The 141,610-nt window shown below is 39.3% G+C and overlaps 2 protein-coding genes across 2 annotated transcripts; one reads left to right on the top strand and one right to left on the bottom strand.

Annotated features, from left to right (window-relative positions):
- Positions 1-4,813: 4,813 nt before the first annotated feature.
- On the top strand, positions 4,814-5,281 carry LOC126470839 (uncharacterized). Its single transcript, XM_050098854.1, has one exon. It carries the CDS (start codon positions 4,814-4,816, stop codon positions 5,279-5,281), a length of 468 nt encoding a protein of 155 aa, XP_049954811.1.
- A 58,848-nt stretch (positions 5,282-64,129) lies between these two features.
- LOC126470837 (uncharacterized) lies at positions 64,130-129,512 on the bottom strand. The gene is made up of 43 exons (XM_050098853.1): positions 129,455-129,512; positions 129,051-129,150; positions 127,989-128,307; positions 125,059-125,247; positions 119,274-119,490; positions 118,989-119,127; positions 109,636-109,747; positions 109,338-109,587; positions 108,956-109,059; positions 108,745-108,865; positions 108,467-108,541; positions 107,469-107,662; positions 105,850-105,915; positions 105,645-105,695; positions 105,484-105,527; positions 104,501-104,505; positions 104,328-104,382; positions 104,139-104,224; positions 103,731-103,841; positions 102,905-102,993; positions 98,812-98,907; positions 96,595-96,655; positions 96,430-96,498; positions 93,993-94,060; positions 93,754-93,923; positions 93,176-93,287; positions 93,035-93,067; positions 92,623-92,838; positions 92,236-92,306; positions 85,105-85,399; positions 84,561-84,607; positions 83,887-83,920; positions 83,494-83,725; positions 83,320-83,371; positions 83,133-83,172; positions 81,592-81,669; positions 81,359-81,485; positions 80,772-80,921; positions 80,453-80,665; positions 73,242-73,432; positions 72,866-73,000; positions 65,624-67,007; positions 64,130-65,362 (listed from the first exon to the last, which is right to left on the bottom strand). The coding sequence occupies exons 1-43, from the start codon at positions 129,510-129,512 to the stop codon at positions 64,287-64,289; spliced, it is 7,335 nt and encodes a 2,444-aa protein (XP_049954810.1). The 3' UTR covers positions 64,130-64,286.
- Between the last annotated feature and the right edge of the window lie 12,098 nt (positions 129,513-141,610).

Raw genomic sequence — 141,610 nt, 5'->3', positions numbered from 1 at the left:
AGTGAGTGAACGGAATTAACTTGGTGTTCATTTGCTGCTGTTACCACAAAATCCGAAGTAAGTTCCTAATTTTTAATTTCTTCGTTTTGAATAACTATGTCTCGAAGAAGAACATTAAAGAGTCGGACTGAAAGACAAAGAGCTGGAGAGAGACAGTCTTCGCATAGACAAAGAAACAGGAATAATGTGGATACTGATAACGATAAGTCTATTGTTAACACAAAATTTCGTAGGTGACTGTCTACAGACGTTAAATAATTTGGAAAAAGCATATTTATGCCATCCGTTGTACATTTCATGTTTATTCTCTACTGGTTTCGGTTGTTACAACCATCATCAATGAGAAGCATATCTACATCAATGGATCAGCCATCCGTTTCTGTCACTGTACTGCTGTGATTTTGCCATGGCACAGTGTGTTCATATGGGTTGTGTTAAGACAGACTATTATGAAAAATAGACATGTTCTACATTTGTATGGCTCATTATATACATATATGACGCAGATGTATGGTTGCTCCATTGGTGTACAGTGTTTTTATCCTTGAAGATGATTGTAACAATTAAAACCAGTTGAGAATAAACATTAAATTGTTCAGCTGATGGCACAAACGTGTTTTCCTAATTCTGTTGTTGTTTTGAAAGATACATTTAAATGTACACTGATCTTAGTTCCAAATAATTTTGTGAGTTATAACTGCAGATTTTTTCTGGAAATTGTCTCAATGGTTAGTTATATCATTTATGCTCTTATCATACTTTTTTTCCTCTTCAATTTCAGTATTCTTTTATAAAAACAGAAATTAAAATCAAATAATTTGAACGCTCGCTACAACGCTCCATTTGAGTCATGTTATCCCTGTGATTCCACTGGTTAGCTCGCTGCTCCTACTGTCATAATGCCAATTAACAGTGATGTCTTATTTTGGAAAATGGGTTACAAAATGTGTGTTGTACCGTACTGTACAAATACATCTAAAAAAACTCGTGGGAAATTGTTTTTTAATGTTCCGGAGTATGAGAAGATGCGTAATATGTGGTTGCCCTATACCAGCAAATTTCCAACACGTCGACGTTCAAGTTTACTAACTTAATTAAAAATTGTTGCATTTTGAAGTTTACATTAACTCATCTCCGAGGTATGTTCTCCCACTGTTACAACGAAGGATGTCGTTATGCAACGAAATTAAATTCCAACTGAAAACTGACGTTTTACCTAACTACACCTCAATTATTCGGTAGCTCATTTCTTAGAGGGGTAAACCGTCGAATTTTATAAGGCAATGTCCATAGATCACTGGTGCGAAACGTGAAAGACCATTTTAACTTGTTTAACGACTCGACAGTCCTCTCATACGAAAACCAAATCTCAATTACAAAACTTAACCATGCCGATCAGAAACAGGATAGTACTCTAGTCCTTGCTGTTCACATGCGCTTATATTTGCAATCACTGTTCACATGCGTCACGTTAAAAAAAGATATTTCTAGTTAATGTGACCACACATTTTTTACTGTATTGAAACTATGTTTTTTATCTTCGTACTGTCTAGTTTGCATCCTTATTGTTTAAAGTTTTGCAATTTCATCATCTTACATGAAGATGAATTACGGTAAGTCTGCTTGAGACGCTAATGTTAGTTTACGCTCACAAACATCACAGCCCTTACGTTTGTCACACCTGAGTGTTGTACACGCTTTTATATCTCTCCGTATAACCTCATCGTCCTACATTTCGTTGTACTGTAGATGTATGGTTATACCATCACTACTAACAATGCTTTCCAAAAACAGTAAATTGTTTGTTCACAAAGTAAATGAATTTTTTCTCTGTTGCTGGTTTCTCAGACCAAGATTAATGTGAAGCTGTGTATAACAGAGCCCACATTCGAAACAACTGCAACAATCAGTTCTTGATAATGCTATTTTCGTATTTCGTGTAAAGCTTTTAAAAATATATGATCCTCCCAGTATTCTTTTTTTTTACCTCATTTTGTTCGTTGTATTTGTCTGTGTCAGACGTCCCATGACATCCATTCACTTTCATCGCTGATCCTTTCATTCAGTTTTTTATTACAGAGGGCAGCTAGTCCTCTGATCTAACACGCTGAGCAACCATGCTGGCAAGGATTCGAACTTCTTAAGGCGGGTCCACACTGAGCGCGCCGTGCTGCGCCGCGCCGCTGCAGCCCGCGCACTGCTGTAGCACAGTAGAATGCGCCGTCCGCGCCGTTCCGAGGCGCGCACTGTGGTTCCAGTTGGAGCGCGCGCACGTCTGAAGATGGAGCGAGCCAAGATTGTGAGTGCCGCATTTATTGTGCTGTACCATCAGTTAAGGAAGAAGGGGAAGAATCGTCGTCATTGGGTAACCCCAGTGTTAAAGAGTAGTGCATTATACGGTGGACATGGTCTTTTCAGTGAACTACTTGCAGACGACAGTATACAGTTCAAAAACTTTTATCGAATGTCTTTCGAAGACTTCGAATATCTGTTGAAAGTGATCGAACCAGACGTAATGAAGAAAGACACAAATTGTAGATGTGCTATATCTACCAAAGAGAGACTGGCAATAACTTTGCGCTTTCTGGTAACTGGAGATTCCTTTACAAGTCTGATGTATCTGTTCCAAATATCTAAACAAAGTATATCAACGAATGTCATCGAAGTTTGCACCGCTCTCAATAATGCACTGAAACCCTTTGTGAAGATAAGAAGTTATTATTGTTCATTGTCGTTAAATGAAACCATCCTTTTCAAAGGATTTGTAGTTACGTTATTTGCATAAAGTTGATACCTGTCCGAAGTCAAATGTGTACAAGGTAAAAGAGGTTGAGGGCTGAAAGACTTACATCAAAGAAAGTTCCTTACAAACAATTATTTATTGACTGTAGTTTTGTTATTCGTTACAGCCTTATGTACATAAATATCCGCATACAAATAAAAATGTCTGAAACACGTTATTGTTAACAAAATGTGCTTAATCAAATGTATTTATGAAGCACTACAGAAAAGTATATGATGGAGGTTCTTGGAGCAGAGCTGAATCTGGTAGACGGAGCGAGATAGAGTCATGTTGTTCATTGCTGCTGCTTGGTTGAGTAGGGACAACCGTTTGATGAGCACAGGTGACTGGGAGTGACTCGAAGGAGAAGTTGCAGAATAGGACTGCATTCGGGAGAGGGGTGGGTGGGGAACAGGACTGCTTTGGGGAGAATGGACGGCAGAAGGAGACGAACTATCTGATGTCAGATGATGTGCATACAAATCAGTCTCGGCATCGAAAATCAAATTGTTTATTCTGTGCATTAGCCCTGATCGCCTGTGGGTGTCAAATTTGCGGAGCTTCATTGCAATATGTTCTCCGAATGTGGAACACTCGTCGGGATGTACATTTCCCACACTTTCCAAGATGCCATAGGCCTTCATGAGCATCGGATCTTCTTTCTTCTTACGTTTACTGGCCGGTTTCTTTTTTTTTGGGGGGGGGGGGGGGACTGGAAATCCTTTCCCCTGTACGCCATTCCTTCTTCTTTGTTAATACGAGGTGACTCTCCAGGACTCTCCGGAGTGGTGTCATGTAGATGTGATACTTCTTCGGTGACATTTACCTAGAATCCTGTTGGCTTTCTTCATCACCAGAACTCTGAAATGAAACATTAGGCTATAATGTATTAGGTTTGACAGTAAATGCCACAGCCAGAATTCTATTTCATTATGGTACAGTACGAAGTAATTTCTATTCTTTTAATTCAATATTTCTTGGCGAACTCGGAAATTCCACTATAGTGACAAGTACGGTTAAATTTGTGAACAGTGGTCGATGGATTGATATCGGATGTTTTCTGAAGGCACACATGATGGCACTGATTGTTAACAAACTCTTATGAGAATGTCACGACTGCAGTTTCGGCCGTAAGCCATCGTTAAGTTGAATTTCGAAATATGTTAAGTTATATCATTGTAACCGGCATGCACTTGTTCTGAGCATAAAATATTGCAGTACGAATTTCATATATGGAATGAAAATTCTATGTAAAATGCAGGACTATGGCTTAACGCCGAAACTGCAGTTGTGACGTGATACTAAAAATTTGTCAACAGTCAATCGCGCCATGATTTCCTTCAGAAAATATTATATCACTGTGACCCCCGCACAAGAGAAATTCTTGTTATCGGCAAGCTTTCATTCTAGAACTGCCCATTGTAGACGCTCATTTCAACCACACTTGACACGATTATTTAACAAAGACATGTTTCAATTCTTCAGTTTTTAAGACAAGATATGTTGTAACTTCTTTGAAACCCTTTCTTTTCAGTTGCCGAGTACTACAGAAGAATGGAAATGATGTTCGGAGGAATTTGATAAAGCATGGAATTTCCCCCATTGCCTGGCTGCTACAGATGGTAAACACGTAATGTTACAGGCACCAATAAATAACAGCAGCGAGTACTATAACTACAAGAACTTTTTTAGCATTGTGTTATTTGCTCCGGTGGATGCAAAGTTCAATTTCTTGTGTGCACATGTAGGTTCACAAGGTCGTATATCTGATGGCGGAATATTCAAAAGCACTAAATTGTGGAAGAAATTGCAAGACAACTTCCTTAATATACCTCGACCTGAACCACTTCCTGCACATGAACAAATGGTTCAAATGGCTCTGAGCACTATGGGACAACTTAGATCTACTTAAACCTAACTAACCTGAGGACATCACACACATCCATGCGCGAGGCAGGATTCGAACCTGCGACCGTAACGGTCACGCGGTTCCAGACTGAAGCGCCTAGAACCGCTAGTGCACGTGAACAGATGACACCATATGTTATATTGGCCTACGAAGCATTTGCTTTGCATGAGAATGTGATGAAACCATACGCAGGCGTCTATGCGAAAGGTACAAAAGAGAGAACATTCAACTATCGACTTTCAAGAGCCCTTCGGGTTATCGAAAATTGTTTTGGAATCCTGACATCCGTTTTTAGGGTCATGAGGAAACCAATGCTTCTGGACCCAGAAAAAGCCAGTGTTATTGCACTGACAACTATTTACTTGCATAATTATTTGAGACAGAGCAAGAAATCTTCCAGTTTGTATGCTCCAGACGGCACAGTGGACAGATGGTACTTTAGTGGAAGGAACATGGAGACGGGAAGCACAACCAATGTCATTATGCAATTTAAAGGCAGTGCCAAGAAAAAGTTCGTCAAATGCCCGAGCTATTCGCAAAGAGATAGCCGACTATTTTATCAAAAATGGACGTATACCTTGGCAAGATGAGGCAGCATGAAAGCATATACGTGTTTGTTATCACTACACCGTTGTGAAGACCACACTTTATGGCCTAATTATCTATTGTGTTAAAGTGCTAATAGAACCTGACTGTCTATTATAGATAATTGTTACATAACATGTACGTACATATTCTGTGTTTATGGTACCAGTGGGAGTGTCTCGTTCCTTCAGGAATTCAGATAATGAGAAAGCAAACCAGTTACTATTGTGTCTGTCAGCCCTGAAACAATAGTGCGATGTTATAATAAATGTAAATGGGAAACTGTGTTGTTACAAACATCGTTTATGAATAATTACCTTTTCCAGTGCCCCTCGACTTTTTCATTTTCATTTTCTCCCTTCTGTAGGAAGACAACAATGATGTCATTCTTTTTTTTTTTGCTTCATCGATTCCACAGCCGACGCCACTCGCAACCCACTGCCAAGCATCACTTTTTTTGGTTTTCATGTGGTAATTATTGTCTTTTGGGTCCCACAGTTCCCGCCTTTGTCTATACAGCTCTATGAGGTTCTCACTTTGCTTCCGGTCCCACTCCATAACGAGGACACCTACGCGAGAACACACGACCTGTCACCGCAAATTGACGCACGCAATAAACTACTACGCCCGCCAGCCGAAACCCCGTCTAAACTGAGTGCGCGCAAACGCGCCACTCCCTTTGATGTACCGACAACAGCCGGAAAACTGCGCGGCGCGGTTCGCCGTCCACACTGGACGCGCACAGCAGTTTTGCGCAGCGCGGCGCGGCACGGCGCGCTCAGTGTAGACCCGCCTTTATACTGCAGTCGAATGCGCTGTCACTTGCGCGACAGAACGGCTGACAGGTACAGAATCTCTGCTGAGTGCCTTCTGGGCAGGAAATCAGTTTTACCAGGAATAATTTGCGCTTGGGTCGTAGTTCATGACTGATAGTCGACAATCTATTTATAATATATGTATCCATGTGCCAAAGTTATACAATTCCTTAGTTTTGAGCGAGTTTAATGACGTTGCAGGGCGCAGGGAAAACAATGTACATCGTAGCAGATATCGCAGTTCTAAATGGGTGGAGCATAAACGCATCAACTTTCGCAAGGCTCCCATTATCAGCGTCCACAAAATTCCTTTCTGTTGTTACTTAAAAGTTGTAATTGCGTTTTCTGTCACTACATAGCTAAACTGTTTTCAGTAAAAATACGTAAAAACCTCGTAACTTCATTTAACGCTCCGATAACACAAGGATCTTTTTATTGCCTGTGACTTCATCAGAGCATCAGTCAATAACAGAACGTTTTCGATCACGCGACCAGATCTTGATACTTAATGACTTTTTGAGCTTTAATTACATAAAAGTAACAGGTATTTGGTAAGAATATTGACAGTAGATGCTATTGAAATATTATAATCTATCAGAATAACATAATTCGAACCATACTTATAACAGCGGAAAATGGCGCATTGCTGTTTGCTAAATTTATAGTGCAGACAGAGCAAAACATTCTGCCATTTTGCGTGTGAGGTTATTTTGCCTGATTCATTTTGTGTTGTCAAAAATGGTTCAAATGGCTCTGAGCACTATGGGACTCAACTGCTGTGGTCATAAGTCCCCTAGAACTTAGAACTACTTAAACCTAACTAGCCTGAGGACATCACACACATCCATGCCCGAGGCAGGATTCGAACCTGCTACCGTAGCGGTCGTGCGGTTCCAGACTTTAGCGCCTTTAACCGCTCGGCCACTCTGGCCGGCTTTGTGTTGTCGTAAGAGGAAAGTTAATTTGCCACTGTCAACACAAAATTTATTTTTCAATGCGCTGTATCAAGGACTCACTTCAAATGTTCGAACAATTAAAGAGGAATCAAAGAATTATTTCAGTAATATTCATAGCTACAATGCAGAATTTGCTATCGTCAGTTCTGAAACTAAAATTTCAGACTCTTTTATGTGGAGCATGTGACTTTAAGATGTATGACCTTTTTTTTTTTATCATAGATCAGTCACTTCTACATACGGTAATTCACCATGTTATGTGCACTTACAGTTTTATGGCATCGATACGAATGGTCAGATTTCGATCATAGGCGATACTAGTTACCCATTTACGTGTATATAACTGTTTGTTCTCAGATCAGCCGGCCGGGGTGGCCAAGTGGTTCTAGGTGCTACAGTCTGGAACCGCGCGACCGCTACGGTCGCAGGTTCGCATCCTGCCTCGGGCATGGATGTATGTGATGTCCTTAGGTTAGATAGGTTAAAGTAGTTCTAGGGGACTGATGACCTCAGAAGTTAAGTCCCATAGTGCTCAGAGCCATTTGAACCATTTTTTTGTTCTCAGAAAAAGATATATTAATTTCACAATACTGCCGGTTCTCATTAGCTGTAGTTTAATTAAGTGGATTATTTGACTGAATTTTGGCATGTCTCATGTACTCTAATTAGAATATTAATAAATTATATGATGAGATGAATAAATAACTATTTTCTCACAACATAAACAGAATGTATATGCCCTGGGACAACCGGGAAATCCGGGAAAACCCGAGAATTTTTGTCATCCGGAAATTATTCGGAATACCGGTGATTTTTCATGGTTTTATATTCAGGTAAATTTTTGTAATTTTGACTGGTAATAATTGATACTCTAACAGAGAATATTACTATATCCCGCTACTGCAAAATAATACTGCAGCAATAAAACATACACGAGAGAAAAATACCAAAGGAAATGTGCCTTTTACAACTACAAAACACCGTGCACACACAAGCATCTGCAAACAGCAAAATGTGTCGAAGGCCTTAAAACGAAGACTGCAATACTTCGTAACAACAAACTGCTTCCGATGAGTGTAACGTCACAACTAGTTACATAGGTTCGTTTGAGAGGTTGCCAGGGGGCGCATGTGCAGTTCTGTCTCACAAGAGCTGTCTTTCCTGGTTCTCCGGCTACTTGAAGACAGATGCTAACCGATAATCTTTTTCTGGTGCTCCCAAACTGCCGGATTCGCGCGGAGCAGTCCGAGTTGTAGTGGGGAGGTGGTTAGTCTCCACGTGGCCCGTTTTGCTGTGCCTGTCAAATGAAAACAAAACTGATTTCTGTGGCCGGGAGCTATCAAGTGAATTAAAATACATTCACATAGTTACAGAAGGCTGAAATATATTACTAGTTTCAATTTTCGGATTTTATTTCATTTCCTCATCTTTGACAGTCAAGCAATACTTGCTTTGCAGAACACTGAAGTTATTTTTGTCGGTTTGCTAGAGAAATTTGGCTTTTATTAAAGTTTTCCCCTGATGCAGTCAATTCCTTTGAAACAAAACTTTTCATTCCACAGTATAGTCCAGTGTGCTGAATTTCAAGTGCACGTTTTCGTCTTCTGGCAAGTATGGCATTTTGCCATAATAAAGAACCAAACATGAGATAGTACAGTACTGGTACTCTGAGAAAATAGACATCCCAAAAACCACACTAGAAAGGGTAATATGAGGTTGGGTCCTACTTCTTTGTGAATATGGACATACAAATGTGTACTTCAAGCCGAATTATACATTTTAATATGGTTTACGAACTTTTGATGCCCTGTTTCTTTTATGATGTAATGTAAGATATCTTAATGCATTATACGTACGAACATACGGGCTTCCTACGCTATCGTAGCTGCGCAAGCGTAGTAACGCCTGTTTTCTGGCACACCATGGCAACTGCATAAAAGAACCTACTGTATTTCTAACAGGTCTCGGGAAAATACTGCAGTTGGTGGTTTCAAAAGCGTTACTTTCAAAGTAAATTTCCTTTTACGAAAGATAAATTACGTTACGTGTGAGAATGTGCGATGAATTTTTTACATCATAGAGCGTTTGACTTGTTTACATAGTATAACACACGCAAAAGAAAGACCAATATTACATGTGAAATCTTAGATTCTCTTGTAGCTTACTAATCTTCGAGATCAATATAATATGCAAAAGCTTCGCTTTTCTTGTAGCTACACTATGTATATTAATCTAGACCATCAACTTTTCCTATTTGTGTGTTCGCGCCACGTAACAGTGATGTTTGTATTGGCTGACTACATCAAGTGTCCTATGCTGTAAATATCGGCTGGCGAGATCACGCGACATGAGCTATGACTGGCTTACAATAGGACTTCGCAATCTCGATTTCAGTGCTTTCTTTGGTGGAATTCGGATTTCATGATGATGATGAGGAGGAGGAGGTTCCATATTCCGAGGAGCGTAGGGAACGATGCGGGACGCCCAGAGGTCGTAGTGGAGGTGGTTTGCCATTGCCTTCCTCCGACCGTACTGGGGATGAATGATGAACAATACCCAGTGAACTCGAGGTAAGGAAAATCCCTGACACAGCCGGGAATCGAACCCGGGACCCCGTGCGCGGCAAGCGAGAACGCTACCGCAAGACCACGAGCTGCTGAAAAATTCCACTTTACACTTTCGTAATTACGAAAATATGTAGCGTACACGTTGTGCACATCATCCAAGATATCTTTTCTGATGGATTTCGTTTACAAAAGTGGCGGCGGGAAGTTCTACGCCGATGACGTACAAAACGTTAACCATTTAAAGGACTAATAAGTTCCATGGGAAAGTATACTGTCACTTAACATGGAAAAGTGTATTTTCACCTGGAAAAAAGCTTAATTTTTAACCGCGAAATCCGGGAAAAATCCGGATTTTTCCCCTTGTCCACGTATATACCCTGATAAAGGAGCTTCATGTCATTGCCTAGTAGTGCATGACTTTTTTTCTTCAACTTACAACTGGGTCCTTTGGCTGTGAAAAGTTTATCGAAATCGATCAACTCAGTTGAAAATGATGAGCAGTTTACTGCAGGTGTATTCCTACAGACGGAAAAAAAATCCTGCAGAGGCTAAAGAGACACTGCATTCATAAATATTATGAGTTTTGGAAGTAACAAATACAGATGAGTGTAAACTGAGAGATGTCCTCCTGTGAAGAACTTAAAAGAAATAAACATTCCACATCAAGGGAACCAGGGATTCCGACTCGACCATTTCCAAATCTAATGAAATTTCGTGCGAATATTGCATATGGTCTTGGATGGTTGCATACCAAATTTCAGTCCAGTATCTTCAGTGGTTGAATTTTTATGGGCTTTTAAAGAGAGGTTACTCATCTTCACACCACATACAAAGGTGCAAATGTGCCAAGTTTGCTAGGCTTTTTTTTAGAAGTTATAGAAAACATTTGGTCATTTGCTTTAATATACATAGACACCTTTTAATGTGAATCACACGATGGCAAAATTTAGCGATTTAGCCATACCTAAATAGGGATACAAGCTTCTAAAGTGGCTAAAAGATATGCCACACTTTTCTGCGGGCCAAGGATTGACCAACCACTGCTGCTTGTCATATGAACCAATCATACCAAAACTTCAGAGAGTTATTCTTACCTGTGATGTCTATGTATGTATTAGTTTTAACTAACATTTGGTGCCTAAATGAAAAGATATGCATCTGCAAAGTTGGCCAAAACTTTCTATGTGCAAATTTTAGGGTAATTTTTGGGGGGCATTAACTCAACTCTGTCTTGTTCAATCCCTTTTTCTTGTCTTTGGTGGAAAGAGCATGCTTTAGGCTTTCAAAGCTATATTGCTTAATTCCTGGATCTTGCATATTGGTGAGTAAGAATACGTTTCATAATTTATTATTTTAGCACTTTGAGAAGATAGAAATGTGAAATATTTTGCTCATTAAGCACCATAATTAATTTTTTATTCCAGATTATAAATCAGTTTCAAAAATTAATTTAACACATACCATAAAAACAAATATAATACACAACACAGCAGATTCACAAAAAATACTAATATAAAATACTAAAATAGTAAAAAATACTAAAGAGTCAGTTCTATTTATGGTTAAACAGTTCTACAGTTTTGTCAAGGACAGATTGTGAATAACTGTATTGTCTTCATGATGATGATGATGATGGTGCTTCTAAAGTCATGAAAATACGAGTATGTAGCTCAGGAAACCAGCAGATGTCTTTAGCAGCTGGCCAGTGGAGGGAACGAGCAGAACCACGTGAGTGCATAAAGCTGATGAGGACATCTTGTTGTTCATGTGAAACTTCACACAAGCTTCCAATCCACCAAAACATGTCATACATACATGCAATATATTGTTGGTTGTAAACTTGAAATTGAGATTGCTGGAATTTCTTCATCTGCTTCAATGGCTTGAACTCAACTGCTGTGGTGTCACCTGAAACTCTGCTTGCTCCAAACTGAATGCAATTAATTTGGTTAAATTGATGATTTTCTCTTGCTCCAGATATTGTATGTCCCATGGTAAACTTGTTTCTTGATCGGGCAGATTTTTTTTTTTTTTTTTCTTTTTCAATCTCTTCTTTTGGTACATAAAAAAAACTTTATCCATGGATTCAACAAATCGTATGGAGCCAATATTTTGTTACCTAAGATGGCAGTTATAAGAGCATGAAAGGGAAGCAGCGGTTGGGAAGGGAGTGAGACAGGGTTGTAGCCTGTCGCCGATGTTATTCAATCTGTATATTGAGCAAGCAGTAAAGGAAACAAAAGAAAAATTCGGAGTAGGTATTAAAATCCATGGTGAAGAAATAAAAACGTTGAGATTCACCAATGACATTGTAGTTCTGTCAGAGACAGCAAAGGACTTGGAAGAGCTGTTGAACGGAATGGGCAGTGTCTTGAAAGGAAGATATAATATGAACATAAACAAAAGCAAAACGAGGATAATGGAATGTAGTCGAATTAAGTTGGGTGATGCTGAGGGAATTAGATTAGGTAATGAGACACTTAAAGTAGTAAAGGAGTTTTGCTATTTGGGGAGCAAAATAACTGATGATGGTCAAAGTGGAGAGGATATAAAATGTAGACTGGCAATGGCAAGGAAAGCATTTCTGAAGAAGAGAAATTTGATAACATCGAGTATAGATTTAAATGTCAGAGAAGTCGTTTCTGAAAGTATTTGTATGGAGTGTAGCAATGTATGGAAGTGAAACATGGACGATAAATAGTTTGGATAAGAAGAGAATAGAAGCTTTTGAAATGTGGTGCTACAGAAGAATGCTGAAGATTAGATGGGTAGATCACATAACTAATAAGGAGGTGTTGAATAGAACTGGGGAGAAGAGGAGTTTGTGGCACAACTTGACAAGAAGAAGGGACCAGTTGGTAGGACATGTTCTGAGGCACCAAGGGATCACAAATTTAGCATTGGAGGGCAGTGTGGAGGGTAAAAATCGTAGAGGGAGACCAAGAGATGAATACACTAAGCAGATTCAGAAAGATGTAGGTTGCAGTAAGCACTGGGAGATGAAGAAGCTTGCACAGGATCGAGTAGCATGGAGAGCTGCATCAAACCAGTCTCACGACTGAAGACAACAACAACAAGGGGCTCTGCAGACTAGCACGGGCTGCTAGTCTTTTTACTGTTCCTTCAGTGCCATCACAAGGCGATTTACTGTGGCTTGTCCCAAAAAAATTCTGTTTGGCTGTGATACCGAAATTCTTTTCGTGCAAACATAAACTGATGAAATTTTTGAAATTCTTATGCTGAGCAGCTGAACCATCACTAAAATAATAAATGTTCTTAATATTTTCAAACTTTGTCTTTAAATATGCTATTAACTTTATCTGAAAGGCATGAACAGCAATAGTATCATCACAGAGACTGTTTCTGATCCACAAATGCTAATACTCTGATATTCTTTGCCACCAAATTAGACAGCAAATGGATGTAATGTGGCCTGACTATTGTCCCAATGGAATCTTTGTACAGCATCCTGAACAATAAATAAATAATTCTCAGCAAACTCCATCAATATAATTAATTCATTTTCTGCAAGAGTTCTTTTTAACTGCTTAAATTATTAACTTCGGCGTTTTGACACAAAGTGATGGTGTCTTAAACCGGTAATTTTCAAAATCGGTGCCTCCGTGAAATCTTCAACAGTTCTCTGATATGTCTCTAATGTGTGTCTGTCAGTATGGACCATTGCTTGCATTCCATTGTTTCTTCAGAGTCATCATCTTTAAAAGCATCTTCAAGAAAAGCCTCTAGTTTCCTAAACATTCCTCAGAACGTTGCAGCATACACTCTTTTGATTCCAAACTGCATACAGTTTTTTATTTTTCATAAAATTCTTGTAGTCATCTTGGATGGATGTTGCTGAAGCCAACATTAATTTGAAATTTTGATGAATTGCAGATACACATACTGAGTGTGATTCAGATCACCATCTGCAGTACACCATATCGGCCTGAGCTCAAAAAATTTAGAGGATCTCAATTGATTTCCATATTGCTTACAATAAGCAATGTACATTTCTTTCAGCTTACGAAGGAGCAGGCATTTCTACTTGTGACTCTTTTGCCTATTTATTCCTACTACAACACAATTCTTTTTCCATGGACATAAACATACAACTCATTTTTAGAAAGGTGAGAACATATTGTTTTACTTCAACACTGGGATTTTGGCAAAACTGAAAAGGGGAAAAGCCCGGTTTCCATCTTTAGTTTCCTAGCCTTCTTCACCATTTTAGTTGAACAGTAAATTCTTTAGCCTTTTTTCAATAGTCCATCTGTTTGGGGCCAGGTCAAAATTTGAACTTTACTGCAATTGCCTGAAGTCTGAAGCTTAATCTTCAGTTCTTGAATTAAGATGTCCATGTCTGTACATTTTTGGCACTCTTCCATTTGCATCTGAGCAACATCTACTTGGCTCACACCAGCAGCTGGGGCAATTACCTTAGTAATGCTGCCTTGGGCTTTCAGAACTTTGCACTTTATGTATCCCATTGAATCCTTTTTGCTGATCCGTTTAAGCTTTAATGGTGACTCTCCAATTGATGCTAATGAAGTATTAGCAGTAAAGCAAGCATCAACAACATCCATGTCTTCAGTGGATGGTGGTTCTTGCTTATCCTGGTGGGATGATTGTTTTTGGGCCACTTCATGTCTACATTTGGTACAAATTTTCTGACCAGGTTTAAAAACTTCATTAGTCAGTAACTTCAACCTGTCAGACATTGCAATGGTTGTTGGTGTTAAAGCCTTCTTCATTAGATGTTTTTCTTTACCAAATGGGTTGCAGCAAGTCTTCTGTAGGAACTGAAATTTTGTCATCAACAAGGCATTATGGTATGAACTAATTTGGGCACCTTCAGTGAAATCAAGCCCCGGTCTATGTCATAGAAGCTCATTGTCTATTGGTGACATTTCCATAACTGATTGTAGTTGACTTTTGTCATAACAGAATGGTGATGACTTATGACAATCAACTCCATCTGATCCACCAAAGCAGCAAGGTGCAAGGGTCTCTTGGTTCATTTTTATACAATAGTTTATTAACCTACAACAAACAATTTTGAAAGCCGATGAACATCCTGGTTTGAAGCACTGCAGATTCTGACTTGTTTGTACAGCTATATAAAACATACAAATTAGTGTATCAAAACATATTGGTTGAGTGCTTACCTTTAGCTACAACAATGATTACTGATTATTCAAACACTCAGTACTCAACACTAAGATTGTAAAATGTCAACACCAGAGATTACACTACACAGAAGACTGACATTATGAAAAGTGGCAATACTGAAAACTGCAATTGAAAGTGATGATTCAGCAATGTACCACCACTGTGAGGATAGAGCCTTAAAAAACTATTGCTGCTTTATAATGCCAAGTGAAACTGAGTGACAAGGCATATATGCATCACTATGCATTGAAGGGTTAAAACATTCTAAAGCAGTGTATCATTCCATTGTGATCATCTAGATTTTATAATCTTAAGAGCATTTTCTCAAGTTTTATTATACTTATATTCTCTACTGTAAAATAATGTAAAAACACTTCTTATTAGCATAGTTACACTCCCTAAACCAAAGGCAAATCTTATACCATTAAAAGACACTATAATTACACATTTTTTGACTTACAACTTCAAATTGTATTAATTTTTTGCATTGATCGATAATCCATTTTCCCTACTTTTGATAGGTATTCTGATTCATCAATATGCAAGATCCAGAAATTAAACAATATAGATTTGAAAGCTTAAAGCATGCTCTTTCCAGCTGTGGCAAAAAAAAAGGATTGAACACGACACAGTTGAGATATTGTCCCCCAAAAATACCATAAAATTTTCATGTAGAATATTTTGGTCACCTCTGGTGATGCATATCTTTTCAACTAGGCATCCAGTGCTAATTAAATTTGATCCACATATAGACATCATAAGTAGAAATGACCCTCTGAAGTTTTGGTTTGATTGGTTCAAATGAAAGGTAGCAGTGGTCAGTCAAACCTTGGCTCTCAGAATAGTGCGACGAATTTTTTAGACACTTTAGAAGCTTTTATCAATATTTAGATGTGGCTAATTCCATAATTTTTGCCATGGTGTGATTCAGCATAAGAAGTTCTCCATGTATATTAGAGCAAATAACCAAATGTTTTCTAGAACTTTTAAAAAGATGTCAAGCAGACTTGGCACATTTGCACCTTCATACGTGGTGTGAAGATGAGTAGCCTCCCTTTAAAGGTCCATAAAAATTAAACCACTGAAGATACTGGACTGAAATTTGGTAAATAACCGTCAAAGGCCATATGGAACCTTCAAACCAAATTTCATTAGACTTGGAGAGGGTCGAATGGAGACATGTTTTAATATTGTCACTTTGACATGGAATGACCCAAAACATAAATAAATAAAAATTTTCGTGCACATTATGCACACAAATGCTTTAACTGATAGTTTTCCTAGTTTGGTAAATAACCTTCTATAATTAATAGCTACTTAATATTCTTTTACATTAAAAAATGGTTTTTTTTTTTCCTTCAGCAGAATTCAGATTTATGGCTTTTGCAAAAACCTTCATTACTTTAAGTACAGATAAAATAGTAATTGGTTACAGTTTTATGATATGAGCATCCATCAGTACCCAGAACAATTACTCCTAATTATCGTGAATTTTTTTTTACCATCAAGAGAAGAGTGTATGGCTATGACCAAAACACTTTTATGTTCACTCACATTTTTAGGTGTTTTCAAAACACTTCTTCTTCCATGATTGAAATCATCAGCCAATGTGAATAATTTTTAATTATTCCTGAGGACAGTTCATGACCATAACACAAGAAGTGAACGTACAATTAATGTGCCATATGTAAGGCTTGCAAAGACTCATAACAGTTACAAATATTGTGGTTCTCTTTACTTCAACAAATTATCTGAAAATGCCTTCCCAGTGCCAGTAAATAAATTTAAAACTATTCTTTTGTGATGGACGAAAGGTAACATAATTTACTCTGCTCAAGATTTCCTTGAGTGTGTATCAAATGACCTACATTTCTTATAAGAATGAACTACAAACTTTACATATGGTACACTGTGTAACTGTTTTATTACTGTTTCATAAATCTGTTTGATTACTTAGGATATTTGTCATTCACTTAACTATGTAGATCATTTATCTTGTAATTACTCTGTAAGAACACTCCCTGTGGTTACTGGTATTTACTTAAATATGTATTGTATCTATCTTGGATCATTTTCTTATAACTGATGATATTTCTCCAAGTTTATATTATTATTATTATTATTATATTATTATTATTATTATTATTATTATTATGTTAACTTTGTTGACACTGATTGCATGTGAATATGCTCAAAGGTGAAATAAAACATATGTATATTTGTAAACAGACTAATTAGAATCTAGTCACTAGATGATCATTGTTCAGTATTACATTATTCTACATTTGTCACTTTCGGACCTTGTGTTCTGTCACTATGATACAAATTCCCCTCGCTTAAGTTCATTTATGTAGATTGTTATGATCTTTTATAATTCAGTAATTTGTAACAAGTCTTTTTGTTTTCTTTTACTGCATATTTAGTCATAACTACTAAACACGCAGTATAACTAGGCACTTCCACAGGATGCTGGGACTTTAAGCAAGTGATCATCATCTACCAGATGCCAAGTTTGTTTTGTTTCCAATAAATAGCAAATCAAGTGTAGTCTTAGAAAGATCGGCTAGAAAAATATTTGTGGACATTAATCACTGGTTCCTAGCCAATTCTTTGCCACTAAACTTTGAAAAAACACACTACATGCAGTTCAGAACTTGTAAGGGGTGTCCCACAAGTATGTGCCTGACATACGATGACAAGCAGATAGAAAAAGTGGACAGTGTTAAATTCTTGGGATTACACCTTGATAATAAATTCAACTGGGAGGAGCACACCACAGAACTGCTCAAGTGTCTTAACAAATCTCTATTAGCAGTGCGAATTCTGTCAGACATAGGGGATATAAAAATGAAAGAGCTGGCATACTATGCTTACTTTCAGTCCATAATGTCATATGGGATTATTTTTGGGGGTAATTCATCAAGCCAAGCAAAAGTTTTGTGGGCACAAAAATGTGCAATATGAGTTATATGTGGTGTGAACTCAAGAACATCCCGCACAGGCCTCTATAGGGAACTAGGGATACTAACTACTGCTTCCCAATATATTCATTCATTAATGAAATTTGTCATTAAAAATATATCGTTTTTTCAAACCAACAGCTCAATTCATGGAATCAATACTAGAAATAAGAATAATCTTCAAAAGGATTTAAAGTACTTAGTCTTGTACAAATAGGTGTGCATTATTCAGAAACACACATTTTCAATAACTTGCCAGCAGCCATAAAAAGCTTAACAACCAATGAAATACAGTTTAATAGAAGCATTAAGGATTTATTGGTGGCCAACTCCTTCTACTCCATTGATGAATTTTTCAGTAGAACCAACTGACTAACTTCTCCACCATTTCAGTGCAGTAATGTGTTAATTGTAAATAAGTATTGTAGTAGTTCTATTATATGTTTATTGCCTTATAAATAAAAAAACCTTTTTTTAATTTTAAATTCAGTGCATTAATGCCATCTTAGTTAATGAGTGTTGTAAAATGATCCTTTCATATAGTGTTAATTAAAGAAAATGGTCATTCCACTTGGGACCTGTGGAAGGCACATTAGCTTATTTGTTTTAGTTGTAAATATCTGTCATGTGTTATTGTTTTTCTGACATGTTCTACATCCTGGAGGACCTCCTCACTACGAATCACTTGGAATGAAAGTAAATCTAATTTAATCTAATCTAGGAGAGAAACAATCTAGAATAGAAGAGGTGTAGGAGGAGGAGGATATTAGTGTTTAACGTCCCGTTGACAACGAGGTCATTAGAGACGGAGCACAAGTTCGGGTGAGGGAAGGATGGGGAAGGAAATCGGCCGTGCCCTTTCAAAGGAACCATCCCGGCAATTGCCTGAAGCGATTTAGGGAAATCACGGAAAACCTAAATCAGGATGGCCAGAGACGGGATTGAACCGCCGTCCTCCCGAATGCGAGTCCAGTGTGCTAACCACTGCGCCATAGAAGAAGTGTGTAGGAAACATGCCCCAACTCATTCTTGCAAGGCAAGAACAACACTGAATTCAATACTACATATGCAGTGCTATATTTCTACAGCACAGTCTACTGTTCCTAGCTAAGTTTGCCAATGTGCCGAAACAATCTATACTGGCCCAAAATCATCCAACTTCCACTGCTTCCTCTGCTCGCAGATAAGTGTAAGTTATGTTTAGAGTATTTAATAGTATATCTCTCTCTTCTAAGCTTATTGGTGAAAAATGTTTTGACTGAAACCATTAACTCGCCCAACCCCATCCCCATTCAGTTCTCCCTTCTCTACTGATGGTGAAAGTTACAATGTTATTGATTTTGCTTCTTTTTGGGCTATCAATATTTTAATGGCAGTCAGAGTTGTTCCATTTATTTCCACTATTGGACTGTTAATGAAATATTGTGACTATCTGGGCAGTACTGCCTTTCTTTTGTAACTTACATGAAATTCATGTCATGCAAAATTAATTTTGACATCAGCTATTACTGAAGTAAGTATAGCATTCTCAAATTGGTTAAAAATCTTATGTAATTTTCTGTTTGCAACAATTATTATCTCATATTTATATTGAAAATTCCCATACATCTGTGTGGGGTGCCCAGTTCAGAAACAATTTAGCCTGCATTGTTAGTGTTTCTCTTTGTCCTATTGTTGCTTATGTTATGTGAATTCAATAGATTTCATATCCACCTTCAATTTTAATACTTTTAGTTCTTTCTCTGTCAATGTCTAGCATGCCTTTAACTGTTTCCTAATTTGACAATTTCCATTACTCAGAATTACATGAGTATTTCTGTCATTATGTTTCCCAGTCATATCCTCTGGATTGCTGCAAACTCTTAATCTTCCTACTTCAAATTCTTCTCAGTTCCATATTTAAACTTAATAACTAGACTACCATGAAGATAACATCCAACAAATGTCATATTAACTTCAGATATACTACATGCTTCGGTATGCAAATGATTAACATTTCAGTGCAGCTACATACAGCAGGTATGAAAAGAAAGGAAGGAAGGAAGGAGGATTAGGGTTTAATGTCCCTTCAACAACAAGATCATTAGAGACAAAGCGCAAGCTCAGATTGTTTTCATTAGGATGGGGAAGGAAATCATCCGTGCCCTTTCAAAGGGACCATCACGGCATGTGGCTCAAGTGGTTTAGGGAAATCACAGAAAACTTCATTCTAGGTAGATGGATAAGGATTTGAATCACCGTCCTCATGACTAAGTCCAATGTTTTAACCACTGTTACTCCTCACTCACTCAGTAGGTAGGAGTAATGCAATCTACATATATAAGGAAAGATTTCATTTCTTTTTCAGAAATTGCATTTTAATTTTGTTTGCCTGTGAGACAATTGTGTTATGCCTCGTACAAGGAGGAGAGTTGTCTGACAGCATACATCAGAATTCAGTAGTGGCAGAATCACAGTCTGTAGGGCTTCAGTTTATTCTTCTGTAGTAGTGCTGCTCATGTTGATTGGAATCCCACGACTGATATGAATATAGAATTGGTGGGTTCATGGGGGTCATTCTCAATTCCATGCAGGATCTCAATGGTACCATGTGACTAGCAACCAAGAAAAACAGACATATTATTCAGTCAGCCATGTAGGATCATACAGCAACATCAAATACCTGAAGTCAACAAACAAACTTCTTTGCAGAATGACATGCATCTACAGCACCACAGACGGTCAACACATTGACAATTGTTGCAGCTTCCCTTCACATAGCAGCAGAGAGAAGCACACCACTAGTAATATGCCAACCTACAACAATGGACACAGGAGTGGCAGCACATTATCTTTTCAAACAAGTTCCAGTTCTGCATACAGCATCGCGACAGATGTATCTATGTGGGTGTGACTCCAAGGAGAATGAACAGTACTTGATTGCATTTGTCATTATTATACAGGCCCAGCACCTGGTATGATGAGATGCCACTGTGTACACAACACTACCACCTATTTCTAGTCTGAATAGCTGGTCATCTGGACAGCTGGTATGATGACATCTTTCAATACGATACTGCAAGAATGTGTGTAGCCTGTCCTGCCTGATCTATCTCTAAACAGAGGATGTTTGACCGTTGCATTAAACAGCATGCTCCCAGATCTCTTATCAACGAACTCTGGCATAAAAATGAAGCAGCATTTACTCCAAGCTCTGTTTGACTCAATGGCCAGCTGAATTAGAGCTGTAGTTGCAGCCAGGAGTGACAGCTCTGTGTAATAAATTTTGCAGTCTCTGTATCCCAAAGTGAGCTACAGATTTAATCATATATTCTTCCTACTGTACTGTATACGCACAATAAGTAAAATTTCATTGTGTGTTATTCTTGTTGGTGTTGCAATTTTAATTTCCAGCAGTGCAAACTTTTTCTAAAAATCTTGTGCCATCACATCAAGCATAATAGCATCTTTGAGGACCAACAATGTACATTGTTAATCAGTCACCATCAAGCATGTTTCAGTTAAGTAAACCTGTTGAATCACTAACAATGCCACAATTTTCCAAACAAACAATTTCACAAATTAAAGCATTGGGCTAAATTTTTATGCAACATCACATTTAATTTTGTGCTGAAAGAGTCCAAAATAATGAGCATTTTAGGCCTAATGCATGAATTCGGTGATTCATATATCATAAATGTGGAGGAAAGAGCTACCAATGCTATTTTTCTTTGTCAGATGCTATTAAGAGCCCATGAGATGAGAACCAAATTAGTCCTGACTGGCTGCGAAATTGATTAAGCCTGTGGGGAAGAATCCCAATTCTAAACCACAAGCATCAAGTCCTTGACAAAATAATTGCCACAGGCAATTGCATTTATGTGTATACTAGTCAATCTGAAACCAAGAGAACAAGAAAGAAATAATGCAATACCTCCTAACCAAAAACCAAAACATTTTACATTCAGTTATCATCAAGCCTAAAAGCTAAACTTCACTTGGTGTGGAGCTAGGGTTATCATGAAATGGCACAAATGCAGCGGAGCAACAGCAGCCAATATTACATATGGAAATGCTGTAAAGAAAGTGAAAATTGAGTGTAATTCATACGTACTCTATTTGCTTGACCTTGACTCTACTTATTCTTCACATATTTTGACTGCTAAAAGAGAAGCTGCATGGAAAGCAATTCAAATATGTTGAAGGAATGAGAAACATGAAATATTTTCACAGTTTCAAACTCTGGAATATTTGCATTGAACTTCAGTTTTCCCCATCAGACCCTATGCATCCTTGTGAGTTTTGTAAACACGTAAGTCTGATGGAAATTTTTTAAAAATTAAAAATAATGTATGAAAACAAGAAGTTTGTGATAAAATACTCCCTGCCGCCATTGGATAAGCAGCAGCCAGTAGCAAGTCGCACTCTTAGCACACTTATTTGTTTTATAGTTTAATTCTTAATTTCTTTGCATGTTTTTGGGTACTTGCATAGTTTAATTTACAAATTTCAGGTGTATTATAGTATTTGAGAGTTGAAGCATCACGTTTTAGTACCCGTATAGCGTAAATTCACATAGTCGTCAGTCATCTGTTCCTTTTGAATGGCCTGTGAGATAAAAGAGAGGAAAAAAATTTGTTAGGGATTGACAGGGACTGCACCTGTTGTGTACAGATTCAGGGGGAATTTGCCACCACTGGTAAACAGCTGGAAGCTATGTTGGCCGTGGTCGACAGGCTCCAGGTTGTTGCCCTGGGCGGTGGTGACATTGGGACACCCAAGGCATGTGCTTTGGCGCCTCTGGAACCTGTAGCATCGCCTGACATCTCTGATGCCACTGCGCCCTCGGATTCAGACATCCCTGTTGGTCGACAGCTGCTGCTGGCAGCTATCTGAGTTGGTGAAGACTGCCAGTCTTGCTAGTGAGATGAAGGCAGAACTCACCATCTGCAGCTTCGTCGACAGGACCAATTGTGGACCTTTGGTACACAGCTGAGTGAAGGGTCTGAATCAGAGGCTCAGACTTCTGCGACCGTGTAGGCTGCAGATTCCTTGACTTGAGCCATAGGGTAGGGGGGTTTCACGTTCCACTAAATAGGTCAGGAGGCAGCTAAATGGGTAGCAGGGGCTATGTTGTGTTGCCTGACAGTGCTTGGCGAACCGTGACAGGATCGCGAATCCCTGGGTAGAAGGTGAAAGTTGGTGCTGGCTCCAAGGCTGTACCCTTATGCCTCCGTAACAGGTTTGAGGTACTGCCCACTGCCGAAAGTACTTCTGAGCCGGCAAGGGCATCCTCACCTGTTGCGGCAATGGCCGGTCATCCTGAGAGGTCTGGACAAGTGCAGAGGGTGGGACTGCTTGACATTGGGAGCTCCAATGTTAGGCGGGTGATGGAGCCCCTTAAGTATATGGCAGTTAAGGACGGGAAGAAAGCCAACGTGCACTCCATGTGCATACCGGGGGAGATCCAAGATGTGGAAAGCATCCTTCCAGATGCACTGAAGGGTACAGGGTGCAGCCAACTGCAGGTGGTGGCTCATGTCAGCACTAATGACGGTTGTCCTATGGATCGGAAGAGATTCTCTCTGGTTTCTGGCAGCTATCTGAGTTGGTGAAGACTGCCAGTCTTGCTAGTGAGATGAAGGCAGAACTCACCATCTGCAGCTTCGTCGACAGGACCAATTGTGGACCTTTGGTACACAGCTGAGTGAAGGGTCTGAATCAGAGGCTCAGACTTCTGCGACCGTGTAGGCTGCAGATTCCTTGACTTGAGCCATAGGGTAGGGGGGTTTCACGTTCCACTAAATAGGTCAGGAGGCAGCTAAATGGGTAGCAGGGGCTATGTTGTGTGGATTGATCAGTTTTTTACGTTAGGCAGTTTCGGGAAAGATCAAGAAGGGCTCCAGTCTCAAAGGATACAGGGCAAAGAAACGACGAGAATCGACCAAGCAACAGTCAGTATTGTAGTTGTAAATTGTTGTAGCTGTGTTGGAAAAGTACTAGAGCTTCAAGCACTGATAGAAAGCACTGAAACTGATATCATTATAGAAACAGAAAGCTGGCTAAAGCTGGAGATAAATTCTACCGAAATTTTTACAGAGACACAAACCATGTTCAGAAAGGATAGATTAAATAAAGTAGGTGGTGGTGTGTTTGTGTTTGTTGGTAGTAGTTTATCTTGTAGTGAAGTTGAAACAGATAGTTCCTGTGAATTACTATAGATAGAGGTTATACTCAACAGCCACACCAAAATAATAATTGGCCCCTTCTACCAAACCTCTGGCTCAGATGATATAATAGCTGAACGGTTCGAAGAAAACTTGAATCTCATTACAAATAAGTAGCCCACTCATACAGTTATAATTGGTGGAGACTTCAATCCACCCTCAATTTGTTGGTGAAAATACATGTTCAAAGCTGGAGAAAGACGGAAAACATCTTCCGAAATTGTACTAAATGCTTCCTCTGAGAATTACTTTGAACAATTACATCATGAGCCCACACAAATTGTAAATGGTTGCAAAAACACACTTGATCTCTTAGCCACAAATAATCCTCGTCTAATTGAGAGCGTCATGATGGATACAGGGATTAGTGAACACAAGGTCATTGTAGCAAGGCTCAAAACCATATCAACTGAAACCACTAACAATAAATGAAAAATATATCTATTTAAAACAGCAGTTAAAAATTCACTTCATACCTTCCTAAGAAAGTGTCTCTATTGCTTCCAAGCTAATTATGTAAATGTAGACCAGATATGGCTCAAATTCAAAGATACACTATCAACAGCAATAGATAGATTGATATCACATAAGTTAATAAGAGATGGGACTGATTCACCATGGTACACAAAACACCTCAAAACACTGTTGCGGAAGCAAAAAAAAAGCATGCCAAATCCAGAAGAATGCAAAATCCCCAAGACTGGCTAAGATTTACAGAATCTTGAAATTTAGTGTGGACGTCAATGTGAGATGCTTTTAATAGTTTTCACAATGAAACATTGTCTCAAAATATGGTAGAAAACCCAAAGAGATTCTGGTCATATATAAAGTACACCAGTGGCAAAAAACAGTCAATACCGTCACTGCACGATAGCGATGGAAATGTTACCGATGATGGTCCCACTGATGTGGAGCTACTAAATACAGTTTTCCATAATTCCTTCACAAAAGAGGGGGTAATAAATATTCCAGAATTCAAAACCAGAACAGCTGTTAGCATGAGTGACAGAAAAGTAGATATCTTAGGTGTTGTCCAAGGCTCATCTTCTGGTCCAGATGGTATACTAATCAGGTTCCTTTCAGAGTATGCAGACACAATAGCGCCTTTCTTAGTAATCATATAAAACTGCTCACTTGACGAAAGGTCTGTTCCTAAAGACCGGAAAGTAGCACAGGTCACACAAACATTCAAGAAAGGAATAGGAGTAATCCATTGAATTAGAGACCCATATCACTGACCTCAATTTGCAGTAGGATTTTGGAGCATATACTTTAGTCGACCATTATGAATCACCTTGAAGAAAATGACTTATTGATACACAACCAACACGGATTCAGAAAATATCATTCTCATGCAACACAGCTAGCTCTTTACTCCCAAAAAGTAATGAGTCCTGTCGACAAGGGATCCCAGAGCGATTCCCTATTCCTACATTTCCAGAGGGCTTTTGATACCGTTCCTCACAAGCGACTATTAAGCAAACTGCATGCATATGGATTATCGTCTCAGTTGTGTGACTGGATTTGTGATTTCCTCTCAGAGAGGTTGCAGTTCATAGTGATAGACGGTAAATCATCAAGTAGAATAGAAGTGATATCTGGTGTTTTGCAAGGTAGTGTCATAGGCCCTCTGCTGGTCCTGATTTACATAAATGATCTAGGTGATAATCTGAGCACCACCATTAGACTGTTTGCAGATCACGCTGTAATTTACTGTCTAGTAAAATCATCAGACGATCAATTCCAATTACAAAATGATCTAGAAAGAATTTCTGTATGGTGCAAAAAGTGGCAATTGGCACTAAACAAAGAAAAGTGTGAGGTCATCCACATGGGTACTAAAAGAAATCCAATAAATTTTGGGTATACGATAAATCGCACAAATCTAAGGGCTGTCAATGCCACTAAATACCTAGGAATTACAATTACAAGCAACTTCAATTGGAAAGATCACATAAATAATACTGTGGGGAAGGCGAAACCAAGACTGTGCTTTGTTGGCAGAACACTTAGAAGATGCGACAGACCCACTGAAGAGACAGCCTACATTACACTTGTCCGTCCTCTGGTGGAATATTGCTGTGCGGTATGGGATCCTTACCAGGTAGGATTGATGGAGGACATTGAAAGAGTGCAAGGAAGGTCAGTTCATTTTGTGTTATTGCACAATAGGGGTGAGAGTGTCACTGATATGATACGCAAATTGGGGTGGCAGTCACTGAAATGAAGGTGGTTTACTTTGCGGCGAGATCTATTTACAAAATTTCAATCACCATCTTTCTCTTCTGAGTCCAAAAATATTTTGTTGACACCCACCTACATAGGGAGAAATGATCATCATAATAAAATAAGAGAAATCAGACCTCGAACGGGAAGATTTAGGTGTTCCTTTTTCCCATGCACCTTCCGAGAGTGGAATGGTAGAGAAAATGGTACAATGAACTCTCTGCCAGGCACTTAAGTGTGAATTGCAGAGTAACCATGTAGATGTAGATATATATAATCTGTCACACTAACACTCTAAAACTATTCTGGAGCACTCCTGTACAGAGTTAGAGAAGTGTGTTAGAAGCAAGCATTTCAATTTACATTTTAAACTCTGTGCATTTACCACTGACATCTCACATTAGGGGAAGCTGTGTATAATGATAATCGGTACAATTATATTACTTCAACACATAATAAAGTGTCAGGTAAAATATAATTAAGATCTTCATTCCACCAGTTCCCTCATGGCAGTGGATCAGTTAACACACAGAAATGTCTTCCAGATATTAGTTAATTTCATTCAAAGGAATCCTCTAAGGAACGTAACTGAGTTGTTGTGTTCATCTTGGAAACATTATTATAGCCGCTTTTGAAATACAAATGTTGATAAACTACTATGACATGCACAAAACTGAATATTTTAAAAATATTTCACTTTAACTAAATAATTAGAACAAAATCCAGTTTTCACCATTTTCACATCAATACAGCGTGTATTTTTAAAAGGAGGAGGAGGAGGAGGAGGAGGAGGAGGTTACATTTCAAACTAAGCAAAACATGGTCTTTTGGAATGAATATTTCATTTTTCAGCACTGTGTGCAGCGTTTGAAGACTGTCTTAGTACAACTGTGATGAAGGCTTTCATTAGGAAGATTCTTAATGGATGTGTCTACACAGTAGGTTTATTATAGTTATCTTAACGACATTTATACAACCATCTTAATACACATGCAGTTATACATAGAAGACAGTTTCAGAAGGATCCTTGTTTATCTTTCTTCTACTAAAAGAACACACTTTTGCCTCATTACTATTCATAGAATTCATCTATCTACAGGGTGCATGGCCCAACTGTCTTTCTTGATATGTTGTTGTTGTTGTGGTCTTCAGTCCTGAGACTGGTTTGATGCAGCTCTCCATGCTACTCGAATCTGTGCAAGCTTCTTCATCTCCCAGTAACTACTGCAACCTACATCCTTCTGAATCTGCTTAGTATATTCATCTCTTGGCCTCCCTCTACGATTTTTACCCTCCACGCTGCCCTCCAATACTAAATTGGTGATCCCTTGATGCCTCAGACCACGTCCTACCAACTTATCCCTTCTTCTAGTCAAGTTGTGCCACAAATTTCTCTTCTCCCCAATCCTATTCAATACCTCCTCATTAGTTATGTGATCTACCCATCTAATCTTCAGCGTTCTTCTGCAGCACCACATTTCAAAAGCTTCTATTCTCTTCTTGTCCAAACTATTTATCATCCATGTTTCACTTCCATACATGGCTACACTCCATACAAATACTTTCATAAACGACTTCCTGACACTTAAATCTATACTCGATGTTAACAAATTTCTCTACTTCAGAAATGCTTTCCTTGCCATTGCCAGTCTACATTTTATGTCCTGTCTACTCCGACCATCATCAGTTATTTTGCTCCCCAAATAGCAAAACTCCTTTACTACTTTAAGTGTCTCATTTCCTAATCTAATTCCCTCAGCATCACCCAACTTAATTTGACTGCATTCTATGATCCTCGTTTTGCTTTTATTGATGTTCATCTTATATCCTCCTTTCAAGACACTATCCATTCCGTTCAACTGCTCTTCCAAGTCCTTTGCTGTCTCTGACAGAATTACAATGTCATCGGCAAACCTCAAAGTTTTTATTTCTTCTCCATGGATTTTAATACCTACTCCGAATTTCTCTTTTGTTTCCTTTACTGCTTGCTCAATATACAGATTGAATAACATTGGGGAGAGACTACAACCCTGTCTCACTCCCTTCCCAACCACTGCTTCCCTTTCCTGTCCCTCAACTCTTATAACTGCCATCTGGTTTCTGTACAAATTGTAAATAGCCTTTCGCTCCCTGTATTTTACCCCTGCTACCTTCAGAATTTGAAAGAGAATATTCCAGTCAACATTGTCAAAAGCTTTCTCTAAGTCTGCAAATGCTAGAAACGTAGGTTTGCCTTTTCTTAATCTAGCTTCTAAGATAAGTCGAAGGGTCAGTATTGCCTCACGTGTTCCAATATTTCTACGGAATCCAAACTGATCTTCCCCGAGGTCAGCTTCTACTAGTTTTTTCATTCATCTGTAAAGAATTCGCGTTAGTATTTTGCAGCCGTGACTTATTAAACTGATAGTTCGGTAATTTTCACATCTGTCAACACCTGCTTTCTTTGGCATTGGAAATATTATATTCTTCTTTAAGTCAGAGGGTATTTCACATGTCTCATATATCTTGCTCACCAGATGGTAGAGTTTTGTCAGGACTGGCTCTCCCAAGGCTGTCAGTAGTTCTAATGGAATGTTGTCTACTCCCGGGGCCTTGTTTCAACTTAGGTCTTTCAGTGCTCTGTCAAACTCTTCACGCAGTATCATATCTCCCATTTCATCTTCATCTACATCCTCTTCCCTCTCCATAATATTGTCCTCAAGTACATCGCCCTTGTATAGACTCTCTATATACTCCTTCCACCTTTCTGCTTTCCCTTCTTTGCTTAGAACTGGGTTTCCATCTGAGCTCTTGATATTCATACAAGTGGTTCTCTTTTCTCCAAAGGTCTCTTTAATTTTCCTGTAGGCAGTATCTATCTTACCCCTCATGAGATAAGCCTCTACATCCTTACATTTGTCCTCTAGCCATCCCTGCTTAGCCATTTTGCACTTCCTGTCGATCTCATTTTTCAGACGTTTGTATTCTTTTTTGCCTGCTTCATTTACTGCATTTTTGTATTTTCTCCTTTCATCAATTAAATTCATTATCTCTTCTGTTACCCAAGGATTTCTGGCAACCCTCGTCTTTTTACCTACTTTATCGTCTGCTGCCTTCACTACTTGATCCCTCAAAGCTACCCATTCTTCTTCTACTGTATTTCTTTCCCCCATTCCTGTCAATTGTTCCCTTATGCTCTCCTTGAAACTCTGTACAACCTCTGGTTCTTTCAGTTTATCCAGGTCTCATCTCCTTAAATTCCCACCTTTTTGCAGTTTCTTCAGTTTTAATCTACAGTTCATAACCAATAGATTGTGGTCAGAGTCCACATCTGCCCCTGGAAATGTCTTACAATTTAAAACCTGGTTCCTAAATCTCTGTCTTACCATTATATAATCTATCTGATACCTTTTAGTGTCTCCAGGGTTCTTCCGTGTATACAACCTTCTTTTATGATTCTTGAACCGAGTGTTAGCTATGATTAAGTTGTGCTCTGTGCAAAATTCTACCAGGCAGGTTCCTCTTTCATTTCTGCCCCCCAATCCATATTCAACTACTACGTTTCCTTCTCTCCCTTTTCCTAATACCGAATTCCAGTCACCCATGACTATTAAGTTTTCGTCTCCCTTCACTATCTGAATAATTCCTTTTATTTCATCATACATTTCTTCAATTTCTTCGTCATCTGCAGAGCTAGTTGGCATATAAACTTGTACTACTGTGGCAGGCGTGGGCTTCATGTCTGTCTTGGCCACAATAATGCATACACTATGCTGTTTGTAGTAGCTTACCCGCACCCCTATTTTTTTTTTTATTCATTATTAAACCTACTCCTGCTTTACCCCTATTTGATTTCGTATTTATAGTCCTGTATTCACCTGGCCAAAGGTCTTGTTCCTCCTGCCACCAAACTTCACTAATTCCCACTATATCTAACTTTAACCTATCCATTTCCCTTTTTAAATTTTCTAACCTACCTGCCCGATTAAGGGATATGACATTCCACACTCCGATCTGTAGAACGCCAGTTTTCTTTCTCCTGATAATGACGTCCTCCTGCGTAGTCCCCACCCGGAGAACCGAATGGGGGACTATTTTACCTCCGGAATATTTTACCCAAGAGGACGCCATCATCATTTAACCAAACAGTAAAGCTGCATGCCCTCGGGAAAAATTATGGCTGTAGTTTCCCCTTGCATTCAGCCGTTCGCAGTACCAGCACAGCAAGGCTGTTTTGGTTAGTGTTACAAGGCCAGACCAGTCAATCATCCAGACTGTTGCCCCTGCAACTACTGAAAAGGCTGCTGCCCCTCTTCAGGAATCACACATTTGTCTGGCCTCTCAACAGATACCCCTCTGATGTGGTTGCACCTACGGTACGGCTATCTGTATCGCTGAGGCATGCAAGCCTCCCCGCCGACGGCAAGGTCCTTGGTTCATGGATGATGTGTGCTATTCCACCTTGCAGATCACATAATGTAGTAAAGCACAGAAAGTACTATATTATTATTATTATTATTATTATTATTATTATTAGATAATTTTGTTTCCAGGCAGCAAGTAAACTGTCCACAACACCCAGACAGAGTACTGCATCTTCCTAATAGACTAAAGTGTAGCAGATGTTACAGAAGTTATGTGGTAATGCATGTTTCATCAACATACCTATTCACTTTTGCAACACACTGATCATTTTAAATATTGTTTTACTTTCTTTATAATATGGGCAACAAAGTAATGATTAATTGCCCTTTCTTACTACGAGCCATGTTAAGTACCCCTGTAAAACAGAGTTTAGGTCTACTATACACAGCAGTTTTGCTGAAGCAAGTAAACCGATTACAAAGTGAGGAATGGACGCAGTAGTTCAGATGGAAGTAAGACAGCTTTGTAATTTATCCCTTATGTTATTCAAACTGTATATTGAGTGAGATGTGAAGTTAGTTTGATGTTCAATGGATCATTTGTGTGATTAATAATAATGATGTGGAGTCAGTCACTTTATACCCATATCACACACTGGCATGTAAATATGGCTACATACTTACCATCTACAATGGATTTTTTGTGAAAAAGAATTAAAGTTCAGGGAGAAGAAATAAAACTTTGAGATTTAACAATGAAACTGTAATTCTGACAAAGACAGGAAAGTACTTTAAAGATTAGTTAAACAAAATAGTCTTGAAAAGAGATTATAAAATGAACAACCACAAAAGTCAAACATGAGTAATGGAATGTACTCTTATTAAATCACATGATATTCAGGGAATTAGATTAAGAAATGAGACACTAACAGCACCAGATGAGTTTTGCTAATTTGTTAGCATAGTAACTGATGATGGCTGAATTTAATGCAGACATTGGCAATAGTAAGAAAAGCATTTCTAAAAAAGATGAATTTGTTAACGCTGAATATAAACTGAAATATCTGAACCTTTTTTCTGAAGGTATTTGTATGAAGTATAACCATGTATGGAAGTGAAATGTGGAGAATAAACATTCAGACAAGAGAAGAGAAGAGAAGCTTCTGAAATGTGGTGCTACAGAAGAATGCTCAAATTATATGGGTATGCTGATGCATAGTGATGCATCAGTTGGCACAATGAACTTGCATTTGGGAGGATGACAGATCGAACCCCATCAGACTGTACACATTGAAGTTTTCCTTGATTTCCCTTGATTGTTTGAAGCAAATGCCAGGATGGTTATTTTGAAAGGGCACAGCTTATTTCCTTCCCTATCCTTCCTCAGTCTAAGCTTTGTACAGTGTCTAATAATCGAGCTGTAAATAGGACATTAAACCATACTCTTTCTTTCTTTCTTCCTTCCTTCCTTCCTTCCTTCCTTCCTTCCTTCCTTCCTTCAAATAACTAATTAGGAGGTATTGAACTGAATTGCAAGAAAAAGAAATTTGTGGCACAACTAGACTAAAAGAAGGAATTTTGGAGCTGGGAGGAAGGAGGAGAGGGGAATAAATTGCAGAAAGAGACCAAGGTGTGAGTGAAGTATGAAGGTTCAAACGAACATAATTTGCAGAAGTTTCACAGACAGAAAGAGGCTTGCACAGAATAGAGATGGGTGGTGAAACTGCATCAAACCAACCTTCAGACTGATGATGACAACAACCATCCACACAGCATGTTTAAGTTAAGGAATAATATTAATGTGATAAGCATTTACATCCCACCCCTACTTTCCTCATCATCACATTGATTCAATCCCACAGACACTGGACTTGCATTTCAAATCAGTGGGTCTGAAACTCCCTTCTGGTCTTATAGATTTAAGTGTTCCTAAATCACTTAAGATGAATACTGGGATGCTTCCTATGAAAAGGACATAGTTAAGTTTGCATGAAGACTTTATCCTGCACAAGAAATTAAACCCTAATGTTCCCTGTTCGGCACTCACAGTTCGAGAAATGATAAATATCAGCACCCTTAGTGATGGTGCTGCAAATTTTTCCTAGTTTATACAAATGAGTATAATGAAGATACCCTTGTTGTATTTTAATTACTCTATTAAAAAACACAAGAACCACAGTGCAGGATGCAGGAAGTGTTTTATGGATGCGAAGTTCACACAAGTGATGTGGTTTATTCTAGTATAGCTCACTAAAGTGAGGTGGATTAACACCAACTAAGTTGACATTTTGATTGCAGACCACAATACAGGTTCCTCCTGTTTCCTTTCACTTCAGCAGTTAAATAAATTAAATGGACATAGGTTACAGTAGTTATGCAGAGGTAAAGAGGCTCAGACAGAATAGAGTAGGGTGGTGAAACTGTATCACACCCATCTTCAGACTGATGACCCTGACAACCAAGCTGAGAGTATGTTTAAGTGACCTCAAAGTAACCCCAAAAAAGAATTTTAATAGCTTAAGTACCCGCAACATGAGGATCACTCTGATTACCAAAGAAAATCTCAGTTCTGCACAATGGATCAGGTTTGACTAATCTGATACTGACTATTTTTCCATAATGGGTTCACCAATCCCTTCTACATTCACCATCAGCATAACAGGAATAAAGTTTACAAGTACTGGTATAGGAAAATATTCCATTATGGTTTTCAACATATAAATTTATTGTATGTCACAACATTCCCTTTGCAGGATAGTTAACTTGTTATTTCTGACACATGAAAACTTTAAGTGAGTAAAGGGACACAAATTAAGCAGCATCAGAAACCAGGTAAGAAGAGTGTACCATTACTGAAATTTATGAATTCATAATCTTTCTCCTTGCTATTTAACATGAAAGTGTGCAGAAGCCACAATATAATAAATCTCCACTCATTGTTGATTTTGTATTTATTTCTGTAAATGTATACCTTCCTCCTTCCATTCAATCACCTTAAGCTAAGCTGTAAAGAAGAGTCAGTTACATCATTCATCTGTCATTAATCTAAACTAAGGTTTTTTCCATATATTTACTGTTTATGGATTTTGTACCTCAGTAAGAATCGAAGCATCAGAAAGGCAGTCATGAACATGTTTAGACAACTTTCAAAGCTCTTAGCAAAACTAATCTGTCTTCGCTGTCAACAGCTGTCTGTTGGTGCATGAATTTAAGGAGAATATAGCATAGCCGACTTCTTCCAATGTGCAGTGTAGAATTGTGACATAGTTTGTGAATTTCTAAAATTGTCTTCAAAATGCTCAAGCCAAAAATGAATTTTCTTGATTATATGGACGACATAAAAGAGTATCAAAGACTGTGTGGTATAACCACCATTTAAAATGATAGTTATGTTACATACAAAATATTAATAATTATTGCTGCCTGACTACAGCCTGCCATAACCTGAACACACATCAGTGCTCATGTAAAAGAAGCTGAACTTCATAATTCCAATAGACTGCTGCACAAGAAAATTGTTAAACTGGTAAGACATAATCCTTTTTGTAATAAAATATATGCTATATAAAGTACCAGTATCAATATGGACATTACTTGACACAGCAAAACCTCTAAGCAACATTATATGGGAAGCATTAATTGTTAATACCCAGAGAATGAAAGTGTCAAACAGGCAGACTGCAACATTAATGCTGCATATGCAGAGATTATAAAACAAAGCTGTGTGAAAGAGTGGAAGGGGTGGTTGGCTTTGTGGTTGATAATCGCAAGAATTATGAGCTGGATGGTAATACATGGTAATACATTTTTGCCATACGTATGTTTGTGGCATAAAGCTGTATATTTACAAAGATATAACTACTATTTTACCTACTTCTACTCAAGAACTCACTCAGCATACAGTAGCAGCTGTCAGGTAGAAACAATTTTCACTTGCTTTTGAAAATATCTTTGTTATTTACCATACATTTTTGAGAAGACTTTAATAGCTGTACAAGTCACTACTTACTGTCACAAAAGTTAGATAACAGTCAAGACCATGTTCCTTTAGAGCACTTGACCCACTCGGGTAGCTGAGGGCATTAGCATATCATTTGCAGGGTTCGGGAAGATGAGTCTGCCGAAGATTGAATCCACCTTGTGGCAAGCCAGCCAACCTGGATACAGTTTTTTGGCAGTTCCCAGTATCCACCAAGGTAAATACTGGGCTGGTACCCACATCCCACATCAGATACATGCTACGTAAACATTTAGAAAATGTTCCCACACTTGAACATGAGATTTGCACTAGATACAGAGAGATGGGGTACCCAGACTCCATCCAGGGAACAACTGTCACTAACTTTGTTTCAGCCTTTATAGCAATGATGACGCCATAGAAAAACAGGAAAAGGGAAATGAGAAGAATCAGCTTCTTTACAATACCTTATTTGTTTCAGTATTATATTCAGATTTGAAAAGATTGTTAATAGCAGATTTACTACGGAATAAATGTACTGTGATACTCCTGTCATTATTACTAATTGCTCAAACAAACAAAGGCCTACAAAATTTGTGGATTCAACACACAATTCTAATCTAATTCATTTGTGCAATGAATTTTGTCAGTCCAAATGAAGAATCACTGCAAAACAATCACTTCCTCAAAACACTCCTGATACACGTGGCTTCAGCCATATTACGGAGAAGACTGGGAATGGGATCTGGAAAATTACAAGAATTAATTATGTCCAAGAAATGTGTCTAAAAATTATCTATCTGTCAATTTTTATTGTTTATTGCATCAAAATTTTTCACAATTGCAGGAATAAATAATTGAGACAACCAAATTTCACAAAATTTTGCTACATGTTGATGCTGAAGAGTGTCCTGTTCCATCCTTATTCTGGACATTTTTAACAGTGGTGTTTTAAAATATATCTGAGAATATCTCAATAAAACTCAGAAAGCACATTTCACATTATAATTTCCATCATCTCCTCTACTGTAACTACTTTATGCTTTCAAATAACTATTCCAATGAGTTTTACATTTTGTAAACTTTGTTACAAGTTAGTCAGTAGGAGCATGTTTTAGTGGTTGAAACTTCACTTGGATCTCTTCTTTGCAGTAAAAATTATGATTTTTGAAATAAATCACCAAATCGACCACCAAAATGATCATGTTCGACAATGCTGAATGTATCCTCATGTGGAGAGAGGTGGGAAGATGTAATGCACCCAAAAACATAGTCAAACATGATCATTTTGGCAGTCCATGTGTTATGGTGTATGAAGGCATAACAATGCAGAACTCCAAAACGTTGGACAAAGTACATTCACCCGTCAACATTATTGTGGCTTTGTACGCTTACGTCAGCAGCTCAAGGTCTTGTTTGCTCAGGACAGGATGTGTATGTTGTCATCATCAGTATTTCATCATTGTCATTGATGCATGGGTCACCAAAGTGGCATCCGATTTTAAAAAAAAAAAAAAAAAAAAAAAAGACTTGCACCAGGTGGCCAGACTCCTCAAATGAGGACTCCCAATCACAGATGCAATAAGCACAATTTAGTTTTTGGACTCTTTCCCCACATGCAACTGTTCTGCCCCAACTTCATTTTTATGGATGACAGTTAACAACCACATCAAACTCTGCATGTGGAGCTGCTCTCTGAATGAGAGGATATTCGGTGAATCAAATGGCCTGCCCATTCCCATCAAGTGCATATAGGATGCATCGGAGACACACATTGCAGCACGTCCACATGCACCAACGACCATCCAGCATTTGTCAACTGTGCTGGTGGATGAATGGAATGTCCTACAGTGAGAACCCTTTAACAACCTTGTGGTCAGCATGGGAACACACTGCAGAGCGTGCACCGCTGTCTATGGTGATCACACACCCTATTAAGAATCATGTTTCATCTTTTCTTGTAACATCCAGGGGAGCATCACGAATAGCAGTGACTTCAGTGTAATTATTGTCTTTGAGTAAAAGTGTTATTTCTGTTTATTTTACTGCATATTTCTTTCAGTTAAATATGTTTGACGTTGTACCAACTGCAGGTGACAGTCTGAATCATTATATTAGTCTGAAATATCAGGTATGCCAAGATCACTTTTAAATCTTTTTATTGATTACCAGTTTTGACAGATCTGTGCTGTTATCATTGCATCTTGTAAAACATTAACATTACTAGCCTGGTCAACATTGTAATGTTAAATGAATGTCTGCTAAAATACATCAGCACAACATGATGTATGTTTTATATTTGTGCTGGTTTATGTTTGATGTGCTGACGTTCCTTGCTATCTTTTATTCTAAGAGACACAATGTCACTATGTGACTTGCAAGTTTGTAAAGATCATGAACTTCTGTTAATGTGTTACAAGGTCCCATGACAACAGCCTAGATCTGTCCGGTCCGGTAAGTAATAAAAAGACTTATAAGCAATTGTGGCCTACCTGATATTTCAGAATAATATAACCATTCAGTTACCTTCCATACTATACTGCAGCAGTTCTTTCTACACAGCAAGTCCCTGTTTCATTAGGACTGCTTGTGTGAAATTCCACACCGCAATGTTATCTCTTGGTAAGGTATGATTCTTGAAGTTTCAGCAACAGCCGTGTCAAAGGACAAATTGCTAGTGTTGCTGTGGCAGACTTTCTGGCTGCTAAAGTAACAGTGCATAGAGGTGGAGGTGGAGCTGTGATGCAGCATCAAGTTTTATATTAATTTTAGTATTTGTGGGCGAAAAATTTTATTATACAGGGTGTTCAAAAACAGTGTTAAATACTGCGAGAAGTGGTAGTATGCATCAAAACAAGAAAAAATGGTACAAATGGCTCTGAGCACTATGGCACTTAATGTCTGAGGTCATCAGTTCCCTAGAACTTAGAGCTACTTAAACCTAACTAACCTAAGGACATCACACACATCCATGCCTGAGGCAGGATTCGAACCTGCAACCATAGCAGTCACACGGTTCCAGACTGTAGCGCCTAGAACTGCTCGGCCACTCCAGTCGGCTTCAAACCAAGAAAAATAACTCCAGTAAACATGGGTCCTGAAATGTATACTTTTTGCAATAAACACATGTTTACAGGTGGTGTTCAATGTGGCATCCATTCATGACAATGCACCCCTCTGCCCTCCAAGTAAGGAATGATGCACCCTTTCAAGTATATCTGGTTGCTGTTGTACATGCATGCACGTATAGAAGAGACAACCCTGTAGTGTCTGCACATCATTGATTGGTGTAGTGTAGATCAATTCCTTCAGGTGTCCCCATAACCAAAAGTCTAGGGGACTGAGGTCTGAGGAATGAGCATACCAAGGTATGGGGCCCCCTGATCAATCCAGCAGTCCTGGTGCACAATCATGCATGACCCACATCTGTATTCGTCGCTAAAATCATGCAGCCTCTAGCAACATAGGCAATACATCAATGAGAAAGTCCAGACAATGCACCCAGTTAACCTTTGTGGTAGCATGTATGGTCCTATTAATCTTTTGCCAAGTACATATGGTCATATGTTGATAGAGAATCAGTGTTGATGCCCTCTTTCCTTAAATGCTTGGGGACTTATATCTACCCATACATGCTGGTTGTGGAAATTCACAACACCATCTCCTGACAACCATGCCTCGTCAGTAAATAAAATCTTGGATATTAACAGCGGTCTGCACCACACTTCTGCAACAGCCATTGACAGAACCGCCATCTGCCATGATGATCCTGTGGCCTTAGGGCTGAACACACTTTAGATGATACACGTACAGCAATTGATCATGAACCACCTGCCAGATAAGAGAATGACACACACTTTCTGCTGCTGCTGATCATCGCACATAGCTCCCAGATGTTTCTTCCACCAAAGGTAACACACACTCCTCCATGTCAGATGTGCAGACTGTGCGGGCCTTCCGCTGCCAGTCTTCCAAGGTGCAGGGGTATGTGTGTCCCTCAGATGCTGAAAAGTCTACCAAACAGCTTATCAGAGGGCACTCTGCACTGTGAATATTTTTCAGTGTGGGCTCACAGACTATGTCCATTTGCTAGACCATAGCAGAATAGCATATGCCCCATTTCACTTGCCCAGTAGTAGGCTTCCATTGCTAACAAGTAATGGAAGAGAGGAAATGTAAATCTACTAAACCATTTGTACATACAGACAGAGTAATAACAGTAAACATATGACTGAATCCACATCTGGAAGAAGGTAAAAAGACCATGATACGTTCCCAGAGTTGACAGTACTGTACAACACGGCTCAAAAACACAATGAAAACTAATGTAGGCTACAATATAACTCAAACCACACAACTGACTTTTGACCACCTAATTGTAGGTAGAGCACTGTGAGTAAGATATCATAATACCATGCAGACACATTTGACAGAGCGCCAATGCAATGACTGTGCTAACATCCGTAACCACGCATCACGCAAGCCCTTCCTTTAAACATGTGTTTACCTTGGAAAGTATGGATTTCCAGACCCAAGTTTATATTCAACACTTTCTTTTGAACACGCTATATTTGACCCGAATAGAGAGAGCCAGGTTCCTGCTCACTCTTCCATGACAACACCCCAACCCACAAAGCAAAGACTGCCTATGATTTTTTGGCCAGCAAATGGATCACAGTCCTGGATCACCCACCATATTTGCTGGATTTTACCCCAGCCAACTTCTTGATATTCCCCAAATTGAAGTTGAGAGGACAATACTACAACACATTTATGGAAGCTCCAGATAATTGTACTGCTGTACTACATGCAGTTCCACAAAAGGACTACAATGACCATTTGAAAACACTTTTAAAACAATGTCAGCATGTATTGATAAAGGATGAGAAAATTTTGAATAAATACAGTGAATTTGTGAACATAATCCATTACTTTTATTTTTCACAGCCACAGCTGTAACACAACTCTGATACAAGGTGTGTGCAGGGTCCAAATTTCATCAAGCTATACTATGTGGCAGTGACATATCATGTGATAGTTATTTTTGTCTGTAAGTTTTGCATACCATGTCTATATCAAAATGAAGTACAGCAGAGCTACGAAATCTACAGGAATGGTACAATCCAAGGGGCTGACTGTAACAACACAGTGTCTCTAAGGATACAGCTTACTTCACTCAAGAGGTACGGTACTATTACAGAAAACTGAATAATTTCCTTGACCCATTAGTAGCAAATTTTTTCAGTTGTAACTGGTAATGGACATGAGGCAATTTGGTTGCATTTCCAACCAGAATACAGCAGAGTCATCTAACCTTTTCTGCTGTTTATCATGATGTAACTGAGACAGGATAAGTAGCACCCACAAATGATGGTTTGAGGTAGACCAATATTCACTCATACTGTCTAATCATGATGGACACATTCTACATAACACTGAAGAAGGTCCAAATATCACCACATGAGATGTTTCTGCAATATGTAAATACCTCTCTCAGTACTGAATAGAGGATACTACATGGGCAGTTCACATTTCTGTATCATCTTCAACACGTATGTTTCATTTGATCATCGACTATGAGAGAAATTTTGTTGACAATTTGTTGCATGAAGTGCTGAGAGAGAGAGAGAGAGAAAGAGAGGGAGGGGGGGAGAGAGAGTGGGGGAGAGGGGGGGGGAGAGAGGGGGGGAGGGGGAGAGGGGAGGGAGAGGGGGGAGAGGTGGGGGAGAGAGAGAGAGAGAGAGAGAGAGAGTGGGGGAGAGGGTGGGAGAGGGGGAGAGAGGGAGAGGGAGAGGGAGAGAGAGAGAGAGAGAGAGAGAGAGAGTTGTAATCTAGTAATAAAAATACCTGCAGATGAGTAGAAGCCACAATCTGTAAGGACAAAATAAAATTATGCAACATGAAGGGCTTGTTTGTAGTAGGTAATTTGTTATAAATATTACAGACACCTGAAGAACCAAAGATGTTGAAGGTTAATATAAGGATAACTGTTACCTGGAAAATTTGTGGGGGAATCTGGAAGTAGTGAATACCAGATATGCACTATAAGAAGACTTATACACAAAGAAGAAAAATTCTTGTATGAAGCACTGACATTTCAGACATTAAAACATAGAACTAGTAATGGACTTGTACCTCCAATCAGAGGTGCCACACAATTTTTCCACCTGAGGATGACGAGGGGGAACACCAATAAATTTGTGTGGAACTACTATTTATTGTTTGACATAAGTTTAACATATTTGCACAAAAGTATGTTGGAAATCTAATACTGTATCTTTAATTCCACAAGGCTAGGAATTCCAGTTCCAGAATAAAGAACAATGTATAAAACTAACTTGATGTTTTAGCAATGGAAAATCCAGGATGGAACGTAACGATATTATGAAAGGATAGTTGCTACTCACCATAGAGTGAAGCAGCATCCCCACTATATAGTGAGTAGCAACTATCCTTTCCATAATATTGTAATCTGATATTTTTGTTTTTTACACGACCGAATTGTCACACATTGATGGAAAGGTTTATTACAATTAAGTACAAGTAAAGTTCATTAGTTTCATGTTCCAAGGATTATTTGCATGATAAACTTGTAGTGATATGGAATGTGGTATTTCACATTCCCATCACAAATTAATTTGTAAATATGTCTACATGCTGAACTCTTTTTAAACTTTTTATTACATTTTTAAACATCTACAGATGTGAGTTACTAATACCTACCCTCCACCTTTTACACATTACATTAAAAGAAATTTTTTTGCAGAACAGGTGTTGTCAAGGAGAAACTTCCTTATTTTGTTTTCAAATTTTATTTTGCTGTCAGTCAGATATTTTAAATCACTGGGTAAGTGATCAAATATTTTAGTTGCAGCATTGTACACACCTTTTTGTGCTGAAGACAACCTTAAGGTGTAGTAATGAAGGAAATTTTTCCTTCTGGTATTATAATTATGTACAATATCATTCCCTTTAAACTGCAATGGACTATTTATAATGAACTGCATGAGAGAATAAATACACGGTGAAGTGAGAGCCAGTATGTGCCACTCCTTAAACAGATGTCCACAAGATGATCATGAGTGAGCACCACACACTATTCCTAAAGCACATTTTTTAGCAATGCAGACTTCCTTTCTTAATGATGAGTTACCCCAGAAGGTTATTCCATATGACATTATTGAATGAAAATATAAAAAAATATGTCGACTTACCGATTCGTCTCTCCCAAAAATTTACAATGACCACAGGGTTATGTAAGTAAGTTACATATAAAACATTACACTATCAGCTTCATCATGCAGAATTAATTTAGGAAAAGATTGAGTTGTTACGTATTATAAAACATAACACAAATTCAGAAACAATGAGATAAGATTTTGTGGTGATCAGCACAAAGATGTGTGTGCTTGTGAATTAATACTGAAAAATAGTTTGCTTTTAACTGCAACTGTATATAAATCCATATTGGGAAATTTCTAACTGTTTATGAGGAATCTGGATTCCTTACTATGCTATAAGACAGCAGCAAACAGTTAATAGTCTCCAGCGACTTCAGTGTAGATTTTCTAAAGGATTCTGAAAGGAAAAATGATCTGGAAACCTTACTTGGAGCCTAAAATTTTATCTCAGTAACTAACATTCCAGCACAAGAAACAGAAGACAGTTGGACCTTAATTGATAATATTTTCTTTAAAGCAAGAAAATAACTGTGTACGTCTTAACAAATGCTCTTTTAGATAATGACGCTCAGTTAGTTAGGATGAATAAGATAGTGCCTTACAGCATCGATATTCAGTGACAATCAGTTGGAATAATTCATGACTCCAGACCAAATGTTTTTAAGAATGATTTACAAGAGATGACTTGGGATGTAATTTATAATGAACCAAATGCTGACATAAAATTTAATCCATTCCACAATAAAGTCATATAATTATTTCAAAATAGCTTTCCACATAGCCAGAAAGAACATTAAACAGCCATGTAAAAAACTGTGGATGACAAGATGAATTAAAGTATCTTGTGAAAGGAAAAGGGAAATGTACCCATTGGCAAGAACAAAGAGATTTCATTCAATATTTGCACAATACAAAAACTACTCAAAATTACTAAGAAAAGTTATTAAAAATTCAAAGAACATGCACATTATGTTGGAAATTGGTAATTCTGACAACATAGTTAAGGCTATATGGAACGTAGTGAAACGAGACAGGACAACCAGTCACAGAATTGTACATCATCACTACTGAAGTAAATGGAAAGACTATAAATGATGAGTCACAGGTAGAAAATATGTTTAATACTAACTTATTAAATACAGTAGAAAGTACAGGGACAAACAGTTCAAGGGAAAATTCACACCAGTATTTGAAAAAGCAACCCACATAGAATTCTATCAAATGGATGTATCACCAACTTCTCCTTCTGAAATTAACAAAATTATACATTCACTCAAAATTAAAAATTCATTTGGATTAGATGATCGTTACAATAGAGTGCTATAGATTTGTTCCCATATCATAAGCCCCATCTTATCTGAAATATGTAATGCATGACTATTGAAAGTCACTTTTCCAAAGAAACTGAAATATTCCACTGACAAACCTCTCTGTAAGAAAGGTGATAGAACAGATGTCAGTAGTTAATGACTTGGTCCACTGCTGCCATTTTCCAAAATTTTGGAGAAGGTGGTGTATTCCAGAATAGTATCTTACCTAATTGACAATAATATCCACAACAAACATGAATTTGGATTTTAGAAGATCTGCTTCACTGAAAATGCCATTTACATGGTCACTCACCAAATTTTACAGGCATTAAATAATAAAACAGTGTCAGTTGGTATTTTCTGCAACCTATCTAAGGCATTTGTCTATGTTAATAACAATATTCTCTTAGATAAACTGATGTTTTATGGGGATGATGGTATAAGCAACAAATGGATAATGTCATATCTGACAAAACACATGCAGTAAGTTTTACTTAGTAAGTCAACCCATGTAGTCCAGGTACATTACTCTAACCGAGGAGAAATCATGCACGGGGTTCCCCAAGGCTCAGCCTTAAGCCCACTAGTATTCCTCATATAGGTAAATGATCTTCCGTCTGATAGACAAGAAGCAGAATTAGTTCTTTTGCAGATGCAGTCCAAGCATACACACAGAAACAGAAAAAATAGTAAACAATGTTCATAAAAGTATCATTGACTGGTTTTCTGCAAATGGTCTCAGCCCCAATTTTAAAAAGACATAACATATTCAGTTCTGCAGGTCTAGGGGTACTGCACCACTGACAAGTGTAACGTGTGGTGAGGTAATAATAAAAAAGGTAGAAACTTCAAAATTCTTAGATGTTCATATTGATGAGAATTTAAACAAGAAAACGCACATTTTGGAACACCAAAACAACTTAGTTTGTATTTAGAATCTCTGCAGATCTTACAGAGAGACGAATCTGTAAGTTGACATTCTGCATATCTTCATTCAGTAATATCATATGGAATAATGTTCTGGGGAAAGTCATCTTTAAGTAAAAAGTCTTTATTGTTCTAAAACAAGCTGTAAGAGTAATATGTTTCACACACCCATGATCATCTTGTAGACATCTATCGAAAGGGTTGGGAACTGTTCACCTCACATTTACTATCTCATGAAATTTGTTGTAAATAATCCACTGTAGTTCAACAGGAACAATATGTACATAATTACAATACCAGAATGAAAATTGGCATTCATCACTACACATTAAGGTTGTTTTCAGCAAATTAAGGTGTGCACAATGCTGCAACAAAAATTTTTGGTAACTTACCTAGTGATACAAAATGTCTGACAGACAGAAAAGTAAAATTTGAAAACAAACTAAAAAAGTTTATCCTTGGCAACTTCTCTTGTTCTGTAGAATAATTTCTATTACTGTAATGTGTAAAAGGTGATGGGAGGAATTAGTAGCTCACATTTGTAGATGTTTATAATGAATTAAAAAAGCAGTTTACAACTGTTCGGCATATAGCCATATTTAAAAATTAAGTTGTGCTGTGCATGCAATATTATTCATTCCATGTCATCACAATTTACTGTGCAATTGATCCATGGAACATAAGACTAACTAACTAACTAAATGTGCCTGAAGTAACTTGTTTTAGGAGTTCTGAAATGTGCTTTTTCTACTTTAAATTCTCATCAATATGGACATCTAAGAATTTTGAATTTCCACCCTATTTATGTTTCCTCAGCATGTGTTATACTTATCATTGTATAATGTCCCTAGATGTGCAGAACTGAATATGTTGTGTCTTCAAAAATTGAGGGCGAGACCATTCACAGAAAACCAGTCAATGACCCTTTCAACAACATTGTTTACTACTTCTTATCTTGCTGAATGTATGCTTGGATTGATAACAATACCACTGTCATCTGCCAAAAGAACTGATTCTGCTTGATGTATATTACATGAAACATCATTTAGATACACGAGTAACAATATCAGGCCTAAGATTGAGCCTTGGCGACCATCATATGTGATTTCTCCCCAGTCAGAATAAGGTCCCTCAACTACATCAGTTGGGTTACCAAGTACAACTTTTGCATGCTTTTGGTTAGATATGTTGCTATCCATTTTTATGTAGAAGAATATTGATTCTGCAATCAAATGCATCAGATAAATCATGGAAAATAGCAACTGGTACTGTTTTATTATTTAATGCTTGTAAAATTTGGTAAGTGAACACGTAATGGGAGTCTCAGAAGAGCAACTCTTATATAATCCAAACTGTGATTTGCTGAAGATATTATTGTTGCTCAGGTGGGATACTAGTCTCGAATACACCAACTTCTCAGAAATTTTGGAAAATGGCAGCAGTGGATATTACAGTTTCTCTGCAAAAATGTCTTGCAATAGTCATGCATTGCATATTTCAGGTAAGACTGGATGTATGATATGGGAACAAATCCTTAGTACCCTATTGGAAATACCATGAAATCCAAATAAGTTTTTATTTTTGAGTGAATGTATAATTTTCTTAATTTCAAAAGGAGAAGTTGGTGATACATTCATTTGATTGAATTCTATGCTGGTTGCTGTTTCAAATATTGCTGCAAATTTTACCTTGAACAGTTTTTCCGTATACTCTCCCTTGCATTGTCCGATGGTGGCCTCCCCATACATTTTCTACAAAAAACTCAGCCACTTCACTTCCGCTACTCATATGTAGGCCATGTCTTTTACATCCTCATCTCCCAATTGTAGCAACAGGCACTGCATTCATATGAGATACCATTTTAGTCAGCAGCAGCCCTCTCAACTGTTCACAACACGCACAACAGAGTTAATTCAAGTCTGGTCATGTCACTGTAGAAGCTCCAGAAGACTCACATTTGTGTGTGTAATTGCTGCTCCTAATTTCATCCAGGTCACCCCTAATGCTCTAATTTCTATCCTTAGCCAAGCTGTTCCTCAGTATACATACTACAGTAATATGACCATCTATGCTAAAATCTTTGTATAAATTCTGTATATCCTCTGTCACCTGGCTAAGCCTAGCACTTGGCTTCACAATATCTGTGACCTGTCATCCTGTTCCTAGTTTGTCTCCCCATCTGGCTTACACAAATCTACACTTAGTTCCTTTTTTGTAAGTCTGCTGTAACCTACTGTGACCGACAGCAGGCTGAGGCTCTCCCCTCCTACTTCACATAACAAGTCAATTTTATTTGATACCATAAGCTCAAATGTAGATGAAAAAGTTGAAAAGCTGGTCCCTTTTACCAATGCTTGTCACCTTTAAAAGTAATCAACAGTCATGCAGTTTGTTTAGGTAAAGACAGTGTGAACTTTTTTAAATAGCTAAAATGCAGGAATTAAAAGCATTACAAAATACATTTTATTCCAAGTAATAAGTATTTTTCTTTAGTTTTAGTGTCTTCCTAAATAATAATAATAATAATAATAATGGTGTGCTTTTTTATACAGTCATTCAAAAAGAGGACCAACTTCAAAGAATTGTCAGATGCACAAAGAAAATAAGTTTTCTTGCCCTGCCACAGGTGAGTAGGTTATGTCTAGTGCAGAAAAATAATTTTCAGTAAACAGCCACCTGACTGGTCTATGTAAGACTAGAACAAAATTAGCATGAGAGAAAACTCACTAAACATTTATTATTATTTCAATATAACTAGAATGTTCATGAGTAATCAGTATGATAATTCTGCTTTAAAAATTACTTAGTATCAATTTTGATTTTGAGATGTCTAAAAATAGTTCAGCTTTCCACTAAAAAATATACTAATATTCTCAAATGAAGTAACGTGAAGAACAATTGAGCTGCCAAATATTTACATGTGTGCTTCTCTGTGTTAGACTTGTATTGGAATCATTCAGTAAAAAACTGTGTGTGCTGCTTCTGATCAACTGATTACTATATTTCATTTGGGCAGCCTCCAATTTCCTCCCCCCACCCTCTCCCCCCCCCCCCCCCCCCCCCACCCACCTACCACCCTTTGCTCCCACTCCAAGTTATACCAAAAAGAAGAAAACCAGAGGGAGAAATTTTATTATAAAATCCAATTTACACATTACTTAATCACCTCACTGACCAGTTGCAGAGAAATATTAAAATTGCCAGACAGAGGAAGGATATACACAATGGCTTTATTGATGCAATGATCCTGAAACTTCACTTGAATGAATTACAGTAAAAACAGAAAACGTAAGTCAGGATATCTAGATGACGACTTGAAACCTGCTATGCCTGAATGGGAGATACACTCTGTTAGTAGATTCAATTCTACTGGAATAATTGTTACTTTGCAGCAGATTAAACCTTCTTACGTTATAACAAAACAGGATAAAGTATGGGAGAGGACCTTGCTGAAATACAGTTAGATTGTTTCCAACTACCTGTTTTAATACCACCAAATCACTTCACACTGAGATCTGAATCCAAGAAAGGTGGTGCAGCTGGAACAAACTGCTGCTGATTTGGGCAGAATAGCATTCAAAATCTAAAAACCTCAATCTGTGAATCATGAAACACTCAACAGCCCCTAGGATTTGCATTTTGGTTGAAATATCACTAATCAGGGAGTATCTAGATATAATAATGGAAGTCTGACTACAAGTGAATATACACACATGACACACACACCATCCATATCAGGTGGAACTAATCTTTGGGCTCTGTAGTGCACAAATGTGAATGTGTACACAAGAAGAAATTGCACCACAGTAATGCCAATATGACAATGAATTCTTGTAAAGTGCAAAAGTCATCCAACTTTGTGACAATGTGAAGCCCTCTCAAACAAGTTAAAGTACCAATGAGAACCATTTTAACACTGTTTTCAACATTCCGGTACTTTAATATGAGCCTCACACAATGTATAATAGAAAATATGACAAAACTGAGTGTTCTCCATTGTAAAAAGTGCCTGAATACAGCAATTTCCAAGAAACTCGACATCTCCATTTTTCAATATTCCAAAAAAAAAAAACCAATGAATCATTATTTTTTACTATACAGTTGAAACTTAGAACATAAAATTTAAAAGTTATATTTAATAGCCTTTACACTTCCATGCTTTTGTTGTCAGGCAATTCCACAACATAAAGCAAATGTTTGCTAAGCAGTTGTTGGACAAAATGCATATTGTTCCGCATATTTCTCTTTCATATTCAGCCAGTCTTTTACTATAATATTAGCAGCTGTTGTACAACACATTTGTTGGATCATCATTAGTAAGGTGTTAGAAGATTCAGAATATTCTGAAACAATTCAGGAGATGAAAAGTGGAACACACACTAGGAGTCGACAATGCCAAAGAGTAAGAAGAGCATGACTGCACCTTCAAATGAAGATCTGAATATAGACTGTAACCACATTGAAACAACAAAGAAAACAACATGCAAAGAAAGATGTTCACGTTTCAATGATCATATTCATTTTAGAGAGTGCCTGTACACATATAAGACAAAAGTTTAACTGGATAATTTGTTTCTACAGTACATGAATGGACTCATCTAAACAACACACGGGGAAGGAAGACAATACAAATAAACAAAGATCTGCCTCAGTCTCATATTATATAAGAGAAGAAGAAGGCCAAAGCATTCATGTATGTGCCTCAACAGTCAATAAACTGACAGGTAAGAGTGATTTTATTTATAGCCTAAGCAAAACGTCTGTAGGAGACACTCAGGCCTATTAGCAAAATACATAAACTGGACAGTGTACAAACTCAGGATAATCGAGATGGACACGCTCACAAGCTGCAGGAAAGAGACAAAGAATGCACAGAGTTAATTAAGAATGATATATTTAAAGCATAAATGCAGATCATCTCATTACTCTAGAAATAAAATTAGGCAGTTGTATCTTCCAACAGAGTTAAATCTTTAAAAAAATGCATGATGGGTACCGTAGTTCTCACATTATACAAGGTTTGTTGGGCTGCTCTCTTTCAAAGTATGAAAAGGTATTCTGCAAATGTTTCAACTTAGGCTTCGGAAATCCTCATAGTGATAGTTTCTCAAACTTTGCGCAGTTCTTGTTGTACATCAGCTCAAGATTTGGAATTAAAAAATAACATAAGAACAGATTATATGTTGCACAAAATAGGGGCAAAAATATTTTCTGATATTTTAAATGAAAATCAAAACAACACTGACAGCCTGTTTCAACTGCCAGCAGAATCAACCCGTACCTGAACTGTCTGTTGGAGAAGTATTTTACTCCAGACTAGCTTGGCTTTATAACTGCACAATCTTAAAGTATTCACAAAAGAAAGCACACAATGTAGTTAACTGCACATGGGTTGAGAGTGACTCAGGATGGGATTGGGGGGGGGGGGGGGGGGGCAAATAAAATTGCATCTGCAGGAGAGATCGCTTAACTCCCTTAAACAAAATAGCTAATTAAAGGAGGTGCACAAAATCTTAAGTCTTGGGATGTTTTCCAATTCTAAACAGAAATTATACAATCATGGCAATGCTTATGAGTTACACTAAAAGCTCAAAGACATTTGGAGGAATTCAGTTTACTTCCCAATAAGTGGGCATAGCTATTTGTCTCATGGTGGGGTTTTTGGTCTTATTGAAAAAGGCCTAATAAAACATGAAACAATCACTTTGTCCCAGAATATCATGATATATTGGGGAAAGTGCAGGGAGGTTAGAGTTTGGGATAAGACTGCTATAGTCACAACATGAAATCAATCTCCAAACATGTAATGAAAGCCAAATTGTCTTTTATGGTGCCTAAGACAAGAGCAGTGCATTATGTAATAAGACCTAAAACCAGGACACAATGCCTTTTCAGAATACTTACTTACTTCAGAAATACATGTTGAGGTGCGGAAACCTGGGAAGAGAAGCGTTTCAATAATATTTGAAGCACCTCAACTTCCATCAGTGATCACATGGGAGCAGTAATAAAGCTTTTGATGTGAAGAAATTGATGTCTTATTTTGATAATTACCAATAGGAGAGTAAAGAGTTCTCTTCAAAAGTTGTATAAGGGAATGCTAATGATACTGAAGAAAAAATTCTGTATAATGAAGAATCTTTACATTAAAGACGACCGTGTTGCAGCATTCTTTTTTTAATTTGGAAACAAAGTAAATCTAGCTATTATATTAAAATATGTACTCTTTCTTTAGAAGTCATTTGAACATATGACTATAAGTTTAGGATGTGAGAAACAGATTTCATTACTGTGGAAACTTCTGTTCAATTTACAAATCTATTGTTAACTTCTTATTCTGATATTGTCTACAAAATACAATGTACATAAGAGCTCACTGATTTTAAATGCCTAGAATGTATAGCTATGGTAGAGTTTTGAAATTTTTTGAATCAGTGACGTTAAGTAAAACAAAAAAATACCTCTCCTGTAAAATTTTGTAAATGGCACTTGTTGAATTTCATCAAAATAGTCCTCAAATATGGAAAGTTCTGGCACAACTTACATACTTTAGGAGTAAGGGAGACCACCCACAAAATAGCAGAATTGTTGAGTCATTGACAGAAACATACAAAAGAGAAAGTAAACTTCCTAGCATTCGGTATAAATCCTTTGCCAACATACAGTACATAGACGCATGCACACACATCTGTGCCAGTTACTAGAAACACAGTTGCAGGATTGCGTTTCAGAAGGTGGGCTAGAGTTAGTGAGGGTTGTGCTGTGTGTGGTGGATAAGGGAGAGGCAGGAAGAGGGTTTTGCGTGGGAATCTAGCAGTATCAAGGGAGGTAACAGGATTGTTGACTAGGAATTTGGGATGGAGGAAAGTGGTGGCATGTGCATGGGCTAGGCATGTGATACATGTGTACCAGAATCCATGGATTGCGGCACATGGTGATGGTTATGCTGAGACATGGATTGGGAAGGGAGAGCTGTCAGGTAGAGGGTATGGGGACAGTGGGCTAATGGAGACTGAGGCTGGTATGTTTACAGGAGGAAACATGCCTAGCTCATGCATAAAAAGAATTTATACCATAAGCTAGCAAGGCCTGTTTCCCTTCTGTGTGTGCCTGTTGATGACTCCACGCTTCTGCTTTTCAGTGAGTGGTCTACCTTACTCCTTTAGTATTTAAATAAGTTAAAGTATGTATCTGTTGTACGAAATTTCTTGTAAAATGTAGCACTGAGTTGCCAATATGCACAAACAAAAGACAGCTGTTATCCTTTCCACACCAAAAAAATCCCTTCCACACAGCCATCTAGGGGCAATGTATCTTCAGTGAAAGAACCCCAAAGCCCAGTATACTGAAGGCATGATGAAGGTTTTCACAGTCAATACACTCCAAACCTAGTCCACACACAGATTTCCCATGACATCCTTACACACACCCCCAAATCTCCCACCACCCCAAGAAACAGCTATAAAGGAGGGCCCTTCCTCTTCATGCAATATCACCCTGCACTGAAACAGCTGAACCATATCCTTCGCTAATGCTCTGACTACCTCTCATCCTGCCTTTAAATGAAGTGCATCCTACCCAAGATTCTTCCCATCCCCACTAAAGTGGTGTTCCATCCCCCACCCAACATCTCATCTGTCCTTCTGCCACTCTCAACCCCGACCAATGTGCAAGACCTGCCCATTCACCCACCCAGCACCTCCTACTCCAGTCCTGTCACAGGCTTAAGCAACATAACAGAGGTCAGGTCACCTGTGAAATCAGTAATGTCATATACCAACTCTGTTGCAAACACTGCACAGCTTTTTATGCTGCAGTGACAAAAAGAGTCATGGATTAGCGGTATGCACATATACAGATGGCAATACTATCATGCGCACGCAGTATAAAAGGGAGTGCATTGGTGGTGGTGGTTGTTGTTGTGGTCTTCAGTCCAGAGACTGGTTTGATGCAGCTCTTCATGCAACTCTATCCTGTGCAGGCTTCTTCATCTCCCAATACCTACTGCAACCTACATCCTTCTGAATCTGTTCAGTGTATTCATCTCTTGGTCTCCCTCTACGATTTTTACACTCCACACTGCCCTCCAATGCTAAATTGGAGATCCCTTGATGCCTCAGAATATGCCCTACCAACCGATCCCTTCTTCTAATCAAGTTGTGGCACAAATTTCTCTTCTCTCCAATTCTATTCAATACCTCCTCATTAGTTATGTGCATTGGTTGGGTTGTCATTTGTACCCAGATGATTTACGTGAAACAGTTACGGTATGATTATGGTCGCAGGATGGGAATTAACAGCCTCTGAACACAGAATGGTAATTGGAGCTAGACACATGGGATATCCCATTTTGGAAATCATTAGGGAATTTAATATTCCAAGATCCATGGCTGTCTGAAGAACTGACTATGGTATTATCCTTGGCTGGTGGCATCATTCTTGTTTAAAAATAATGCTGATTACTCTCGTCACAACGTTTGCATCCATATTTTGTGTAGCTCCCTCCTCTTTTCTCGTAATGTTATCATGGTGTTCATGAATTTAAATCACCTCTCTATTAAAATATACATCATAATGTGTTATCTTAGCTAAAATGTTGCTATCATTAAATTTTACTTCATGGCCTGCAATCTAAAAAGCATTCCCACTCCAATTGATTTAACACTTTGTCCAAAACGATAGTTCAGCTGAGTAGTAGTACTTCTTTGTGTACTTGGCCACAACTACACAGAATTTTATACACACCAGCATTCATTAGTGACAGACATCTTGGACTACTATTAAGCATTCTTTTATTTTTCCTGTTGGACTTGCAAATCATTTGAAGCCAGTTCTTGGCCAAATATTTACTTATTCGATTGAAAACTTCATTAATAACAGACAGGAAAACTTTTCCAGTGGGCAGCCATTGTTCCTGATACATACTGGAATTAATTTTTATACTTTTTTGGTGTAGTGCTTGTTCCACGTCCTTACTGGAATAACCTTTTTTTTTTTTTTCAAAAAAAGTAACTGGACAGTTATTCTTGTAAATAAACCTGCTCACATATTTTACCAGCTCCATCCATCAATTTTTGTCTTGGATGAGGGTTACATTGCTCATGGAAGTATCAATCTGTGTTTTTACTTTCCTGTACAATTTATGGCACTAAGTTACCATCTACCTATTTGATTCTTAATGCATCTAGACAATTAAGTTCCCATTGCTCACTTTCTCTACTGTAAATTGCATTTTTGGGTTGATGCTAATGAGATGTACCAGAAGACATCCAACTCCTCTTGCTTTGGGTGCACCCTATGAAGTTATCATTCATATAGCAGTACCACTTAGTTGATCTGTTCTGTATGATGTACATGGTAAAATATCTCCAAAAAGAAGTTGGCAACAAATGGACGAAGATGGGTGCCAATGGCAAACCCATCAATTTTATTATAAAGTTCAATGTTGTACTGCACATAATTGTTGTAACACAATGTCTAAATAAAACGTATATATCCACCTGATAAATTCTTTGACCATGGTCCCTTAAACTAGAAGTTTTAACTGAGGCCATATCCTTTCAATTCTTTAATAATTTTCCAATACTATATTGTTTTCAACTTTTGACGCAACCTTCACATGAGTTACCTTCAAGGAATGTACATCCATATTTGAATTCAGTCACACAATTCCTACCCATCAAAAATGAAGGATCATACACCAAATTTTGATGAATTTCAATTAGGAATATGTTCTCAAACAAAAATCTTTATGAAGACATCATTTTTCAATTTACCCATATATGGACAAATTACATATAACCTGAATTTTAAAATAAATAATAATAATAGTGTAGCAACATAATACAAATGAAATTTTATAGATTTCACCGTCTTCTATATGCCAAACCCATCATTACCAAATATTAACATCCTCTTATCTTCCTCCTTGTAGTTTCTTGTCAGTTTAAAGCATAGATATATTACAAGTGGGACAGGTAAAGCATCTGTCAATTGATTAGCCACAGCAGATGCATTCACTTATGAAGACCTTACACAGTGGTTGTGCTCATAACTGTATTAACTGTAAGTTCCAGAAATTTCTTCAAAACATCTCATATGCATGGTGAAAACAGGTTCTAACTTTGCATCGTGAGACATGGAGATAAAAGTGATGATGTGTTCGGAAAGGGAGCACACACAACATCAGTTTTAACATTTTTGCAACATCTTAACAGGAGGAGCGGTACCAAGTTGAATAAGGTTATTGGACTTGTTGAAGGAAACTGAATGACTGAGCAGGAATTTCAATGTACCTTCCCCTGCACAATCAGACTGTGTAGTCATCAGTATGTTGTCAATCAGTTGCACATCTACTCAATTCATATGGACCACTCCTTCAAATCTGTGGATTATGGTAAGTACTGGCTGAGCAACAGCACTTCTGTAATGTGTAATTTTTCGTGAGACGCCATTCAATGATTATTTAAGAGATAGCTGTATCTTTAGGACTCTCCTTGAATGGCAGTGTTTTATCAGTTATTATACCTAAGTACTTAGCATATTTGCTGTAAACAGAACTCCTACTGTAGCACATCCCATTTACTATCTCACTGTTACTCAGCTAAACATCAGAAATCTCATTTTAATTATAGCAGCTTGGGGCTTTGGCTTTCACTGGCAATTTTAGCACTATCTGTCCACTTTTCAATTATATGACTTTTATAACAAATCTGCCACTCACATGTCCACACTCATTCATTATAATTTCTCATTTTGTCTGTCTTTTACAAGATTCAGTAATCTTGCACACAACACAATAATATATAGTTACCACTTGCTCAATGTGTTGTATTGTTCATGGACTTCTCAGCTTACACAACAGATTATGTGAACTCCCTCTGAAATCTTAGCTCTAAACAATTTGCTTGTTAGGTGTTTGCTAACTATGGGGAGACAGTCTGTTTACGGGCTGTTAACAATTTTTGCAGCACAGACCACTGTGATATGTTCAGGAAGACAGTCAAAGAGGTCCTGGAAGGTAATGACAGGGATGTTGAGCCATGCTGACTCCAGTGCCATGGCCAGCTGCACTAGGTTTCTAGGCTGAGGCTCCATGACACATACAGCCCGATTGACATGGTCCCACAGATTCTAGATTGGGTTTAGCTCTCATGAGTTTGGTGGGCAGGGGATTACAGTAAACCCATCCTGGTGTTCTCTGAACCACACACATACACTGTGAGCTGTCTGACATGTAGCATTATCCTGCTGGTAGATGACATCGTGCTGAGGAAGCAAACAATGAGCAGGGGTGGACATGGTCTCCATGGATAGATGCACACTTGCGTTGATCCACTTTGCCTTCCGGAATGACAAGATCACCAAGGAATGCCACAAAAACATTCCCCAGACCACAACGCTCTGTCCTCTGGCCTGGACCCTTTGCTTTCAGGCATTTCACACTGTCCCTACCAACAGCCATCTATCCGATGGAGCATGAAATGTAATTCACCTGAACAGGCCACCTGTGACCACTCAGTGGATATCCGGTTGCAGTATTGCCATGCAAATTTCAGCCTTTGTTGCCAATTAACAGCAGTCGGCACGAGTGCACGAAGCAGGCGCCTACTATGGAAATCCGTACACAGCAACGCTTGCTCAGTAGTCATTGCGCAGACTGTTGGTGGCCCCTTGGTTCATGTGAGTGGCCAGTTGCTCAACAGTTGCACATCTAAACCCCTCTACACATCTCTGCAGCCACCATTCACCCCTGTCATCTAGGGCCTGTGGTGCATGCCTCAGTGCCAGATTCGAATAGTGCCATTTTGCCATGCACAGTATACTTTAACAATGGTTACACTTGAACAGTTTATAAAACATAGCCATTTCTTCCACCCTTGCCCTGAACACCATGATGATCCTCTTTCGGATGGCAGATAAATCGCTCTGTTCCTGCATTACGACAACGACTGCACTGTTTTTCGCGTCCCTCCAAAATGCTTTATATACCCTCCACTGCTAGTGCTACCACATATTGTTTGTGAATGGTTACCGCACAATGATTTTGAACGTGGGTCGTGGTCACATTAATGTGACTAGACTATGTATAAATGATCTTAATATGTGCTATGCACTCTACATTTGTGAAGCAGTTTATACAGTAGTGAAATATAATTTTTTCTTAATCCTGACAGTATGTTGCTTCAAGATATTGATAATATCATCATAGTGTTGAGCAGATAAACAGTATTACCTTGCATGGGTTGCATCATTCTGGACTTGCAACATTCTGGACTTAAATGCAGCCACAATAAATTCAATGTGCAGGTCAAAAGAAAAAAAGAATCAATGAACACAATGGCACTCTCTTTGTCCTTCCTTCTGTTATGATTTAATGCCCTGCTGACACTGTGGTCAGTAAGCACAATGGTGGCTGGATTCCGATATGGACCCCCTCCCCACTCCAGTTGACAACATTCAGATTATGCAAATGATTTTCCTTTCAAGTATTAGTAATAGAGTAGTAGTAGTAGTAGTAGTAGTAGTACACATTGCAACTGATCACAGATTTCTAAAAACCATTTTCTAAGCTGGAGTTTGTGCTAAAAAGGTAGACTCGTCATCAACCAAAAGCTGGTTTGAAAGCTACGAGTGCTTTTACTAGGCGCAGTCCTATTGCAGATATCATGTCCTTGCTTTCCCTCCAACTTTTGAAGTGACTTGTAGATTTACAGACAGAGGGGAGGGGGTGATGTACAGTTTGGTGTGCACTCCAAACAGTGGTGCAGCTTGGCAATTTTTGATATTATTGCCAGAGGTGAAGAAGCGAGAAGTGATAGGAAAAAATTCCTAGGACCAATTGACAATTAAATCCCAGACCTTTGGTTATATTGTCTGACCCTTAAATCACTGACACACCAGAGTTTTTAGTGTGGATGGAAAATTCCTTTTCAATTTACATGAGCAATTCTAAAATAATGCCATGAGATAAGGTCAGTCTAACAATAAACTGATCGTATCTTACCTTGGCAGTTTCACATTTACATTAATATTACTTCAGTTTATTCAAAACAACGAACTTAATCTGCCACAGTTCTCCAACATAAACGGACAATGGTACCACCACCACCACCACCACCACTACCACCGATGACGACAACAACAACAACAACAACAACAATACATTCTTTGAGTTAACTCCTCATCACAATGTTGAGCAAACACACTTCTGCACACATAAGGTATTCATTTTTACTTTCTTTTGTAGCACACAAAGTCACCACATGTAAAGTTATTCAGATACATACATACTTGTGCTGTAGCTTTTAAGTGCCCACAAATTATTTCACACACTTTGATATCAAACTTTTTTCAGTTCACATATGTAAATTTCCAGTGACCACTGATAATACATAATTTACTAAAAACTTGTGTTGCCTGGGAAATATGTCCATTCTGAGTACTGGAAAAATTGAGGTGGCGATTTACTACTGGAATAAAAAAGCAAAGACATTACTTGTTCTACTGTTTCCATTCAGTATTCCCAGTATGCACCAACCACCTGATTTTTAACATCTGTTCATCTGATATGAGGATACTGTACCTCTGCATTTATTACAGGTACTCAGCCAAAACAGTAGATTTCAACAGGAAAATACAAGTAGTAGCTATCATACACCCACAGAGAAATTGTAGATAGCTTGTAGGTTTATTGGTGGTGGTAATATCAACCATGGTTCATGAAAACCATGCAATAGTGACTACTCGTGCATACTAGCAGTTGAGATATTTTAGCAGCTTTTTTAAGTCATTTCAGGTTGCTTGTGCAAATGATCGTAGATTGTGCATCATAATGAACACTTTATTGAATTTATTTGTCAGCTGTAATAGGTGTTTCACAACTGGCAATCACATGAGTTTCATTATCTAATAAAATCTTTAACAAAGAGGGGCCTTAGCTTTCTTCATACCTCCTGCAGTTGTCAAATAATGTCTTCTAAGCCCAGATTTGTCTTGCTACAGGAGAATAACCGAAACATAGTTTATTTAGAAATTCGCTACATATTGGACTATGGGCCGAGATTAAACTATAAGTTTGAAACAAAGTTGGCAGAATGCAAGTTGGCAGAACACAAGTTGGAAGAACGCAAGTTGGCAGATGTTTTTTCAATAGATACATGACTATTTATTAATTTGTTCTACTGATGTGGAACGTTTAACAGTTTGGGTCAGTTTACAAAAGCTATTGAATGCATTGTTAAGTGCTTCAATGTTCTGTACGTTTGAAAATTACAGTGCTTTCAACTGAGGAACTTATTTTTTCCACTGAACACATCGACAAGGCAATAAATACACAGATTTAGTGCAGGAGGCATTCGCAGAACAGTTTCTGGAAAGAGCTGCACTTCACCATAATACAGTTTGTTGACTTATTGAGAAATTTCCAGAGAGAGGCTTGCAACCTCATATAAAGCAATTAGGCAAACAGTGAAATTGTTCATGTATAAAATGGCAGCAATACAAAAACTGAAGGATGCATATCATGAAAAGCAAATCTGCTACTGAAGATAGTTTTCATCTTTTATTGAGAGGAATAACACCAAATTCTTGCTGTCACCTTCTGTGCTGAAGAGGCCCTCATTTCACCTCTCGTCACATTAACATACAAAATCACATGATTATGATCAATGGAGAATCCTCGTGCTGTGCTTGAAACACAATTTGCTCGATCAAAAAATTTGGAGTGTGGGTAGCAATGCCCAGGCAGCTCATTTTTGGACCTTTATTTTTTTTTAAAGAAACCATGAACAGTAAATGTTATTGTTTAATGATCCACAATTCCATTGGCCAGCTAAATGAAGACAAAATCAAGTACTCATTGTTTCAACAAGATGGCACTGTATACACAGTTAACAATTCTGTGCATCTTCTGGAAGAGTGTTTTGAGAAATGCATCACCTCAATAAACCAGCCCCCCCCCCCCCCCCCCCCACTTGTCTGTAGAAAGGGTTTTCCAATAGAATTAAGAGTGTGATCGCAAAGACTTGTATAGATATCTCTGATCATCATTTCCTGAATATATATGTAACTGCAAAGCTACTTTCTGAACACACTGCGTCTGAATTATGCCTGGTATCAACAAAAATACAGACTGTGTTTCTGGAGCTATTTTACATTACCACACTGGTCAGAAATACATCTGTCCTAAGCAGTAATAGATAAGATCACTGTTCTATGAAGAATCTGTATTGCCAAACAGAACTGAATTATTGTTTCAGAAAAAAAGAAGTTATTGCCACTACACCAGCCCATGTATCTTTCTTCCCTCCACACAACAGGGTGAAAATAGTTAAAGCCCAGCCATTGGCAGCCAGTAGCGTACTCTTCTAAACATCCACTGTCTAGTAGTATTAAAGAAAATTACTAGCATTGTGAATATCAAGTAAAAGAATTGCAAAGAAAAAGAAAATTTTTACATAGCTTTTCATGTACAAAAAAGAGCGTAGCACATACATTCAGTTACTTACCGCAACAGACAGTAATGCTTCCTAATTGCCCCTCTGTCCCCCCCCCCCCCCCTGCCCAGCCCCTTCTTCACACTCTCTCTCCATTTTTACAAGCTCAATTACTCAATAAATTGCAGGAAATTTTGATTTAAAAACCACTAAAGCCGTATATTTAAAAAATAATTTCAAATGCAAAGCCTACCTTTAAATGTGACAGTGTAGCTCGAGTTCTATCGGGATTATGCAGTCGGCAAGTCGTAACTTTTATCATCAATCAAAAAACTGTCAAAGTGGTGTGGCATCTAATTAAAATATCACTGACCATGTTATTCAAGGACTGGACCAAAATAACAATTAGTTGAGTTCCTTATAATGATATGTAAGATTAATCAGAAAACAAAAAATAATGCATAGAAGGGGATAGTGTGTTGACTTTGATAGAAATTGTGCCAGCATGAAATTAACGTAACTCTGCTAGGAGAGAAGACAATTATCTTCACTGACAAAATACTGGTTGAAATCTTATAAAACTGTGCAATAACAATGACCAACTGGAAAAATGCATCAAATATCACGAATTTACCAGCTGGCAATAACAGGCTCAAAGAAAATAGAAATTATGCAGAATGGGGTGGAGGGTGGCAGGAAGCATTATCCTATACATAATCAATTGCCTTCAGTCAATTGTTACAACAATAAAACTGTTTTGTTGTATTTAGATTTAAATTCAGCCTTCATGTACTTCATTTTAAATTATACACTATGATATTACCTTCAACTGCTTTGGCTCTTACAGCATCTTCACATGCCCTTTTATGTGGCTTCTTGTCTCCAGTGTTAACAGAAGATTGTCTTTCTGGAGCTATTTTAGACTATTACAATGGTAAGAAATATATCTATTCCTACCAATAATACAATATTTTTTGTATCCACTCCATATAGCATTGTTGTTGTCGTCAACACCAGATGCAAGAAACTTCATAAAAAGCCACATTTGATGCTGTAAGAGATCAAGCACAGGTCACAGTGCATGCTTTAAAATATGAGGGGAGGGGGGGGGGGGGGGGGGGGGGGGAGGGCACACTCACAGGAGTGCGCATTTCAGTTACAGCAGTTTGATTATTTCCTTCATGGCACAATATTACAACTGCTTTACATGAAGTGGTCTTAAAGTTGTCTTTCGTTTATTGCAATCTTTTATTTGTGAAAGGAGAATGTTTTGTAGAAATAGGCCATATCCATCACTATATTGTTGAACTCGATATTGTTTATAGTGTAAAGGAGCTGAAAACTCTAAATGCAGAACACTGAAGGACGTATGTGGAGAAACAAATATCTGCTCTCCTCCAACAATAACTTTGCCCAACTGTGTTCTTTTAGCACATTGTAGAAGGTATTCCAGGTTTTTGTAGACAAGCTTCACTTCTCAATGCACCATGACTACTACTACATACACTATCTGATCAAAATATCTGAACATCCCTGTATAATGTGGAACTGGCAACTAGATATCTCTAGAGACAGACCCGCTAATATAAGAGGAGATGAAGAATACTGTCAGTAAAGAAGCAGTAACAACAGAATGGAAACTCATTGACTTGGAACGTGGACTAGTCACTGGATGTCATATGAGTAACAAATCCATTGAGGGCATTTCAAACCTTCTATAACTGTCCATGTTGACTATTAGTGATAGTTCCGAAGTGCCACCAGTAGCCCAGCTAGCACAATGACTGTGCATAAGGAGTTAAAAAGAATGTGGTACAATGATGAGCAGCTCCCTAGAAGCCCCATGTTTTTGTAGTCAGTACAAAGTGACACTGGAGGTGGTGCAGAGAGCCATGCCACAGGACAGTGGATGACTGTAAATGAGTGATTTGGAGTGATGAATCACACTATACCCTGTGGCAAACTGAGGGAAGAGTTTAGGTTTGGCTAATGGCTGGAGAACATTACCTATGGTCATGTGTAGTGCCAACAGTGAATTACACAGGAGGTGGTGCTAAGGTATGGGAGACTTATGCGTTTAGAGTGTGGTCCCTTATTGTAGTTAAGGAAATGCTAGGTGTGGAAGGATAATTTACAGCATTGTGTATTACCCACAACAGAGGAACAGTTCAGAGACAATTATCACTTGCACCAGCATGACAGTCTACAGTGATAAAGCAGCACCCGTGAGGCAATGGTCTGAGGATAATAACTCATCTGAAATGGACTGGCTTACCCAAGAGTCCTGACCTGGACCCACCAGTGAACCTTTAGGGTGAGTTAGAATGTCAAATTCACACAAGACCTCAGCATCCAACACCACTACATCCTCTGGTTTTTACTCTTGAGGTAGAACATGCTGCCAGTCCTCTCCACAGACAGTCTGACACCTCACTGTAGGTGTTCCCAGTGGAGTTCAAGACATAAAGGTGAAGGGTGGACACATCCCATATTAATGTTCACTAACAGGTATCCAGATACTTTTGATCAGATGGTGTATATGCAAAAAACATAGAACTTAACCCTCTGTAACACACTAAATTTTTGCAACAGCAAACTTTCCACAGCCAAAGCATAAACATAGCAAAACAGAACTTTTATTTATCTGCAACAAATCGAGAAGAATGCCATGCACAGAACACTGTTGTGTTTATGTAAATTCAATTAAAATAAAACTATAAATGTCTTGCTCTCACATGAGATGCAACAGTTGTCAGCCAACAATTTGATACAGGAGCAGCGATGCAGAAACCATTTTAACAAAATAATAGCATAGCCTTTTAATACAAGGTGCCAGGGAATTACTACCAAGACAACAATTATGAGTATATCAGAAGCCATAAATATAAAATTTGTAGCAAATATTTTTGACAACAACCTTGTCAAGAACTTGAGTATCTCATATCAAACATGTTTCTTCCTTTTCTTCATTTTTTAAAAAAGTATACAAATGACAAAATACTTAATCATGTGGAGGAGATTATAAGGGTAGTAGGATGACAAAAAAAAAATCACAGCAACTTAAAATGACAAGCATATAACTTTTCCACTGGTTACTCTCAACACATCACACGGAAGATGTCTCTATGAAGTTCTGCAATTGTATAGAGGAAGCCTTCCAGAAAAACGTCCAATATATACACATACATACAACTAATAAAATGAACACGAGACCACAGATACATTAACTAATGAAAACATTAAATAAATAATGTACAAATTTTGTGCTAACAATTTTCATCTTAAAAGTGTGTCAAACCACCACTCATTCTGAAATATTCAACAGATGCAACACATGCATAAAGGGGACATGGGAGAAGCATCAGACAATGGAAACAGTTAAGACAAGATGCACAGAAGGAAACAATACTCTCAAAAACGTAGAAAATACTTACTAAGGGTCATTTTAATACTTCAGTTTTTATTTTTTGAATCAATACAGCACATTCTGCTTCTGCTTTTAATACTGAGCAAACTGAAGTATTAGAAACCAAGTACAACTAATCAGAGAGAAGAAATTGTGGAGAGTAAGTACACTCAAGACAATCTAATTTTGTAGCCAGTGAGAAACAAACAGAATGAATAGATAATACAATGAGACCACCACAAATGGATACTATGTATCTCAATTATTTGTAGAAAAGGTAGCTTACAAGTAAGCAAAAGAAATTTTGAAGCACACTTTAACATGTAGATAACAGTGTAAAAGAAATAAATTATAAATAATGTGATAGGTCCCTCAGTCTACTACATTTACCAGCCATCCACCTAACAGGCACACCAAGGAGGAATGATAACAATTGCCTTAGTACTCCTTATGTACATTTATTTCTGACTTGTTCGACATATATAAAGCATTTGCACAGTAATACCAATATGAAAGTAAGGAAAGGGAAAGGTACTTAGCATGACCACAAGAGGTCTTAGTATGAGGGATGAAAATCAGCCATCAGTAGGATAAAATGGGCTATACATTTTTTATCCAATGGGTATCAATGAACAGATTTCAAGGGCGTGTTTAGAAAGAAAATGTTTATAACAATCTTTTCTCAATTATGTTACACCCCACGTCACTTCCACACATCAAAGTAAATAATTAGACACACTTACTTTCACCTGTTCCACAAGTAACACGGCAGTGGTGGCACCTTAACTTCCTGCACTCCAAGTCATGTTTCTTAGACTCAATTTTGTGTTGTATTCTAAAGAATCTAATTCAGTTTACTTAACTATATGCATGATTACTTAATGTGTATTCTGGTATTTAATATTATTCCACTGTCCCTCAACAGCATTTGTAGCAATGGCCCTACACTAATAAGACAGTCGACACATAGCTCTAGATAACAGAACTTCCACATTCATTCACATCCAACCACATCTGATGATAAATACAAAATAAATTTCCGACTCGTAACAGATATTGGTGAATGCTGGAAGTGGCACCATCAGTCTCATCTGGTAATTATGAGTTACTGCCCCACTCATGTTACTGCTGTAGCAACCGTTTCGCTGCAAGACTACGTAACTGTTTGGTATTTACTGTATCTATATTTCATGTATAGTTATATGTATAAGTATACATACACATATATACACACACACACACACACACACACACATATATATATATATATATATATATATATATATATATATATATATATATATATATATATATATATATATATATTTATTTATTTATTTATTTATTTATATCTATTAAATCTAATCAAAGACAGTCTGACTGTTTAAGGCATAAAAGAAAGGAATAAAGGACTGACGAACCGGAAACTCAGTCCTCATTACATTCAGACTTAAAAGTCATCTCTCACAATATGTTCCAGCAAAAATCACAAGAGAAGGAAACATCCGTGCCAGTTTCACCACTTAGTTGTCTACAACTGCTGTGCATGCTACGAAGAGGGCCATGAGCACTGGAAAAGAACACTGGAGATTACAGCTGCCACTTGCTGATCGAGGATCTGGCTCATGACGAGGGATAACAGACGCTGTTCTTGCTGCAGGAAGAGCGGCCGGTTTTCAGGATGTCGTGCCAGATGAAGTAATGTACCAGCCGCACGCCTCAGCATATCCAGACTGGTTCCCATAGCATCTGGATTGTCTATAAGTGCACCGATACCGTGCTGATAGGCTACCCCTAATGCAGTAGCTTCCGCCTGCTCGATGAATGCTACTAGCAAGGACACACACGGGCTCTGCAGTGCAACAGTACGTGCCACACCACTGTCCGCAGCGGCCAGGTAGTGCAGCATATTCACTGCAAACTCTCGTAGCACTTGCTCTTCTGACCAGCACAGAAGTCGTGTCAGCACAGCACACAGACGTTCCAAACGGGAGTAGGGTGGCGTAGCTACAACCAGATCTACATTAGAGTCCGTTACGCACAATTTGCACAGAGCTTCCAGTGCGAGGCGCTGGGGTGACAACGAGCCTGAAGATCCGGGAAATGGGTCCTGACCATGAGCAGCTGGACAAACTGCCCAGTGAAGAAGTCCATCAATTACGGGCCGCGACACTTCCTCAGGATGTTGACCGAGGTCCATATGACCGGCAATATTAGCCGCTGTCACCAACACATTTTCGCGCACATGGTGCAAGAAGTCCCACCACCATTCCGCCTCACCTTGTAAACTGCTACAAGAATCTGCAAAGTCAGCATCTTCTTCATGGTCATAATTGGGCTGTTTCTGTGCACGAGGAGGATGTTCGTGGTGTAAGAGTAAAAGCTTCCCCAACAAATCAAGGAATGTAACATTTTTGGCAAACTCTGCTTCATTGCCCGAGACAAATGTCAGATTCCTCAAAATAGTTGAAAGACAAACACAACGCCTTGCCTTTGCATCCTGTGTATCAGTAACAAGGTAAAGGCTCGCTTCATCTCTCGTGTAACATTCGTCTTCATAATCTGACATACGTCTTCTTTTCAACGTTCCCGCAGGATCCCTTATTTGTAGGCCGCCCCTGTTTTCTCCCTTTATCTCTGGTCTCACATCTGTTACTTTTGACTTTTCTTCAGCTTCGTCACCATAGTCATCTTCCATGTTTATGTCTTTTCCTTCATGTTCAGAACCTTTGAGGAACACATCTTGTTCCATTTCTGTTTCCATTTCTTCGTGTTCTTTTACAGTTTCGTCACAACTGTTGTTGCCATTACTACTTTCATTGCTTTCTAAACATTCGCAATTGTTAAGGCTAGTTCCTCCAACAGCATTTCCAGCACTTTCATTACCTTCACTGTTTTCTTCACTGGCAATAATTTCACTTTCAACACCTTCTTTGATCTTATAATCGCAACTGGATTCATTCGGTGTTGTGCTGTTACAGTTATCACCTTTGCTTATGTTGAATATACTACTCTCATTGCTATTAGAACTATTGTCATTGTTTGTATGTTCTGTTTTTATGTTACTGCTGCTAAAATTATTTGTGTCACTAGTTTCTGATACAGCATTATCACTCTTTGTTTCAATATCCTTTGGTACATTTGGAGAATGCGGCAACTCCCTTTCATAATTACTACTGCTCTCACTTTCGACACAGTTTGCTTCCTTTTTCACTTCTACAGTTTCTTCAGGAGGCTCTAAGGGGTCTACACAGTGTTCAGGCAGCAATGAATTTTCTTCCGTATTTTCCGTTTTTATCCGCGAAAACACATCACTCAAAATAGTTTTAGTCCGTTTCACTTCATCACTATCCTGCACATCAACGAAGGAGCTGTCTTTACTCAAATGTTCCTCATTAAGTATCACATTAGATGCACTGCTCGAACTATCAATAACACCGTTGTCATCACTACATTCCACTTTTAGCACTATAGGAGGAGTTACACTCAAGTTTTCAATGGGATACGATTCTTCTTCACTTACTTTTGTCCGACAATCTTCTTCCTCTTCGGCACCTACAGTTTTACTGTCATCAAGCAGTCTCGCAAATGGAACATTACCGAACTCTCCTTGGAAACATGACACAATGTACTTCGTCGAACTGATGTCTGAAGAGGTCAACTGCCACGGGTCTTGAACCACATCATAGTTTTCTGCCAAGTCACCTTCAATGTCCCAGCTCTTCCGATTATCCACAACAAAAATCTCATTATCTCTGTTCACAATTCGAACTACCTCACCGTTTCTAGTCACAAGAGTATAATTTGGTGTCGATTTCATTAATGTGATGTGATCTGCAGGATCAACTGGCACTCTAACTTGCCCTAGGTCCACTTCCGGTGTTTCCACCTTTGGTGCCTGGAACCACTTCTTCCCAGAATCTGGAAGAGGCGAGTCAAACATGTCAGCTAAACTGCGTCTGAAATGCTCCAACAGCACATCAAGTAGTCCTGGCATGTGGGCTAGTCCAAAATATGCAACTGTGCTATCATCAAACAAAAGGATGTTGAGAATATCCGGAGCCCAAGCACTCTCTGCCAGTAGGCCAGAGCGCAGACTCATCATAAGCCTCCATGCTTCTACAGGTGCTACATCCCCTCGTGTCATTCGCTTGCGTTTATACAAAACAGGCAATATTGCTTCCACACTTTCTGGAGGGAAAACGATCTCTCGCTTTGGGGCACTCTGTTGTTGGTAGACCTGCGCATTATTCATCCCAGGTGGCTGCGCCTGAAATAAGACACCAGTAGAAAATAAATATTGGTACGAAACATGGTCAGCAAAACTGACAAAACTTAACACATGTAATTTTTTCTACTTCAATTTGGATTTTTTTTTTAATAAGTTTTACTTTATACTATGAAATGGGCTATAGGAGAAAATCAAATTCAAAAAGTTTAAACATGTGCAAAATTTATACTCACCAGGATTATCATGCTTTGTTGAAGAACAGACTTAATACTTAAAAAATTGCAAGCCTTTGAGTAAGTGGCCCATGCATTGAGAATTAAAGAAATTGGTACATTAAGAGTAAAGCAAGATCATCTACCTGTATCAAATACTCAGGAGGAGAGAAAATGCCTCTACAGAAACTAATAAAACCCCTATCTTGGTGTCATCTAAAGTCTACATAACTTACTGCACAATCATTAAGCAAGTTGAAAAGGGATGAGGCAAAAAAAATTAAACACTGTAACAAATACTGTATTATAATAGCCTCCAAGTTACCTTGCAAAATTTATTAGTCATGCTTCTCTGTGGAATGAAGTGATTCATGTTTTGGGAATGATTGGCAATTTGTTCCTTTGTTTTACCCAGTCATTACTAAATAGCAGCTAGAGGCAAGCTGTTCTGCTGGTATGGTGGCACTGTGGCATCTCTGCACAAAGTACAAGTAACTTGCATATAGCAGTCCAGTTTGAACATTAAAAAGGATATGGCAAGTATATGTAACGTCAGCCATTATGTACAAGTGGCAACCTACGGTACTTTAATACAGTGTAATGGGTTAGAACGATATGCCATAATGAGTCATAACAGTACAACATCCTGTATACTCCACCAAAAAAATATGAGAGCTGACTTCGGATGAAGTGATCAAAATGAATATACGCAATATAACTTTTAAAAAGTGCATAAAAAGCATTCATGATTCAAAGTCTGCACAAGAAAGGGAAACAGACAAAGGAGAAGAAATATTCTGACTGTAATGCTGGGGAAGGGGCAGGGGAGGGGGGCTTGTTCCTTATAAATGTCTCAGTAAGTGGTGTGGTCATGTGGAGCTGCTACAAGGATAACAGAAAATGAAGAGACACACAACTTTTGAAATCTATATAACTACAGCATTAAGTTATTTCACAGACTATTTGCATAGTGGAGGGTAAGTTATGAACTTCTGACTACTGATCTTACTAGTGGTTAGCCAGGTTCTTATTTTTATGGCATGTATCATATTTTGTGGGGATGTACAGTCTAGGCAGGTATCTGAAAATTCTGACAGTCTCCAATGGTTCTGCCTGATAAACAATAAAGCCTCTCCAATTCTACTTGTATAATGTGTACCGAAACAGTTGGTGACTGCAATTGTTTCATAAAGTCATGTAGTTCACTGAATTTCCATTTTCTTTAATGTTACCAGCACGATCATTCCACGTAACTACTTTTGGTACCTGTTGATGGTATTCTCATTCAGCAATCTATAGATGAACTCTTTTCATTCAGAGTCTGTAGTGAAGCTTCAACACCACAATGCCAGTAGGGATTCAATAACTCCACCAATGATTTTTTTAATATTCGCGACTCGAAAGAGTTATTCTTCCACAAGCCGAGTTCACTATTTCTCATTATCATTCTCCACCTATCAGACCACAAAATTTATTAGTTTAGTGTGGTACATAATAAGGTTGGGGTAAAGTGATATGAAGTAGGAAGAAGTAAGTTGTGTAATGCAATATATTATCCAATAGGAAAATTCTGTTATTTTTTGTAGGTAGCATACATGATGGGTGCAAATCTATTTTCATCTTTAATATGAACATTGTAGATGGCTTTTAACAAAGATTGAGAAGCTGCAGAACATAAGCATTCAAAGTGGAGCACAAGCGTGCAAGATTTTTTAAAACGACAATTCTTAGCTGAAGATGATAATTTATGTCCTTTATTCTTTTAATTCATTCTTTTCTACAATGAGAAATAATAAATAAATTGGACTTTGCACTACTATTAACTGAACCAAACCACTGTCACTTCTGTTCCACATTAAGGATGGCTATAATAGGATCAGAGCCACATTTTTGTAAATTAATGTGCTCATATTTAAGAGAGAGAATGGAAAAGAATTAACTGTGTATACCTGAATAAAAACTGAACATGAACAAACTCAATGAATATCAAAAAATATCCTCGAAGGACTGGGTTTGGTGGCACCACTGTATAGTATGTGCATATACAGAGGGGTGGTTGTGTTATTGCTTTATTTGTCACAGTCATTAGTGATCAGATGGCAGTCTGAAGGCCTGTCTGTGCACCCTCTGTTTTGACTCTGCAGGCAGTAACTATACCAAGTTTGCCATAATCACTTTAGGGTACAACCACGCCCTACTGATGAGTCAGCACTCCTGTTGAACAGATTCAGCCATTTGAATGGTGTCACATTGGGGTCCTGGGGGAAGCGGCGGACGTATTAACAGATTGCTGCACATGTTGGACACAATATATCAGTGGCGTGTTGCTGCTTTCAACAAAGGTTTGTGGAACATTCCCATACCTGTATACCAGGCTCTGGACATCCTCACAGTACAGATGCATGATGAGATAGGTGCACTGTGCGAGCATTGGTGTCTGATCGATTATCATCCAGGGCCAAAATCTGTGCATATGTTGCACCTGTTGTGTCATCATGGAGCACTGGGAATCATCTGCTTGCAGCAGGGATAAGATCACATGTGGCTCTGTCCAGACTATTACTGATACCACAACACTGTCAAGCATCACTAGTGATGGATGTACACACCTGTATGGTGTAGACCTGGTGAGCTGCCTACTCCAGAATGTATTTGCCCTGAACACGCTGGTCACATCCCAGGTCTCATTGGGGGAGGGGGGGGGGGGGGGGGGGGGGAGCAGTCATGGTCATATTTGGTGTTTCTGCAGGTTAAAGTAACCAAAGCAAACAGTGCCCGTTGCCTTACACAGGCTATTATCCCCACACTACTGCCATTTCTTCATAGAAAGGGATGTGCTTTTTCAATGGGATAATGCACATCCTCATACAGCTGCTGCAACACAAGCTCTTTGTGGTGTACAGAAACTGCCCTGGCCAGCAAGATCAACTGATCTCTCGGCTACTGAACATGTACGGGACATGATGAAGTGGGAACTTACTTGTTCTCTGGGGGCCTGCAAGAACCACGACCAAATTACTATAAAAGGCACAAGATGCTTGGGACAATCTATCACAGGATGCCATTTGACACCTTTATGATAGTTTGCATGTGAGAAAACACACCTGCATCACCACCAGAGGGGAATACACTGTGTATTGATGCGACTGGGCACTATTTACTGCGATGGGAGTTTCGTTTGATCTGAATGATGAACAACCTGTCACCTCAATGGTCAGTAAAACGACTGTCCTTGAGGCTGTTGCTTTTTTCAGCAGTGTATATAGTCCCATAAAAAAATACTCAAAACCTACTGTCAACATGCATACTGATTTCTAACACAGCAAACTAAGTAGTGCCTTAATCAAGATGACCTTTTTTTTCCAGTTTCAACATTTTGTTGCCAAGGAAACAGTAACTTTATTAAGTTTCTTAAAGCATTTATTAATGATTCTGTCAGCAGTTGCTGTATTTATATTAGGCAATTAGTTTCAAATGTTATAGGTTCTTTTTCATGCCTGGCCTACTGAGGCTGCACTGACAGTGCCTGAACAATAATAATAAACATCAAAGAGGCAATGCATGAGTCTGATTTTGACTTAGTAAAAGGCATGTGTGGATTGTAGCACTTTTTCTGGAAACATTTATACAGCTTATGTTGCCTCTTTGATGTTTATTATTAATATCAGGCACTGTCAGTGCAGCCTCAGTAGGCCAGACTTTAAAATGAACCTGTAAGGTTTGAAACTAGCCACCTAACATAAATACCGCAACTGTTGACAGAATCATTAATAAATGCTTTAAGAAAATATGATTTGTTATTACTTTTCTTTAATTTTACTCATCTTAACCTGTTTCCTGATGGAACCAGAAAGTATGTGTGTGTGGAGTGGGAGATCAGGGCCTATTGTTTTAAATGAAATCTCAATAGTGATACAGATTCACAAACCTTATATGATCTGTGAAATCTCTGTATCTGCAGTTTACCTCATGGTCCTAGCAGCAGCCGAGTTGCTCTCTTACCTATAGCCATGTACATCTGATGGCAATCCCATTCAGTCACTCTGTGCTTCAGTCAAAAGCCAATACAGAATACCAACTGTACAAGCTGCTTTAATGGGGCAAAAATGAAGCAACTACATTTGAGCATCCTGACACTGCACTATTTGTTCCTTTCTCAAATTTTAAATGCCTCATTTACAACCTACTAAATGGCTCACTTATTAACCATGCAGCTTACTCATGGTTGAACTTAAGAAATCTTGGACTGCAGCTGAAGCACTATGCAGAATTATTCTCACACTTACACATCATAAGAACTAAAACTCTATGGTACTATCACACTATATAACATTGACCTGCTGTCTGACCGCTACTTCATCTGAAAAATTTCATATTACCTCCTTGAGCTGCTGGTAAAATTCCTTATCAACCAGTTTCAGTTGTCTGGTCATCAGCAGGTTCATCAAAATATTTATGGCATCATGTTAAGTGAAATTAAAAATCATTATCGTTAGACGATAAAACCACAAATTATTGACTGCTATCACAAGGTAATATAAGCTACATTGTAAGCTTATAAAAACTATGCTAAGTAGTGTATTTGTTCATGTTATAACTGTAATCCTCATTAATGCTGTGAACAGATTCATACCACATACCAGATGTGCAGTACTAATCTGTTCAAAGTTTTAATGTTGGTTACGGTTATAACATGAATGAGCACACTACATAGCACAGTTTTTATAGACTGAGGATGTAATTTATATTATGGTGTAATAACAGTGAATATTCCACCGTTTTATCATCTGATGATGATTATTTTATATTTCACCTAATCTTAGGTTGTGAGTACTTTTATGAACCTGATGATGTGGGATGACAAACTAGCTGGGTAAATACAGAATTTTACCAGCACTTCAAGGTGGTAATATGACATTTTTCAAATACATTAGAGCTGTGGGACACCATCTTCTGAAAATCCACTCAATCAGCACTGTGCAGTAGTATTACGAAGACTCACAGGCAGCACATGACCTTGTCAGCTGCTAGTGTCAAGTTTCTGAATTAGAGCTACCACTATGCCATAACAAAGCTCCCCATTAGTGTTCACGAGGCTGAGGGCACCCTACTAAATATCTGTAACAGGTTTATTTATTGGTCATAACACAGTACAAACATGAAAGCTTTATGTGTTTGCCAGATATGCCTACCATAGAGACACATGCCCTCGACAGTGTTAATATTTGTTAAATGCTGACTTCAAATGCGTGCTTCGGAATCAATTTATGACTATTTATTAATAGAACAGACAAAACGAGCCATATGTGATGTAAGACCAAATGCACATACTCTTTATTATGGGCACTTCATTTAATGAAATAAAAGTACATCGACTTCACAATGTGCTGCAAAATCATTTCACGACATGACCCGAGTTTAACACAATGGTTTGGAAGAGTGTCTACAAAACACTGAATGTGTTTATTTTTCAATACGAAGCAAAGACTTTGACATACTGTAATGTACAAGCCTCTTAATTTTTTTTTATAACACAGGTTGTCCTCAAGTTGTTAGCACACGAAACAAAGGCTTCTCTAAATGTCTTTCAGTATCTCGACATGGTACAAAAAGCAACACCATAAGTAGACTCATGATGTGTGTAGAAAATTCAGAATGAGTGAGAAAAAATTAGAAGCAGCGAACCTTTGAACCCGGTAGTTGCTGCATCGAATACGGCTTTCCTTCCGGTCGGAATGGAGCACATGGGCTAACCATCGGTGGCCTTAGGAGTGAGTTTTGATTAATACCAGGAGTCTGCATACTTGGAACCCACTGCTGCTGTGCCTTAAGGAAAAAAGAAAGAAAGAAGTAAATAAGACTCTGAATAAAATACTTGTGTTACTAAAATTATTTATAGTAACATCTCTGACAGTTTCACTAACAGCTTCAATCTCAAAAAGAGTAAGAAATACACAGTTCACACAAAAATTATGGTTACGGATGTCTTCAACCATAAACAACCAACCCTATATGGGCAAAAGTGACAGAGAACATCGTAATTCAAACTGTAACACAATACCTGTTGTGGAGGCTGATACGGTGACTGTCCACTAGCTTGGTAGCGGTGCTGGTCCCACTGGCTGTTAGCTGGCTGACCAGGCTCAGGACCACCAGCTCGTTGAGCATTTTGGTTCCACTGTGGAGGCCCTTGTGGAACAGGTCCTTGTGGAGGGTACTGTGCCCGATACTGAGTGTTACCACTACTCCAGCCTACAATACAACATATTCTCTATTTTAATCACACCACACTTAAATCAATCTCATGAGATGCATTTATGTCTCATCAAATACTAGAACATCTCACTCTAATGTGAATCCCTCCAATAACTACATACAACCAAGAATATGAGAGTTTAACCTAAGAGGCTCGTTATTAATCCTGCTGCAATGTATTTCGAATGGAACAACAAAGTGTCTGGATCTGAGGAAATTATAAAAACAGAATTGCATAACTTAGCTCTCTTAAATGTTCACTGTTAACTTTATTAATCTGAAACTGATTACAGGTTTAAATCTTTTGAAAACCAACGCAAAGTTAAAAACTAAGTAAATAAAAGTCTCCAAGGCACTAATTTTTTTTATACATTCTTACACTTCCAGTTAACGTATTACTGTCCAACAAATCAAGTTTGACGAACCTACACAGATCAACATTTTTTCAGTTGCCAATTCATTCAGTCATCCCAAACACAAGAAAACATTTTTGTAACATTCCATAAAACACTAATTCTCATTTATAAGTACTGAAATGGAAAATTGTAAGTACATTTCATTGATACAATACATCTGAAAACACTTGCAAAACCACAATGAACCATGAGCTGTACGATTTATTTATATATTTTGTGTTCCGGAGAGCTGTGTTGTAGATATATCACAGGGTACTGAACATGTCAGTTTTACTGATGTGTTATGGTATTATAAAAGTAGTACTACTATTCATTTTTAATATCTAAAGCTCAGGTTCTAACACTAAAAAACAAATTTTGCAGTTAAATAAATATTACAGAAAATGTAAATATTACAGTACATATATAGTATAAAAGTAAATACATTTACAACAATAAATAGACAGGATCATAAACACTCTATGGTCTAAAATGACACACACAACAGGAACTGACTTAAATTTCTTTAAACAAGAGCTCGTCTTGCCATCTGCCAAACCTAATTTGTGAAGAAAGGGCACTAAAAACCTAACAGCCACTGAAGTGCATCTCCTTCCAAACTAATGCCAAGTTTGCATGCCAAAAGTGGATATCGCCTTTTCTTCTAGATCATGATTACGATATGCTCTAGTAAGTTTGAAAAGGGGCTTTTCCCCCGAAATTACTCAGGCTGTAGATTTTGGGATATAAGGAGGCACCACAGACAAAACAGCACATGAAAAATCTGTGCTCAAGCTTAAGATGGGTTTGAACATTACAGTGCTTTAATAAATACAGAACTTTTAATGGTGGTAATGTCACCGACTTCCTACAATCTGTGAACTAACTCAACCAATCAGTTATTGGGCAGCTATAATTTAACCGGATACACTAAATGTATTCACAGTTGTGAATATGGACAACCATCAGCAGTATAACGGAATGACAACAGAGAAAATTTGTGTCGAATCAGGACTCAAACCAGATTTCCAGCTTATCGTGAGCAGTTGCCTTACCATTAAGCTATATAAGCACGACTCATGGCCAGACCCAAACTTCCACATGTTTCCAACCACGTGTCTACAACCTGCACTCGTACATTCATATGTATATTCTCGTACAGGGGAGACATTTTAGGCAAAAGTCACTTTGCCCGGTGTCAGTAGATAAATATTATATTTCAGTACCTGTGTTATTCAGAATTACAATGCACTGTTCCTTTGGACATGCATACAATGATAAGGCGACCACTTGTGGTAATCGGGAAATCCAGGTTCGAGTCCTGGTCTGGCACAAATTTTCACTGTTGTCACTCCGTTAAACAGCAATGGCTGTCCATATTTGCAGCTGCAAATACATTTAATGTATTTCATAACAGCTGTAGTCACCACAGTGTCTTTTCCTTCAGGCATGTATGAACATTTACCCAGTCAGTCACCTAGTCACATGCACAGACACCAATTTGCCTCCTTGGTTAAGGTATCAATCAGAGTTGTTGGTACAGAGGAACATACACAGAAAGCAGCAAGTAGCAGGAAGCGGAATAGGACATTAGACACAGCAAAGGGTGTTGGACAAGCATGTGTAATGACTAGGGACTGGAAAATGTAGCACCTATTTTTGGCAAAATTCGTGTCCAGTTTCTTAGTTTGTAAATGACTAGACACACAAATTTAAAAGGTTACACACTACATGAGTGCAAATAGACAAATTATTAGTTCTTTGAAATCAACTGTTAAAAAGAGTGCTGATTGGGGGCTTTTGACTGGCATGTTTGTTTTTGAAAACACTTCAACAACTTTTTCTACCGAAATGGCTTTTGTTTTCTTCATTTGGCTGTATTTATACTTTCAAAAAAGATTGTTCTGTTGCAAAGCACCAGCATTTTCTCACCAGTTAACTGAATTCCTCTCAGATTAAGGTGTTTCTGGACATTATTTGTCTTTTCTTGCCCAATCTGAAGATTAAAAAATCTGCAGACTATTAATTTCGACCTTCCGTGGGCAGTCATAGCCCTACAACCCATGCTTGACAACACTACAGATAGAACTGACAAGACACTTAGCATAAAGTAAATCAATCATACGTTAGCTTGGTTTTAACATTAGAAGAATTATTTCTGCACCATCAAAAAACATTAAAGACTGTTTTCCAATCACTATAGCACAGAGGGCATTATAGGCTATAGTCACAGACGGCAGCAAGTGTAAACAGACTAGAATTTTGACCACCACAGGGGAAGGAGCAGTGTGGGGCAACAAACCCCGCATCCATTTCATTGGGCAGCAGCCTACAGCAGAACTGACACACTGTCACAGGGATTGCCGATCTCTTCTGGTGTTGTAAGAGTCATAATTGAAATCTGTGATGGAGCAGGATTAGTCACTTCACTTATTTCAAAATAAGAAAAGAAAACAATGAGTAACACACAACACAAAACATTCGGGGTAGCTACCACACAATTGCTTGTTGAAGTTGCAGAGTATTGTTAATGATACAGGCTGGAACTCTAGCGGTACATTGCAGTGTGTGTTAAACAGACCACTCAATCATCCACAATTGGCATCACACCAGATCATTGAGTGTATTGATACATCCTTGCATTTGTACACTTTGTTTTGCACATAGGTCCTTGTGCACATTATCTATCCAAATTGGGTTTTGTCATATGGTGTATAATGCCAGTGACTGCTTACATTTTCGATATTCTATGCAGAAAATACAGCCATTTCAAACTTTCGCTAACAAATAGCTCATCTGGATACAGTTCGCTATGAAATGGCATCTATTAAGTAATTTCGCATTTTGAGGCAGAATTCACATTTATTTTGGATTTATCGGAAAATGTGAATTATTCCAGTCCCAAGTAATGACTCATTATTAAAGGTACCTATTTTCTGCAAAGTGCAAAATCACAAAATTTTACAAATTTTGTTCAAAATGAGTAACTGTTTATCTTTAAGAAAAATCACAAAATAAATGATGAAATTGTGTGGAATCAAATCATTTGAAGTTAATGGAGTAAATTCAATTAAAGTTATGGCAATGAAATACAAATATTGATGACACTCGATTCTACACTACTTCGATACATTGAATTCAGTATTGCTAACTAAACTTCCTGCACAGGGAAGTAAAGTAAAATTAATTTTATGTGATGCTGAAATAATAGCACTGATTATGTGTGTGTTTTAAACAATATGATAAATACAGTCTTTTCTGCTGTAGGAGATGGTATTTCTTGCTCCTACAGATGAGGTAGTGGTGAAATGTACCAAACATCAATTATACCTTGATCAAATCTCATTTCTTAGGGTCTATTTCATTATTTTGTTGTTGCTGGAATCCATATCCTGATTTGTAGGTAATGGTTTGAAAAATATTGAGACAAACTGGTAGTTGTACTGAAAAATAGTTCATGAAGAACATGTCATAGGTAGAAATACAAATGATGCCAGAAATTATATTCATTATGAAGTCAAACTTGTTAAGCATCATTTCTCTCCTAAGAGAGAACTCTATCTACATGAGTGCAACAGTAAAATGTAATTTCTAGGCATTAGTTTTGAAGACAACTGGTACACAATCCTTATATCAAAGGCAAACTAATGTACCATACTCTGGAAGATATATAAATGTTGTAATGTATTTGTTTCCCAAATGAACCTACATTAAACTCAACCTGAAGACACATTTGTTAGCATAACTACTCTCGGTGAACTATTGTGGAAGGTTACTTAACCCTTTCATTGCTACAGAGGTGCTCTTTGCATTCTGTGTTGAGGTGGCTTTTGTTAAGGCTTTACTGCTCTCCAGATGTTGGTGCCTGTGCCGAGACACAGTGTTCTATGAAATCTTTTTTCAAAAACTATTAAGTGAGAAACACTTATTTTTGTATATCTTACCTGATCCCCCTCATGCACACTAAAGCTATCAGTTGGTTTGTTGCTTGTTCCATAAAGTTTGTTAATTGCTCCACACATAAAATTCATGATAATTATTATGATGTGGAATGTGACAACAAACACATAATTTTTATCTACAACTAAATAAAAAATTGAAAATAATGGCTGCATGTTTGCCATTTACAGTTCTTCTTGATCTTCTTCTGCTTCTTTTAATGACTAATTATCTCTACTCAAGAATTGCTCTATGGTGTATAGGGAGTTATTAAGCGGAAAGCTCTTTAATCTACTTTTGGAAACACTTCTGCTATTTGTTAAACATTTTATTCCCGTACGTAGACTTTTAAAGAGCTGTACAGTTGCATATTTAATCTCTTTCTATGCCGAAGTTAGATTCATTAAAGGGTAATTTTTACTTCTAGTGTTGTATTTGTGAAGATCAACGTAACTGTAAAATTTGGACTGATTACTGATTATAAGTTTCGTAAGTGAATAAATGTGCTGTGAGGCTGTGGTTAATATTTCCAGCTGCTTAAAGAGATATCTGCAAGATTTACATGTGCACACTCCATACATAACTCTGTTTAATTTATAATGGGCCACAACCACTTTTTGCCTAGGCGAGAAGTTAGCCCAGAGTATTATCCCATATGACATCAATGAACAAGCAAAATATTTTAGCTTGCTGACTTCTACATTCACAAAGTTGGCAATTACTATTATGACAAAAGTAGCAAATCTTAAACATCTTAGCAGGTCTACAGTATGGTTTTTCCAGTTTATGTTTTCATCACATTCACACCAAACACTTTGCAATTTCCATCCCAGTTTATTATTTACTGTTGGTGTACTCAGTTAATAGAAGGGAGGATATTCTCAACAGTACAAGAGCGGGTTAAATGCATTTTTTGAAAGTTTACAGTAAGCCCATTTGTGCAAAACCATTCAGTAACTTTCACAGAAACATCATTTACCATTTTCTTTGTTGATGGTTCATTGCTTTCTTTGTTGATGGTTCATTGCTCAACTTCACAAAAATGCTTGTATTATCTGCAAATAGAATTAATTCTGCTTCCCAATGCAAATAAAATGGCACATCATTAACATGAAGCAAAAGCAGCAATGGACCAATGCTACGTCGGAATTCATCAAGCAAGCAAGAAATGGTCAATAGTTATTTACTTGGAATGTTTTTTAGAGCTCTGAGAAGCTGGATGTCAAGACATTTTGGAAAGGTTTCCTCTTAAATTCCATGCTTAACAATACACGAGCCCTTCAACAAATAGTTAATGGTGGCACAGGGACACACGAACACAAAACATATATCTGTATGGTTCTAAGCATAAGTCAGAGATGATGGATGCTCAGCTTTCTGCAAGGTATCTCGCGCCCATCCATTTTGCCCTTCTATACAGAAACAGAAAAAATTATCACTGAGTACTGTAATTACCGGTGTTACTCAATTCTATTTACTTTCTATGCAGTTCCATATAATGCGGCAATAAACTGGTGTAACTGTAACGTATAGTATTTCATATTTCCAAAATTAGAAAATTAATCCCTTGATATATTGACTTTTCTTCACAAACTGTTCCAAAAATGTATTTTATTATTAATGAAAATAGCTTTTGAAGTAAGTGTGACTTACAAATTTTTGAAGATCACTGTTAATAAAATCCAGAATATACTTGTGCACTGGACTTTCACTGAAGTATCCTGAATCATAAAGTCATTTTGTAGTTTGTGTGTAGATATGGAATCAAATCATGTGTTTCACAGTGTGTCCCTTTGAATGGAAATATTGGTGGAGCTAGTCACAGTACAGTATAAGTATTTATCTCGTACCACTGGTGAGTACTTGTCAGTACAGTGTGTTCAACTTTTATCACTTTCAGTCTCCAACGAAATAACATCACATACTACTTCACTTTCTGGGGTGCTAAATTCAATGTCAAACTTAGGATCACTGTACAGCCATCCATTTTGAAGTACCCTAAGCTACAAACAGTAAAGGTGATATCCATTGGCAAACAACTGAACCAGAACACAATATCTAGGCTACAAATACGGGACTGGATGCCCCCTAGTGGCCGAACACTTAACTACCCATGCTGAAACGGATGTAAGCAAGGCTTTACTTTTTCAGAGGTCTGTTCTTAAGTTGCTGGAATACACTTGGGATTTTAAGTTTTTGTCAGAATAATAAAAACTAACTCTGGCTTTATGTTAAAGTGTTAAATTTTTGAAATCAAGTATTGCCTCTCTATAGTTTCTCATTTGTAACTAATGAATTATTTTCATTACATACAACAAATAGAAGATGTTTGGGTTGAATCAATACAACTGACAAACTGTGGTTATCAAAAATTAAGTCTAATATACATGGCACAAAAAAATCCCAGAAACAAATAATTCCTGGCTGTTACACCACAAAGTAAAGAGAAAAACAAAGATGATGATGATATGTCCACAATATCAAATTATGAAACTTTACTGTCACTTTAAAACATGAGGAATATCACATAAAATAGCTAAACAGAGGGAGAAAGTTCATATTGTCCTCATAAGCTGGGAAGAGACCCCTAACAGCACCAAGAACTATGTGACTTAGCTTGTTTTTCCTGTCCCCAATCTTTAAACTTTTAAGAACCCTCCAAATTACAGTGCTTACCACTTACCGTATATAGAAGGCCTTTGTTGACTATATGGTGGATAGGGAGACTGCTGTGGGTCTTTTGCAAAATCTGGATGCCTTCTAGGGGTCTGTGGAGCTGGAGGTGGCATTGATTTACTATGAGGGCTTCCAGGATACATCTGACCACCTGGGCCAGTTGCAGTAGTTGCTTGTTGACCAGAATATACCTGTTGGCAGTATTTACTTTCAATTGTAACTATTTTTCACAAACAAATATCAAATAACAACACAAACTGTAACAAAACTATAACTTCTGTTTCTTCATGAATAACATTTAAAAAAAAAAAGTGTTTATACATTACTGTTCACAAGCTCCTTGCTGTTAACTGCACTAATTATTCCTGGTAATGACCTGCAATTGTGCTGTACATTTTCACACTTTCCCCTTATTAGAAACAGTACATCAGAATCATAACATTTTTGTATCAGTGAGAATGTGATCTCATATCTACCTGAATAATAACTATGAGGAAGCTAAAAAGATATAAATGATCCCCAATTATACATAATGTACAGACAGTGTATGTATAAAATAAAAAAAATTAAAATACACATTTGTTTATGACGACTTGAAATTTTCAAACTCTGTTCAGAATTAGGTAGGGGTGGGCTTTTAGTTTAAAACTTGTTGGCAGAAAAGTAACAAGTATGCTTTGTGTGTCCCAGAATGTGTTATAAATTCATATTGGGAAGAAATTCATATTGGGAAGAAATTCAAATTGGTGTTCAAGAAATCATAAAATTTATATGAAGTGTTGTTATCTGCAACAATTTCAAAGTAGGAATCACATGAATTCAAGTGATCAAATCTCAAGAACTTTGTTTTAGAATATTAAGACTGTTAATTTTTACATTTCAACTGAGGTTTTTGCACATAATGAAGCCTAACTAGATAATAATATTGTTGGTTTCAACTGAGAATACTGTATTATTAATCTCGAGGGTGGAAGTGTTGCAGGCATATTGTCCTCCTTAAGGCAGAGTACATTACACTGTTTATTCAAATAACGGAAAACCTAGGATGAGATGATAACAAATAAAGAGTTATGATAGATAGCTACTCACTACACAATGGTGGTGGTGAGTGGAAGACAAGCACATTGAAAGAAGACTGCTACATACTATCAGTGAATGCCCAGAGGGGGCAGTGGCAGTGTGTGTGTGTGTCTGTGGGGGATGGGGAGGAGGAGAATTTGTTGCCTACATCTGACAAAGGGAATAGTTTGATAGCTGATATTACAAAGAGACTCAAAAAGTATGTTTCATAATATAATTGCAGTCTAAGTATATTTTCTTGAATGTTCCACTACACTTCAAAGTGACACAGATACACGATATTTTTCAACATCATCAATTATCTGTAAATAATGATCAGAATGTTCTGTCTGTCAGTCAGTCAGTCCCTCGACAACAGATATCTGCTCCTCTGTTATGAAGCCATTTGAGCATTATTGTGTGAACATCCTCATCATCGGAAAATCTGTGACCGTTTCAAATCAGTTTGTCAATTGCTTGGACATTGTCATCTGTAGTAGATGCCACTGGTCATCCTGCCCTATCAGCACCATTCACACCCATGCGGCCTTGGTCACATTGTAAGCACCATTTTGCTATGGCTGGATGCAACACTGCATTTTGTCCATATACTACCAGAATTTCAAATTGCATTTGTGAGAAAATTAGACTTTTATCCATAAGATTTTTACAGACTCAAGTACTAAGACTTTGCAGCTTTGGAGTATGTTTACAGTTTCCGTGCCATTTCACTTCCACACTGTGATGCAGTTGTTATCCATACCCCAGTAGAACAGTGTCTGCAGGACATCTAGAACATGTACCCTCTTTTGACAATGTGCCATTCTTGTTGCACAATAGTCTTAACATGGGACAACCAGTGTAACTTACTATTTCAAGTACCCTCGTATATAGTAGGCCTCTTTCAGTGTATGTCTCTGCACTTCAAAGCCTCCTCTATGTAGTGAATACTGACCTATCCCATTACATATTATTATTACACTGTTTATTGACAGTTTTAAAAATGCAGACTGATGGTAACATCAGGTATGTATGTAAAAGATTTCACATAGTGTTTCCTACATCAAGTGCAAATAGAAATTTGTGTCCAAAGTGATTGTTTTTGTATCGTATACTTCTATCATATCAAGTGACATATTCTGTGTAGTTTACTCATGAGGTAACATGCAAGTCAGATTACATACTAAGAAGAACATTCTTTACCATGAAGTCCTAATAACTGTAAATGTAAACATTTTTGCTTCTCTCATCTATAAAAAGAACAAAACTAATGAACTTATGCCACAGTAGAGTTCCATCAGAATATCAACAGAACTACGGCAACTTTTGATTACCCAGAAATAACTGTGTAGAAGGAGCAAAACTAAAACAAGTTGTGAAATTCGATTTTTTAAAAAACCTATGATCTGTAGAAGGTTGACGTGTTTTCATGATTTTTACTGTATATACTAACTATCCTTAATTATTATTATGTACCAATGACGAGTACATTAAACAGTAAATTATCAACTGCAAATACACATTTTTTATAATAAAATTTCAACTATGTTGAGACACACTGTGTGGAAAGTTATCTGTTCAATGACAAGTACACACACTATTCTTCTTCATTCTTACAGTAAGTTTACCTGTAATGATAATGTAAATGTGTGACTTTCAAAGAGCTTACTACAGAGAAATTATTCTATTCAACATAATTAGAAAATTACCTTTCAATGGACAACAGAAATTTTCTGTTGACATGTTGTATTTAGTTCCATCTGCACATGGAGGGCAGAGAGGGGGGGGGGGGGATGATAATACATTCCCAACTACTGTCTTATTTTTTCTCCAATTTTAAAATCTTCTGCCAACAGTCCATCCGACACTGCATTAGAAGCAACTTCAAGAAATGTAGATTTTTTTTTATCTCCCCTCTGAGTTTTTAAAAATGTAGACCTCTCAGGCTGAGCACTAATTTAACTTAAGTAGCTTCAATGTATCATTGACATTTATTTGTAAGAGTCTTGAATAAGTAATGGGTGTGCTCAGAGTTTTGGAATGCCACAGGCAAAGTCAGCATTTTGGTAGACATCATCACTGCTCCTCTACAACCTTCTTTTGATTTGCTCTCTTTGTACCATTCAACTTTGTTCCGTAAAATGTTAAAGAAACCTGCCAGTATTACCATTACATCTGAAAGGGGCTGGAAAATCTCAAATGAGTGAACTTCAAAGGGAAGCTAAAACTTCGAGAAAAGTGTATGCCATGTATCACTGATGTTTTGATAAGAAATGATTGAATATGCACTGAGTAATGTAACACTACATGAACTCTATTGATAAAAGGCCATGCACAGTACTTCTATAACATAAATATATAATAATGTGTCTATGTACATACCAGCTGTACTATATTGTTATGCACTGTGCAGTATCTGTAGCATACCATACAAACAGGTGTGAACAGTATTGCATGATGTGGTATTGGTACAATCAGGCCCAAAACATACAATATTTATAATGACAAGAAAAACAAATTACAGAAGACGCACAGTTTCACACGTGCACCAAGTGATTACAGTCATGAAGATCCACCTTCCTCTTGGTTGAAATGTGAATTCACTTCATGATCTGTGCTTAGTCAGTGAAAACTTAATGAAGCACAATTAGATGCAATTTTAATATACAATACTGATTTGGCAATGAGGCACTCAAATACAAAGTCAGTAGTTTGACACACAGGATATCAGTCTAAAGAATGTGACAAACGAGGGAGCAAATCATATCACAGAATTAAAGAATTTAAAAGAAAGGCAGCTAATAAAAACTGAAACTGTTAGTGTTACAATGCTGTCCTATGAAACCAGCCGAGGCTGTTATAAAACTGTAGCTACATATATTTTATAATGGGTTATACTCGTGTCTAAATTAACCAATCATGAAACACTTATTAAGAAAATGTGGATGGAAATCTCGGAAGTCTCAAAATTAAAAGTTTTGGGCACCACGTACATCTAGACAAACATTACAGTAAACCTTTTAGAGATCTGAAAAATTGTGGGCTGTTGAACTTGCGGTAAGACTGTTTGGAAGTTAAAAATTTTCAGTAACTGCAACACAGGCTGTAACAACATTTACAAGGCTTAAATAGAACTACTCAAGAAAGAATATACAATCCCTTAATTGTCTATGTCCTCAATGAGAAAGTTACAAGGCACAGTAACACAAATGGTACAATTATGTATGGATGAAAAGGGAAACCATATAATTTAGATATCTCACTCAACATAGAACATAATTACACATATACTTAAGAAATGGTATGACACACTCATGCATTTACAATTTCTGTGGCATAGCATTTGGAGCTGTAAAACCTTATGTGATGTAACAAAATATTTAATATTGCATTGCTTCCTACAGTTATAATCACTGACTAACATGACACAGTGATTAGTGTACCACAGGTACATTCATCCACCCAAATATTGGTTACACATGGTTGCCGTAAAAAGCTTACAGTAAATGGAGGGATGATTTACTTGAAAAGAAACATCCCACTCCATTTCCATATTTATCTTCTGTCATCTTCTTTACAGTTGTAGGTATTCAAAAATACATCGCATTGCTCCAGAAAATGTAAATGAATATCAGCATTGTTATTTCTTTCACATTTTAATGAAGAAGTATGATTTACTTTTATACAAATGACTATAATTACCGGATCTTGACGGTAATAGTCTTGCTGTGGTGGATACCCTGTGGGTTGCTGTGCTGGTGGTCCCATAGGTGGAGCAGGATAGCCAGTACGTGAAGGATAGCCAGGTGGCTGTCTGGGCCCCCCGTACCGGTTGTGTCCAAAGGGATCTTGACCACCAGCCGACTGCTGCGTCCCTCTACCTTGTCCATAACTCCTGAAAATAATAAAAGACTAATTGCAACACATTATTTTCCTAATTACAATGCCACCAACTGTTACCTCAATATAGATTCTCACATTTGTTCAATTTTAGACTACTGCCAGCCTATTCTCTGATAGAACAAATGTTCTTGCTAAGCCAAAGACAATATACAATAGACCCAAATGAAAATTTAATATTCTCTTGTTTTTACTTTCACACAAAGGTAGGTGTGTGTGTTTTTTTTTTTCTTTTTTTTTTCTTTTTGGAGCTTACGGGTGCTCAGTGTTGAGGCTATCAGTGCCCTTACATATTTTGAAAGAAACAAATATGATTAAAATGTCCAAAATTGTTGTCTAACAGTGTGAAGGAAACCTATAAAATGACACTCATTCACTCACTCCCATGCCACTCACATGGAACCACACAATCACCATGTCTCACAGGAATTAATACAATGGAGAAGGGTGAAAGGCACCATTCCTGGGATTAAAATAGAAGTAAAACCACAGAAGAACTAAAGGAAAGGCACAGGGAAAAGTGACTGGTCGACCACTTACAAAAACATGAGTGACCCAGTCATCCTGTTAACAGATTAGGAACATCATCCTAAAATTTTTGGAAACACATTGGAGATATCACAACATCTTAAAACTCTCAAACACATTCCTTTCAATGTCACTTGAAACAAAGGGGACATCTGCTGCTGCCGCCCTCTGGTCTAAAAATAAAACATAATCTAGTAAAATGTGGTGCACAGTCATCTGTATGCTACAGGCAGCACACACTGGAGGATCCTCTTGGCAGAGCAAGAAGCCATGCATCAGAGGATTGGCCTATGTGAAGACAAGTAAGCAGGACTTCATCCCGTCTTTGTGGCCAAAGCTTATTACCAATCACTTCCACCCACCCAATCATCTTCCCATTGACACACTGTTGTGGATTGGCAAGACAGCCAACCCACTATGAGAGGAAGCCGAAAGGCACACGTTTTAGCTCACGCAGGCTGGCATGAGGTCTGGAACAGGTCAAGGAAATGAGACTAACAAAAAATGAACGTAGGTGCTGGAATACTTAACTTTAATCCATAAATGGTGAACATCACTCTTGACGGTACATGTCTTACAGCATCAATAGTAACTGGTAATGGCGCGTTGCTAGGTTGTAGCAAATGACGTAGCTGAAGGCTATGCTAACTATCGTCTCGGCAAATGAGAGCGTAATTTTTCAGTGAACCATCACTAGCAAAGTCAGCTGTACAACTGGGCGAGTGCTAGGGAGTCTCTCTAGACCTGCCGTGTGGCAGCGCTCGGTCTGCAATCACTGATAGTGGCGACACGCGGGTCCGACGTATACTAACGGACCGCGGCCGATTTAAAGGCTACCACCTAGCAAGTGTGGTGTCTGGTGGTGACACCACACACACAACTCTACTTAAACAGCGAGGTGATGGCATGCAGGGGGATAGCACACTGAAATAACTGAAGATCGCTCCATGCCTCCTTGACTGCTACATCCGCCCTTTTGGTCCCCTCAATACCCATGTGTCCTGGTACCCAGCAGGACACCTCCTTCCCCACCCAGCCATTGTAATTGATGGAGGATGTCCTGGATATTTTGGCCTACTTTATCTGCTGGATACGAGCATTGTAGAGAGTCCAGAGCATTCAGAGAATCTGAACAAACAAGGAACTTAGCAAACTAAGCACACCTCATCTGCTCCAGTGCCCACAAGATCGTGTACAGTTCCGCATCAAAGACAGTAGAGTCTCAAGGCAGTTAAACCTTGAGGACACTATCAGGGAAAACAACAGAGCAAACAATGGGGCCCCTGTTTCAACCCATCCAGAAAGACAGCTGTAGAGCTGTGGCGCTCAGTTAAAATGGCAGAAAATATAGTATTTAAACATATGCAGGAGTGCAATCTCTCCTGTACTGCACTAATTCTAAAATTACCCTGGGACTATGCAATGATGACAGTGGCAGGTAGTTAAAATCCTGGATTTGAGGACTTACGTTTCCCATATTAAGTGACTCCAGCACACACTGCACGCAGATTGCAAATGGCACTGTTGCTCATAGACGATTAGAGAAAAGGTGTTCCAAAGGTGGACGAGCAACAGTATTGTATGCAAGTGAATTTGGAGTATGAGGCTGGTCCTGCAAGCACCTGTGGCCAGTCTAATCCCCTCAAGATGGATAGCATCAATGATATTCAGATAAGAAGGCCTCACTGAGCTGTACAATGTGCATCCACAGTCAAAGCGTGAACACACAAAAGCCCTATAAAACTAAACAGATGTGCCCTGTCTGCTCCCCAACACCTGTAGCTAATGCACTTTATGATATTGAGTGCTTTCTGGGTTCTGGGTTTCAGCTCTCTCAGGTGTGGTAACCATAACAGTTTGGAGTCAAAAATGAGGCCCAGAAACCTGACTGAGTCTTTCAAATGTAAAATGGTGTCTGCCATATGCAAGTCAGGTAAATTAAAAATACTATGATAATGACTAAAATGAAAACACATACACACTTTTCTGCAGAAACCTGAAAACCTCTCTGTGCAGACCACTCCTACAACTTAGAACTACTTAAACCTAACTAACCTAAGGACATCTCACACATCCATGCCCAACGCACGATTTGAACCTGCAACCGTAGCGGTCGCGTGGTTCCAGACTGAAGCACCTAGAACCATTTGGCCACAAGGGCCAGCTAGTTACATCTGACAGGGCACGACTGCAACACTGGAGGAGTAACAAATAAATAGCAAAATCATCCACAAATAAGGAGCACATACAGGACTCCTTACCATAGACATGATTCTGTTTAAAGTACAGCAAAGAGAGTAACACTTGAAACACTGTCCTTAGGAACACCATTATCCTGCACAAAATGATCCAACAGCATGTCACCAACTTGGGATCTAAAAAAAGCACTTAAGACAGTAAAGACTGCATGGAGATCTGGAGATGGCTACAAACGCCTCATTGATGGAGCTGCATGACAATACTTTCTCCAAGTAGTATCATACATCTTACTTATATCAAAGAAGATATCAATTCAGTGATGTACTGTAAGTAAGCCTGCTGAATAGCCGTCTCCAGTATGGCAAGGTTGTCAACAGTGGACTGAAATCTGGAATTCACACCAAGCGTGATTAAGGAATTACCTGGTCTCTAACAATCAGACCTGACGACAGTTAACCATTTGCTCCAGGGTCTTTCCTACACAGCTCATTAAGGCGACACTCTGATAACTACTGGTACATGTGTGGTCTTTTACTAGTTTGAGGAGAGGTAGCAGAATTGCTTCTCTCTAGGAGTTGGGAAAGTTTCCTGTCTGCCATATAAGATTGAAACATTCGAGAAGGATTTCCTTTGATGCTGCTGGCAAATGTCGAAGTATGCAGCACTAGATCTGGTTGTGACCGGGTGCAGTATCTTGAGTTTCAGGCAGTGCTAATTCCAGGTCCCACATGGCAAGAGGCCAGTTGAAAGCCTCAAAATTGTGGAATCTGAAGTCCATATTGTCCCTCTCTGCAGTCACACAGTAACGGTAGATCACTGGATCCCAGCTGGAATTGGTAGTAGTTGCTGTAAAATGCTCTGCCATTGTCTGAGTGATGACACCAGGCATTGTTTGGAAAACACCCTCATTTCAGCACTGCTGCTATTGGTAAACAACTGTGCCCCAGAAAATCCTCCCGATGGCTGTCCATACCTCTGTAGAATATGTGGAACCGTTGATGGAGCCCGGGAACATTTGCCATGACCTTTCCTTGCTCTCCTTAATTACGTGTTGAGCCTTGGCTCCTGCAACTTGAAAGGCTGTGAGGTTGCTTGCTGTTGTGAGGCATTTAAACCATCGAAGAACAGCATGCCACACCCAGACTGCTGAACAACACTCATCAGTCTACCAGCACACAGGCTGCCTCCTAAGATGACCTGAAGACTTTGGAACGGAAAGTCAGCAGGATCACTCGTCTGATGTGTGATCCACTCATTTCTGGACACTGTCATGGTGTTCAAACACAACCAGCTGACTGAACAGTGTACAGTTAGCCCTGCTGCCCATCCATTTCGGTGATTTCTGTTCAAGCAATCCATTTCCAGTGGGTGAATCCACGCTGAGAAGTGGTCACCGGAACAAAGGTCATCAGTTGCTTCCCACTGTGTTGAGACTGCAATGGCTGGAGAGCAGAAAAAGAGGTCATTGTCTGAGGACAAGCCAGTAGCAGCTGATAGAAGAGTAAGACTGCCTGTGTTGAGGATGCACAGCTCCTGAGATATCATGAGGTTCTCCAAGTTTCGACCCCTGGGACAAGTATAGTTCAAGCCCTATAATACATTATGGGCATTGAAATTAATCAGTAGCAGAAACAGGCAGGGGAGTTGTGCAATAAGACATATAAGCCTCAGAGTCTATCACATCCTGTAGAGGTAGATACAGGGAGCAAGACAGTGATCTTATCACCCATGTGAAGAGCAACAGCTACTGCTTCTAGACTGGTAACCAAGGAGAGAGCAGAGGATTGATAGGATTGATGTGCGTTACTGACAAAGACAGTAACCCCAATCTTGGCTCTTTCCCATGTCAGGTGAGGGTACAGGCCAGTAGCACAGGGGCACCAGTGGCCTTGAAATGTGTTTCCTTAAACACAAGCACAGGGAGTGTGCCTTTGTAAGGAATTTCGGTTCCTCCATGTGTGTCCTGAACACATTAAGTTTTCGTATGTCCATCCTTCTGACTGAAGGTTGGAGGGACTTCGGTCATCCACTTATGTAATAAAATGGAACACCTCAGAAGCTATGTTGGCATTTTTGGGTTGGAGACACATCAATGTTATAGTCTATGGAAACCAGTTCAGAGATGTCTGCCACTGATGGGATTGTGTATACGATTGGAGTTAACCCCCTTGGCATCAGTTAAGGCCTGAAGATCGTATATTGAGTCACCAAAACTGGTAACTGTATAATAAATAACATCAAAAGGACGACTGCAGGTGTCACATTTTATAACATTATATGAACCCATTAATGTTCCACTTTTAGATGGGAGCCGTCTATCATGAGGTAACACTTTCACCCTAACTTTTGGCCTGGGAGGGGAGCCCACAATGGGTGGAGCTCAGTCTTTGGTTGAGATGGTTGTCCCTGTCTCACATCAAGGTCCATAGCCTCCAAAGAAGAGTCAAAACAGGTGTCTGAAAGGATGACATCAATACTGTCAGACTGTGTACTTCCCATCCCCACCAGTGGACATTTCTTTGCCTTCAACTTTGATTTTTTGGTCCGAGGAGGCAACTGCAGAAGTGGTAGTGTCAGTACTGGACAGTGGACCAGACTGAGTCTTTGGAGGGGCAGGACTTCTGCATTGTCAGCAACCACGCTTTTTCTGAAGTTTTGGAGGGAGGGACAGGCTTCAAAATGACTGCAGCAGCACAAGTACATTGACCAACGCAGGTACTAGTGCTGATAGTAGCAACCTCTGTTTGCATAGCAACATCAGCTGTTTAGGAACTGAAACAAAGGAGGTACAAGTAGTGAACATTGGTGGGCGGCATAGCTTTATTATTTTTTTGGCCTCATTATATGGAATGCATTACAGAGTCTTATGCTTTCACACCTTTTGTTCTTCAAGGTATACACTACAATCCTGACTCCAGACACAGTGAGCCCCAGAGCAGTTCATACACTTCAAAGGAGATGTAAAAGCGACTCTTCATGGGCAGCCTTACCACATTTTCCCGAAGTGGCTTCTCCACGACTCCCACAATTAGTATGTCCAAAGTGCTGGCATTTGAAAGAAGGCATTGGGTTGGTGACATAAGGCCGCATGTTTAGATGAAAGAAATCTGCCTTAATGTACTCAGGGACTTCCATACTATTGAATATCAAGATAAAGGAATCTGAATTTACAAGATCCCATCTACCCTCTTCACAATGTCTTTCACATCGACTACACCTTCTGGAGCCCACTCACATCACAATACCTCCTTGGGAATGTGAACGAGATCCCTGCAAGTCACAACACCTTTGCTGTAGTTCAACGTGTTGCACAGTTCAGTGTCTATTGCACACTCCCCGAAGCAGCTACCTTCTTGGAGGTTAGCTGATGGTTGGGAACTAGAAGTTTACACTAACAATGTCGCATTGCACAAGCACTTTACTGTTTTTAAAGAGCCACAGGTTCCCTCAAAACCCTTTGGGATATAGGATGGGGAAACCTTCTCAAAACTACACTCTTTTCTTCTCACTATTAAAACCACTTTCTGATAATCAGCACGTGTTCTATTACTCAAGACAATACTTTTAGAATGAATCAGAAGGACTGGCTACATGAGCCCGTTTGTTAGATTGGGTACCTTCCAGCAGTCTACCTTTTCCACTGAGAGGAGGAAGGGAAAATTTCGAAGGATCCATTTTGGTCCCATGAACAGCTAGGGGAATAAAAGTTCACCTAGACAGAGCCCCACATAGCAAAGTAAGCCTTATACAACAGAGGCACACCAGGTTCTTCAGAAGTTGCCCGCAAATGACTGTTCCACCTCATCAGCGCACAGCACACCTTGAGACTGAGGGGTTTCTAACAGCAGTTTGTACCATCCATGTGATCCGGGTGGTAAAGCCCATGACACACAACATTCCACCATCATGCTGCACAGTGGTTGCTGCAGCATGCCCAGAGCTTATGGTGACAGGCGACTGGTGACACTTACCAGTCCCCAGCTCAGGAACCTTAGGGTCACCAAGCCTGTACCCAGGAAACAAATCCTGAGCCCCTGACGGCCTTTCACAAAAGGCTGATGTCAGCCTCTAGATGGCCATTATTAAGGAAGCCAAGAGACTGACATAAAAAGGAGAAAAACCTTGACACTGTTTTGTGTTTTAATTATCATGTGATAAGATACAGATATCATCAGCTGTAAGAGTGTACAAGTCAAGTTACAAAAATGAATATAAACTCCAAATTGCATCTGTACAGAAATGTATCAGCCATCCATGTGATAAAAATAAAGCTGCATAAACAAAGTGAAAATTGGTATGCCAGCAGTAACGTATAAATTACATCCAGCCATCCCCCACATAAGTACATACCATACACTTACATTCATTTACCAATAAATGGCTCATTTACATATTCAGTAACTAATATATACAGATAATAACTGGGTCTGCTGCTATGAGTCAGTCAGAAAGCAAGCACATAGTCAGTATGCTACTATGTTGAAATATTACTTGCAGGTGAAACTTTACACATTCATATTCACTCTGTATGTTCTTCCTTTTATATTGTGCCAGCAGCTTCAATGTTTCTGTACAAATAAAGATGTAACACCAGTTGTTACTTGTACGGTAAACAGCAAGTTTCCGCAAAGCACTATCAAACAAAAACCGAAAAAGAGCTGAAATAATTCCAAGCAGAAGGAAACGCCTGTTGTATGTAAAACGGGACTAATAAAGGAGACACATTGAAGCTGCTAACCTGTCACACAGCGTTCACTTGAGTAGTTGTGCTACTTCCAGCAGATTCAACAGTTTGCTGCACTATAATATTTACAAGAAAGGTGTTGACAGATCAGACCAGATAACAGCACATTAGCCATTCAAAAGAAAACAGCTGAAATGTTGGGAAAAATTATTCTTTCACCTTTTTATGATCAGTGCTGCTAGTACTTTTTATCTGGTATTAGGAAACCAGGAATCAATGTTGAAAGGAAAAAATACAAATTAGCAAATTTTCTTCTGGAACTAGCAGTCAGTTTTATCCCAAAAGAAGGTGAATCCAAACCTTGATTTTATAGAGTGTAACAAAGTAATCAGACAACAGAGGTGTAAATCCCCATGGAGATACACTTTCTTGTGGTATGTTGTCTGAGTTGTGGAGCTCTCTAGATGCTAAACTGTTTCAAAATGTATCACACACAGACAAAATACATGTAATGTGTATGATGCGTTTCTTTTTTCAGATGACATAAACATGGTATTTTAATACAGATAATCCATGTTTTCATTTGATAAGATAGAATACAATAAATCTTTACATATATTTCAATAAACAAATGTCTAGATTTTTATGGAATAATTCAACGTATTTATTTTATTGTTCCAAAGAAGCAAGTTTTCAGAAATCCTCTAAAAATGATAGTGTGGATAGTCTGAGATAGACCTGAGAGACCAATCTTGAAAGTGTTAATAATGATCTATTTGTCACAATGTATTGTCCTTAACTATCTCCTTAAGTTGCAAGCAAGTGTCCAAGTGAACAGCTCAGAATTTGAATGTTAAAGTGCCCACAGCAAATGTTCCACTGTAAGGCTTTAAGTTCCAATAAAAAGAATTTTAAGGTCCAGAGCCATTAATTATTACATCATAAATATAACATCCACAAAATGATTTAAAATGTTTGTTAACAGACACATGAGAGAGATGGCAGAAATTGCAAGAAGTTCTTTGAGCAAGGTCGAAGGTTGCAGGCATGATAATCTGTAACTAAAAGGTGTCACAAACAACATAGTGAACACAGGGTTGATCAGCAACTGTAGCATACACATAAACATATCACATAAACAAGTACTTAAGTGCAGAACAAAACTAAATAACTATACACGGAATAACTGTCCCACTGAAATTATGTCTGCTATCTGAACTTGGTAAGTTACAGACTCAAAATACCCTAAAGCAAAGCAACTAATAATGAATTTTCTTATTTAAAGCCCTCAGGTCAATCAAATGAATACAGGCAAAAAAAAATGAGTACCAAATCCATGACAATTTTTCACCACAAAACAAATGGAATATTATATAAAACAAGCCAGTTACTTTCAGAATGAATTTTCACTCTGCAACAGACTATGCACTGATCCTTATAACTGTGTGCTGGATCTCTGCCTTTTGCGTCTGATGTATGAACAAATAAATCACAAGGTTTCCAAAAGTGTGGGCATGTCACATACAGCTGTATGCATAAGAAGCACGAATTTCCCAAATTTAGTCCATACACTCATAGCAATTTTCCCTGTATTTTGTTGATGGTCACAGAAAATGCAAGTCACAACACAAACTACAAACATTTCAGTTTGAATGGCATGTCCATTAGAGAATCATTGGGATGTGTGGCAACAGTGCATCTTCTCCTGTAAATTTTCCACTTCAAACTGAAGCTTTGATGATATTGTTCAACATCTTTTTCACTGCAACCCTGGTGCTGTTGCAAAGTAGTGGTGGATTTATGTTCCACAGAAGAATGATAGGCATGCCACTTTTCAATGTTGAAATGTGTCGTGGAATGCCTGGCAAATCGAGTTGAATAATTAAGAGCTTTTTCTTGATTCATTACGGTATCAATGGACTCATATGTTGTCACTCTACCTGGTGTTTCATTTTAGATGCAGGAATTGATGGCACTGACATCATTGGTATTGTCTGTTAATGTAGCACTTGCATGAGCAACTAGTGATTTTTGTGATTCTGTGTGATATTTGGTAGAACTTAGTGAATCAGTTCATCTGTAGCTGCTGTGATTTTATAGAAGTTTGTTGACAATGCATAAAGTTGTGCAAATTCATCAATTGCTATTTAAACATTCTAGTATCCAACAACTGTTTTGCAAATGTCCAGCAGATGCTTCATGTCGTAATTGCATATGTTAATTGGTCTTCAGAAATCAATGTCTGTAAATGTTGTAATAAAACTGATGATTTGAGACATGAGTTAATGTCATCAATGGCTGTTTTACATGGGATAACTGGTGGATTTTCCAAAATTTAGTTCCTGGCAAGCATTGCACACTTGAAACACACACATACGTGACCAATTACAATTCCCAGTTTTTGGAAGGTTGTCGGGCCATGTAGACTAATTGACAGTAATTGCAAGTAACAGCATGCTGCATTGTCTGGTGAATGGTGTACTGATGGCCTAAGATGTCAATCAAACCTAAATTGGGATGTCTTGAAACTGCTTTGCACTGTTTGTATTGTTTAAACTTGTTTTCTGATGCATTCTGTGAATAACATGTCGGCACTTCAGATTACTGTCTTATGCATGTAACATCCTCACACATTGAAAAAAACACAGTTAACATTGTTGGCAAACATGATAATGCTCTTGCACATGCATTTTCCATTGTGAAGTACACACACTGTCAATTTTCAAGGTGCACTGTCAAATGAGTAACTATTTGACATTGTTCATGGATTGGAAATGATAAAATGCACCATACTATTTCATTCCTACTAATGTACCATTCCAGTTGATAGTGGTCGATTCCATTTATAGGTGCTGTTGCATTTCCTGCTCCAAAAATTGCCATATCATTTCCTCCATTGAGATATTTGCAAATGTACTTTATCAGTTTCCCTGAATTGCAATACTCGACACTGATGAGTGCTTTATATGTTTTTGAGAGTAATGGCGAGTACAGAAACGCCCAACAATTACAGAGTTCAGCATCATTGTTTCATACTTTTTAAGTGATGGATTTGCAGCCATCTTCAGTGGAGTGTCGTGTTACAGTGGATATCCTTCACTGCCACTGGTAGTCAGTCTCAGCAAGTAATGCTCCTAGGTATCATCTCATTCATTTCCCATTAGATTTGCATGGAGAATGGTTGTTGAATAAGCCACATGGACCATAAATAACATTTTGGTGACAACTTCAAAGAAGTCCTGATCACTGGTGATACCTGCTGTTTCTGCAGAGATGACACTATCAACCTGACATTGAGAGATCTTTTCTGTCAACTAAGGCAAAATGTTTACATGTGACAATTATATTTTGCCATTAAATGGAAAACAACCAACAGCATTTCTCTTCAAAACCGTGATGCTGGGAAATGAAATCCACTGAAGATTTCAATTTTTGTTTACAGCCTTGGAGAAATATAATGATGATCCAATGACAATTGACTAGTTAACAAAAGTTCTTTTATTTTATCTTGTGTAGGATTTCATGTGCATGTGATTTAAAAAGATCTGTGTGGGCCTATGCACAAACATGCGTTATTGCATCTTGTGCGTACCCATGCATGTGCTGTGGACTACCTATAAATGTGGCCAGTAGTGTGACCATTTTGCTCAATTCACCGGGATTCACATTGCCATCTTTAACAACTGAAGCATATAAATGAAAGTACCCTTCACAATGCAACTTGGTTTCATGCAACTGATTGTAGAGTTGTCATTAGGTTTGGATTTTCCCATACATACAGACAATTTCATCATTTTCACAAATCATCATCAAAATGGCACTGACTGTTTTCCTAGTTTGCTATAAATGTATGTATTAATTCAGAAGCCTCAAAGAGTATATGCAGGGTGATAATGATTGAAGTACCAGTTTCAAAACTCAGTAAAAACCTAACCAAATTTGTACAGATTATTATTGAACAAGGGGAAAATGTTATGAATAAAAAATTATGACTAGATGGGACTGAAAGTGGCAGAATAAGCAAAATAAAAGACACAGGGTAACAGCTGTTCCTAATTTTGAACCTGAGATGCTCGGCATGCATGTCTCAAAGCAGTATTGCATGATACTGGTAAAGCTCTTCTACAAGAACAGTGATGTGTGCCAGTTGGGCTGAGTTGGGTTGTTTGGGGGAGGAGACCAGACAGCGAGGTCTTCGGTCTCATTGGATTAGGGAAGGATGGGGAAGGAAGTCGGCCATGTCCTTTCAAAGGAAACATCCCGGCATTTGCCTGTAGCGATTTGGAGAAATCACAGAAAACCTAAATCTGGATGGCCAGATGCGGGATTTAACCATTGTCCTCCCAAATGAGAGTCCAGTGTGCTAGCCATTGTGCCATCTCGCTTGGTGTGTCAGCTGCTTTGCAGAAAGTTCCAGGTGCTGAAGGGTACAAAAGTAGGCATTGGTCCAATTTTTGCCAAGGTTCTGGAGAAAATTATTATAAAATTCAAAAAGACAGGTTCTTCTGTAGTAAAGTGTGGCACAGGGAGAAAAACAACTGATCAAACATCAGTAGAAGTGACCACAGCATTGCAGGAGAGGTCACAAGGTGGTGTGTAAACATGCAGTGCATGGGGAATTGCCCAAACTTTGGACATGAATGTGAGCATGGTGAATAAATTTTTACAAAACATCCTGCATTGCTATCCACAATTTTACCAATCTTCAGGATTTGCTTCATGCTGACTTACCAATAACAAAAACGTTTTCTCTAGTGTTCTTACTTGCACGAAAGTGGACAATGAATGGCCATAGAACATTCTGCACACAGACAAAACCCATTTCCAACTACAAGGACATGAAAATACACAGAATTGCAGAATATGGTCGACGGGAAATCTGCTCACACATCCGTTACTGCTTCAATCTGCAACAGTAACTGCATGGTGCAGGTTGATAATATAAAGACCATATTTTCTGAGGAGATGGGTCCTGCAGGGCCTGTTACCTGTGCCATCACAGTTAAACACTGAATGCAAGGTGGTGCTCCTCTGCATATTGCACAGTCAGTGATGAAGATGCTGCAGAGGCACTTTGGAAATGCTAGAATTATCAGCTGTCATTTCCCTACAGCCTGGATGTTCAGATAATTTGATCTTTATCTATGTGACTTCTGTCTGTGGGGTAACCTGAAAGATAGTGTTTAGTGCTCTGATAACAAACACAGCTGATATGAATGCACACATTGAGCACCACATTCTGAACGTGAACCATGAGACACTCCAATCTGTTGTGCAACATGCCATTTTTAGATTTCAACTTGTGGCAGGAAACGGTGGACAGCAAATTGAACACATCTTGCGCCAGTCTTAAGACATGCTTTTTATGCCATTTCTTGGCCTTGTGAAAACTAAAACCAGATGTCGTTGTTGCTTTTTATGCAGTTTCTGGTCTCTGGACAGTTAAAAACCAATTTTTCCCATCCGACATAGTACTTGAACTTTTGAACAAACTTTGTAATCAGAATGGTGATACAGGCTCTGAGTTCAGCATTAACACAAACAATAAAGGTGCGATATTGAGCATGCCCTCTATTGTACATAATAATGGGGCATCTATTGCACGAAGTAATGAGAAAGACACTATCGATCAAAACGTACAACAGTGCAAAGACGAAAGTAATGTATTATTTTTAACGGACAGTCACGGCAGAAAAATGACGAGACTATTCAAAGAAAAGACGAAATACGACGCAACAGGTTTTGTGAAGCCAGGAGCAACAGCAAAAAACATTATTGGTGTTGATTTACAAGACAAAATGTCGGGAAAAAATGACTATGTCGTGTGTATAGCGGGCGCAAATGATGTTGCGAAAAACGAAGCAAATAACTGTCTCACTGAACTAAAGAAATTCCTGGAACGCAGTAAACAAAAAAATACGATAGTTGCAACATTACCACACAGATATGATCTAATGTATCACTCGTGTGTAAATAAAGAAATTCGTAAAACTAACATTAAAATAAAACAGATGTGTTCTTTGTTTGGAAAATGTAGCGTCCTTGATATAGGCAAATTGGACAGATGCCAGCATACCAAACACGGAATGCATCTAAATTATGAAGGAAAAAACGTTGTATGTAAAATGATAAAAGAAATCATTGCGAACAGAGAGAGAGCGAACAGAAAAATTCCATGTACCGGTATGGGACCAGTCTCAGCAAAAGAAGAAGAAGCATCCTCAAAAGCAGCAGAATCGTCAGTGGCGGAACCAACAGCTAAAACAACATATTCAGCGGTAACTATTGCCCGTCCTACACGCAACAGAAAACAAACTCAGCGTTTTTTATGGTGAGTAACACGAGAGATGAGGATTCAAAGTTGCGTGAAGCATCTCTCTCGTGTGTTCAATATGAGTTTTCCACACCCCAAGCAATACTCTCAACTAATGTACTGAAAAAAGCCATTCCTAGCAAACATCACGCAAATGCAGAGGTGAGGAAAAATCAAACTTTGTCTTTATTCCACCAAAATATATGTAGCCTCAAGAATAAAATAGACCAGTTGCTAATAAATTTAAAAGACGAGTGTGAAAGTGAGCCTGATATACTGTGTTTCTCAGAACATCACGTTAAGAATGGGATCCACATGATACAGATTGAGAACTTTAGTTTAGCTACTCATTACTGTAGATCTGTTATGGAAAAAGGTGGTGTTGCAATATTTATAAAAAATAATATAGTGTATAAATCCCTAGATTTAAGCAAATACTGTGATGAACAACATTTTGAGGTGTGTGGCATTGAGTTAACAGCAGATAGTGCAACTGTTATTGTTCTGGCTGTTTACAGGGCACCTGCTGGAAATCTAAATGTATTTCTAAGACAAACTGAATCACTTCTGGTCCACCTATGTAGGAAAACTAAATCTATCATTGTTATGGGTGACTTCAATGTGGACCTTTTAACAGAAAATAGAAACAAGACAGATTTTGAACATTTAATGTACTGTTACAATTTAGTACCACTTGTGAACACTCCAACTAGAGTAACTGCCAGCTCTAGCACTTTAATAGATAATGTATTTGTAGATAAGGATATTTGCAATAATTTAACCATGAAAAATATTATAAATGGTCTCTCTGATCATGAAGGGCAATTCCTCACTCTAAACCAAATGAATGTACGAAGAAAAGAAAATTTCATTTGGAAAACATTTAGGATTATAAACAGACACACCACTGAAACCTTTAATCAGCAATTACGGCTTGTGGACTGGTCTCCTGTATATGCTACAGTTGGTGTTAATTCAAAATTTAATATATTTATCAATGAAGTTACAAGCCTTTTTGAAGAAGCATTTCCTAAAAAATCAGTGAGAGAAAACCTGTGCAAATCTGGAAACAAGCCTTGGATTACTAAAGGCATCAAAATCTCTTGTAAAACAAGAAGAGAACTATATGCTGCAGCCAGGAGTTCAAATGATAACAGTAGGATTACACACTATAAAATCTACAGTAAAGTTCTGAATAAGACAATTCAGGCAGCAAAGAACATGTGCTTGAAGGCAGAAATTGACAACTCAAGCAATAAAGTAAAAACTATCTGGAAATTTGTAAAGAAGGAAACCGGGAAAAATGCAGTTTGTAGTGAAAATATCCAAATCAAAAGTGAGGGTAATCTTGTTAGCGATCCAAAAACAGTTGCAGACACATTCAACTACAATTTTTTAACAGTAACAGAAAAAATAGGTTTACAAGGGTCCATGAAGCAAGCCATCAATCTTTTGAAAGCTAGAGTACCTGGTTTAGTGCAACACATGAAGGTAAAAACAGTCACTGTTCAAGAAATTGAAAGAGTTATTAAATCCCTGAAAAGTAAAAACTCTGCTGGAATTGACAACATTTCTAACAAATTATTAAAATACTGCTCCAGCCATGTAAGTAAAGTCCTTTGCCACATTTTTGATGCATCACTTAAGCAAGGAATAGTTCCTGAGAGGCTTAAGTATGCAGTTGTAAAACCGCTGTATAAGAAGGGGGATAAGACGGATACTGCTAACTATAGGCCAATATCACTACTGACAAGCTTTTCGAAAGTTTTAGAGAAACTAATGCATGCCAGGATAGTTAAGCATCTCAGTGAACACAATAGCTTCAGCAAAAGTCAATTTGGGTTTCAGAAAGGTTTGTCAACAGAAGATGCAATATTTGCATTTACTGGCAAACTCTTGGAATCTATCAACAAAAAACTGAAAGTGATTGGCATATTTTGTGACCTAACAAAAGCATTTGACTGTGTAAATCACCAAATTCTTTTACAAAAAGCTGCACATCTCGGTATAAGTGGTGCAGCAGGGAAATGGCTCGACTCATATCTGTCAAACAGAAAACAAAAAGTTGTAGTAGATAGTCAAGTTGGTGTCCCTATATCTTCAGAATGGGGTACCATCTCATGTGGAGTGCCGCAGGGCTCAGTTCTGGGCCCCCTACTTTTTATTATATTTATAAATGATCTTCCTCTCTCTACGGAATATTGTAGATTCACCATTTTCGCGGATGACACTACACTACTTATTGATAATTCGGAAGATAAGCTTGAGGTAACGGCAAATAAGATTTTAAATGAAACGGTGAACTGGTTCAACATTAATGGTCTTATTTTAAATTACTGTAAAACAAACTACATTCAGTTCCACAAAACATCCAAAGATGAGGAAATATTTGTAAAGGTAGGTGAGCAGACAATGAACAGGGTAGATTCCTCAAAATACCTAGGCTTGCATATTGATAGCAAACTGAATTGGTCCAGCCACATCGTGGATCTGTGCAAAAGACTAAGTTCAGCAACATATGCATTGCGCATTGTTTCTTCTTATAGAAATATGGAAACCATGAAGTCAGCATATTATGGTTACTTTCATGCAATTATGGCATTTGGAATTATATTTTGGGGAAATCAGCCACTGGCTAAAAAAGTACTGTGTGTACAAAAAAGAGCCATAAGGATCATGTGTGGAGTCAATCCTAGAGCCACATGCAGGAATCTTTTTAAGAAGCTTGAAATACTTACATCCACTGCGCAATATATATTCTCATTGATGTGCTTCATAAGGAAAGAAAAATCCATCTTTAAGCTGAATAGTGCATATCACAGTCACAATACTAGAAGGAAACATGATATCCACTATGAACAGCCAAATCTAAGTATGGTGCAGAAAGGAGTCCATTTCAGTGGCTGTAAGATTTTTAATGCCCTCCCTTCAAGAATTAAGTGTTTGATAGATGATGATCTCCTGTTCAAAAAAACCTTAAGGCAGTTCCTATTGCAAGGATCATTTTATACATTAGAAGAGTTCCTGAACTACAGTGTTTAACATCTCTTGTATTGTGAAATGCCCAAATTTGTGTTTGTAATACCGAATATTTTTATTGTGAACATATATTTTGCAATATTTATTTCTTTGTAACACTTATTATTTTGTAATCTTTATCTCTCTCTAAAATGTATTTTTGTAGTGGGACCTAAGTTACTGTTCACTGTTTTTTGTTTTGTAATCTCTATCTATATCTAAAATGTATTTTTTTGTAGTGGGACCTAAGTTACTGTTTACTGTTTTTGTTTTGTTTTATGTATTACCATAAATTCTGGCCAAAAGCTTGTAAAATTGACACGTTCCATATCCTGTGATACTGTCACAACATGGATCACCGGAACAAGAGATAAATAAATAAATAAATAAATAAATAAATAAAATAAACAACCATGTCACAGTGGATGGGCTTTGCTAACTTAAAGTACCACAACTATTGAATGCCAAACTTCTGCCATCATTACATAGTATGGTTGGTTTCATATGCAACTAACATCATGGCTGTCATATTGCGATTCATCTTTTGTTAGTAGCCAAAATCACTTACATTATGACGCTTAAGGTGCTGCCTAGTGGTAAAATTTTCAACCCCCCCCCCCCCCCCCCCAAAAAAAATAACGTTTCCCCCTTCTTCAATAATGTTTTATTGATATAAGATGTCATTCTGAGCAATGGTTCATTTTTTTTTTTTTTTTAAATTTACATCATTTCGAAAATGGAATTCAAATGGTAATTACCCTGTACTTTACAGTGGCTCCCTGTTCTGAGATACACCTATCAAGATTACTGCTCAGAGGCAAAAACAAAGGCAAGAGTTTAACATTAACTATGTGGGATTACAGTACACAATTATCCATTTGCAATGAGATGACATACCAACAAAAGGATAGAAGTCCTCTAATTTCTGTATACATTACATGTCAACAGATAAAATGTATTTCTCTGAAAATTTCTGGACAGCAAAGATGCAAGAGATAAGGTTTTACAGCTTTGTAGCAAGAAAGGGAATAAATAATATAACAGCAATTACCATGTTTTGATTAACTTTAGAACATATCTTAAAATTCAGTATCAGAGAAGTCATTCAGATCAGTGGTAACACTGTCTACAGAACTTTCTTCTGACTGTGCAAATTTTCAGTGTGGTGTAAGCCTTTCACTTGAACACATCTCCCACAGTTACAAGATCAATCACTTCCTGGAGCAAACTCTGCACATTTTAAATTCATTCCGCATGTGTAATTTCTGGATGTAACCTCTTCTTGCACTCACCTCCTCATGATAAAGATTGAATTTGTTGGAAAGGAGTATTAATTTTGCACATTTCTTCAGTTAGTTGTATCTTGCAAAGCACTTATTGACAATTTGTTCAAAGTCTCATCTATTTCAATCACACTTCAATAATAAATACAAATAACAATATACATTTATTGTCTAAGTGCAACTGAAATAACAAAGACTGCAAAAATGTCTGTTTCCTTTCATGGCAAACACTTGTAAACTACTACTGTCTTTCAAATCTTACCAAATGTGACTGTCGTTACATCAGGTCTTCAACACACACAAAATTTTTGATCCAACATTGGATTCTTCTTTGGATTGTAAGCCTTATCAACACACTTTATGTATTTTAATCCCAAAAATTTTACAATTCTGTCTATCAAATGAAGGCCCCCTGTGAAATCATTTCATGCATTTAAGACATTAAGAGATATGCCACTTGTGGCTTATAGGATATGGACAACAATCACACAATTCTAAAAAAGCGAGATCAAAAACGTTTTTTTCTAGAAATTGTGCAAATTATGAACACAAGTCTTCTTTCCTTAATATACTTGAAACTTCTTGGCAGTTTAGAGCCATACACTAAACCAGGACTTGAACCGTCACCTTTTGTGGCCAAGTGTTCTAGCAACTGAACTACTTGAACATGAATCACGATCGGCCCTCAAAGCTTCACTTCTGGCAGTACCTGATAATATCCTTATTCTGAGACAAAGTTCCATATCAATCATACGTTTCCATTCAGTATACTTCTGCACATATTCTATATAGTATCTAAGGTGAAAAGGCACATGCTTTTGCTGTGGCAATCTGCTGTCTGGTCACGATTTCTTCTCCTCTGGGACTCTCTTTAAAATTGCATGAAATTCTTAAATACCTCGTATGTGATCCTTTCATTTTCCTCTGTGCGTACTGGAATTTAGTAGCATTAGCTAACAAACATGAGCAAGGAAGTACTCAAGAGGAATCTACATTCTCCTTGCCAATTATTTAATCCAGTGACTACGTAAGTGACTCAAAGTCACAACACAGTTTGAAAGACATACTAACAGCAACTGAATGAATCAAGCATAGTATTACTAAATAATACATGTCAGTGATAGGTATCACCTGAGTAACTGTTGTTTTTTATGGTGCTGCCTGAATGACAGCCATGTCATAATTGACACTGTGTTAACTGTATGCATTTACTGCCTTGGACTGAATTCTAATTGGCATTGGCAATTACAGAAGAAGAAAGTACAAGGGTTGGGGGAACTGACATTCTCCTGGCGACTGCCACAACTGTTGTATCCCAGAATATGTAGTCATAACTTATCTTGTGGAGAGGAATGGTCCTGGTCCTGGTGGTGGTGGTGGTGGTGGTATTTTCAATCCACGTCTGCAATGTAATGCTTGTCACATTTTTATTTCTAGTGGGAGTCAATAGAAAATTCATGTTGCGGCACCATAAATAAAATACTTTTTTTAACCTTTGTTACATGGTTCATGTCAGTCAGTCTGAACTCTCATGCAAAATTCATTTATGCCATCTGCACACTAGTTCTCTCCCTCTCCCCCCCCCCCCTTCCCCCATACAGAAATAAAAGAACATCAAACAATACTGTAGAGCAGTAAACAGAGACAGCTCCTTTGATTGCTCTTCATATTACAGTTGTTACATTACAGTTTGAATGTTGTAAGCAAAAATTTGTAGTGGAGAAAAAACAATGCAACAATTACTTTACTTCACACAGACTGGGTATACAGACTTAAATACAAATTAGTGAAGAAAAACAAATACAAAATGCATGGAGTTAAAACATCATTACTCAATACAACAACAACAGCTCAACATACTAAAAAAATTTCAAAAAAGTGCAAAGAAATAAATCTATGGGAAGAAACAGTAGATGGTAAAATATAAGCAGCATCTTACAGCAACAATTCAAATTTTGATTATGTGAAATATTTTAACATCAACTTTTCCTCAGCATAGACCAAACAGTGCAGACAATATTCCATTTGTTGGTAATTCTATGTAAGCCACTTACCACAGCTTAAATGTGTTGTGGTGGAGTTCACATTTTTCATTCCCCTGCGAAAATGGCAGAGGAACAGAGCACAAATAGTACACTTGTAATCCTCCGGTGAGAATGACTACACCACTGCACAGGAGCTTGCACAAGATTCATTCATTAATATTACACATTACCTGCAGTTTCTTTCTCCAAACATAAACATTTTCCAGGAAGAACCACTCTGGCTGTTCTCCAGAGTAATAAATAAACACAAACAAAAATATCTGACTTTTCTCTCCTCCAAATATGGGGCAATTTTATTACCATTCTATCCCCCCCCCCCCCCTCCCTCACTATTGTTTCACGACTGCTGCCTCACTACACTGTCCTCTCATATACTTCGTTGTTTCCAACTAAGGGATGTTTACCTTTCAGAGATCTGTGGTACTTCTCTTTTCTATTATTCTGAAGCAAAAATTAGTCACAAATGCATGTCAGTGAACAATACAGAACAATACATATCCTGACAACACATTACAAGAAGTCAATATCAGATCACTCCATGATAAAATACACTCCTGGAAATTGAAATAAGAACACCGTGAATTCATTGTCCCAGGAAGGGGAAACTTTATTGACACATTCCTGGGGTCAGATACATCACATGATCACACTGACAGAACCACAGGCACATAGACACACGCAACAGAGCATGCACAATGTCGGCACTAGTACAGTGTATATCCACCTTTTGCAGCAATGTAGGCTGCTATTCTCCCATGGAGACGATCGTAGAGATGCTGGATGTAGTCCTGTGGAACGGCTTGCCATGCCATTTCCACCTGGCGCCTCAGTTGGACCAGCGTTCGTGCTGGACGTGCAGACCGCGTGAGACGACGCTTCATCCAGTCCCAAACATGCTCAATGGGGGACAGATCCGGAGATCTTGCTGGCCAGGGTAGTTGACTTACACCTTCTAGAGCACGTTGGGTGGCACGGGATACATGCAGACGTGCATTGTCCTGTTGGAACAGCAAGTTCCCTTGCCGGTCCAGGAATGGTAGAACGATGGGTTCGATGACGGTTTGGATGTACCGTGCACTATTCAGTGTCCCCTCGACGATCACCAGTGGTGTACGGCCAGTGTAGGAGATCGCTCCCCACACCATGATGCCGGGTGTTGGCCCTGTGTGCCTCGGTCGTATGCAGTCCTGATTGTGGCGCTCACCTGCACGGCGCCAAACACGCATACGACCATCATTGGCACCAAGGCAGAAGCGACTCTCATCGCTGAAAACGACACGTCTCCATTCGTCCCTCCATTCACGCCTGCCGCGACACCACTGGAGGCGGGCTGCACTATGTTGGAGCGTGAGCGGAAGACGGCCTAACGGTGTGTGGGACCGTAGCCCAGCTTCATGGAGACGGTTGCGAATGGTCCTCGCCGATACACCAGGAGCAACAGTGTCCCTAATTTGCTGGGAAGTGGCGGTGCGGTCCCCTACGGCACTGCGTAGGATCCTACGGTCTTGGCGTGCATCCGTGCGTCGCTGCGGTCCGGTCCCAGGTCGACGGGCACGTGCACCTTCCGCCGACCACTGGCGACAACATCGATGTACTGTGGAGACCTCACGCCCCACGTGTTGAGCAATTCGGCGGTACGTCCACCCGGCCTCCCGCATGCCCACTATACGCCCTCGCTCAAAGTCCGTCAACTGCACATACGGTTCACGTCCACGCTGTCGCGGCATGCTACCAGTGTTAAAGACTGCGATGGAGCTCCGTATGCCACGGCAAACTGGCTGACACTGACGGCGGCGGTGCACAAATGCTGTGCAGCTAGCGCCATTCGACGGCCAACACCGCGGTTCCTGGTGTGTCCGCTGTGCCGTGCGTGTGATCATTGCTTGTACAGCCCTCTCTCAGTGTCCGGAGCAAGTATGGTGGGTCTGACACACCGGTGTCAATGTGTTCTTTTTTCCATTTCCAGGAGTGTACATGCACATGGGTTTATATACTGAGGAACTCGAAGCCAACCTTTCAGTCTCAGAAGCGTAGGGAGGATACATAGGCCGAGCAGGTGGATATGAGCTGCTGGGAGAGTACTGCTGATTGAATTCCTGCCCCATATTCGTTGGTTGTCCACGACTATGGGGATACAGATCCGGATACTGAGAGTACCCGGACTGGCCTTGATAGCCTTGCTGAATTCCTGCAAAAATTCATATTAACTAGAGTACCATTCCAAAACTGTACTATATTTGTAGTAAATTGTAATCAGTGTAATTTGGATATTCTATATATTGCAAATTAAAAGAATTACTGAGATGAGCAACTTACTGAATATCAATTACATATAATGCAACAATTACTTTACTTCACACAGACTGGGTATACAGACTTAAAGACAAATTAGTGAAGAAAAACAAATACAAAATGCATGGATTTAAAACATCATTACTCAATACAACAACAACAGCTCAACATATTAAAAAATTTTCAAAAAAGTGCAAAGAAATAAATCTATGGGAAGAAACAGTACAAAAAGAGGTAAACCAGCAAGCAAGCAACAACACTGGACAGAATCACACAGAAACCATTCTACAGTTAGCCACCCATTCCCTCCCATGTTTTAGGAAACAACACAATTTCCTTTATGAATTTTTGCCACTCAAGCTAACATATATAAGCAAATTAACAAGGAAATTAGTTTTCTTAGAAGATTAAAGTGTCAGTTCATGCTGACGTGTGAAATGGAAAAAAAAGTAATAAACAGAAAGCAAAAGGAAAACTCACACTGAAGCATGTGACCAAGAACATCTAGGGAGGGTTACCTTGGGGACGAGAGGGGCCTCCAGAAGAGCAGTAAGGATTGGGTCTCTGCCCAGTCGCCACGTCGTCAAAAGGGTTGGAAACACTAATGTTATCCCCCGCACCTTGCGTCGGCACCCCCACACCTAGCACAATAAGCAACTGCTGTCACAAATTCCACCAACAGGTTGCAGTCAAAATCAACTTATGAGTTTTATGGATAAAAGCAGAGAAGGAAGATCAAACTTAAAAGTATGTTTTCTCATGGCCTCCATAGCTACTAACAAAGCAAATTATAAACACAAAAATGCAAAGCAATCTCTTACATTATACTATATTTTACAAATTAAGCTCAAAATGAGGCACAGATGTAATAGAAAATAAAGTATCAATAAATGCCTACCCATGAGGAGCACTTTACTTTCAGATTATGATAACCCTATCTTTCTCCCCCTTCAATGGCACCAAAGAGTGGTCACACACCTAAAATAACAAATATAAAAGCAACAATTCCTGCCAGAACTTGCTGGTCTACCTCAGCAGGGGAGAAATATTTACCCAGCAATCTGAAGCAGATATCTACATGTGACATAGTATTTTGATACTGAGTTTATAAAAAATGAAGATTGTGCATTACGAATTTATCAGAATTTCAGATTTTTGCCTCTGGAAATTGTACAAAAGCAGTGCAAACTGGACTCCTCAGAAGATATGGGAAATAGTCTCTTAACTGTAATATCAAAATATTTTCTCCACTTGAACCAGCTGCAGGAAATGAATCCTGTGAATTTGATGAGCCTGTAATTGAAAGAATCCTTTATCACACACAAATGCTTCAACAAGTGAAGTACAATAGTCGAAATCTGAATCAGTAATTGCTCCAAGTATTCACAAACTACAGAAGTGTCAAATTGCTTTTTATAACAATCTGCTTAATATTCTCTCAAAAAGATTTCATATTACAGTAAAGTATTACCTTTTCTCAGCAAGGAACAGAAAAAAAACTGTGTGTAAATTATAGGAACATACATTCAGTCAGTATGTGAAAATGTCGAAGGTGTTATACAGGGAAGTACATTTTTCAGAAATTTCACACCAAATCATTAGCACAGCAAAATAACTAACAATGTTTTGTCTTGGAATCATCACTGATTCATGCACATGCACATAGAGACCTGTCAACAAGTCAAAGAGAACAATTAAATTAACCATCAACATGAACTTGCTGAAAAAAGGGGAGGTGTTGAGGAGCAGATGGGGAAAGGATTCAGCTGTGGCCTTGTTTAAGGAGCTTAGGGAAAGAAGACAATGGTAACTCAAACAGCGCTAAATCAAGAAGTTTGGATTGTAGACTTGAATATCAGCAGCCCCAACATAAAGTGGGTCCAATGTATGAATCTTATCACTCAGTGCTAACAAAGATTCACGATGATCAGCATTAGTATATATACAAAGAGAGGGGAAAGGGGCTACATCGCGGGTACTGCTGCATATTTAGCAGTCACAGTGGACACAAAATTCTACAAGACATTCAGACCAGGACCTGCATATTAAGATGTTCATCAAATACTGGGACTGTCTGCACGTGCTGAGCTATTGAATAAAAATCAGTTTGTTATGTGGCAGGAATTGCTCCACTATACAAAAGCTGTTCTTTTCCATTCTGTTTGGAATTATAATTCTGGAGGGAACTTTATAACATATTTGGAGCAATGCTGTACAAGGGCTTACTGAAAAGTACGCCTGCAATGATTTTTTAAATAAAATTAATGTTGTTACCATTCTACACTTTTATTCTTTGTGTCTACATATTTGCAACCCTCTGCCACTAGAGGGCTCCGAATTGTAGTGTACAGCATGGCAGTATGTAATGTAACTGTGTGCCACTAGAGGGCTCCGGATTGTAGTGTACAGCATGGCAGTATGTAATGTAACTATGTCGGTGTGTGAGAAACTGAATGCTGTAATCGATTTTTGAATTTGAAGAGTTCGTCCAACCTCTTCTTTAGCATGACAATGCCAAATCACACACGAGCACAGTGAAATCTGCTGTAATCCGATGCTTAGGGAAATCACTGTCGGTCGATCGTCCTCCACACTGTTCTGACTTGGTCCCATCTAACTTTAATCTTTTTCCAAAACTAGAAGAACACCACCAAGGCCTTCAATTTCATGCTGATGAATCATTGCAAGTAGAGGAATAATATCTCTATTATTAACTGTTATTCCATTCTAAAACAATGTGTGGAAAAAACCAACAACTATACCTTTCCGTGCAAGCTCTGATTTCCCTTACTTTATTATGATGATCATTTCTCCCTATGTAGGTCAGTGTCAACAAAACATTTTCACATTCAGAGGAGAAAGTTGGTGATTGAAATTTCGTGAGAAGTTACTGTGACTGTGAAAAACACCTTTGTTTTAATGATGTCCACCCCAATCCTGTATCATGTCCATGACTCTCTCCCATATTTCTCGATACTACAAAATTTGCTGCCCTTCTTTGAACTTTCTCAATGTGCTCCATTAATCGAACCATGTAACGATCCGACGCCGTGCAGCAGTACTTCAGAAGAGGATGGACAAATGCAGTGCAGGCAGTCTCTTTACTAGATCTGCTGCATCTTCTAAGTTTTCTGCCAATAAAACACAGCCTTTGGTTTGTCTTCCCCACAACATTTCCTATGTATTTTCTTTCAATTTAAGTTGTTCGTTATTGTAATTCTTAGGTATTTAGTTCAATTATGGCCTTTAGAGCTAACTGACTTATAGTGTAACCGAAGTTTCATGGATTCCTTTTAACACTTATATGGATGACCTCTCACTTTTTTCTTGTCAAGTGCTGCATACTTAAAAATGATTTAATTACATAATTGATAATGGCACTGGCAGATGATGAAAATGATGTCATGAAGAGAATGTGGCACATCTTTATGTTACATTAGCATACTGGGGAAAAAATTAGTCACCCCCCAAAACAGTACAATGCTAATACTGCACAACATTTATAGCTTTCACAATCACTCCAGTTTTGCAAGGAAGAGAACCTGTAAGTTTCTTCAGGTGTGACATACCTAACTGAAGCCACTCAGTTATGGTTAAATCCTGTATAGCTACCAAAATGTGGGGAGGCTGACTGTCATTTCACCCATTATTCCAAACCTTCCCACACAGTTTCTATGGGATTACCATCAGATGATTTAGTACACCAACTGAAATGCAGTAAGGCCCCAAGTCTTCATCAAACCAAGCACATATGCGTGAAACCCAGTGAACACAACTGTTATTGTGTTGAAAGAGGGGAGTGTCCACAGCATTCTCATCATGGCTATGAGGAAAGGGTGACATTTAGTCACTCACAGTGTTGAAATCAACATCCCAGCTCATGTTCACAGTAACCCGAATGGGGGATTCCAAGTAATGGTACGAAAAAATACCACCAAAACATCACAGAACTACCTCTTGCCTCCACACACTGCCTCATCAGGGTGTCACTGCTCCCAATGCCTTGCACTGTATAAAAGAGGTCAAATCGCAACTCAACAGACCACACTACTCACCTCCATCCCGCTGATGTCCAGTTTGTGTGTGTTGTCTGCCCCATTAGCTGAATGGTCAGTGCATTGGATTGCCACACACAGGGGCCTGGGTTCGATTCCTGACTGGGGCAGAAGATTTTCTCCCCTCAGCGACTGGGTGTTGTGCTGTCATCATCATTTCATCCCCATTCTCAACACGAAGGTCGCCCAATGTTGCGTCACACTCAATAAGACCTGCACTTGGCGGCAGAACTTCCCAACTGGGAACTCCTGGCCACTGACACCATACGATCATTTCCATTTTTTGTGTGTGTTTGGTCCACTGAAGAAGTGCAGATTTATGTACCGCTCTGAGCAATGGCCTCTCATGAGTTACACAATTCCAAACGTTCTTTGCACACACTTCCCTTCATATAGTTTTCTTTGAAACTGATTGAGATGGACCACCACTCACCCACGGCACCAAGCCATGTTAAATTTGAAACCTATCATCATTGAAAAGGCACAACACTCACCTCTGGACCCTGTATGTTAAGAGCTTTTTATGACCACTGTTCTTACACTGTGTTACATCACTGTGAGTGATAAACCTGTCAATGAACCACTCTGCCAATGATTAAAACCAACTTTCCGTATGCTATCATTGAACGTTATGAATACTGACCTACTCTCAACTCTGCTAAATTACTGCACAATCAATCTCTCAATTTTCTTTAAAATCTTTATAGATTTACTATCACATCAGAAGTAACTAAAATAACAGAATAATGAAGGGAAGCATATGGTTTATCTTGTCATTACACAAGAGTTTGCAGAATGTGTTATTTGTAGAGAAAGAATGAGACAACCAATGCCTACATAAGTCAAATGCATCAACTGATACTAACTTCCAAAATGTATCATCAATCGTTTACTGGTACACACATCAAAAAAAGTTTTGCATCACCCCGGTTTCCAGAACTCCTGAAGACAGATGGTGAATGGGGATATTGTATCATAGACACAGTCCCTTTGACTGTTCAGAGATGCCACTAAACACGCCCAAAGATGTAAACAACCATGCATGGACACCACCTATTAGATGGAGGGTGTCCGGCAGCTGATCAATTCCAGTCATCCAATCAGGACGGAGGTACACAGCTCAAGTTTTCTGTAGTTCAACCATGCCTAGACAGCCAATACCGTGATTCGATCACATCTGCATTGTTACTTTATGCCAGGAAGGGCTCTCAACAAGAGAAGTGTCCAGGAGTCAAAGAGTGAACCAAAGCGATGTTGTTCGAACATGGAGGAGATACAGAGAGACAGGAACTGTTGATGACACGCCACACACAGGCCGCACAAGGGCTACTACTGCAGTGGATGACCGCTGCCTATGGAATATGGCTCAGAGGAACCATGACAGTAAGTCCACCATGATGCACAAAGCTTTTCGTGCAGCCACAAGACGTCATGTTATGACTCAAACAGTGTGCAACTTCACTCCTGACGTCCATGGCGAGGCCCATCTTTGCAACCACAACACCATGCAGTGCGGTACAGATGGGCCCAACAACATGCCGAATGGACCTCTCAGGATTGGTATCACGTTCTCTTCACCCATGAGTGTCACATATGCCTTCAATCAGACAATCATCGGCGACATGTTTGGAGGCAACCGGTCAGGCTGAACGCCTTAGACACACTGTCCAGCGAGTGCTGCAATGTGGAGGTTCCGTGACGTTTTGGGATTGCATTATGTGGGGCCAACGTACGTCGCTGGTGGTCATGGAAGGGGCCGTAATGACTGTACAATACGTGAATGCCATCCTCCCACCAATATTGCAACCATATCGGCAGCATATTGGCGAGGCATTCGTCTTCATGGACGACAATTCACGCCCCCTTGTCATCTTGTGAATGACTTCCTTCAGAATAACAACATCACTCGACAACAGTTGCCAGAATTTTCTCCAGACATGAACCCTATCGAACATACCTGGGACAGATTGAAAAGGGCTGTTTCTGGACAACGTGACCCACCAACCGCTCTGAGGGATCTACGCTGAATCGCCATTGAGGACTGGGACAATCTGGACCAACAGTGCCTTGCTGAACTTGTGGACAATATGCCATGATGAATACAGGTATGCATCATTGCAAGAGGATGTGCTACTGCATATTAGAGGTACCGGTGTATACAGCAATCTGGACCACCACCTCTGAAGGTTGCACTGTATGTTGGTACAACACGCAATGTGTGGTTTTCATGAGCAATAAAAAAAGGTGGAAATGATGTTTATGTTGATATCTATTCCAATTTTCTATACAGGTTCCAGAACCGAGGTGATGCAAAACTTTTTTTGATGTGTGTATTTTGAGATTGGGGCAAAAAATAAAATATCCATTTCACTTTAAACACAAGAATAACGAAATTATGTTTGTGAGACAAAATTTCTGTTTATTATAATCCCCCCCACCACCACCACACACACACACACAACCTCTTTCTCAGCTCTCATACGACAATGACTGTGTAGATGTGTTAAACATAAAACTACATTCTCTGTGTCATTTAGTAGAGCACATGGAATGATAATTTAGTCTGTGTACACTATTTAGCTTGTCGATATGTCTCAAAGAGTCACTTCAAAAGTAAACTGTGTGCACTTTATCATCTTAGGGCAAGGCAGGATGTCTAAGTGGGAAGATGCCCACCTGCTAACATACATCACAGTAATGTCATTTGTACATCTGTCACGAGACAGGAGAGAGAGAGATATGCCTTGTAGTTGTCATTGACAGTTAACAGTTCTAGCTAATGTGTCTAACATATACATTATGGCTAATATACAGGGTGAGTCACTAACTATTGCCACCTAAAATAACTCCAAAAGTATGATAGAAGCCGAAAAGTTTGTGGGACAAAAGTTGCATGGGAAAAACAGGGACCATAATATGACGTTGGTTTTTTGTTGCTATGTGGGGTCACTTCAGAGATATGAAGGTCAACTTTGTTTTTTCAAATGGAATGCCATAGTTTGGTACTTATTTTCTGACAGTGGCTATCAAGATGAATCCAATGATGTGTAATAGTAAGGTCTTTGAAGGTCAACGAAGGTCACAAAGGTGGCATGAACGTCCATTTACAGAAGATGTTGTAAGTGATGACCATTGGTATCAATGCAGTGCTGCAATATTCTTATCATGGATTTAGTGGTATTCCTTAACACTTTGGCACTTATCGAAGCACATGCTCTGACAATTCTCTCTCGCATATCTTCAGTGTAGTTGGAATGTCTTTATAAACTATGTCTTTTACGAATCCCCACAAGAAAAAATCCAGAGGCGTCAAGTTTGGCGAACGAGGCTACCACGACACATTTCCTCCGTGTCCAATCCAATGATTTGGGAATTCTCTCTGCAACTCATTTCTAGCCGTCAGCGAAAAATGTGTCGGACACCCATAGTGTCGATACCACATTCTGTTCTTTGTTCCTGAAGGTATTTCTTCCAACAACAGACTTAATGTTCCTTGCACGAATGTGGTGTACTTTCTACCATTAAGATTTCCTTTGATGAAATATGTGCCTGTAATTCTGGCCTCTAGAATCCCACACCACACATTCAGCGACCACAGTTTTTGGTGTGCAACTTGCTGCAGCCAACATGGGTTTTCAGTTGCCCAATAATGCATGTTATACAAATTAACATTTCCACGGTTCGTGAATGAGGCCTTGTCATTAAATAAAATCAAATTCAAAAATGTGTCATCACTCTGAATCTGAAATTGAGCCCATTGGCAGAATTCAATGTCACCCATACAATCCGTACCAGTTAATTGTTGGTGGAGACTGATATGGTAAGGATGATATTTACGCAGAACACGAACAACACTACTCTGGCTCATGCCAGATTCCCTTGTGATTTGATGTGAACTAACACAAGGATCTCGAGCCACAGTGGCAAGAGTACCAATTTCCATTTCCTTGTTAGTAACTTTGCTTTGCCGGATATGTTTCCCATGCGTTAAAGACCCAGTTGTTCTCAATTTATTATACACACATTTAAGTGTATGACATGTAGGGTGGGTACATGGAGGATATCTTTCGGTGTATAAGTATCTAGCTCTCACTGAATTTCGTTGGCATTCTCTGTAAATGAGAAGCATATCGATTTGTTCTTCGAAGGAATACATCATTAACATTCGCTTGATTTGACATTACTAGTCTTACAGTTTCTGTTAGTGTTTTATTGTGAAACCGTCGAATGGTGTTTACATGTCAATGGTACATTAGATGGATACGCATATTCGGTGAATATTTATTATTTGCACGATATACAAGAGAGAATTGTCAGAGCTTGTGTTTCAATCAGTGCCAAAGTGATAAGGAATACCACCAAATCCATGATGATAAGATTGCAGCACTGCACTGATACAAATGGTCATCACTTCAAACACATTCTGTAAACCGATGTTCATGCCACCTTTTTGACCTTTGTTGAACTTCAAAGGCCATAGTGTTACACATCATTGGATTCGTCTCGATAGCCACTATCAGAAAATAAGTACCAATCTATAGTGTCCCATTTAAAGAAACAAAGTTGACCTTCATATCTCTGAAGCACCCCACCTAGAAACAAAAAACTAATGCCATATCATGGCCCCCGTTGTCCCATGCAACATTTGTCCCACAAACTTTTCAGCTACTCTCATTCTTCCAGAGTTATTCCAGGTGGCAATAGTTAGTGACTCACTCTGTATATCCAAGGAGAAAGCAAGAGAGCTGCTTAATGACTTTCCAAAGGCAACTGAGAGAACTGTGTCAAACCAGATGCCACATGACTGTCTCTGTATAGTCAGTTTCATCTCTAGACATATGTTATTGACAACAGTAGACCTTAAATCAACACTATACATTGACAGGTTTGGTAAGGGATCATCTAGAATGAAACTTCTACCAAAAGCATTCGGATCTCTTTGCCAGTAGATGCAGAATTTGTCTGACACCTGACAATTGTCATCACAGAAGATTGTAGAGACTACCAGGTACCAACACACATCTCGGGCATGACAACCGATAGGTTCAGCGCGGAGGTGGCTCAGTCACGCTGTGGACTGGTACCATGTATAAATGTCAGGCACCTCTCACTGCTACTGAGGGTAATTTGAACATTGCGCAGTACTGAGGAAGGAATCTCCTACCTCATCAGAGAGAGGCTAATCTGAGCTGTAATGTGGCTACCACCTTACGGACAGCTTGTCAAGGAGGATCAAAGTATGTTATAATACACGTAGTGGAGCAACTGCATACTGAATGTTATCCAGAAACAGATTTTAATTCACACTCGCTAAAATGTGCATTTACAAAGCTAAAATGTATGTTTATAAACAGATTGCCTTTATTTTGTTGTTATTTTATTTCACAATATTTACCATTTTTATTTTCATAATGTTAATTCTTTTACTCCCTGTTCCCCTCGAATCTACGAGTGAACACGATCACAGATATGTGGGTGATGTGAAACTTTTTTTTTTTCTTTTTGAGCAATTTAGATGAACATGTGTGCTACATTTGATGTTCACTCAGAGGAAATTAAATTATTCCGTGAAGGATCAATTTAAAAATCCTTACACTGAATATGCACAAGTCCAGTTACAGTGATGTGACCACCACCTATGTTCGATGTCAACATACAGTAACCACTCACAGACAGCAGATGGCAGCAGAGGGTATATAAGGTGTGTCAGGGGGCACATGGGAAACAGTGCAGTCATTGTCCTAATTTGAAAATGGAGCAATTTATCTGACTCCCAAAAGAGCATGTTTATTGGTTTTCAGGCCAATGGCGGAAGCATTCTGAAATGGCTAAGTTTGTAAATTGTTCACACGTCACCGTGGTTAAAGTATACCATGCATAGCAAAATGGCGCTATTCAAAACCGGCACCAAGGAACTGTGGTTCAACACAGGCCATAGATGACAGAGGTGAACAATGGTTGTAGAAAGTGTAGGATTGAATAGATCTGCAACTGCTGAGCAACTGACTGCTCTGATGAACCAAGGGATTACCAACAGTGTCTCAACAACCTTTTAGTATACATTGCTGTGCATGCGGCTTCACAGTAGGCTGTATTTTGCACACCAATGCTACTACTGGAAGTCTACTGAATGGTGTCAGGTGGCCTTTTCTGATGAATCATGTTTTACGCTTCATCATGCAGATGGTAGTTGGCACGGATGGCGTGAAACGTCTAAAAGTGAAGGGCCCAGGCCAGAGGAGGGAGCGTTATTGTCTGGGGTACATTTTTGTGGCATTCCCTTGATGATCTTGTCATTCTGGATGGTACAATGGATCACCACAACTATGCAAATACCCTTGGGAACCATGTCCACCCCAATACACAGTTTGTTTTTTTTCCTCAGCACAGTCATCTACCAGCATGACAATGCAACATGTCATACAACTCTGAGTGTAGCTGCATGCTTTGAAGAGTGCCAGGATGCATTTACCACACTACCCTGGCCACCAAATTCACCAGTTAAATCCAATCAAGAATCCGTGGGACTATCTCAATCGGCCTGTCTGCGTAATGCGTCCACAGCCTAGGAACCCAGTGCAGCTGGCCATGGCACTGGAGTTGGCATGGCTCTTCATCCCTGTTGGTTCCTTTCAGAACCTCACTGACTCTCTCTCTGCCCACCCACACTGCAAAAGGTGGTTGTTCATACTTCCCACAGGTGGTTGCATTGATGTGACTGGATCATACATTACCTCACGGAATTTAACTCCAGTAATATTAAACCCGCTAATGGCTTCTCACTGACTAGTATCTTCAATTTTGTTATATGATTTGATGCGTATATTGTACAATGTGTACCATCAGTAAGTACTGACAGTACACAGCCTCAACAACATATAAATGTGTATTTTTAACTGTGCTTTTTAGCAATGCACAAGAGTTAAAATTTATTCCCTTGTATAATACTTATTTCATGCATCAACACATACCAATACTATTATCAACAACTAATAAAAATCTTTTTTACTTCACACCACCAGCACCAAAAGCGTGAATGATGCTACTGTCACTTGTTGCCGTTATCTTACAATGGAAAAATGTCCATTGCCCACTTCACTGTGATAATATATTCTATTACAGATTCACTTCCAAATATGCCATTTTGGCCCTTTTTCAACAACTCACTTTAACACAATATATGTTATGAACAGGATATGAGTACATAAGTTATAAGATTCTGCAAGCTTTTCTGAAAGAGAGAAGAGTAGAACTTGCAATTCCTCTGCCCACTCTTTTGCATCAGATGGCATGTGATCACAATATTCTACATAATTTAAGGGCCAAAAGCAATGTAGAGCCCATGTCAGTAATCACTTCAGAGCAGCTTTGTAGAGACACAAATCAAATCAATTAAGTACATAAAATTAAAATTTTCTGTAAGGATTTCAACAGTACAGTGTTATGGACTACCTGGAGATGGAACTGATGATGTCTTGGTCATCTTCTTCTTCGAAGTAGATTCCACTTGATTTATAATTGGTTGTGGGTCTATACCTCCACGGTCAAAGTGACATTCGAAGGCCAAAAGGTTTTTCGTGTAATGCTTCCGAAGTGTATATGCAGCACTTGAAGATGCTCCGATGCCTAAAAGCCCTGCAATGTCTTTCCAGGTTTTGTTTTTTGTGACCTGTGAATTTAAGTTTGTAATCAAACACAAATGAGAAAACTGTGTTTGCTGAAACACAAATAGCTGTTATAAAATATACATACTATGAATTAAATTCACCTGTCATGTTTTTCTGTCTGAATGTGAAGGATAATCTCAGGAAATAGTGTACAGATACTGATACAGCTTTCACTAATAGATAGGTCGATTGATGAGGAAGGTTTGTGTAGATAATTCATTACCCGTGTGCCAGACAAGTTGTCTGACCATAGATACTTAGTGTTACCCATGCAAACCAGGGGTAGGTTGCTAGTGAAGAATCATTGTAAGTAATAAGCTTTCTTATGCTACAGGTTAACAATTAAAAATTTCCCTTTAAGGTAACTGTTATTTAAATATTTTTTATGCTACTGACAGATCTGAACTCAAAGATATTAACAAATAATAGAAAACACTAGCAACTATCTATTTATGACATCAAATTTTATAGCTAATCTTAACTACATTACTGTTTAATGTGCATTCATTTTTAATAAATTTCAAAGTTCAGCTTTAACATTTACTACATACACAATAATCTGAAACTGAAGGTAATTCACCACCTTCAGTGGTTTAGGTGAGAGCCTTATTCCTTTGTAATCTGTATTTCCAAAGTAATGGAAGTAATTTCCAAAGTAATTCATAAAATTCAGGAGGTGGTCAACATTAACTTTCACTTATTATTGGAACACACATGAAATAGAAATATGTTGTGCACTGGTCGAATTTCACACAGTAAAAAACTAACTGCTACTGTTTATGGAAAACAGCTTGCACACAGACAACCCCCCCCCCCCCCCCCCCACACACACACACACACAAATGACCACAAAATCCTACTATCTCAATATCCGAGACAAAAAAAAAAGGAGCAAATACTGCTCAGCAATTAAGAAGCAACTGAAGAAGGGCTTAAAACGACAAACAGCCACTCCTCTTTATCTTCATTCTGAACTGTATTAATTCTTTACTAATGGTTATCCAGCACAGTATGTGAAGCTGAAGATTAACGAAATGTAACCAGTCTTCAAATTACTTACTCTGTTTAATGAACTACAAAAACACAGAGAAAATGTAAAGCATTGTTTTGTTTTGTTTTGTTTTGTTACGAGTTCATAAATTTCAATATCTGCGATGAACAAGATGGGGAATATTTTGGTGCAGAACAAGTCAGATACGTCAAAACTCATTTTTTATCTTATTGCTAACCACTACAAACAAAACAGGATTTCTTTATTGCAGACATTAGACTGCAAATTATCATAAAACTGGTTACAATAAAAGTACAGGAAATGGATGTTTCAGATTAAGAGGAAAGAGAACAATTCATTACATAGTAAAGCTACATGGCTCCTTGTGATATCTTACCTCATTCCCACACTCGTACTGAAGAAGGGTGTAACTGATCAAGCACACGCATAACCTAACACATCCAAACTTAGATTTACACCCTGCAAGCCACCTCTCATGGTATACGGAAAAATCTTTTGAGGATCAGTCAACAAGCAGTGCCTCTTTTTTTTTCTTCAGTAATGCTTATTAATTTAAAAATTTGAATTTGGCACTATTCTACAAAGCTTCTTCTCTAATCTACTGCAGTGGTAACTTCCTGCATCAACAGATGCCAGTACTGCAGTTGCTTGCAACGTGGTCAAAGTCTATGTTCGTATTAAACAGCGTTCTGTGATAGAAGCCTGAAATGTAGAAGTAAAAATGCCCATTGGCATTCATGAAAGACAGAAAAATGTGTAAAGTGATGGAACAGTGGATACCAGCACTGTTTGTCGGCGTAACAACGCTGAAGACAGATCATTGGCTCATGAAAAGCAGAGCAGCAGGTGACTCCACCCAACATGAAGTGAGTCGATGACATTATTCATGGTGATCACCAGGTGACTGTGGATGATTTGTGTTACATTACCTCCCACAGTAATGGCATTGTGATGATGATGATTTTTTCTGCAAATGTTATACTCAAAGCTTTGTGCGACTTGAGTATCAAGAATATTAACACTCTGTCGGGCGTAATTGGCCCGACAGGCACAACTGAAATGTTTTTGTTCCCTCTCTCCCAAATAAGTCAGCGTGGGATTTGCCTGCCATTAGTACCTTCCTATCTTCAGGCAGTGTTTACAACACCCTCCACAAATTTTTGCGTGACCTTTGTAGAGAGCAGATGTGACGTTAGTGGCCTCTCATGCTCATTGCACTTTAATACATCTTTGCTTTTGGAGGTGTGTATTTTTGGTTCTTTTTAAGAGTTGTTATTTTGCTCACTTAATGGATGAGTAATGTGAATTTTGTGAATATCTTGTAAAAATATACAGTTCAGTAAGCTTGGCCTTTCAGGCACATTCCGACTGAGTACATAATTATCCTCAAGTTCTCTCTTTTAGACTCTAGATTCTTCAAAGATACAGCTCAGAATTATTACAAATTGTCTAACCCCTGTCATCTCGAAGAAATACAGGATTTGCTGATGTACAATGATGAGGAAGACTCCATACTGTCTGAGGATCTTGGTGATGAAAGTGACATTGATTCACAAGATGAGATGGAAGAATGTGAAGGTGATTCTTTAAAGCAGCTAGATGGTGAGGATACTGCTCAAGATGAAGAAAGAAGAGACAACAAAACAAGGAACTTTTATTTGGGAAGAGATAAGAAGACCATGTGGGCCAAAAAGGCACCTGAGGAAAGACATCGTAACGGGATCTTACATCATCACCACTCACCTCCCTGGAGTCATAGGAAATGCTTAGAATGCTACAAGTGCAGTTGAGTGTTGGAATAATTTATTAGCCGATGATATCCTTGCCACCAATATCACATATGCAAATCAATACACTGACACTATCAAGGATCATTTCACTAGTGAGAGAGACATCAGATACACAGATGTAATTGACCTAATAGCATTTATTGGTTCGTTGTACCCAGCAGGTGCATACGGAGGGAATGGTCAAAGTCTGGAGGAACTTTGGGAGACTGAAGGTGACAGACTGAAAAATTAAGTCTTGTGATGAATATCAAAGAGTTTAACAGTCTGATATGTTGGCTTCATTTTGACACCTGAATTACCAGAGCCCAACAGAAGGAACTTGAGCAGCTAGCTCCTATTCATGAAGTTTTCGAAGAGTTCATGAAAAATTGTCAGAAGAGCTATTGTCCTGAGGATAGCATCACAACAGATGAAATGCTTCCTGGTTTACATGGTTTATGTCGTTTTTTGGCAGTATATACCCTCAAAACCTAACAAATATGGAATAAAACATTTTGGTCTTCTTGATGCTAAAATGATATACACAGTGAACATGGAGATCTAAATTGGACTACAGTCTGGAAGTGGTTTCTGTGTCAGCAACAAACCTACTGGAGTTGTCAAGAGAATGGTTAAGCCCATATTTGGATCTAGCCAAAATATCACTGCTGATAACTGGTATTCAGATTCTCATCTTTTGACTATTTGAAGACAAAAAAGCTGTCGTATGTTGGAACTGTCTGAAAAAATGAAAGACAACTGCCACCAGATTTTCTTAACATAAAAGGGAACACACAATACAGCAGTATGTTTGGCTTTAATGATGGGAAGGTTTTCGTTTCCTACACACTGCGCCATAACAAAAAATTAGATTCTTGTACATTTGCTTCACAATGATGATGTCACTGGTCCTGAATCTGGAGAAATGGAAAAAAAAACAGAGATAGTCACTTTCTAGAATTCAACAGACGGTGGCATTGATAGTGCATATCAAATGTGTGTTACTTATTAAATGAGCAGAAACACAAAGCGCTGGCCAGTGATCGTTTTTTATTCACAATGTTGAATGTAGGTGGTCTCAACTCCCAGGTTATGTACCTTGAAAGTCAATTGGAGAAATTGCAGAGAAGAGTGTACCTAAAATCTCTGGCACATCAACTTGTGCTTGGAGAGCTACACAAAGGAAGTATGAAAAAGATTAGAATCCCCTCCAGCTTGCGAAGCTCACTCAAAAGATTTATTCACAAAAAAGACACAGAAATCACCTCCTCTCCCACATCCCAATATACGTAGACGCATCACCTGCACTACAGAAATGGGTCGCAGAAGGATGTCAAACTATGAATGTAAAAACTGTCACAAATATAGTCTGCCAACTTTGCTTATCAGTGCACCGATGTATTTCCTCTGGTAATTGTGAGAGAAGTTGAAAGGCACCAGAATCAAAACAGTGACTTAAAATGGTAGTTTTTTTCATAAATTTATTGTTTGATAAAATTTATGTGCTGAAAACTGTTACTGTTCACTGGTGGATTCAAAAGTTCGGTCATTTATATTCTGTTTCTTCTGTGTTTAATAAAATGTTTTTTCAGCGTCCATTTTCATATGTTGTGTTACTACACTTTCCCATGAAAGCCACCTACCACATTTAGGTTACTAAAGTTGAAAATATGAAATAATAGCTGATTTCAAAATCTCTGCCTGTTACGCTCATTGTGCCTGAACACAGGAGTCTCAGAACTGCACCTGACGAATGGTTAACCAAGCAGAATAAAAGGCCAAGAAAAACAATTTCCTGCCAACTCTTGCAGCCCTTCTGTTTGGAGGGAGAGGAGTTTTGGGAAAATTTGTGATTGGAGACCACACATGGGTTATTTTTCTGAAGCATACTCAAAGAGGTAGTCAATGGAATGGCATCAAAGGAACTCACTGAAGAAGAAAAAGTTCAAAACTTCGTGCCTAGCGGCTAACATTATAGCTACAGTATTCTGGAATGCAGGGGGCAAGATTATTGTTGATTTTTTGGAGCAGAGATGCACAATTAATTCTGTCAACCATGTCAGACCCCTCAAATAGCTTAAAGCACATCTACAGTGAGTTTGCACAACATAAGCTATGGTGGATGCTGTTGTTCTGAACGACAATGCAAGACCACACATCAGTCATTACATCACTAAAGAGATTGTGAAAACTGGGTAGGAAGTTTTGCCTCATCCCTCATATAGCCCTGGCCTGGCATCATTAAGCTTCCACCTGTTCGGGCCACTAACAGCAGCTCTTCATGGGATTCACTTTGAAGATGAGGAGGCCATGAAAACATCAGTGTGTCAACGGTTTCAGAAGCAGGACTGTGCATTTTACCAATCCAGATTACGTGCCCTTGTTAAAAAGATGGACCAAACCCATGGAAATGGACAGATTATATTCAAAAGTCGTAGATTACTTGTCAATGTGTGCTTTCCAATCTATGTAGTTGCATTTGAAATCTTTGACACACACACACACACACACAAACAAACACACACACACACACACACACACACACACACACACAAGAAGCATTTCTTTTTGACTGACCCTCTTTTAAGCAACAGTTATTTCTCTTTCCTTATCAAACGCACAGAAAAAAACTTAACACTTGCACAATGGCTCTATTATTTATTGAAACACATTAAATTCCAATCACAAAATATTCTTAAAAAATATGTTAGTAGGAAAATCTATTTACAGTACATCTAGTTAGTATGTCTATGGAACTACCATGGAACTAAACACTGCACCTTGCATACCTCCATGAAGCCCCCTCTTTCCTTGACGTAAGCATACAACCGATAGAGATCGAGAGGATTCTTGGAGATGGTGGGACATGCTGAGATAGGTGTTCCACGCTCCTCCATGAACTGCAGCAGTTTGTCAAGCCACATGCGTCGCTCGTGGTTCTCATCCATCTCATACAGTTTGCACAGGCTGTCTGGTTTCTGTGTCACATAACATACTTATTAGTGGGTTCAACCAATACACATTAAAACTCAAAATTTACAAGTACATCAAAATAGTTACAGTATTCTAACACCAATAACCTTAGTTACAATTTGTTGACTGTCAAGTTCAAGTGTAGTTCATACTGCATCTACCCCACTTCCCTATGGGAATACTAAAAACTGCTTTGACATATCTATCTTACAATGTTACATCAAACTGACTGTGATTAAAACTCGACAATTTCAGTTATGTGGTTACGAGCTACTTTGTCTGTCGTAACACATGACATATAAATTCTCCCACTTTGTAAACGAAGATGGTGTCTAGAACTGATAGGTGCAAAAAACACACAGGAAAAACAGAAACACTATTTCGAAGTACAAAGTGATATTTGTTTCTCTTTTGATGTATGTTCTTTTTATTCGGTATCAATAAGTCATTGCAAAGCCTAATCTAATGTTCGCATTCAAAGTAAATGTAAATCGCGCTCTGGAGACGTATGTGCTAAGTAAGTGCATTAATAATCGAAAAGTTCTACCGCAGATAATAATAAAATTTGAAAAATGTTGAGAAAGCAGAGAGTGTTGCACTCTCGATTCAAAAAAGAACGCCCAGCGATCGACAGGTAAAAATTAGTAGAACTTCGTGCGTCCGTTAGAAGATGGATACGCGAAGCATACAAAAATTTCCACCGTCGTACCATAGCGAAAGATCTTGCCAAGAACCCCGGAAACTGCTGATCATATGTAAAATCACTAAACGGATGGAAGGCTTCTATGCTGTCACTCGTCGACCAGTCTGGGTTGGCAATAAAAGACAGTAAACGGAAAGGTGAAGTTTTTTATTTCGCGTTTAAGAAATCATTCACGCTGGACGATGGTACAAATATACCGTCGTTCGACTGTCGCACAGACTCCCGCATGGAGCGCATAGAAATAGACATCCTTGGCGTAGGGAATAACTGAAAGAGTTGCAAACGAGTAAGTTGCCAGGTCCAGATAGAATCCCAATTCGGTTTCGGGGAGAGTGCTCTGCGGCACTGGTCCCTTACTTAGCTTGCATTTTCCGCGAATCTCTCGCACAGCGCAAAGTTCCGAGCGACTGGAAAAAAGCGCAGTTGACTCCTATATACAAGAAAAGCAAAAGTACGGACCCACATAATTACAGACCACTATCCTCAACATCGATTTGCTGCAGAATTCTTTAACATATCCTCAGTTCGTTGCACGGATTGCCCTTTTTTCACGTGCTGAGCATAGATGAAGGGCAACAGGCAGATTCCATATTCCTCGATTTCCGGTAAGCGTTTGAGCCGGTGCCCCACTGCAGACTGCTAATGAAGGTACAATCACACGGAATAGGTTTCCAGTTGTGTGACTGGCTAGAAGACTTCTTAAGAAATAGAACCCAGTGAGTTGTCTTCGGCTGTGAATGTTCATCAGAAACAAGAGTATCGTCAGGGGTGCCTAAGGGAAGTGTGATAGGACCGCTCTTATTCTATAAATGATCTGACGGTCAGGGTGAGTAGCCATTTAAGGCTGTTTGCTGATGAAGCTGTGATGTACGGAATGGTGTCTCGTTGAGTGACTATAGGAGGAAACAGGATGATTTACACAGAATTTTTAGTTGGTGTGATGAATGGCAACTAGCTTTAAATGAAGAAAAATGTAAGTTAATGTGGATGAGCAGGAAAAATAATCCTGTGACTTCCGAATACAGAATTAGTAGTGCTGCTCGCCACTCCATATGAATTAAATATCGAGGTGTAACGTTGCAAAGCGACATGAAATGGAACGAGAACGTCAGATTGGGAGTAGGGAGGACGAGAGGTCGACTTCGTTTCATCGCAGAATTTTTCACCTGTAGAGGAGACTGTGTGTGGAGCACTAGTTCAACCCATTTTTAAGTACTGCTAGAGTGTTTGGGATCCACACCAGGTCGTATTAATGGAAGACACTGAAGCAATTCAGAGCCTTGCTGCTAGATTCGTTACCAGTAGGTTCGATCAGCAAGCAAGTAGCACAGAGATGCTTCGTGAACTCAAATGGGAATCCTTTGAGGGAAGATGACGTTCATTTCGCGACGTATGCCATACTGAGGAAATTTAAAGAATCAGCTTCTGAGGCTGACTGCTGAACGATTTCATAGTCGCCAACGTACATTTCGCCTAAGGACCAGAAAGTAGGACTAGTAAGGAGGCTTACAGACAGTCGTTTCTCCCTCGATCTGCTTGCTACTGGAACGGGAAAGGAGGTGACTATCAGTGGTATGTTGTATGTTTTACCTTTCGACATGCACCATACGGTGGCTTGTGGGGTATGTATCTAGATATAGATGAAGATATCATACGTATTAAGCCTTAGTGATTTTGTCCGTCGTTAAAATGGTTTGTAGATGAACCTTGCGATAGCATTTCGCTGGTGGCAGTTTATCCCAATTGGAACATGGTCACCTTGACGTCCACCATATGTCACAGAAGTTCAGTGGAGCAAAAAATCTAGACTCAGAATTGCGTAGCAACCTTTAGTTACATTATACAGCTATTCGACTCACTCATGAACTCATTCTGCCCCCACCTAAAACATAATATTGCTGAAACCAGTTACTTCGTCACCGTCTCCTACCCCCTGCAAACTATAGTGAAGGGCGTTTAATTGTTTCCTACCAACGAGGTGAAGATTTGCCACTGACACATGCGCCCCTGTCCCCAATAAAATGTACGCCCCTAGTCGCTTACCACTCCCACAACGCCACTTTCCGCCTCCACATACGTTCTGCAGCATTGATATTGAATGGGGTTCCCGTTTGCTTTTAACGCTTGAACATTTCGCCCCCGTCCATTTCGCCCCTTGCTTGTACAGTTCTTCCCGTGGTGCCCAACCACACGACAGTTCTCACGTTGTGACTGACGGCACTGCCTCTGGACGTGCCCTGAGCGCCCACACCTGTAAGATCGCACGTCAGCAGACAAAATGACTCGCGTATTGCATACCCCTGTCGCTATATCTATCTCCTGATCCGTAGCTAACCTAACGGCAGCGTTAATGTCTTTCGGGCTACATCACAGAACGCTTTTATACACATCGGACGGCAGACCTCTGAGGAAAGCGTCTGGACCTTTATGCTCCTCGTCCTGGAAGATAATCTTATTTGCTTCATCTCTTCCCATTAATTCGTAAGTATGCCAATTGACTTTTATTATCCCATCGCTGAAACTTTCGACTGAATCATTGTGCTTCCCCGACGTTCCACTCAACTGTTTCCGTAAAAACCTCGCGCTATTCTGTTTTCTACAGCGTTTATTGATCCACTGTTCAAACCGCTCAGAAGACAGTACTTCTTCAACTCCCAGTTATACCTATCAAACGCTTTTGCGTCCTCTGCCAGCCGCAACTAAGCCATTTGTAATAGCTAATCATCTGTGTAAACGCCAATCTTTGCTACTGCCTCCAAACCGCCCAAGAAGGACAAAAGATGGTTCAAATGGCTCTGAGCACTATGGGACTTAACATCTCAGGTCATCAGTCCCCTAGAACTTAGAACTACTTAAACCTAACTAACCTAAGGACATCACACACATCCATGCGCGAGGCAGGATTCGAACCTGCGACCGTAGCAGTCGCGCTGTTCCAGACTGTAGCGACTAGAACCGCTCGGCCACTCCGGCCGGCCCAAGACGGACAACACATCGTCAGTTGGTTTGCCAGAAAAGGGAGAAATCAAATTAGCGGCGGCTGAATCCACCGATGTAGTAGATAAACTGGACGATAGCCCATCTTCTTTCACATCAACCATTTGCCTATGCGTCTCTGCCAAGTCCATTGTTAACTGCTTTACCTGATTTATTAACGTACGAATCACCTCCCGCCCGGAAATACCATGCGTCCTGGACTCTGTCACTGACCCCAATACACAATTAAGTATAATAAAACAGCAACACACCGAGTGACATGGTGCAGTGCTTAACACACTGGACTCGCATTCGGGAGAACAACGGCTCAAATCTGTTTCCGACCATCCTGATTTAGGTTTTCCGTGATTTCTATAAATCGCTTCAAGCAAATGCCGGGATAGCTCCTTTGGAAGGGTACGGCCAACTTCCTTTCCATCCTTTCCTAACCCGATGGGACGATGACCTCGCTGTTTGGTCCCCTTCCCCAAATCAGCCAAAACAGCAACAACATCAGGACAATATCCTCTCACAATCATCGATTAAGGTAAGATAAAGTTCCGCCTTCTGGCCCAATCGTGCCCGACCCATCGCCGTGTCATCCTCTGCCAATGGTGTCACTGGATGCGAGATGGAGGGGCATGTGCTAATCCCTCCGCTCTCCCGGTCGTTGTCGGATTTCCTGATCTTGGAATAGCTGCTAATCGGTCGCGTAGATCCTCAATTGACCCACGTGAGGCTGAGTGCACCCCGTAACCTCCCTGCAAGGAAAAAATCCTGGCAGTGCCAGGAGTCGAACACGGGTCCTCCAGCTGGCAGTCAGCCGCGTTGACCACTCAACTACGGAGGTGGACTCTCGCAAATCTACAATACTATCTTACATCTTACACATAATCATGAGACTTCAATTCCCTACACTGCCTAGCACCATCGTCATAACGTCGGCACCTAAAATGCTCTATTGATACAGTAGTGACTCAGTACATGGTACACACACTGTGCCCTAATAGTTTGCACTACAAGCACCTTATTGGTCATAAAGAGTGCTCCCTGTAATTGCCACGAAATTTTGACAAATCAGCCGTTCTTCCGACCTCATAAACACTACTCTAAAGTTCCGATAACACTCCCGCTTAGAAATCCTCTGCACGCTAAAGTAGAAGAACTAAACAAAACAGTTAGTCCACTGTAATTATTCCTGCTAACTGCTGCAGCCGGTATGAGATGCTGGGCCGGGCTGCCGATAGCCGTATCGGAGTTGCTTCAGACACGCAAATGTAGAGGCCCGAGGTTGATGACATCTACAGTAGCAGGGTTGAGACGAGGTGGTGGGTTGAGCCAGGCTGTTGACCGGTGGTCGACCAAGAAAACAGCATTAACACTCACTCATTTTATTAGAAAAGTTACAACACTCCTAGCGTTGCTCCGTAACAGTTACACCCGCTTGTCGTGTGACGACAGTTGCCGGCAGTTACTGATACTGTGGCCGATCAGCAGCCGGCTTAACGTCAACAGCAGAGCAGGACTGACTCTGGTAACCTGCGGCAGCTCGTACACCGTCTCTGCAGGTCAGGGCAGTAGCCCAGACAATGAAGACCAAACAAGGTGAAGTAGACGCAATTTTTTACGGTGGTAGGAGTTTCACGACAACGTACTAAAACTCCACATTAATGGCGTGTAAGGGTGGGGGTGGGGGGGCATTTAAAGGTCACTTTATTAAGTTTTTCTCGAATAATTCATAAACCGCAGCTTCTAGCGAAAATTATTCCCAGTACAAATTGAAACTACATTAAATTTCGTACAAAAACGGTATTATATGTTTTTTCTTTAGAGCTAACATTTTCGGCGTTGCAGGGGATGGAAAAGCTGAAGATTATTAAAAATACTGTTTTCATGGTAAAAAATTACTGTTTACTGTTAAATAAGGTGGGGTAAGAACAAAAATATTAAATTTGTGTCCAACGTTTAAGTGCAGTAGCGATGCAATAAGGGATAAATTGTGTTCTATGGGTGTAAGAGAGTGGGGAGGCATAGGTAGAGGACAGAAGTGCAAGGGAAGTAGGCTGCCGAATTGTAGTCATGCACTTCTCTCCTTCATATGTCTGCAAAACGAAGAGCGAGTGGTGACTTCCCACCACTCTATGTAACTCGCCACCTCCCAAGAAGCAACTATAGGGTGTTTCACAACGTTATACTACAATTGCCCTCCACAGGATGGTGTGTTTATTTTCCACAAAAGTGTGTTGCACTACATGGGATACAGTTATGAGTTACTGTGCCACTAATACTAACGCAGAAACGCTTACGCTTTGCCAGTGATTAGTATGGCGGGCTGCAGAGGGTCTAAATAAGTTTGTGAAACACCCAGTAGTTGCTTCTTGTGATGTAGCGAGTGGAAATCACCTGTTCTGTCTTCAGGAGGGAATGGCATGACCACAGTCTGGCGAACTATCTTCCCTCGCACTTCTATCTTCACCCTCTCCACCCTGTTACACACTCGAGTATAATTTATGCCTCAGTAGGCTCTAAGATACTTATACGTGGTACAGACATTTAACATTTCATCTTAATCTACTTCATCTAACAACAGGCATTAATTTGATACCATCAGAACACTACTTTTAATAAACTGCGGGTTTTCCATCCCTCAGCAACGCCGAAACTATTGGTCGTAGAGGAAATACGAATAGTACGTTTTTTATTTTAATTTTTTACTGGGAAACAGTCTTGCTAGAAGCTATGGTTTTTGAGTCATTCAAACAAAACCTAAAAAAAGTTACATTTAACCCCCTCCCCCCCCCCCCCCAACCACCACGCTCACACCCAACTGGTGGGGATTTATAGTATGTCGTTCATGACACTTCCTCATACAACTATACAAAATTTTGTGTCTATGTTTTTATTCTCGTAATTTTCCTTCATTGACCACAGGGCGCGCCTGTAGACAGGGTAGTCCGCCATGGTTCTTGTAGCGGATGACAGCTCACATCGGTAGTGTTCGCCATTCCTAGCGGAGGCGTACAGCGCAAGTACAGGCTGATGTCGGCTGTACAACTCCGGTCACGAACGGCTGACCTCCGAGGCAGAAATCCAGCTACTGCCGAAGTGAACCCGAGGTGGTCCACCAGTGGAAGGTGCCAACTTCACGGGAGTAGACTTAGAGCCAGTAGTCGGCTCGTCGACCATGTCACCCTGTTGCCTGATATCAACCTACAGCCGTAGTAGGTGCTGCGAGACTCCGATTATCTCTACTGGAAATAATGGGTATCTATACAGGTTTGGTGTCCAATAGTGCCGGGGCATTGCTTCTAAACACGTACCCCAAGACAGTGTTGCGGCCAGAATGTGGGCAACTGGCCTGCGACTTCCGTGGTCGCCCTGCCATTCTGCTTCGCCGACAGTACTGCGAGTACTGGCCTCTGACACGCAATGTGGAAACCAGAGGGTGTTACTGCCGCATCTCATGCAATGGTGTTTTGGTTCGCTCCGTGCCGAGTGGCGGTCGCGGCCTCCTTACAACAGCTGCGGCAATTCCGCTTAGTAGCACCGAAAACTAGTGGTGGCGGTATGAGACAGAGCACAAGCTCGGAATACGAAAGGATGATGAAGGAAATCGGCCGTGGCCATTTCAAAGGAACTAGCTAGGCATTTTGCCGGAGAAGTTTAGGGATATCAGTAAAAACCTAAATCTGGGTGAGCGGACGGGGATTTTAACTGTCGTCCTCTAGAATGCGAGTCCATTGTGCTAATCACTGCGCCATCTTGCTCGGTCCAGATGATACGAGAGGACTTCAGAATGTAAGTTATACGTTATTATGGCAGGCAAAGAAACTTTTATTGAATGCTGTACTACTCTTTAAAATGGCAGACATACGTGACACTTGTTTTCGACATAGTCACCAGCTCTTTGTAAAACAACGAACGGATGTTCAACCAATCGTTCAGCGCCTCGACGATCCATCCATTGCTGAGGCAGTCATTCGAGAACCACTGTGTGAACGTCCTCATCGTCGGAAAATTTGTAACTGCTGTGAATCACTTTCTCGATTGACTGAAAATTTCCGTCTGTGGCCCATATCGATGGTCTTCCTTCCCGTTCAGCATGACTCATGTCTGTGCGCCGTTGTCAGATTACCAGCTCTGTTTCACTATGGCTGGACGTGACATCGCATTTAGTTTAAATACCGCCCGAATTTCACGGTGACCCTGTGAATCATTTAGATGTTTCACCTATAAGAATTGTATATCTAAATTGTACACGTTTTCAACGTGAAATTCTGGCGCTCACTTACGCCCTGGAGTTCGTTTCCAACTGCCGCTCCCACAGTGTGATGCACACCGCAGCACTGCCACTGCAGCAGACCATGAACATGTGCTCTCTTCTCAGAGTGCGCCACTCGTGCTGCGTAATGATCTTAGCCTGGGACGACGCGTGTAACTCTTTCAAGTCCCCTGACACTACGCGCTACGCCACGGAATCTCAAAGAGCGGAGCGAAGGAAAGTTGCAGTTATTTTGAACAGAATTGAATCTACGTTTACGTTATTTTGTGCTCCATTTATCAAATTTTGTTGGTGGTAGCGTAGTTAATTTTAGCCTCCCATCAAATCTAACCTGAATGCCAGCAAATATTTAAAAGTATGAGCGAGTGATGACAGACAGTGAGCGAGAATAGGCTTCTAATTTAAGGATAATCACGGTTAGTTCAAATATATGCTTACTTCTTAGTCGGAATTATAGCAGTTCCAGCTTCGACACATAGGTAGAATATTAAATAATTAATTTTTCACCTGCTCTCATATCCTCTCTCCATCGTCGTTATAGTATCCGAACAAATTAGTACTAGAAGTTAGTTACTACTGAAATGTTCAGTTACTGCTACCTGGAGTCCCATGTAGCGTACTGATATCATTACAGTTGTAACAACGATGCAGCCACAGATATTTAAAGAACGCGCACTCGCTTGCCATGATCCCAAATGCACTTGACGCTTGTTATCAATCCTGCCGCTTTTCACGTAATGTAGTGAGGTCTAACAAACTAGGTCAGTGCTATACGGTGCATTTGTGTAACTCCGTTTAATATACAGGGTGACCTAAAAGTTTGTTAACATTTTAAAACCCGCTAATTCAGGGAATAATGTAGATAGGGAGGTAAACATTGATATACATGCCTGAAATGACATGGTGTTTCACTGAAACCAAAAACGAGTGCAAAAACTGGCTAACAGACAATGCTGGACAGTAAAATGTCGGTGACGCCGCATGAGAATCGTGTATAAAATGAGCTGTAATGAGAGAAGGTTTATAAACACGTGCTGGAAGGTACGACCTTTATTCAGTATGGCGCTCCTCTCCATATTGCTATGCTTGTGAAAGACGTCTTGTGTACATCGCTTGGTGAGGATCGAATGCTGCGTTGTCACGTCCGTCATCCTTGACCTCCCAAGTCTCCAGCCCTTAATCCGTGTCATTATTGATTGTGGGGTCATCTGCAGTCGCAAGCCTACCACGATCATCCGATTTCATTAGGAATGCTAAAAGAAAACATCCGACGGCAGTTTCTCACCATACCTACTGTTCAGTGCTGTTCACAACATTGTCGCTCCACTACAGGTATTGTTGATGAATGACAGCCGATATGTTGAGCATGTGTTACAAAAAACACCGTCTTTCCCAAAAATCAATTTTTATGCTAATTATTACTTTTGTATACACGTCAAAAAAAGGTTTGCATCACCCCGATTCCAGGAACTCCTGAAGATAGACGTTGACTGTGGTTATTGTATCACACACACAGTCCCTTTGACTGTCACTAAACCCACCCGAAGATGTAAACAACCATGCATGAGCAGCGCCTATTAGACGGAGGGGGTCCGACAGCCGATCAGTTCCACTCATTACTCCAGGAAGGAGGTACACAGCACGTGTTGTCTGTAGTTCAACCGTACCTAGACGGTCAATACCGCGGTTCGATCGCTTCTGCATTGTTACTTTGTGCCAGGAAGGGCTCTCAGCAAGGGAACTGTCCAAGCGTCTCGGAGTGAACCAAGGTGATGTTGTTTGAACATGGAGGAGATACAAAGAGACAGGAACTATCGATGACATGCCTCGCTCAGGCCCCCCAAGGGCTACTACTGCAGTGGATGATCGGTACCTACGGATTATGGCTCGGAGGAATCCTGACAGCAACGTCAGAATGTTGAATAATGCAGCCACAGGACGTCGTGTTACGACTCAAACTGAGCGCAATAGGCTACATCATGCGTAACTTCACTCCCGACGTCCAAGGCGAGATCCATCTGTGCAACCACGACACCATGCAGTACGGTATAGATTTGCCCAACAACATTCCGAAAGAGCCGCTCAGGATCGGCATCGCGTTCTCTTCAACGATGAGTGTCGCATGTGCCTTCAACCAGACAATCATCGGAGACGTGTTTGGAGGCAACTCGGTCACGCCAAACGCCTTAGACACACTGTCCAGCGAGTGTAGCAAGGTGGAGGTTCCCTTCTGTTTTGGGATGGCATTATGTGGGACCGACGTACGCCGCTGGTGGTCATGGAAGGCACCGTAACGGAAGTACGATACGTCAATGCCATCCTCCGACCTATAGTACAACTATATCAGCAGTATATGGGTGAGGTATTCGTCTTCATGGACGACGATTAGCGCCCCCGTCGTGCACATCTTGTGAATGACTTCCTTCAGGATAACAACATCTCTCGACTAGAGTGACCAGCATGTTCTCCAGACATGAACCCTATCGAACATACCTGGGATAGATTGAAAAGGGCTGTTTATGGACGACGTGACCCAACAAGCACTCTGAGGCATCTACTCTGAATCGCCGTTGAAGAGTGGGACAATCTGGACCAACAGTGCCTTGATTAACTTGTGGATAGTATGCCACAACGAATACAGGCATGCATCAGTGCAAGAGGACGTGCTACTGGGTATTAGGGGTACCGACGTGTACAGTAATCTGGACCACCACTTCTGAAGGCCTCGCTGTATGGTGGTGCAATATGCAATGTGTGGGTTTCATGAGCAATAAAAATGGCGGAAATGATGTTTATGTTTATCTGTATACCAATTTTCTGAACAGGTTCCGGAACTCTCGAAACCGAGGTGAAGCAAAATTTTTTTGATGTGTTTATTATGTGAAACGCCATGCGCTGGTGATTTGCTGAACTTTTTTGGTTTCAAGAAAACCCCATCTAATTCCAAGCATGTGTGTATATTTTTACCTCTCTGTCTACATTTCCCCGCGAAGTATTGAATTTTCTAATTTTAACTGACGTTTGGATCACCCCATACAAACAACAGACATTGTCTTGCGTACGTATCACTTACTGTCGCCAAGTGGGGTATTTTTATTTCAAAGCAACAGTTCCATTTTGTACCCGTGCGAATTGGCATCACCATTTGTCTATATTATCTCGAGATAAATAGCTCTGTCTTTTATACGTGTAACTTATTACCGCAACTTGTGGTCTCGTCAAGAAACAATAGATTCCACGTCTTTCCCATACGATATTACTTCTGTTCCAGGAGATGTTCAGTCATATAAATAATGGAACTGGTAGAGATTTTTATTGTGCATTCGTTGTCCGAGCATACAGCAAATGTTCCCCCTGGCAATGCTAACACATGATAGGCAGAGATCGGCAGAACGCATTTAGCCGACTGCGTGCTGTGTTGCAGCCCGAGGTCGTCGCACTCTGTGCTGCACCAGGTGACGCGGATGATGGACGCGATGACGCTGCTGGAGCCGTTCGCCTTCACCAAGATGACGACGACGCGCTGGCAGTCGCACGCGCCGCCCCCGCAGCCACAGCGCCGGACAGCCGCCAAGCAGCACCCGCAGCCCGCTCACCGCCCACGCGCCCGCCTGCACAGGAACAAGTCACCCGCCACAGGTCAGTCGCTCGCAAACCGCCTACCCTCACTTTGTGGCTGTGGCGGTTTGTCAACGGGTACCGTACAATATTTACATACACTATATGATCAAAAGTATCCAGACACCTATTAGTGGACGTTAATAAGGGGTGCGTGCTTCCTTCGCCTTTATAACGACTTCAGTTCTGCTGGGGACACGTTCAATGACGTGTCTCAATGACTGTGGAGGAATGGCATTCTTCCTCGAGAGTCGAAACCAGAGATGGTAGTGATGTTGGATGCTGGGGTCTGGAGTAAAGTTGACGTTCTGACTCACGCCAAAGGTTTTTCTTTGCGTTCATGCCGGCACTCTAAGCAGGCCACTCCATTTTAGGCATATTATTGGCCACAAAACATTATCTCACAGATGCTGCTTTACGACAGGGAACATTGTCCCGCTGGTATAAACCAGGATTGTCTCCGAAGTGTTCCCCTGCTGTACGCAGTACAGCGCTTTCTTAAGTGCAGTAAGGAAACCACATCCTAGCCACGAAAAATGCACCCATACGGCCATCTGTAACCGTATTTCACCGTAGGCACTATATATCATGGCAAGCAACGTTCTGTAGGCACTCAACAAACTAAAACCTCTCTATCGGATTCTCGATGGGTGTAGCGTGATTCATCACTCAAAATCACTCGTTTCCAACAACTCACTCTTCAGTGGCGTCGCACTTTACATCACTACAAGTGTCTCTTTGCGCTGACTACAGAAATTTGTGACTTAACAGGAATTATTCCATAAGAGTACGCCATTCTTTTCGACTCCTTATGCAGTCATTATGCTAGATGGACTGAGATTCATGAGTAATTTTTACCGCTGATTTCATACGACTTTTTACAATCAGCCTACCCCAGTGCTCGACGGTCCCTGTTGGTCGAGACATTGAGTCTGCATGGTCTTGGTTTAGCTGTTGTTGTTCCTTTGCATTTACACTTCACAATCGCATCACCAGTCGACTTGTGAAGCTTTAGAACGGCCGAAATATCCGTGATGGATTCATTACTTAGGTGACATGCAGTGACTATACAGTCCATGTTCGAAGTCACTAAGCTCTCCTGACCGACCCATTCTGCCGTTACTACTCCTCTACTGACAACACACTCCGTTTCTACTGGCGGATTCACCTCACGTGCTTGGTTTAGCTGTTGTTGTTCCTTTGCATTTCCACTTCACAATCGCATCACCAGTCGACTTGTGAAGCTTTAGAACGGCCGAAATATCCGTGATGGATTCATTACTTAGGTGATATGCAGTGACTATACAGTCCATGTTCGAAGTCACTAAGCTCTCCTGACCGACCCATTCTGCCGTTACTACTCCTCTACTGACAACACACTCCACACCTCCGTTTCTACTGGCGGATCCGCCTCACGTGACATCTAGTGGTCAGTTCCGTATTATATAAGGGTAACCGTATACTTCTGCTCAAATAGTGAATGTTGATACTACAGCTATGAGTTGGCCATTTGCTTTCCCTGGAACATTTTTCATGAAATCTCCAGTCACAGCCTTCGCTCTATGAATGATAGTATGCTGGAATAAAAGAGAAGAGGGTGAGCGCTTGTGATCCCCCGTCTTCGAGTTCATTAAAAATTTTGTATCTGCTCCAGCGCGTGGATCTGCTCCTGTGAACCGCTTCTGCAAAAAAGGCCGAGAGTAAAGGACGCGAGTAGGAGCAGGAAAGGGTGAAGTACTTCGGTACTGCGTGTAAATTTAAAGCACCTTTACTATAGGAAGAATATGAATACTTAAATTGTTACTTAACTTTGGCGTTCATGCGATGCCGTACATCAATCAAAGCTAACATCGACTAGAAGTTTCAAAGGCAAAATCTGTAGTGGCTCGTCCACTATGCAATAGAAACAATCTTGCTAGGTCGTCTGCTCGTAATCAAATGGGCTGAACGTGGAGCGGCGCTCGTCGAGCTCCACATCGTCGGCTAGAGGGCGCTGTGGTCGGAGTTGTTCGTCCGCTCTCTTAGTGCCAACCTAAGAACTTGTACCTAAGCCGTCGCATCGTAGCTATCGATACCACAAAAATTGTGGCAGTATCATGAGGGGGATGCTGTTCCGGCCGTAGTGAAGCATCTATCCCACTTGCTAGGACGAAACCACGGAAAATCTAAATCTGAGCTGAGACTTTTAACTCGATCCTCCGACCCACCAGTCCAGTGAAGAGGGCATCAGCCACTTCCACTTGGTTTACACAGTGTGAGAAGCAGACAGCTGTTCCGTATTACTTCAAAATCTTCATAATTCAGGATCCGAGGGGTTATCATCAGCTGAAAAAAAACCAGAACGCATTGACATACCATAGTGTCTCAACTACGATATTTCTCTCAGCGAACAAGATACTCCAGTAGCTAGAACTAACTTGACTAAAAACCATCGTTGGACTGGTACTAGCTGAAAAATCCATACTCCTTCAGTGACGTCATTTACATCTACATCTACGTGATTACTCTGCTATTCACAATAAAGTACCTGGCAGAGGGTTCAATGAACCACCTTCAAGCTGTCTCTCTACCGTTCCACTCGCGAACGGCACGTGGGAAAAACGAGCACTTAAATTTTTCTGTGTGAGCCCTGATTTTTCTTATTTTATCGTGATGATCATTTCTCCCTATGTAGGTGGGTGGCAACAGAATGTTTTCGCAATCGGAGGAGAAAACTGGTGATTCACATTTCATGAGAAAATCCCGTCGCAACGAAAAACGCCTTTGTTTTCATGATTACCACTTCAATTCACGTATCATGTCTGTGACACTATCTCCCTTATTTCGCGGTTATACAAAACGAGCTGCCCTTCTTTGAACTTTTTCGATTTCATCCGTCAGTCCCACCTGATGCGGATCCCACGCAGCACAGCAATACTGCAGAATAGGGTGGACAAGCGTGTTGTAAGCAGTCTCTTTAGTACACCTGTTGCACCTTCAAAGTGTTCTGCCTATGAATCGCAGTCTTTGGTTTGCTCTACCCACAATATTATCTATGTGATCGTTCCAATTTAGGTTATTTATAATTGTAATCCCTAAGTATTTGTCTGAATTTACAGCCTTAAGATTTGTGTGGCTTACCGGGTAATCGAAATTTAGCGGATTTCTTTTAGCACTCATGTGAATAACTTCACACTTTTCTTTATTCAGGGTCAATTGCCACTTTTCGCACCATACAGATATCTTATGTAAATTATTTTGCTTGTATTTTTGATCATCTGATGACTTTACAAGACGGTAAATGACAGCATCATCTGGAAACAATCTAAGACGGCTACTCAGATTGTCCCCTATGTCGTTAATATAGACCAGGAACAATAGAGGGCCTATAACACTTCCTTGGGGAACGCCGGATATACTTCTGTTTTACTCGATGACTTTCCGTCTATTACTACGAATGTGACCTTTCTGACAGGAAATCACGAATCCAGTCGCAGCCTACTCCGTAGGCTACGGTTTAGATAGTTTTGATGCACGGCAGTTCTTTAGTTTCACGAGCCTTATTTTATGTGCTGTCACCGTCTATCTCTAATAGTTAGTGTTGCTGATTGTTACTAGAAAGTTAGGTAGGAGCTTCATTTCCGGTAACTATTCTTGAATTGAGAGGTCTGCAATTGGGTCCAAGGCGCGTGACATGCTGCGTGAATCAGTAAGTGTCAACATTGACACATGAGCCGCCGAAATTGAGTCAGGCTGAAAGGACTTACACCAGGCTGGGTGGTGGGAGTGCTGGCTCCGCTTCCAAATGACAAATCTGTGGCCTGCGTTTGCCACGAATCTTACAAGTCTCCGGTCGGATTTCAACATACATTGAACGACTCAGATATTACTATTTGTCAGTTTTCCTGGATTCTTGACAGAACTTTGGGTTTGACCACATTCCTTCATTTGTATAAGGCGCAGACAAATGAAAACTAGACAGATGGGAAAAAAGGAAGAAAAGTCTTCATTATTTCAAAAGTAATCGCCATAATTGTTAATACATTTATCCCACTGTGAGACAAGACGGTCAGTGGCTTCACGGAAAAAGTTTGCGGTTGCTTACGGAACCGTGATTTTACCCAGGCTTGTACCTCTTCGTCCGAAGCAAATCGACTGCCACTAGTATCTTACTTCAGGGCACCAAAATTATGGATATCGCATGGGGAGAGAATGGGACTCCATGGAGTATGTGTAAGGGCATCCGAGTGAAACTTCTGCAGCGTAGTCGAAACGTGAGGGCGGGCATTTTGTTGACAGGTTGTGTTGGCTACATTGCAGTCGTTTCGCTGGGAATCCCTTACACGTACCCCATACAGTCCCGATCCCTCCCCATGCGATTTCCAGATTTTTGGAACCGCCGGCCGAAGTGGCCGAGCGGTTCTAGGCGCTTCAGTCTGGAACCACGCGACCGCTACGGTCGCAGGTTCGAATCCATCCTCGGGCTTGGATGTGTGTGATGTTCATAGGTTAGTTATGTTTAAGTAGTTCTAAGTTATAGGGGACTGATGCAAAACCGTCAGAGGATAGATAGTGAAATACGTCCAAGAAGAACTCGGCGAACGCTACGGTTGCCATCTGATTCGGAAGAATTTACTGAGGACCAATAACAAATTTGAAGGATCTCCGGGTCCACACATGTTTCCCAAAGATACACAGAGCGTGGTGGATATCGTAGAATTATGTATTGGGAACGATCTGTTTGAATATATTAGCAACGAAACCAATAAGTATTACAGTCAAAATTTCAATAGAAGGGAACTGGATTTTA

The sequence above is a fragment of the Schistocerca serialis genome, chromosome 3, assembly GCF_023864345.2.
Source record: "Schistocerca serialis cubense isolate TAMUIC-IGC-003099 chromosome 3, iqSchSeri2.2, whole genome shotgun sequence".
Classification (NCBI taxonomy): domain Eukaryota; kingdom Metazoa; phylum Arthropoda; class Insecta; order Orthoptera; family Acrididae; genus Schistocerca; species Schistocerca serialis.
This window is presented reverse-complemented; position numbering and strand designations above follow the sequence as displayed.

Bases quoted from the DNA above. Each gene is read 5' to 3' on its own strand.
- LOC126470839 (XM_050098854.1), top strand. From the start codon at position 4,814: ATGACACCATATGTTATATTGGCCTACGAAGCATTTGCTTTGCATGAG.
- LOC126470837 (XM_050098853.1), bottom strand. From the start codon at position 129,512: ATGGGTCGGGCACGATTGGGCCAGAAGGCGGAACTTTATCTTACCTTA. The intron at 125,248-127,988 runs GTAAGCGACTAG...TATGTGACACAG, and splicing joins AAAGTGGCGTTGTGGGAGTG to AAACCAGACAGCCTGTGCAA. The intron at 93,288-93,753 runs GTAATAATTAAT...ATTTTGAAACAG, and splicing joins GTGGATGTTATATTTATGAT to TTTAGCATCTAGAGAGCTCC.